Source organism: Notothenia rossii, assembly GCF_949606895.1.
Source record: "Notothenia rossii genome assembly, chromosome: 5".
Classification (NCBI taxonomy): Eukaryota; Metazoa; Chordata; class Actinopteri; order Perciformes; family Nototheniidae; genus Notothenia; species Notothenia rossii.
The window spans coordinates 73,012,699-73,132,036 of NC_136903.1; the positions used below are offsets into that span (position 1 = coordinate 73,012,699).

At 40.2% G+C, this 119,338-nt stretch overlaps 2 protein-coding genes across 6 annotated transcripts; both read right to left on the reverse strand.

The window, feature by feature from the left end:
* Positions 1-4,907: 4,907 nt before the first annotated feature.
* rad18 (RAD18 E3 ubiquitin protein ligase) lies at positions 4,908-48,407 on the reverse strand. Of its 4 annotated transcripts, XM_079682557.1 has the most exons (13): positions 48,231-48,406; positions 44,046-44,124; positions 39,578-39,639; positions 39,338-39,408; positions 29,888-30,324; positions 28,999-29,098; positions 26,939-27,126; positions 26,382-26,452; positions 25,522-25,582; positions 21,591-21,722; positions 20,780-20,894; positions 14,549-14,593; positions 4,908-5,312 (listed from the first exon to the last, which is right to left on the reverse strand). In XM_079682557.1, the coding sequence occupies exons 1-13, from the start codon at positions 48,279-48,281 to the stop codon at positions 5,207-5,209; spliced, it is 1,518 nt and encodes a 505-aa protein (XP_079538683.1). In that variant the 5' UTR covers positions 48,282-48,406; the 3' UTR covers positions 4,908-5,206. The 4 variants fall into 4 exon arrangements, with proteins under 4 accessions (XP_079538683.1, XP_079538685.1, XP_079538684.1 ...); XM_079682559.1 differs by lacking the exon at positions 21,591-21,722 and having other exon boundaries at positions 48,231-48,407; XM_079682558.1 differs by lacking the exon at positions 44,046-44,124 and having other exon boundaries at positions 48,231-48,385.
* Positions 48,408-61,139: 12,732 nt separating this feature from the next.
* srgap3 (SLIT-ROBO Rho GTPase activating protein 3) lies at positions 61,140-113,673 on the reverse strand. Of its 2 annotated transcripts, none has more exons than XM_079685671.1 (22): positions 113,088-113,673; positions 100,667-100,862; positions 93,568-93,730; positions 90,083-90,145; positions 82,770-82,955; positions 80,343-80,471; positions 77,308-77,529; positions 76,775-76,876; positions 75,767-75,964; positions 75,434-75,518; positions 73,500-73,527; positions 72,774-72,876; positions 71,744-71,804; positions 71,059-71,136; positions 70,813-70,947; positions 70,167-70,272; positions 68,520-68,747; positions 68,329-68,402; positions 66,438-66,618; positions 66,110-66,259; positions 65,406-65,721; positions 61,140-64,716 (listed from the first exon to the last, which is right to left on the reverse strand). In XM_079685671.1, exons 1-22 carry the CDS (start codon positions 113,149-113,151, stop codon positions 64,273-64,275), a joined length of 3,312 nt encoding a protein of 1,103 aa, XP_079541797.1. In that variant the 5' UTR covers positions 113,152-113,673; the 3' UTR covers positions 61,140-64,272. The 2 variants fall into 2 exon arrangements, with proteins under 2 accessions (XP_079541797.1, XP_079541798.1); XM_079685672.1 differs by lacking the exon at positions 72,774-72,876 and adding an exon at positions 72,273-72,303 and having other exon boundaries at positions 113,088-113,672.
* Positions 113,674-119,338: the final 5,665 nt, after the last annotated feature.

Sequence of the window (119,338 nt, forward strand, 5' to 3'; positions counted from 1 at the left end):
TAAAGTCAGGAAAACGGGTTCGTTTCACACACACACACACACACACACACACACACACACACACACACACACACACACACACACACACACACACACACACACACACACACACACACACACACACACACACACACACACACACACACACACACACACACACACACACACACACACACACACACACACACACACACACACACACACACACACACACACACACAGTGGCGGACGAATCCCAATGGGCCGGTACCGAAGTGCACTCCGATCGGGCCACTAGGTCCACCGTTTTCCCCGCACTGAGGCTCCTCCAGTTGACAGTTCACTAGTGCTCACCAGAAAGCACGAGATACTAACCCGTTATCCTGACCTTTTTTTTTTCTCTCTTTTTTTTCATGTCCCTTTAGGGGCTCCGTAGAAAGGTGATATATTGGGTTTTAAATCATGTTTTAGGAAAACTGTCATAGAATAAAGAGCACAGCATAACATCTGAGTCAAAATAATAGTTTTAATCAGAATCTAGGGAGAAGCATTTGCATTTCTCAAAGTCCCTGTCACTACGACAGTGCACACACACTGAGGGTGCATGAAATAAAGTATTGACTTTATTATGGAAATCTTGAAGCATGATACAAATAAAAAATCTATTGTGTTTTTGAGAATCAGTAGAGTATAACAAAAATGATATTGCAATACTGTATTGATGTTTTCTAACACAGAAATAAGAAAACTCAAAGTTAAAAAAGTATCTTATCCAACTTTTACAAAAAAAAGGCAATAAATGAACTTTTAAAATCTATTGTAAAATAAACATCCTTGAATAAAAGTACACATTATTCATATACTTCACAGACGGTTTTGTTAATTGAATGGATGACTTTTTTTATTATCATTATTAATATTAATACTGTTATGGTTATAGTTATTATTTTAAATACTTTTTTTCAGTTTCTTGGTTTTTACAACTACAACAAAATACGTATTTTTTGTAACCTTGATGTGTGAAATTGTGAAGTGAAGTCTACTGATGCTTTTCTAGAGAGGAAAATGAGGCATCAAACAGGACTCGCGTCTCCCTTTTAAACTGCTAACACTCATGTTAAAAAATAAGCACTCTCAGGAGTACTCTTGAGACCTTTCATTACAGCGTACTTTTGACAGCGTTCAATAGTTACCAATCGCAAAAACTAAAGCAGGTATATACTCAAAATAAGTGGGAAAGTGTCTTGAATCTCAATGTGTTTGTATTGGGAAAAACAATATTTTTGAGAACCCTCAAGGATGCAGGGAGCAGACAAGAAGGCCAATACTGCCCAAAAAGAGCACACTTAAGGTGGTGTGGGTCCTTCCACAAATAGTAATAGCCCAAACGCACAGGAAGAATCATAAATGTAAACACATCAATCCCTTTCATAAATAACAAGCGTGCTAAAGTTTAATATGGGCACATGCTGTCTGGGGAGATAGAGTTAAAAATGTTGGCTCATCTCTAGAGACTCCTCTCGCTTTTTTTAGTCTAAAAGTGCTGCTGGTGTTACATCCAACAAGGTAGGTAATTGCATTCATTTGGCATGTGTCATAATCATTTCCTTTTTGATTGCAAGGAAGGGAACAATCACAGCTCCATTGCTGGGATCTACTGCCAAACCACACAAATTAAACCATATTTCATACTAAGCTAAATCATTTTTGTTGGAAGGAAGTTCAATAAGTTTGAAGGAAAAGAGACACAGGCCCTCATAACTAGATTAGATCTTTCCACAAAGTGAATACTTGGATGTGTCACAAAGTTTAAAGCTAAAAGTGCAGAGCATTACATTAACCATAATGGAACATTCCTTTAATTTGAAAGCATGGATCTTGTTTTATTAGTTTAGATCATTCCTTTCCATCATGGTTGCTGTTTAATCATGATTCTTATTGCTGAGTTGTTGATACATCTTGGGTCTAAAACTTAACAATAAGGGTCCAAAACAGAAATAAAAGGAATGACAATAAAACAGATTTTACCCATATCAGATTATTGTTATTGTTTAGAACATATCTCTGTATCATGTGATTTGACTTGTTTGGGGGACATATTGCTATTGAATGAAAAACAGTACTGTAAATCTCCAATAGAGTTGTTTCATACACAAGGCTCAAGAAGAGACCTTATAAAGCCTTTTACAAAATTACACTACACATGAGGTTTTAAGTATTTCCTCACACTGCTGTGAAGGTATTATCCCAGATTGCAAAATGGTCTGTTGTCTCATATGAATTGCATTGTAATTTTCAGCTTGGTCTATTTTATATATAGTAGCAATGTATGGTGTTTTACATTGATTTGAGCTGAACTTTTCAAATTAAGTAATCCATTTTTACTTTTCAAGTACTACATTTATTATCACAAATCACTAAGGGACGTGTAAGAAAATGTCAAGACCTTTCCTGAACCACTATCTAGTGACTTGTCCTGGGAATGGTTTAGATGAACTGAGGAACTCAATCCTCAGCCACAAGATGTGGTACCTGAAGTTAAGTGAACCTTTCATAGAGAGAACAAGTGTGATAGATTGTCGGAGGAGTGCTACTTCAAGTGCAGCTATCAAAAAGCAGGTGCTATTTACCGTAATGTAGACTGAAAAAGAAAGACTAAAAATAACTTGACTTGTACTTACAGTATAGCTTTTTGATCTATACGTCACAATCAAAAAATACGAAGGCACTCAGTGCAGGCAAAACCCATTTTTTAAAATTATTTGGTTATTACAGCTAGTCTAAGTCTTTTTTCGTCTACTCTTGTGAGTAGACATGCAACAAAGTCCAACCAACTTAAAAAAACATGCTTTTATTCTACAGGAAACTTAACAGGCACACTGATCCATCAAAGAACTGACACAAGTTGATTTAGAGCTGCTTTGTAATGCAGATGTGAAAACTGTACAAGAAAAGGGAAAACAATGATACCATAGTGTGTGTGTTTATCTTCCATAATGTAAAATACAAAAAAGAAACTAGATGCCATACAGGAAAAAAAACATGAGTAAGGGATAGACTGTGTGTTATCGGGTTGTTTGTTAATGTTAATTATAAAATGTTTGTTATCCATAGATTTTAAATGTATATGAGTCTCCTAGTGTCTTATTTAAGTTGTCTTATAAATATAAACCACAATCCAAATTAAAGTGAACTTTACACAAAAGAACCACTGAAAATGTCTACAATAGTCTACTTAGAGGTTATTGTGCTGCTGATATTCTGAAACAAAATGTAAAGATGGTCAAATGGAACTCTCTTTCAGCAGAAAGCCATCCAACACTGATATACAGAAATATCACTATTAATGTGAGAGCACCCCCTTCAACCCCGCCTCTGGATCAAGATAAATCATTGGCTGGATCTTTCAAATGCTTAGGGGGACAAAAAGATTTTAAGCACAAAAGGGCTGATAACACTGCAGCCATTTTCGGCCTCGAGGCTGAGCCTAATGCAAGACGGAATCTGGGCAGAGAAGTTAATGCCGAAATCTCGGTCTTGATGGTGAATGGGCCATTGTAGGTCTGATACTCTGACTTCTGATTTCTCACCATGACATTTACATTGGCTATCCCTTTTTAGTAGGGTGCGCAATAAAAATTGATTCACATAAGAATCCCGATTCTATCTTGTTTTTTTTTTCAAACCACATTTTACAGTCTTGCCGAAACGCTGTTTTCCATTTTCTCTATGGTGTGAGCTCCGTAATGTCCCGCTAACATGGCACTTAGACTCTATGCAGCATCCAGGGAAACCCTTTTCACTCTGCCCGCTCTTCATGCCTCAAAGGGCGGACTCCTGAGCTATTTGGAATCGCCAATCGATTGTGAATCGAATTGTGAGATTTCCTGAATCGTGCTCCCCTACTTTTTAAGTGCCTGGTTGGCTATACAGGCTCTCAAGGCTGTACAGGACATTTAGAATATGGGCACATTTTATTACAACCACGATGCAGTGACACCACCATTTATAACCTTGTGTTGGAAATATGATGAATTTTCCCTTCTACGTTATCGCCCAGACACAGAAAAATAAGGGGACTGATTTCTACTGAAAGTAGGCAGTGTCTGTGGATCAATGTGTGTATGGAATCAGTGATATCACTGTGTGCTTCACTGCCTTCCAAGTGGGGCCAGGAATAAGGAGCCACTCAAACCTCTCCTGTGGTTCCAGACAAGAGTCCCTGTTAATTAGACCAGAGACAAATAGCATCACTGTATTGGAAAGAGGTGAGGACGCAATGGGATCAGACGTGTGTGTTATTAATGAGCATCTCACACATTGAAAGGAGTCCAGCAATGTCTGTCAGTGCGTCTCTGCTTTGTCTGGGAGTCTGGTCAGAGGCACTCATGTTTCTGAATGCAGGCTCCAGACGAGCTCCGTTTTCAATCAAGGTCGGTTCCCAAATGTGTTCCCGCACACTCTCCCATGCAAGTACACATAAACATCACCTCGGTACACGTTTACACCCTTGCTTTCTTTGACCTGCAGTTTTCACAAGCATTAGGTTTCATTGAATTACTTTTCTTTCAAAGAAAACAAATCATTTAAAAGCTCCAGATTTGTTGCATGCTTTGCGATTGCCATGACAGAGGAATGTGACTAAGTTTCTTATTTAAGGTCGCCAAAATATTCTAGGGTAATTTTGAAGATTGACGTGATAGTTTAGCTAACAGAAAGAAATCCAGCTATTTGGTGAAAAAAAAGTGCATATGAGGTATTTTTGGGGATCATTCATACAACTGCTCATTTATTATTTACAACACAGTGCCAAAGCACAACATTTGTTTAGATTTGTACACGTTAACATCAATTTGTGATGACATGGGCGGTGAATGTTGGAAGATAACATTTTTATGTAACCAGAAAAATGTTCAAATACAAAACCACAGAATTCAACCGGTTTATTTCAGAATAAGCTCCATATTACACTGAACATTAAAACAAGTAACATTTATATAGTCCTCTTGGCCCTGGAAAAACGTGATGATATGGCAACAGCTCAACGTGGATCACAAGACCATAAAGAATTGTACAATTCTAAACATTACATAATACCATAACATGATGTAAACAACGCAACTTCAGAAATTCACAACAATGAAATGCCGGAACCAGAAAGATCATAAAGTGCATCACTTCATAATTTGCTTGAATTTCAGTAAAAAATGTATATAATTGACATCTTTTACATATTTGTTTTCCGACGTCGTTTTCCACTGACGGGCGAGGATGCTGCATCGTCTTCTCTCGTGCTCGATGCTCTCTTTTGACCTGGTTTCCCCTCCATGTCTCTGTGAAAGAACATTGTCAGAGGTGATCTTTTAGTGTTTTGTGTAAAGAAATAAAAATAAGCAAAGTTAAGTTGATTGAGATGGTATTATTAGTATGCTCAGACTTCCATGTCCTGAAGTGTTGTTGCAGTAAAAACAAGGAAACAGTAAAACAACTATTACTCAAGGCTTTTAAATTGCACTAAATTGAAACAAAGGATAATCTGAAAAGTCACATTTTGTGGTAATACAGCCAACCTTTTTGTCACGCTGAATGATTATACATTTGCTGAGAACCAGCTGCTCTGTTTCAGCACAAAATCAATCAATTAGCACTAAATGAGCTACCGATCACGATGTTCCTTTCCAAAATATGCATCAACAACGGGCCCCAGAGCCATAAAGACCACAAATGATTTAAATCAATCTCAAACGGTCTTTTTTAAATTGCCTCCTTCTCTCCTTGATCCTGGGAGTCTTATTGTGTGTAGAATAAAAGAGAAAAAGTACTGTAGAATGTTCTTTTTGAATAATAGTAAGCCTACCCTTTACACAAACAATACAGCACTAATAATACTAATATTGTTGTATGCCCTGCAATAGTCTCATATTGTCAATCTGTGTTAATACATTTTATTGATGGTAACTAAACTCCTAATTAAATCTGTCATAGAATGAAACTACTGTACATTACATTTTTGTAAAAAGCTGGATTTTTGTTCACTTCAATAAAAGGGATTATTATCAGCGTAATTTTATGCAAAATAGAATAAGCAAGTGAATATTTACACACACACACACACACACACACACACACACACACACACACACACACACACACACACACACACACACACACACACACACACACACACACACACACACACACACACACACACACACACACACACACACACACACACACACACACACACACACACACACACACACACACACACACACACACACACACACACACACACACACACACACGTCATATGATATCCCTTTCCTGAACTAATAAACACAACATGGGTAGCGTTTAATTAGGTCAGTGAACAGAATTGCCAAGATTTTTTCTTTAATAATTGTGTATTCTCCAAAATGTATGAGAGGTTACTGTCATATTGAATTCCAACTCTGTTCATTATTTTTACATCAATATGACAGTTCCAACGTGGTAATAATATAGTATTTTATTTATTTATCTGAGACAAACAATCTGCGTTTTTCATCATTAAAATTCAGAGTTTTATTCTGAAAGAACCCTCACTGTTGTCAGAGCAACATGTCTGCATTGAGCGCTCAATGCCCTTAAATAAGCTGTTTTCCCTCATGAATTGTCTCCTGGCGCATCAGTAATTCTTGCTACAGCGTAAGCCCTGGTGGGCTTCACAGGTCAGCACGTGGTGTTGGGGGAAATCAGATCTGTCCCATAAGACCAGGGTTCCCAAACTTTTCAGCCCGCGACCCCCAAAATAACAGTGCCAGAGACTGGCGACCCCCCACTATCACGTGGTGACTGGAAGAAAAAAAAAACGTGTGCACAGGACGCACGCACTAATAGGCGTATCCAAACACGCGCATAACGACAACACACAAGAACAGAACCGCCTGACAACCAAGATATGATTTTACATATAGCAATTTAATATAAGATAACAGCAGAACTCGTGAGTCAAAGTAATCTCCATGTGAATTAGGAGTGAACATTGTTGCGGTGCAAACTGTAAAAATACATAAAGGTAATAAACATATGAACATTGCTGCGGTGCATATTTACATTTGGGGAATAGGCTATGTTTCAGCGTTAATCTCACCTAATGAGGCGGGTGGGCAATATGCATGGAGCACAGCAAATCCATCCTGGGCTTAATTTTGGAGACGGCCACTCGGAGATCATCCTCCACGTTAAGACGAGATCTGTATTTGTTTTTTATGTATGTCAGTGCCGAGAAAGTCTTTTTGCACAGGTATGTGGAGCCAAACGGCGTCAGAACGTCCATCGCGGCCTTGGAAAGCTGTGGGTATTCTCTCTCGACTGAAATCCAGAACTCAGCAAGCGTCTTCGCATTAAAAGCTGTCTTTAATGTGCGGTCACTTGACAGTTCAGTCAGTGCGTCCTCCATGTCGGATGACAGATGACTTGCGGTCGTTACGGTAAATGGTGATCTTATCCAGTCATATTTTTCCGGAGCTGCTTCCTCTGGGAAATACTTGTTAAAGTGTTCCAGGAGGGCTTGCAGGTGGGTAGTGATAGACTTCTTCAGAGTTAACACTAAGATAATTTCCCTCTATGAATTCCTCCAGCTTAGGAAACATGTCAATCCTGCCCATTTCAACTCGCGCAGTCCAGCGATCCACTTTCCTCTTGAATGCGCAGATTTTATCATTCAAGGACATGATGCTTGTGTTTTCACCTTGCAATGACAGGTTGAGTCCGTTCAGTCTGTCAAATATGCAAGACAAATATGCCAGCCTTGTTAACCAGTCAGGGTCTGTCAGGTGGTCAGCGAGCTGTGACCCATGCTCCGTGAGAAATAAGCGCACCTCGCCCCGCAGTTCATACAGGCAGGTGAGAACATTTCCCCTTGAAAGCCACCTGACTTCTGTGTGGAACAGCAGGCCCTGATGCTCCGATCCCAGTTCATTGCAGAGATACAGCCTGGTATTGAGTGGACGGGATTTGATGTAGTTGACCATTTTTATCGCCGTCTCAAGAACACCTTTAAGCTCTGGGTCAAGCGTTTTACGTGCTCGAGCTTCTCTGTGGATAAAACACTGCGTAAAGATAACGTGGGGCGCCACTTGTAAGACTCTTGCTTTTAGTCCTCTCTTTTTCCCCAGCATTGCTCCAGCACCATCTAGACCAGGGGTCAGCAACGTTTTTGATATGAAGTGACATTTAAAAAAAAAATTGATCAGCGTACCAACGATCGAGAATTATCAACGGGGGGGGGGGTTGGGGGTGGCGGTTGAGGAGCTTGACGCTCGTGAACTATCGGCAGGAGGGCGGGGGAGCAGTGTGTGGACCTGTCAGCGCAACTTACATGATGCCGAATTTAACACATTTAAATAATTGGTTTAAACGGCATAATAATAAGGACGATCGTCCGTTCTGTGATTTTCCAGAGCACACATGTTATGATATTAGGGTCATGCAGAGTGAGATGAGATCGCTGTCCCTTTAAGAGAGAGAGAGGGGTGTGGCTTGTGCATGTGTGTGTGTGGATGGTACAGCGACAGTGAGGGAACGTGTGTATGTTTCTGGAAGTGAAACGGGAAAGCAGAAAAACAGAGGTCTGTGATGTATTTTGTGAAACAGAAGAACAGCTAAATAAATGCAACGTCCTCCCAAGAAGAGCTCGCCTCTCTCCAGTCATTTAAGCTAAAGTGGGTTATTGAACCTGAAGCTTGTTGCTTCTGCCCTCCTCGACTACGGTCCGGGAGCCGACAGGAAAGTTCAACACACAGCTGGCCAGTCAGCCCCTTTGTAGCAAATTATTTCGATGAGAGATGAGCAGATCGCCACTGGGCTTTCAAATAAATACACAGCCACGCAAAAACTGCGGCATTTGTACAGCTCCTTATGGGTACTGCAATTAGTGAAGTGCTTTCCTCCGTGGTGAAACGATCAGCACTGCACCACGGAGGACAGCGGCAGAAAGTCACCTTGAGATAAAGAGTGCGGGGGAGTGCGGGGCTGCGTTGTAAATCTAATCCATCTCATTTACCGACGAACATTTCTACTCAAGACCGGGCAAAAAGTGGGGGGAAACTATTCTGCACCCCGTGCAACTGTGTGTTGGAGCATAAGAGAAAATCGACGGTGACGACCCACTTTGATTCATTCAAACATTCGAAAATGCTTTCTGCTGCTGCGGACAAGAAAGCCAAACAACTCACGTTCACCGAGGCATCAACCTCCAAAACCCTTTCAAGGGCTACAAGAAACGAAGTGAGTAGCCTACAAGATTGAAGCTGGTCAGATAACGAACGAGTAAATGAAAACAGAATGAGGCGGAGAAGTGTGTGTGTGAGATTAAAATAGCCCAATTGCTTTTACAATAAATAAACATTGAATTTGTTTAATTGAATAGTAAAGGGGTTTAACGTTAGTGGCAGGTTGTGTGTGAGAGAGAATAAATAAGACAGCCCAATATTTTATTTTTTTTATTATTATTTTTTCCCGCATATTTCGCAACTTTCCGCATATTTCGCCGCATAAAATCACATAAAAACCCTGCATGTTTGATCGCATAATCAAGGCTTTTAGCCCGCATAATCAAGGCTTTTAGCCCGCATAATCAAGGCTTTTAGCCCGCATAATCAAGGCTTTTAGCCCGCATAATCAAGGCTTTTAGCCCGCATAATCAAGGATTTTTGCCCGCGTTTTTCTGGAGGGTCTAACTATCTGTACACACACCGATGCACTCATCCCAAGACAGTCCCTCTTCTTTTATTTTGTTGTCAAGTTTTGTGAAAATGTCCTCGCCTGTGCACTTTAGCTCCAGCGGGGTGCAAAACAGCATGTCCTCATCAAGTTTTCCATCAAAAGTGTATCTGGCGAAAACAAGCAGTTGGGCAGAGTTTGACATATCTGTGGATTCGTCTAACTGCAAAGCATATTTCCCTTTCTTCACTCTGTCAATCATCTGACACTTGATATCCTGGGCCATGCCCGTGATGCGCCGGGATATGGTCCAGTCAGACAGCGGCACTGCTTCCAGCTCCTGTGCCTGTTTATCCCCATGCATTACCCTACTCATAGCGATAGCAGCAGGTTTAATTAGGGTTTCCCCGATTGTGTGTGGCTTTTTTCCTGTGCAATTAAATATGCCACCTCATATGATGCCTTTTGAGCCTTGGTAGGGATTGTTGCTTGGTTAGTTATAACTTTCTTTTGGCCTTGCAATTCTCTCTGCTTTCGGCGGGAAAAATCTGCTGGTTTGGTAGCAAGAGAGGGGTGCTTCGTGTTTAAATGTCTGAGCATTTTTACGGGCTTTAAGCTCTCATGTGCAAGAACCTCAGTGCACACTACACATTGGGGATGTTGTGCTTCATTGATAATGAGGCATGTGAATCCGTACTGGATGTATTCCTCTCAATACTTGCGACACTTGGATGAAGGCTGGTCTGACTGCTTATGGACCGCCTTACGGTTGTCGTCTCCTCCTCCTCTTCCTCCTCCTCTTCCCGCGCAAGAAGTCGACGGCCTTTGTGATGGCGGCTCTCCGCTCTCCTCCGCTGCCTTCTCCGCTGGCCTTTCTGCCTTCTCACTAGTTGGTATTAAGCAACGTTTCATTTTGAAAAATGTATTAAAGAGCTGTTCAGAAGAAATATACTAGTAGTTGATGTGTGTTTTACGTCTCTGATATTTACTGTGGTGCTGTAAAGTGACCTTTGAGCTGCAAATGATACTGTCGTAAATCTTTCAGAATCAAAATTCCTTTATTTGTCTCGCTTACCTATTAAACAGACTTACATAATACAAAATGTCTATGCACACGTTGTTATTATTATTATTATTATTATTAATAATACTAAAAAAAAAATTTTTACTTTTATATTTATATTAATAAAAAAAAATAAAATAAAAAAAAAACACCTCAGGGGTCACATCAAGAGGATTCTGAAATCATCTCGCGACCCCCCGTCGGGGTCTCACGACCCCCAGGGGGGTCGCGACCCCCACTTTGGGAACCCCTGCCATAAGAGATGTTCCGATAACATGAAACCGCAGTATCTTCCATGTGGAACCACTTACAGCTTCACATGAAGGGCTCTCTTCAGCTGATTATACTACATATGTATATAACCCTCCAGCCACTTCTCTGCCTCTCTATCTTCACTGAATGGACTGGAAAAACAAAATTCCAGCACCGGAATTTGGGTCAGAAGTCCACATGTGGGGAGAATGGGGAGACAACTAAGCATGCTGGATTACTTGTAAGCAAGCAGTTTGCCTCTGCACAAAGTACGGATCAGGACTAAACAATCAACATTTAAGTTCTCATGATTGTCAGACAAAGGCTGAGGAGAGGAGATAAAGCCTTTCCTGATGGAAAAATACATATATTTTCACACTGACTTGGCTTTTGCCTATTGAGTCGCTCAAGCATTTCAAGACCCAAAAGGACTGGTGTGCTGTGACAATATACTGAAAATGAGCTGGTCATTAAAAGAGATTAGGAGAGGGTCTTGGTTAACCGCAAGACACACAAAGTTAGATCGCACCCCGGATATACAGCTCTGGAACAAATTAGGAAAATGAACCACTCCAAATCTTTCTTAAATCTCAATCTCTACATCAATGGCAACCATTCCATTCCAGTGTCAGTTGAATACCAACAGATAAATGTTGTCAGTATTTAAAGAATAAAATGAAAATGTCATTTTACTCTTACGCATACCTATAAACAGTAAATCCAGAGAAACTGATAATGCCTCAGTGTGGTCTCTTAATTTTTTTCAGAGCTGTATGTGCGACTGTTGTTTTGCTCGTAGTATGACAGCAAAGATTTACAGGACTGTCTCAGAAAATTAGAATATTGTGATAAAGTTCTTTATTTTCTGTAATGCAATTAAAAAAACAAAAATGTCATACATTCTGGATTCATTACAAATCAACTGAAATATTGCAAGCCTTTTATTATTTTAATATTGCTGATTATGGCATACAGCTTAAGAAAACTCAAATATCCTATCTCTAAATATTAGAATATCATGAAAAAGTATACTAGTAGGGTGTTCAACGAATCACTTGAATCGTCTAATTAACTCGAAACACCTGCAAGGGTTTCCTGAGCCTTGAAAAACACTCAGCTTGGTTCAGTAAACTAAATCACAAGTATGGGGAAGACTGCTGATCTGACTGCTGTCCAGAGGACCGTCATTGACACCCTCCATCAGGAGGGTAAGACACAAAAAGAAATTTCTCAAAGAGCAAGCTGTTCACAGAGTGCAGTTTCAAAGCACATCCACAAAAAGTCTGTTGGAAGGGGGAAATGTGGCAGGAAACGCTGCACAACCAAGAGAGATGACCGCAGCCTTAACAGCATTGTGAAGAAGAGTCGCTTCCAGAATTTGGGGGAGCTTCAAAGACAGTGGACTGAAGCTGGAGTCCAGGTATCAAAAGTCACTGTTCACAGACGTGTCCGGGAAATGGGCTACAATAGCCGTATTCCCATGGTCAAGCCACTTCTGAACTCAAGACAACGGAAGAGGCGTCTGACTTGGGCTAAGGAAAAGAAGCACTGGACAGTTGCACAGTGGTCCAAAGTCCTCTTTTCAGACGAAAGCAAGTTTTGTATTTCATTTGGAAGTCAAGGCGCCAGAGTCTGGAGAAAGGCTGGAGAGGAGCAAAATCCAAGTTGCTTGAAATCCAGTGTGAAGTTCCCACAGTCAGCGATGGTTTGGGGAGCCATGTCAGCTGCTGGTGTTGGTCCACTGTGTTTCATCAAGCCCAGAGTAAATGCAGCTGTGTACCAAGAGATTTTAGAGCACTACATGCTTCCGTCTGCTGAAAAGCTCTATGGAGATGAGGAATTCATTTTCCAGCATGATCTGGCACCTGCCCACAGTGCCAAAACCACCAGTAACTGGTGTACTGACCATGGCATTACTGTCCTCGATTGGCCTGCAAATTCCCCTGACCTGAACCCCATAGAGAATATGTGGGGTATTGTGAAGAAGAAGCTGAAAGACACCAGACCCAACAATGCTAATGAGCTAAAGGCCGCTATTGAAGCATCCTGGGCATCCATAACACCTCAGCAATGCCACAGGCTGATTGCCTCCATGCCACGCCGCATTGATGCAGTAATCCGTGCAAAAGGATTCCCAACCAAGTACTGAGTGCATTAATGGACATTTTCAAATGTTTGATTGTGTTTTGCTGTTATAAATCTTTTTTTTTTACTTGGTCTGAGGAACTATTCTAATTTTTTGAGATAGGATTTTTGAGTTTTCTTAAGCTGTATGCCATAATCAGCAATATTAAAATAATAAAAGGCTTGCAATATTTCAGTTGATTTGTAATGAATCCAGAATGTATGACATTTTTGTTTTTTTTAATTGCATTACAGAAAATAAAGAACTTTATCACAATATTCTAATTTTCTGAGACAGTCCTGTATATATTTTAAATGTCCTTGAAAAAAACTTGCCCCATGAGTTATAATCATACAGCACAGAACAATGATAACAATTGATGACAACTGTGATGTGCCACAGAGTTTGTAATGTGCGCTTGTCCTATCTTCTGTGGCCAAAAAAGAAACAATCCTTTTGTAATGCACAGTTCGCAAGAGAACAAGTACCAAGTCACCAGAAGTGCTTGCTGTTTGATTAAACTGTCAAAAATAATTTGATATAGATGACAGCAGTAAGAGCCCAGTAACAAAATGATTAATTGAAGAGAAAGAAGATAAACAGAATCCAGAAAATAGACTTCCAAATACTAGGTTTCAATATGAAGCCCACTTGACACAGCTATAATTGGTTTGAGTCATGGACAACTGAACAATTACATCTATTGCTTAAATAACTAAGTGTCCCTAGAAATATTGCCCGGAACGTTGTCAATCACTAGGAACTCAGGGACACTAACTTCAAGAAAAACGCTCCACTTTTATTTGACAGGAGTGCTATCTGCTGCCTCTGATAACTAAGGTCCCCAAACATGAGGAAAAGCGTGGTAAAGCATCAGAGGAGACCAGGGACAACCTGTCCAACTTTAAGCTGCGAGTGAAAAACAACATCTATGAAAGCAGGCGGTCTTACAGGCTTACTGGCTCTTCTTGTTTTATTATGGCTTGTAGACCATTTTAGATGCCTCAACAAAAAGGCAGGATTGATCAATATCAATGACAAGGGAAGAATGTCAAAGCTATCTATTTGATATTCAGACAGGTCTAGACCTTAACTTTACATAATGCGTAATTCAAATACAGGGAGACATTTCCCCATCTGTTGTAGAGATCTGATAAGCTTTTGTATGCAACAATAAACACATCATGCTTCTCCTTTGCAAGTAGGAAAACCCGTGTGTGATTATGTTTGCTCTTGATACAAGTTAGTATTGTGTATATTTATCTGTCTCTTTCCACTTTAAAGCCTCTAGACTCTGTAACAAAGTCCCATGTTAATCTATCCATTACCAGCACTGTGTGATTACTTTTAATACGATTCTGTGGGGTGGCATAGAAAAACACTGATAACATTTTGACAGTTGCAATAACAGCAGGGTTACTCACTGAGGGTTACTGACAACCTCCGGACCAAAGATGTCTGAGATGGAACTGTGATGGGAGAAAGAGAGAGGAGAGCACGAACATGTCATTTACAAAGTTTTACTGATATAAGTTTTCTTCTGTTTCAATAGTCAAACTTAGTACACTAAATGACCTTAAAAAAGCTGCTTTAAAGACTGTGATGCCCTAAAATATATGGACGATGCCTATTTGTAGACAAATGTTTTGGACTGTATGACACAACTATCAGTGGAAAAGTCATGCCATTGACAGGATAAAGAAAATCAGAAATAGATTTTTCATATGAAAACTGGTATGAGCAGGTCATTTATAACAATAAATACATACATAGTGATAATGTTGTTAAGCATTTGCCAAATTAACATGCCAATGGGTTTCATTTGCAGCTTAACATTGTCATAATAATTTTCCAAAATGTTAGACCAAACAGCAAAACTATGTAAATGTTAAACAGATATGTGCTTGGATAACCTGTTTTAGAGAGAGAGCAAAAACATTTTAAGCAAACAAGTTATTTTGTGGACGTAAGCAACAGGTGAGTTTTTGTGAATGAGCAGTAATAGATTGGTTGTACAATACTGTATTACTGATTGTTATGACCTGGCTCAAAAGGCCACAACAAAGAGGAGACACACCATATCCACGTTTAATAAAACATGTTTATTTAAGCAAAACATTCAAATCAACCAAATGAATTAAGTGCAAAACAAGTAAAGTATGAGGTGTGGATGTCAGTGGTATCAGTAGTGTAAATGCAGGGTGAGGATTGTATGGACATGTATGTGTGTGAGAGTGTTGAAGTGCACAAAGTGAAGCAACTGAAGAAACTCATAGCATACTCAACAAAACCAGGGTGCCTGCAGGGAGAAGCAGAGAGGGAGACAGAGAGGAGCAGAGGCTTTAAATAACCGCAGGGCACCAGACCCAGGTGCCCTGCAGTTACTGCAATCAAGGCGGCTGGATGCAGCACAGCCACACCCTCTCCAGATGATCCCACAGGGGGATCACAGCCCCCCCCCCCCCCTTAAGACGGGCCCCAAAGGGATCCACGACAAACCAACATCCTCCTGTGTATATTGACCATCAGGTGTGTGTCCAGTATGGACTTTGTGTCTTTTCATGAACGTCACTTCGTCCATGTTTCTGATCCCATAGTCCTTAAGCCTCATCTTGTCATCACTGGCCAAATGTACCTGAATTGGCAGATCACAGAGTCAATGGTCCTGAACAAATTGAGCAAGACCCTCCTCGAATATATCCAGGATCTCTGAGTGAGGAAGAGTCTCCTCGTCTTCCCCCTTCTTTGACACAGACGAAGGGACATCAGGCAGCGAGACCACCTGTTCATCACCACTTTTTCTACACCCCGAAACAGGCGGGTCAGCAGACATCCTACGGCTCTGCGCACGCGTAACAGCAAAAACTGGAAACACACTTGGAAACTGCAAACCGCTCTCACCTGGCTCCCCGGATGCCAACAGCCTGGCAACCGCCACAGGCAGTGGCACACCAGCCCACAGCGAGATCGTTGCCCAAAATCATATGTACCCCATCAAGTGGCAACACGGGACGCACGCCGATAGACACAACTCCCCGCACCAGCTCACAATCCAGCACTATTGTATGACGTCACACAGGAGTCAAGCCCATCTCCATGGCCCTCATCAGCACAAAATCCCCAGTCTCTGTCTCTGACGAAAAAGGCAACACTGACTCAACAATAAATCAGCATCTAGCTGCTGTGTCACGCAACACCTTAATCGGAACATACTTGTCACCACCGACTACTGATACAACGGCTTCCGTGATGAACGGCTCAAAAACAGAACCCACATCCAAGTCGGCACAAACCAGCTTCTTATCAGGCTCCATGCCCGATCCTACACCCTGCGGCTTTTTAACCAAAACGGCAGAACAACACATGGCTGGAGCATGTGATGAAGAACGAGGCTTCCCCTCAGGTTCCAGCAACGGACACTGCTCCTTCCAATGACCCTCTCCTCGGCAATAATGACACAGGCCCACTTTGGCCCCCTCGGGTCGCCCCGTACCTGCAAATCTACGGGAGGAGCCTGGTGAAACCTTTGCACCACCGCGGGCATAGCCACCATCTTCTCCAAGTCTCCAATCACCCCTAGACCACTTCTCAGTAAAACTGCCCTTATGCGTCAACACAATATCATCCACTAATTCGGCAGCTCAAAGTACGGTGGAGGGTTTCTGCTCATTTACATAAGTGGCCACACGCTGAGGGATAACATCTTTAAACTGTTCCAATACAATGAGTTCACAAAGACCGTCAAAACTGGCAACCTTTTCTGCCGCGCACCACCGCTGAAAATGCCAAATCACGGACAAACTCCACATTTGTCTGCTTATCCCCTTGACCCAACTTTTGAACTTTTGACGATACGCTTCAGGAACTAGTTCCTATGATTTTAACACCGCTGATTTTACTCTAGCATAGTCCAAAGCATTTTCGCCACAAATATCTGAATAGGCCTCTTGTGCTCGCCCAGTGAGTACACACTGAAGTAACAGCACTCTGTCCGAATCTGACCAGTTTCTTGCCGCAGCTACGCGCTCAAATAGGGTGAAAAAAATGTCAGGGTCACGCTCATTTGATTTTGGCACCAACCGCAAGTTAGAAATAACATCGCCACTACCTGATGCCGAACCATCAGATGAAAGCTTGCCCTCTCCAATCAGCCGTAATCTAGCAAGTTCCACCTCACATTTCATATTTTCCACCTCCAGCACCTTCTCCACCTCCTGCTGCCGTAACCTCACCTCCAACTGCAACTTCTCCTGCTCAAACTCCATGGCCAAAAGCTCTTTTTGCTGCTCGAACGTCAAACCAGCTGTCTGAACCACTACCAAGACGAGCCCTGCCGCACCAGACTCACTCTTCTGCAACACCCCCTGCTCAAACAAAGATGACACGATGACAGCTTTAATCTCATCTTTCTGCTTGCTCCCTACAACAGCAATTTTATAATGCTCTGCTATTTCGACTAACTGCTAGACCCTCCAGAAAAACGCGGGCAAAAATCCTTGATTATGCGATTAAACATGCGGGGTATTTATGTGATTTTATGCGGTGAAATTGCGAAATATGCGGAAAGTTGCGAAAAAGAATAGATTTTTTTTAAAATATTGGGCTGTCTTATTTATTCTCTCTCACACAAAACCTGCCACTAACGTTAAACCCCTTTCTTATTTAATGTTTATTTATTGTAAAAGCAATTGGGCTATTACACACACACACACACACACACACACACACACACACACACACACACACACACACACACACACACACACACACACACACACACACACACACACACACACACACACACACACACACACACACACACACACACACACACACACACACACACACACACACACACACACACACACACACAACCACACACACACACACACACACACACACACACACACACACACACACACACACACACACACACACACACACACACACACACACACACACACACACCTTTCTTGTCCGCAGCAGCACAAAGCATTTTCGAATGTTTGAATTAATCAAAGTGGGTCGTCACCGTCGATTTTCTCTAAGACTTATGCTCCAACACACAGTTGCACGGGGTGCAGAATAGTTTCCCCCCACTTTTGTGAAAGACATCGGGGTACTGCTTTGCCCGGTCTTTAGCAGAAATGTTCGTCGGTAAATGAGATGGATCAGATTTTTTCATCTTGGTGTTTTCTCTCTTGTGTGAGCTCCACACGTTCACTCTACGGTGTTGTTTACCTTCTGTGATGCGCAAGCTGATGACGTCACGTCATCATCATCACTACTTCAAGAGTTAACTTTTTTTCCCCTCAACTTTGTGTGGAAATATGCGGGGATTATGCGGCCTTTTGATAAATATGCAGCCTTTTAAAAATCTGCGCGTTTTTCTGGAGGGTCTAAACAGCGCCTTCTTGCAATAGTCTAAGAAAGACACTGAGGGCCAGTGTTTCCGCCAGACCAGGGCTGATAGGGCGTCTACCCCGAGAGAGGGGCCGTCCCTTATATACTTTCTTTTTACGTTAGTGAGCCGGATCATTTGGCTCGGCTCTCTTAAAGCGCCGGCTGTTTCGGCTCTTCATGTTACCACAGTTTACCACGAAGCCTCAGTTTCGCCGCTGCGAGGCTCTGGTGCTCGCAGCTCATGCGCGTGCTCCACTAAAACCCTCCCGCTCATCGCGTCCAAATCGCGCACGTTCCATGTTGTCCTGTGGCAGGCACCTTCGATGTCGGGGAAACGATCTTCAATTCTCCGGAAAGAATCCCACCAGACTCTTTTGCCCCTCCAACAGAGGGATGTCCTTTTCCTTTTTTGTCATTTAAAGCGAAAAAGCTCTCGATCTTCTCCCTAATTATTAATATTTTTGGATGCCAAGCCATTTCAAATGCCAAGCCAGTCCACAGTTGGACCATATCAACTAATCAGCTGCTCAATGACACCATATGCTCTGAGCACTACACAAACCTTTAACCAAACCTTCTATGTACCATGTGCGTTGATGTTTTGAGGTCATTTTAATTAATGACAATTTTATTTGCAAATGAAAGTACAGTAAATAAAAATGTTAAATGCAGATATAGAATACAAAGATTTAGAGCAAACATTGGATGACTTCCTGTCTCTCTCTACTATCACTGAATAAACAGACTACAATGACCATACGACACATTTTATATTTATCCTCAGGCGTGCCATTTTTCGTGGAAATGCCATTTGATAACTGCCAGAAAACACAGATGAACCTTTGACATTCGGTTGTTGTTTATACACTCAGTGTGAACCGAGTAACCTTAACAATCAATGTCCTATTCAAAGTAAATCAAACAAAATCAAACACTGGGTTTTTCCCTTTGGAATTGTCATAGTTCACTTCTACAGGCTGTATGTCTCAGATTTATTGCTGCACATATGTAAACCATTAGGAAAACTAAATATGTAGATATGAAAACCATTATTCACTATCAACGATATTTTTCTTCAATTAAATATGCAAGATGCTGAATGTAGTCATCATCAGAGGGAAGTTATTAAGCATTTTTTGTTCCCATCAAGATGACGCTGATTAAGGATTAGATGTCCAAACCTCATTTCTAACTAGCATTAAAGAAGATCTGAGGTCTGATTTCTGTAGTACTCCTATCTGTTGTCTATAACAGCTTTGAAGGCGTGGAGAAGGAGCTTGTTTGGGGCAGATGCCGATTGTGGCTGCTAAGCTGTTTTTTGCGGTTTGTAATTATGTAACTCTGCATGATTTCACACTTCACTTGGTTGATTAGGTAAACAAGAAGTAGGGCTGAACGATATATGGTGTCATGGCGATAACCGCGATATTCACATCGCAGGGACGTGAGATTTTATTTAAAAAAATGTTTTTACAATAACACGTCATGTTACAATTATTTTGCTGCTTGCTACAAAAGGAAAACTTGCGCGGCACTCATGTCAGGGGTACTTGAGTGAGTGACATGCAGGCTCTGCATGCACAGCAAACCACCAATCACAATCATTCTTGTTCAGATCACAGCAGGCCCCGCCACCAGACCATCAAAACACCGGTAAAACATTAGCGAGGAACAGGAGGACAATACTGGAGAGAATGAAGATTTACTTCCAAAAAGAAAAGCAACATCTGCCATCTGAAACTATTTTGGATACAAAAAGGTTCTTCTCTTCTTCATTCACAGATGAACCCCCTTATTTGAGGGTAAGCAACATGCATTATCATGAAATGTTAGATCATGACTTAAGGTATGATGAATGCACTTATTGTAAGTCGTTTTGGATAAAAGCGTCAGCTAAATGCAATGTAAAAAAATGTAAGTTGTCCGTGCAAAGCAGGACATGTCCTTTCTTCCTCCGACATGTATAAGTCTGACTGTAAGTAAACTGCTGGCTTTGGATTCAGGTTATTACTGTAGCTGGCCTCTGTTAGGAATGGAAATAGTGGGATGTAACACTAATGTTATGTCTAGGTTTCCTTAGACCAGAGGCATACCAATCAGTGTGAAATATACCTTTTTCACTGACAGATTCAAACTGTAGAAAAATAATATAACAAAAATAAATCCCACTTTTCTGTTGCATGTAAAGGTCTGACTTGAAAACAAGCTCTGACCTCTGAGGGTGTCTAAAGTGTTCATTATGTAGGGCTCACCTGCTGATGGACACTTCACTGTGGGCGGGGCTGGAGGACCATTCCATTCTTTTTGCAGGTGGCTCCTCGTCAGATTCTTTGTCTTCTGCTTTCATCACTGAGCCATTTATTGATCCTGCGACGTGATGAAAATGACAAAATAGACATATCATTATGTCAGACACCCAGGAAAAATCAGGGTGGTGTGCATATAAAGGATGCCTCTGACAACCTTGGTATCCCTTAGAAACCACATTTGTACATATTCTCAATGGTAAAGGCATTTAGGTCCTGTTGGCAGCATCACAAAAACCTAGCCTCTCACACAGTGGACAGGGTCAGGTTTTTTGGTGTGTGCCTTTTCATTTGATTATTGCAAACCAAGCAAATTAGCAGCATGCAACGCCAATATTAAATCATTTAGTTAGTATATTTAGGCAGTAAAAGACTGTATGAACACATGTTAAGTGTATGGTTGGTTACAGTTACAGAGCAACACAATCATTCATTGATTCTGGACACTTGGTAAATGAAAGTAGAAAATTCCCTCTCTGCACTTCCTCTTCAACATTCAACATTTCTGATGTGCCCAACAATTAAGTGCAGACGTGTTGTGAATTTGGCAAGGATGGAACAAGTAAATGAGTGAGCTTCATTTACTCTCCCACACACTCACCCACCACATTGAGCTGCATTGCACGCCTCACTAATTGCCACAAATCAATTAATAACGTTAGCATGGGGATCAGGTACCGGAGTCCCTATATTCCTTTAAGTCTACTTTTGCTAAAGAACATGTTATTCCTTGGTAGAGTTAAAAGTATTGCAGTACCTGCAGACTTTGTTTTCTGTGCATCGTCTCCTTCCACAATGACTTCCTGTTTGCTACGAGTCTGCCTGTTGGTCTCTAAGCGACCCCGAACCTGAGCAATCAGGCGTGAAAAGTCACTGCTGTGCCGCTTCCCTGCAGTCAGAAATAAGGTTGAATATTTAAAAAAGAACGCATTTTAAAATGACATTTAAATGTATAATAAAAAATACTATACAGAAATAACATCCCACAAGAATATCGCTGTATAGAGTGTTGTTTGGGAAAAACGGTTTTCATATTCATGAATGCAGACTCATTTTCTTTGGGAAAGGTTGAATAGCTTTGTAAAGATACATGGTTTTATTCATTGGCTTCTGTATTTGAGGTTAAACAACACCCACGAAAGCTCATAAAGGAGATTATTGTAGTAACAAAATCATCTTACTCCTGTGGTGGAGGCCGAACAGTAATTGAAAAGACAAGGGACGCGGGCAAAATAATAATAAAAGTTTGGGCAGTGATCCAAATACAAAAAAACAAAGACAGGAGTATGGAGACAGCACTGAGGGAAAGAGAAAAGGACCAAAACACTGCAATTAACACTCAAAACTTTGCTATCTGAGCCTTGCCTCTGATATTGTCGTGAGCAAAAGGTGAGACACAAAGATGAGACACATAGATGAGACACATAGATGAGACACATAGATGAGACAATGCTGTTGCAAAGCTTTGCCTGTGAGTGTGGCTCCCATCGGTACACATGTAACACTTTTGTTTTGTTTGCAGGCTTGTAAGGGTTAGACTAATGTGTGCATTTTGTGAGTTACACGTGATGTTAACATCTCAGGTACATTTCACAGACATAAGGGATGCAGCACACAGCTTTAAAAAAGGAATACATCAGGCGTTGTGAGATGCAAAATAGGGGTTACTGCATTGTCAACATTGCATGCTAGTGGATTTACTATCCCAGTAGCATTGTATGTTTTAACTCCAATCACAACATTTTTTTTGAGTTGTTAAGCTCAAACACTCACATATCTTATTATCACTAAAAGAATGTGTCACATTAAAGGCTGCATCTCCCGGAGTGTTCACTGTGTGCATGCTTCTGTGCTGCTCTTCTCCAATTCCTAATGCTGGTGGAGTGAGTCATCCACATCCTCCACTGAGAAATCAAGAGGTTATCACAGCAGTACGGCTATTTATAGAACCTTCCTCCTATGAGTCACAACCATTTTTCAACCCATTTTGAAGTTAGAACTGCAGAGTTGTTTCCAACAAGCCTTTTATCTTGCTCGATCATTTCAACATCATTTTGGATAATGTTTTCTAATCTGCTATTTTAGCTTGACCTCTACCCGGAGAATGAATAGCATAGACCTGGTATTGATTTCTGTGAGTAATAGTACATAGCAAATGGAGAAAAAACTCTTAGAAGGACACTTAAATAGCCAAGTAGCACTATCGAATCAATTTCAAACAATCTTCATTAGTATTTACAGACAAAGATATCATCAGTTTTACATTTCCATTCCACCATTTGCTGCAAAATTACTCACTGAAGATAGCAATTCTGTTGCTGGTAAATTGTTATGGCAGGTATATGAGGCTGGCTCTAATGATGGCTTCTCGACTGAATTTATTTTCCTTATAGATGAGATGTTTTGGTGTTGATGTTTTGGTGTTGTTGTTTTGTTTCTTTCCGTTAATCGTCAAGTGGGAAATAATTATGTGTTTGTGTGTTTCTCTTAGTATCCTAAGATACTGTTATGTTTGGCTGTGAAAAAAATGTATTATGAAGGGCAGACCATCTATTTGTATTTATTTTGTTTTTTTTAGAAAGGGGCAGGTCACATAAGATTTTATTCTTCTCCCTGCTCCTATTCGCTCAATGGTATTTTGGTAGAGTCATGTTTTCTTGGCAATTATTGTACATTTGGTAATGCGTACCATGAGCGGGACAACTAAAAAGGAAATTAAATGAAAATGAAGTAAGATTGAGATTACAAATCGTGAGGATTTTGTTTGACATGAAAGCATACTATGTCTTTAGTTCCCAGAAGAACAAACCCTACTTCTCAACTGCATTACCGTACTATAATTAGTCAAATTTACAAAAATGGGGCGAAGCCTGCGAGCTAGTTCAGGCAGTCAACTCGAGCACTTATGCTGCATTCATACATAACGCCCCTTGCCACTCTACAACCAACCAAACAGAGTCTCCTTAATATGCCGCTCTATTTAACCTGCCAGTTCTCTCTCCATGCATTGCTTGCTGCTGCTGCTATTGCCGCAGCTACCTCTACGTCGCTGCTGCTTGCCTGTCCCACCACCACCCCAGCTTCCACCCCAGCTTCCACCTGTAGGCTCGGGGTTTAGTTATTTGATCATCACTCATCGTGCTATGTATATCTGTGGAGTGATGATGCCCGAGCCTAATCGCCAAACTCAACTATATCCTGCTTCTAATAAACATGTTAAAGGAACACGTGAGTTGTCTGACTGAAATAACATAATGCACTTGGATTACCTCTCAAGCTCCCTAGGATTTTCCTACTGAACTAGAGCTGCCTGGAACTGGAAAAATAAATGCATTGATGAGTCTTTGGAAAAAGTGTCTAGTCTTAAGGCATTTTCTGAGACGTCCTTTTCTTAGATATGACTTTTAAAATCTTACCAGACCAATTTTTCTCCTGATGTTAATAACTCAAGGACAGACTTGCCTTTTGGTACTTTGAGGTATTGTAACAGAAAATCTAAATCATCAAACAGGATTTCCAACAGAATTTCAAAGCAGAGGTGGGCTGCCAGGCTTCAAATTGCCTCAGAAGTTAGAAGGAAAGGAATAAAACACAAACCTTCAGATAAAAAGAACAACGTTTTTAGCACCTGATGTTGCCTGTGGGGAAATCAAATCAGAGGTGCTTCATTTAAATCCTGTCATTGTCTCATGCTATATTGTATATCTCTTTTAAAAGAAAAAAGGCGTAAAAAAAAGAAAAGGCAATAAAAAGGAAATACAAGATTCTTTGAGCGAGTGTATAGAGAATGTCTTAAATGTCAAGATGAACTGTACTGGAGAACCAAAGTGGAAAGTAATTGTCTAGATGTGCTGCCTTTACTGCTTTGCCTAGCATCGTCTTTTAAGTGGTGAACCCAATATGACTCACAGCTCCAAACTCACTCCAAAAAGTAGAATGTGATAGAGTGCTAAGAGTAGCCCTCCTTAGTCTTACAAGAGCAGGAGTTTGCACCACTTTATTAGAATGGAAAATCACACCAAAGTGTTTCCAAGTACTAGTAGCTGTGAAATACATGGTGTCACTCAAAAGAAGAAAGCAACAAACAGTTACCAACCATTTCAGTGAACAAGACGTGTCAATTTGAATTATATTAAGCGGTCCACGTCTTTCAGATAAGAACTTGCATTTATGTTTTGTCTGATGCTGCGGGTCTAGATTTTATAACTTTGAAATGGGGATGTTAACACCAAAGCCTTAATGCACACAGTAAATGAGGGAACTGTAAAAAAAAGAAATAAAAGGAATAATGTAAACTATATCATTACCAAGTTTGACTCAAAGTTGCTCCTGTATTTCCAGCAAGGATCATTATCATGAATTGCATTGAAGTGAAAAGGAAAAGAAAGCAGAGGAACTGCCACAAAATACAAGAATAGCACGGACCACTGGACTGCACACCAGCACTTGTTCTCAAGACGTGTTGAAAATAAAGGAAAGGCATTATGCTGAAGCATGCACTAGCCAGTTCACACACGTGTATTTATTCTATCTTCCCCAAAATACAAATACTAGTATCTCAATTATGAGTAGATTAATCATGATAAATCACAGATTATTAGGTCCAATTATAGATATTTCCTGACAGTTTCATCAGTTGACAGCAGAGACAAACTCCTGAAGTGTCTGAAAAAAAACAAAGATCTTACTGTAGTTGGAGTGAACGTCATCAATATCCTTCTCAGACTGATTCTTTGTGAAAACCATGACCTGCAAGAAATTAGAATTGAGAAAATAAGACAAGACGATTAGCATTGACTAACAGTCCTTAAAGAAATAAACATATGATAACATAATATTTAGAAAGACCTTTCCTGTAGTTTGGTTTAAATTATCAATGGTAGTCTGTATTGTTTTTTGCAAACCTGCAATGCATGTCATTCTAGTCCAGGGTTCATACACTTTTTCACCAATGATTTTCCATGACTTCATGACCTTTATCTAATTTTCCATGACCAACAAAATTACTCTTTCTCAGCGGTACCACTGAAAATTGTTTATTTTAACATGGAACAGGAAAATAAGGTCTGCATATGAAACATGTTGTGCCTATCTAAAACAAATCAAATAGGCTTACTGGCTTCTACACGCTAAAGCCACTAAAATCTCTCACCAGCAAAACACCTCTTCAGTTAAATGCCATTTTACGTTTCATTACAATACGATACAGTAATTATTATCATTATAGTATTACTATTTCGGCGATTAGCTAAAAATATAAATTATATTTGATGCAACTTTAGTTACATTTCCATGACTTTTCCAAAACTTTGGAAAAAATATTGTTTTCCAAAACTTCTCCAGGGCCTGGAATTTGCATTTAGAATTTCCATGATTTTACCAGGTTTTTAATGACCGTAAGAACCCTGCTAGTCACCAACTGTTGATAAAGTGACGATCCCTCACTAAAACATGTTCTACAGTCGCACAAGTGGCATAATACATTATCTTAAGAAAAACAACATGGAATTCTAGCCCACACAAAACCCAGGAAACAGTTACTACACACAGGTTTGGTTTTAGCCTTCAGTTGATTCCTGATCTTCTCGTTGGACTCCACATCTTTGGCAATATCTTCAGCTGTTGACAGAAGAAAGCACAAATATTGTCCTTTATATGAAATGTGCACTCAAACCAATAAAAAGCCTTTGATCAATTAGGTCGCAGTTTAAAAACACCAGTAAGATCAATTTTGTGCACACATCTTAAAATGTTCTAGTTTTAATAAAAAGGTTTAAAACACAAAAGTGATCTCAGACCTCCATAGGTTGAATCTGGTGGAGGTGGCGTGCTTATTCATCATATCTAAAGTGTCTAGCTAAGCATATTGCTGTGGGCTGTGAAGATTTCACTAAGTGGTGTGAAAATAAGACGCATGTATATTGAGAACTGTGAGGGGATGTTTAAGTGATTCAGTCAACATCATTTTCCTCGCACTATATCACTGTGGTTGAGTTTATATAATCCAATTAGATGCATAGACAAGTCATGTAAGTCGGCCTATACACGCATGAATGCAAATGAATACAGTATCACCCCTATGGAATAATGGACAAATGCCCTCACCTGGTTTTGGGTTTAGTGAATCACACTGGGCGTTGTATATCTGGACAAACTCCTGGTATCTTTTGATCAGCTGGTCTCGAGGACCCTGCATTGAGAGATGGCACTCCTTCAGCCTCCTCTTCAGCTCCTGCATGGACAGCAAGTTGTACACCACCTTCGTCATTGGACATCTCGTATTGCCTAAAGAGCTGCAACAGACATATGGATAGGATTATTTTATTAGATTCAATTATCACCAGATACAACTTGATAATGCCTGATAGTGGCTGATGGCTCAGAAAATCATTTGATTGCACTACATGAAAGTATCATATTTTTCTAAAAATGATATGACTTCGGCAGAGTTCATAACAAAATGAAATGGGTGATAAAATGAATAAATGGAAGGGAGTTGCAATTCATCAGCCGAGTGGAGGACCAACCTCTGATACTCTAGAACCCTGTTAAATTCAGAAAGGCTGTCAAATGTTTTATTTTATATATACTTTCTCTTGAATTTAAGACATTTAGTGAAAGTTATTAAGGTTGGTATCAAGGGGAATCCTTCTCATGCAAGCTGGTTAGATATGACCAGAATATAAAAACTTCAGCAACTCATACCTGAAGGTTTGCTCCAGATCAAGTATTTTACACTGCTTCAAAAATCACCTACAGTATGACAGAACCTCTTATATGATGCATGGACATCTTGGATAATGTTTAAAGGCCACTGACAAGGATCAGTCTCTCAAATTATGTCACAGACGCAGTCTAATAAATGATGTACATCAATTGCTCATTTGTAACCTTGAAGTGACAGTCCAACACTTAGCAATATATATCATTTTACACTGAGACATAAATCAAGTGTCATCTCTTTACACCAAAAGGAATATACAAACTGTAGATCCAGGACATTTAAAGTACATAGTCTGGCATATACTGTACACTGGAAGTAAGAGAAAACTGCTGGTGTAGCCTCATCAACCATGAAAAAGTAGTTTTTCCTTTTTACATTTTTGCGATGCAATCTAACGCCACTACATGAGCAAGTAGAGTAGATCCAGTCTAAACACTCATACAATACATAAATAGATCTGTATATGTTTTTTTTGTAATTGTGACATGGCATCTTGATAAGATCAGTGCAAATCTTTACACCTCTCACATCATTCTAATTTTCCAAAAATCTTAAAAATGTATTTTGCTTGACAAATGTAGCTCAGCGCAAGTTCAATCAGGAAGACCAATATCCTCTGGTGTTACACGTCACTTCAATACTCTCTCCTCTCTCATTAAGTCATCAGGGGCTAGCCCAGTGGTTCTCAAACTTTTTCTGTCAGGCCCCCCCTTTGGAGAAAAACAAAAGTCGGGCCAGAAGATTTTTAAATATTGAAGTTAAAAGCATCAGTCTGGTGCACTTTGAGAGCAAAATTAAGAGATCTATGGATACATCTCTCAACATAGAACTGTAAACAGATGTACTATTCCTTTATGGATATTTTACAAATCACTCCAATTTTAAACTTTATTCATTTTTTAATGTCATACTGTATAGTATTTCATACCTGTTTTTAATTTATTCTCTTATTTTTGTATAACTATAATGATCATATAATGTTTGTGTGCCTCGAAAATAATTGTTTACATTAATGGAGACCCACTGAGATAACACTGAGAGAGTCCTTTAGCTCACTGAGTCTCACAGTCTGACAGGAGAGGACTCTCCTCCACTTTGTTGTTGAAAAAACTCCTTATATCCGTTAGCGTAGCTCGCTAGTACCAGAAGCTAACAACGATCTCCGGTACCGGTGCGCACAAAAAATGGCTCGTTCCACACACACACAGAGCCGAGCTTTAATGAAACACAGAGACCCAGACGTAATAGTACTGTATCATATTATTTTCGAATCAATCATTTTTTCAAAATATGATCTTTTTTTTCTTCTTTTTTTTTTAAATAACCATTTTTCCTCCTTGTCTCTCGCGCCCCCCATCACGTCTCTCCTGATTGAAATAGAGACGAAAGAGCATTACAGCGGAAGATAGCTTTTGCTTAAGTGTTCAGTTAGGTATTTTACCTCCTCATGCTTTCCTTCCTGTCTCCACTGGTCAGACACGTGTCCAGATGCTTGTTGATAAACTGTTGCAGCACACTTACAGAGCACACAGGGCACTCCACTGAAAAACAAAATGGTAAAGATATTACAAGCAGCTTAGTTAGAAAAAAAGAAAACATTTTAAATCCATATCAGATACATTCCGATTCCAATCATTTTTAAGGATTGCACCAAACGGACCCTTTAAGTTCTGTATGCAAACACACGAAAATTACTTTCACAAAAGTAAAGATGGTTATTTTTCAGTGTAATGGCTTTAAGCGGGAATGTATTAAAAGGGCTTTTCTTTTTAAATAGAAGCAAGAGTAGTGGGCAAGTAATGGATTCAGGGAATGCTCACAAAACTGCATATCGATAACACCCACTACTCTGGAAATCCTAACCAGGTATAGAACGCAGAGGTCAAACAACATTAAAACTAAAGGTAACCTTTACTCTGTTTTTTGTATGAAGAACGTAAATGTTGTATAATGATTGGATAATTAGCTTTAAATAAGTTAGTGTTGACCATCAAGTTAAGACATAGGCCTTGTTTCGCCTGCTTTGTACACACGAGACACATTTTTTAATTGAAAAGTGAATGTAATCCATAAATAGGGTCACAGTAAATGACATCAGCTTTTACATTATTCCCATGTATTATGTGGCATCATCAAATTGTTCTGTAGTCTCTTCTGCTCATGTTACGGTATACAACTGATCTAATGCAATAATTACCAAACAGCTCTTCCATCGTTGTGATCATATTGAGTAAGACTGTGAATTTGGGAGTGAGTTAAGAAGCTAACTAGATAGGGTGAGTCACACTGGATGATGCAGCGCTCTTCATCTACAGGTAGAAAGGCTTCACCTTTGATTACGGGCTTTATGTCTTTCGATGGTGACGAGGAATGTGCCATCGCATGCCCGGTGCTGATACTGTGCGGGACTCCTGCAGCCTCCTGTTTGACTGACATCAAATTATGGATAGATGACTCCTCCTCATCATAATTCGGCTCTTCCTTCACAACCACTGGAAGTCGTGCCGTTGCTGAATGTAGGTCGGCGTCATTTGCATTGTCGGTGCGTACAGTCTGTATTTTACCCCGCCGAGTTAACTGAGAATCAGAAGTATCGTGCCGTTTTTTTTGGGCGGGAGATGTTTTAGGCATCTTTTGGAAAAAGTTACTCAAAACAGCACTGTTACACTTCTGGCCCCTCTGTTTGGGAGTTCTGCATTCGACAGCTGAAGCTGGGGCATTTGGGGATATTGGAGGAGTGTCAAAATGTGCTTTTGACAACTGCTGCCTGGAAAAAAGAAGAAAAGGCAAATTAAAGTTAAACGAATGCACATTCATCACAGACAAGTGTATCATTACATTGAGTATAAGGTAAAGCAGTTATGGCTCTCTTAAAAACATATTGAGCTCATTAAAATGAGAAGAGCCAATGAACACCGGAGACAGTAAAATAAGCTCTTTGACGTTAGACTGCACCTGCTCAATTATCTCGCTGCTTTTCTACAGAGCGAGAAAAAGTGGGCAGTTTGGCTACACTCTTGGAAATGAGGAAAGCAAACAAATTGTAGCTAGGCCATTACTCAGCACTAAAATGGAACCAATGAGGTGTGTAATGTTCTGCTTTCCATATCTAGAACTTATTTGTGCTTACTGTCCCCATTAGAGCAGTTTCACACACACATGCATGCGCACAGACGTGGCAAAGCCGATTTGCACATATGTTATGTGAAAACATCTGCTCTGTTCCTATTGAAGTAGTATGCTCTCCCCCTACCATTTATCTGTAACACTGCATTCAGCCATGTTTAACCAGGGTGTCCGCGGGGTCTTAAAAAGTATTAAAAGTTGATAAATCAATTTAGCGAAAATTAAGGCTATTAAAAAGTATTAAAAAGTATTAAACGGCATTTTCCAAGGTATTAAGAAGTGTGGGGGGGGGGGGGGGGGTCCCAAGGTGGGTAGACCGACATACGCAACGCTCTGGGGGTCCAACGGCTCCGTGTGTAAGCCCTATATGATCATTTTCTGATAACGATGAAATAGCCCGCCTCCCTCTTCCAACGTCTCCTGCTGCTGCTGGGCTGTCAGAAGAGGGGGAGGAAAAGAGAGGCAGGCATGGTTTATTAAATATTATTATGCAGAGAACAGAGTCGTTATTGATTTGTTTTAAAGCTCAATAAATAACAAAGAAGACCTCTGACCGGCACTTTTCTAATTTTGTACGGAAGATTTCAACTTTAACGGACATGATGACCGGCGATTTTTTTTTTTAACGGAAACTCTGCCACACGGTTCCCTTGTCCCTTGGAAGAGGCGGAGAGGTGGGTGTTTTTCATCTGCTGTTGGACTACCTGAGAGATATACAGCAGGAGAACACGCCGTCCACCGCGGAGAATAAACAGAAGGGCAACCATGGCAACCATGCTCCGGGGTCTTCTTCGCTGCTTTTGGTGTATTTTGTGGCGGCAGCAGCGCCACTTACAGGCCTGGCATATGTACTACCGTTTCCAGCATTTCCAGCGGTCTAGTGTGAACGGACACATTAATTAATCGAATGCGTGTGAACGGAATACTTTTTTGCGTTTGCGTACGCGGTTTACCGTATGCGTCCTTGTGGGGCCGGGGTCTAAGCCAAACTATATCCGGTCAAAGAGATCTGCTATTTTAAATTAAAGTCAACACATATCGACCCTAATATAGTCTATATTAAGAACGAGAAAAGTCTTAACATATATATCGTTTTTTGTAAACATATGACAAATGTGTGAGGGTGATGACGTCAGAGCATCGTCCTATGTGCCAGGGCTTAGCCCCGGACAGCCCCAGCCCAATTTAACCCCTGGGTATTTGTGAGGGAGCTCCTATATGGCATTACCCCGCTGAAGCTCACCAAAGTTTAATATATTTCATAGTTCAAAGTTTTGTCAATTGTTTTGTTTATTGGTCAAATACTGGTTTCTAATGGTTTCTGAGGAGTTTTACTGGAATGAAAGAGCACAGAGTACAGAAGCAACAAAGCAGCATACTGCATTAAACCTGACCTTCACAGAGAGGTTGAAGTTCATGTGGAGAGGAGGCTTCAGTAGTCTGTCTGCACTCTGTTTAGTTGTGCTATCTTACAATCAATATAGTAAATGTGAGGTAAAGTATGTCGCCAATGTAACCGGTTAGAACTCAAAGTTGCGATGAGGTCTTAAAATGTATGGAAAGGGTCTTAAAAAAGGTATTAAATTTGACCTCAGGATTTCTGCATATACCCAGTTAACTATTACTGATCTCTGCACAAACATTGGTATTGCAGCAAATTATTTGTAGCAGATACTACTAAGGCCCAGACCCCACGCGAGGACGATAACGGTCGTTTGCGTTACTGTTTAGTGTCATATAGACCGTTCTGCCACACAAGGACGACCGAATAGGACAGTAAAAAAGTGCGGTAACGATAACGGGTTCCAATGTGGAATGCACGGCATACGCAACACTCTGGGGGGTCCAACGGCTCCGTGTGTAGGACCTATACGACCATTTTGTGATAATGATGAGGCAATAGCCCCGCCTCTCCCCACCTCTGCTGCTCACCCCCGCGTCAAAGTAAACTGCACACTAAATTCAGATTATTTATCTTTCTCTCGATATGGACATAAACGCGAGTGAAGTCTAATCTGACAGGACGGAGACACGCAGCTCTGCTCACCTGCAGCTCCTCCCGCTGTGATGCAGCGGTGAACGGAGCAAAACACACACTTCAAGTCAGATCATCACCCTTAGCTATTTTAATTACCTCTCAAACTACCTAAATTAGTTATAAATATGTTTATTTTTACTGTCGGCCGGGTCACTCATTACTGGATTAGCTGCTGCATGAGACAGACACTGACGCTGTCAGAAGAGAGGGAGGAAAAAGAGAGGCTCCATGTATTTTATTATTATATTATATAGAGTCGTTATTCATTTGTTTTAAAGCTCAATAAATAGCAAAGAAGACCTTTGACTGGCACTTTTATCATTTTGTCCGGAAGATTTCAACTGTAACACACGTTGACTGGCGAAAAACTGCCCGGTTCCCTCTGCCCGGTTCCCTCGGCCCCCACCGCGGAGAATAAACAGAAGGGCAACCATGACAACCATGCTTCTTTGCTGCTTTTGTGGAGGAAGTTACAGCGCCACGTACAGGCTCGGCATATGTACTGCTGCTTTTTCCAGCGGTTGGAGCTAAACGGAGCTGTCTCGTGTGGACCGATACTATCCGGTGAATATTGCGTGTGGACGGAAGCTTTTTTGCGATTGCGTTAATCCTATGCGTCCTCGTGGGGCCGGGGCCTAAGAAGGTAAGCAAAACAAGTATATGAAAAAGTACCAAAATCCCTCTTTAAAAGTTTCAGTTTGGCATCCGTTTACTTTAAATGATAACTGCACTCTTACTCAAACAACCTGAGTATTTCAAATCATTCTACATTACAGCCATTATTGAAACCGTTTCTGCCTCATTTGAGCAACCACTTATTTTTCCATGTCTTAAGTATGTCAAACGATGCTATAACTGCTGTGCCCCAGCAGTTTACTGGCTGTTGCCATAGAGAGGACATCTGCCAGAAGTGCTTATCAGACTATATTTAAAACAATTCAGACCATATATAGTATAATTCCTCGTACGTGTAAACCTACCTGGTAATAAACCTGTTTCTGATTCTAAATAATGGGGACAAGCAGCTATGCTTTGCTACAGCCAGGTGATAAAAACACTACCAACCAAAGACATCTTTATATCACCATACTAATTCAATTTCAAGTGGCTTAGAAGTTCCTTTTTATCAAGCAATACAAATCAAGTTATACCTCTGGAGCTTTTCTGCCTGGTCCATTAAGACAAGGTAGGTAATGAAACAGAAAGATTTAACAACTTTGAGCCGTTCCATTGTCATTGGCACTGTAAAATAAACATACTATCACTCCCCCTCAGAAATAAAAAGTAACGTGTCATTTTAGGTGGAAATGAAAGAGATGGAGCTGATTTAACAACACATGACAGTTCAAACTGATAGTATCCACAATTCATTATTTAGCAGGAGGAAGGACACTTAGGCCATTCATAAATAATAAGCCACCTCGTTTCCAGGATTTAAGAAAGAAATTGTAAACCACTGCGTTTGAATATTATCCATTATCAATGAATGAGACACGACAAAAAAGCATTAAAAATGTGTAACAAATTAAGCTTAGCGCAAGTTCAATCAGGAAGACCGTCTTCACTCATTCATTCACATATTCCCATCTTACTACTCTCTCTCCTCTAGGGATGGGTACCGAGAACCGGTACTAAGTCAATACCGGTACCTGATTGGACGATATCGGTATACCGTTAAGCCGCTGGACAAACGGTGCTGCTATCGGTATATCTGTTACGTCTACTTCATTAGTTTAACTTTAAACCATTCTGGTTGGTTGGGAACCCTCATCCCGTGTGATGTATCCGGTTTGACACCCCTCTGATTGGCCACTGTAAACGCCACTCCTCATCTCTCTCAACAGCGCTCTTATTATTGTTGTGAGACTCCCGCAGGCATGGCGGACAGAGCGAAGCGATCCAAGGTCTGGGTGCACTTTTAAAAAAATGTATTGGCGATAGTGCAAGGTGCAATCTATGTACTCAATTAGTTGCTTGTAAAGGGGGTGAAACAAACAACTTAATGAAGATTTTGCAACCGAGACACTCATTGAATTTAAAACGGTGCAGCGATACTGCTAGTGCTATTAGTGCTAGCGGGCTTCAGCCGCGCCGCTGAGCGAAGGCTCGCAGGCAGGTTAGCTGCTTCGCACGGGTAATATGTTTTGTTTACCTGGGTGCAGTCTTGCAGGCACATCGCCTTGTCTTCTTTTAGTTTATTAACACCAAATTATTGAAAAGTATCGATAAGAGTATCGAAAAATACCGATACCGATAAGCAGTACCGGTATCGATCAAATCCTAACGATACCCATCCCTCTCTCAATCAGTGATCGGGGGCGTCAATCCCCAGCTAAACCTATCACTTTGCCTCTATTCCCACAAGCCTATCACAGTGCATTGCTAAACCTTTAAATCTGCTCTCTCCCCTTCCTCACAGTTGTAATTTCAGACGACTCAACTCAGGCCTCCTCCACCCCTTCCACCTTCCTTTCTTCCAAATCCAGGGTCAAGATAAACCACTCCTCTTCAGACCGACCTCCATCGATCCCTTCATGCCTCCACCACCACCAGTGTCTAGCCCCCAGGGGGATTCATCTGTTCGGTTTTTCCCCCTCCCGAACGGGGTCTAATCGCCAAACACCATTACATGCATCTGTGTATTCCCGGCAATAAATATATATCGTTATATCAAAAGAAAACTTTTCTCTCCTGATTGAAGTTTTCACCTTTGGAAACACATCAATATTCACTATTTGAGCGGGATACTGTTTAAGAGAAAGGAAGCCGAAGACTAGGCCTTTAGTTTGATGTCTCATTGATCATACAGGTCCAGGCCTGTAGTGAACAAAAGAGCAAGAAAGTCAATAGCATCTACTTCATTTACATACTCTAATTGAACCTAAAATTGTTCCCAGACATTGATTGCCTCTACAATGTGAAGAATAATCTTTTATAATTGGGACTGGGAGCAAGAATAGCTACCATAGCACTTTTGGAGTTAGTGACTTACACACACAAACGTATTGACCCCAGTCCTTTGGGTGGCCTCCAGTGTTTCCCCTAACATTGACTTGGCGGGGCGCTGCGCCCTGCCAACGGAGCCCCGCGCCCTGCCTGAAATTCAAGGTGTTTTTATTTTGTTTTTTTATTTAAAAAAAAATATATATATATAGCACCAAATTTCAACTGAAGTAATCTATCTACGGTCACTTTTCACATTGAACATGTGCTCTTTTATTAAATAAACTAAACGCCATGTTATTTATCCAATGTGTTCATGTTTCAGTGTCCACTGCTTTGCGTATTCACATTCTCCCTCCGCTCTGTTTCTGAAGGGCGGGGCTCACACACACACACACACACACACACACACACACACACACACACACACACACACACACACACACACACACACACACACACACACACACACACACACACACACACACACACACACACACACACACACACACACACACACACACACACACACACACACACACACACACACACACACACACACACACACACACACACACACACACACACACACACACACACACACACACACACACACACACACACACGCTCACAATCAGAGACAAGAGCGGAGGAAAGGAGGAGAACAACAAAGTGTAAAAAAGTCAAACAAATCTGCTTTATTGCCCCGAGCTCTGCTGTCCGCCCGTTTGTGTCCCCCCCAAGTTTCAAATTCGTTTATTATTATTTTTTTAACCGCCAGCCGTTATCGTCACGGGAGAAGGACACACACATCCTGCCCAGGTGGACGCGCGCGAACGCGACAACGAACGTAGCGCGCGCATTCTAAAAATAGCTCACAGATGGAGCAGGTACCGCGGTTTTTAACTACAGTATTGAGATGGGAGTTGGTTTATTCAGTAAATTAGCTCAGGATAATTGGATGTTCTGTCTACACCTGTTGATGTGAGGCTAATGCAGGACTTGCTAGCTTGATGCTACCGGCATTTAGCGGCAGTGACTCAACACATTGCCTCTAAAAATGTATTGTCAGCAATGTATGACAAGCAGACTGCTTGTTTAATGTTAGACTCACACCAATAGCTCAATATGATCATAACACGATTGCTTTCATATCAGATATCAGATGAGGTGGAGCTGCCTCCAGCAATAGAGGATGAGGCAGAGAGAAGCAGCAGCAGCAGCAGCAGCAGCCCAGGGTTGCAGCAGGTATGTTATATGCTGTAGTCAGGTGATTGAAATGTATCAATGAAAGGAAGAAGTGTAGGCTACATGATAAGAAGGGAATACAGTTTGAATAAAAGTAATACAACTTACTACTTTTTAATGTACAAATACTTTGTTACTGTACGATATCAATAACAATAATCCACAGCTCCTCTCTGCTCCAGAGGATAACAAAAATGTGGGCGCCCCGACATTTTTTTTCGAGCAGCACCCTGCCAAGGCAGTAAACCTAGGGGAAACACTGGCCTCTGTGGATTGCCAATCTCATTCTATGATTACTTTGTCCACATTTATTACAATATATCACTATTAATTAAACTCTATTGAAATGAATTATTTAATTTAAAACAAACGGTAATACTATGACAATTATAGGAAAAATTAGGTACAAATTAAGAAAGATTCAACTGAAATAGACTGCATCTTTTGAGAAGTCCATTTATATCCCTGTAAATAGATTCACTGAATGAGGAGAAACTGGAAGGTAATTGGGTACTGCAGTTATATGCATTAATGTGTAGCAGTGCAGTAAGAGCTAAACACTTGATTAAAGAAATTGGCCTCTAGTTTAATGGCAGTAAATTAGTGCCGTTAGCAAACTGCTTCCACAATGTTTTACGGTGAGAAGGTTTAGTGGCCCAATGAAAGAAAAAATCCAAAAACCCTTTGAACCAACATCAGGAAACATAGCAACTGTATTGACAGATGCTGGGGTTATCTAAATATTTTTTTCCTGTATGATTCTGTAGGCACATTTTTACACAGGTCAAACATCTCATGAAGAGTTTCATAAAAAAATCTATGAAAAAAGGTTTTCAATTGTAATATATTTAGCAAATGAACTTTTCCTAAACAAGTATGTTTGAGACAACAATGCTCAATGACAAAATCACCCAACAAGGAAAACCATCTTTTCAGGCGCTCAAAGCTAGACAGGAACAGGAAATTAAAATCTGTTAGCTACTCATTCATAACAGTGATAACAATCAGAAAGTCTACAGTTTGAACGGAGACCTTCAGAGTGTTGATTATAACATTGAGGTGAATGATAGAAGGGACAAGCTTACTGACTTATAACAGCACTTGAAGAAATTATTTGGCTGATTTTTTTCCAGGATCAATGTCAACTGATGAACAGAAAATGAGCCAGTTAAGTCAAGGAGGTTTACTATCATCTATTTGACATGGCAGGTGCAAAAAGTCCACCTTAAACAGGGATTGCCCATAAAAGGTATGTTTATAAAACGTTTTCTGTTCCTGAAATAGCTAGACTAAAGCAAAGAAGACATTTTTAAGGAGATGTTTATGTGTTTTACTTCTGGTTTACTCTTGTATTTGTATGTCTTTATTGATACAGAAAGTATGAGACTAACAGTGATACAGAGTGTGAATGATAGGAAGAGAAAGATGTTAGGATCCCAAACTAGCAGGGATAATTAATCTCATTTATCAACTTGAACCAAAATGTATCAGTCTGCCTAAGACAAACCAATGAGTGCAAGCAAGTGCCTAGTTGCCACCATGTGATCAAGTTAAAGGAAATGATTCCCTACGCAGTGTCAATGGAAAGAAAACAACTCAAATTCAAAGGCATTTTCTTTGACCAGCTCAGGACACCGCTTCCTATGCCTACATCCTGCTGTAATGAAAGAATATCAGACCGAGTGCTACACAGCACACAGAAGAGCAATACAAGGACAAGCTTTAGTGACCTCAGCTGATGAAAACAAAATCCCCATTTGATTTAAAGAAAATCCCTAAATCTGAAGAGGATTTTTGGAAGGCAATTATAAGTGTTTCTCTAATGCTGGTAAATTGCAATAAAAAGAAATTGGTTCCCTTGTGGACATATTGTAATCTTTTCAATAACAATGAGATCCCCTGAAATCACCAGAGTAATCGTTTCTCTCTTCAGTCCTATGAACCATGACGATGGGGGACTAGAGGGACGCTCAGGCGGTGCACCTGTGTTCATGGGGAAGAGGTTTTTCATGAATTGTAGAGTAAGTTGTATTTCCTGCTGTGCCATTTCTATTATTCTGTTGATCCACCTCTGAGGGCAAATATTAACAATAACTGTAAGAACTATTGTTTGCTGTCGATGGTATTAACAACAGGAATTGCTTATATCCTTGTTTTCTATCTGAGCTTGTGTGCAAAACGCCAAACAAACAGTTGGATGCAACAGTGCTTAAAGATAATTAAAGTGCCAAAAAAGGTAATTTAGTGACCCAAGCATAATTTATTAATGTTTGCGTATCTTTTATGTGGACACCAAACAATTCTGTTAAACAAAACCAAAACAGGCTTTACTGTTTTGAAAAACTGGATACCAATGATGCAGGGTACACTCTGTGTATTTACAGACAGCTTACTGGTGTCCTTTTATAATGTGTTGTATGGTTACCTTGCAGCCTGGAAGTTAACAACCAGCTCGTCCAATAAACGGTTGGTTCTTAGATCTTGCTCTGTTGCTTGCTGAAAGGAGAAGAAGAAGCAAGTAAATAAGGATTTGTGTCATTTTTCAATTTCATACAATTAATTACAGGTGATTATCTGTAATCTTTCATCAAGGGAACGACCATGATGACTATGCAAATGTATTTGAGGCATAATAATAACGCACTCCAGTCAAGTTCATACTTACTGCATTGCAAACAGGACACTGCATCTTAAAGCAAAGAAACTTTCTGATGCATAAGGAGCAAACTGTAAAATGAAATGCAAAAATACAGTGTGTTAAGAATTAGTCCGTTAGACATCAGGTAGAGAATGTATTTACTTTAATCAAAAGTTGGTATTTAGTGACAATTCTTGTTATACAATATAATGTTTACAATACACATAAAAAAAGCTCTCTGTAGGGCACAATTGTATTCAATACTCATAAGAGGAGGGTCTAGTGTGGTTTTATCATAGCTGCTCATTTGAGTACCTCCAGCCTAATAGAGCTCTCATATTTGACTAATGCTAAATTCTGGAATAGAAGGCATGTAAGAAGGCATGTAAGAAGGCTCTTTCCCGCTGCTGGAGAGGACGCTGGCGTTGATTGTTCGCCGCTTCTCCGCCTCTGTCACCCTCTATCACCCTCAACTACCATTCGTTCTACAATCTTTCGAATTGGACCACTGCCCTGCATTTACACATCTTTAATGCAATGCACATTGTTTTAAAAAAAAAAAAGTTAACTTATTTTGGACTTCTGCCTCCGTTGCTGGCTGTAGCCGGCTGCCCTCACGTAGCCATCAACGTGCCGGGTGGCTATTGTTATCTGCTACATCGCCTACTGTCTGTCTCCGTCCCACGCAACAACCGTGGACTCTCTCTGCCTCCTGCCTTCATCTCTGGGGTGCATCTGTCCCGTCCCGCTGCTCACATCCTCCTGCCATGTCGTGGATCTTCCTCGTCTCCACAACAATCCTCCACCTCTGTGAACCTAGCTAGCCCGCTAGCTGCTATCTGCTGCTATCTGCTGCTAGCTGCTATCGCTGCCATCACACTGCTCCCAGCCATTCCGCCTGTCATCATGCTGAAATACTCCATCTTACAGCTGCTGTCATTGACCAACTCCTCCACTCCGTCTTCCATCTCAGTCATCAGACATCTTGGACTCCTTCGTCGACCCCGCTACATTCACCGAAGCACCCGCCGCAGTTTTGTTTACCTTCAGCACGGACAATCCATTGCATCCATCTGCTCCACGCAACGCACTGTTGCACACCTGACGCGTCATCAGAACGCAACTCCTACTGCTTCTCTTACACTCTCCCCCGCTCACCTACACTCCCAGCTGCACGGAATACCTGGAGCGGATCCCACTCCCCTCCGCCTCCCAACACATATAACAAGCCATTTATCCCCACCATCAAGCCCCCCTCCTCTGCTCCACTGCCCCCCCTCTCATGCCCACCCCCGCGCTGCTAACCTAGACAACCTCATACCTCTCAAGCCTGCCACCACCCCTACAACCCCCCACTTGACCAATTTTGCCCTTCTAAATATACGGTCACTCAACAATAAAGCCCACATCCTTCACGAACTCATCCTGAACAAATCCATCGACTTCCTTCTGCTCACTGAAACCTGGCAACAACCCAATGACTTCTTCTCGCTTAATCAAACATCCCCCCCTGGTTTTAATTAAATCACTAAACCCCGCCCCTCACGCCGTGGTGGTGGGCTGGCTGTCATCTACAACCAGAACATCCGGACTACAGAACTCACCCTCCCCTCAGTACCATCCTTCGAATTTCTCGCCTTCAAAACCCCTCCCTCACTGACAGTTATCCTCATTTACCGCCCCCCTAAACCACACCCCTCCTTCTTCTCTGATCTCACTGAACTCCTAACCATTGCTTCATCCCTCTCCCCACGTCTGTTACTCCTCGGCGACCTTAACATCCACATGGACTCCACCACCTGCAAACACGCTTCTGAATTTTCCTCCCTTCTGGACAATTTCTCATTTACACAACATGTCACCTTCCCCACCCACGATAAAGGACACATCCTTGACCTTGTCTGCTCCACCAACCTCACAGTACTCGACCCCCACCCCTGCCCCTTTCCCCTCTCTGACCACAAACTCATACAGTTCACCACCGCCTCCCATCCAGGAACATCACTTTCCGTAATTTACGCTCTGTTGATCCCCAGCACCTCTCCGACCTGCTATCCTCTACTCTCCCCCTGGACTCGAACCTCAGCTCACCCGATGATCAACTCAACCACCTTAATTCAACCCTACTCGCCTCCCTCAATAGCTTGGCCCCCCTCAAAAGGAAAAATGTCACTTTTAAAACCTCCTCACCCTGGTTCACCCCTGCACTCCGTAAACTGAAGCAAACCGGCCGCCAGCTTGAACGCCTAACCATGAAATCATCCCTCACAGTTCACCATGATTCCTACAAACTCCATCTCACTACCTACAGAGACGCCCTCAATGCCGCAAAATCTGCTTACCTCTCCACCATCTTCATCGACCCCTCCCGTAACCCCAGGACCCTCTTCTCCACCGTCAACAAGCTCCTCAAACCCCGTGCTGACACCCTCTCTTCCTCCACTTCCACATGCAGTTCATTCCTCCAGTTTTTCTCTGACAAAATCACTGCCATTAATCACTCCCTATCCGCTGCATCTGTCACAAAAACATCTCCCCCAACATCCACCGCCACAATTCCTCCCTCCATCTCCCTTGACCTCCCGAGCCCTCCTCCCCACGGCATTCTCTCCCAGTTCACTCTGGTTACCCCCCCTGAAATACTCCAACTGATCAGCTCCTCCAAACCCACAACCTGCTCGCTTGACCCTCTACCCACCCCTCTTCTGAAGTCCTGCCTCCCCGTCCTTTGCCCCTACATTGTCAACCTTTTCAACTCCTCCCTGTCCCAAGGAACCGTTCCCTCTGCCTTCAAAACTGCTGTTGTCACTCCCATCCTCAAGAAACCCGGTCTGGATCCCTCCTCCCTCAGTAATTACCGCCCCATCTCCAACCTCCCCTTTCTCTCTAAAACAATAGAATGCATCATCTCCAAACAACTCCACCGCCATCTCCAAAAAAATGACCTTTTTGAACCCCTTCAGTCTGGTTTTCGTCCTCACCACAGCACAGAAACGGCACTCATCAAAGTCCTCAATTCCCTCCTCACCTCTGCTGACACCGGTTCCCTCAACATCCTCATCCTCCTTGACCTGAGTCCAGCCTTCGATACCGTGAGCCACACCATCCTGCTTACCCGACTCCGGGATATCGGTATCGAAGGTACTGCACTCAGGTGGCTCCAGTCCTACCTCTCCGACAGATCCCACTTCATCTCCCTCAACAATCACTCCTCTACCACAGCTTCAGTCACCCAAGGTGTTCCCCAAGGTTCAGTACTCGGCCCCCTCCTCTTCATCATCTACATCCTCCCCCTTGGTCAGATTCTCCGCCATCACAACCTGGACTTTCACTGCTATGCTGACGACACACAGATCTACCTCAGCACCAAATCCCCCCACAACCCCCCTCTCACACACATCGAATCCTGTCTGACTGCAATAAAATCCTGGATGCAACACAACTTCCTCAAACTCAACAGTAATAAAACTGAACTCCTCCTCATCGGCTCCAAATCCACCCTCAGCAAAACCCCCAACCTGACACTCACCATCGATGGCACCCCTGTTTCTCCCTCCACCCAGGCACGCAACCTTGGCGTGATATTCGACCCCAACCTCTCCCTCGACCCCCACATCCGCCAAGTTGTAAAAACCTCATTTTTCCACCTCCGCAATATCGCCAAACTCCGTCCCTCTCTCACCCGCCCCGCAGCTGAGCGACTCATTCACGCCTTCATCTCCTCCCGCCTTGACTATTGCAACTCACTCCTCTTTGGCATCAGCACAACATCCCTCAACAGACTCCAGCGTGTCCAGAACGCAGCCGCCAGACTCCTCACCCACACCAAATCATGGCATCACATCACCCCGGTCCTCAAAGAACTCCACTGGCTTCCCGTCTCACACCGCATTCACTACAAACTCCTGGTCCTCACCTATAAAGCCCTCCACCATCTGGCCCCCCCCTACCTCACTGACCTCCTCATCCTCTACCAACCACCCCAGTCCCTCAGATCCACCTCAGCCAGTTTGCTCTCAATCCCCAAGGCCAAACTCCGGAGCTTCGGGGACAGAGCCTTCTCTGTGGCAGCCCCGAAGCTCTGGAACTCCCTCCCCCAAGACCTCCCTGAGTCTGATTCCCTCACCCTGTTCCAGTCCCGTCTCAAAACCCACCTCTTCAACTCTGCTTATCCTTAAACCCGCCCCTCCCCTCTCTGAACCAACATCCTCCTGACTGCTTTTCTGTTTTTGTTTTGTTTTTGTTTGTGTTTTTGTTCTTGTTTTGTTTGTCGACCTGACTCATATTGTAAAGCGTCTTTGGGTCTAGAAAAGCGCTATATAAATCCCATTTATTATTATGTACATTCTAAGCATCTATGTGCAAGCAAAGATACACCCATTTAAAATAAACTTGAACCATTTTAAATCTTCAAAAAGTCAGTCAATGGTCTTACATTCATGTTCTCAGTGGTTTGCTTCTTATCATAGTACCATAGCTACAACTTTTTACTTACAGTTGTGGGAGCATTTCGTCATCATTGAAATGTTGAGAAAGTCAAAACAAATAGGACACCGAAGAAGGGCATCCACATTCTGAAGATAAGAAAAACGACAGGGATCAGCACAACTATTAGCAAACTGGAAATAACCCAATAATAGCTTTTTTTTTTAAATATGTTTCACATGTAGGTAGGCCCTTATGCCGCGTCCACACGGTGGCGTGCGTTGAAGCTCGCTGGAGGGCGTGTCTGAAACTCGACCAACAACCAATCACATGAATCAACCGCCCCGGACACACAACCACACGGTTTGATTGGCTAGAGCTTGTACTGGCATGTGATTTGATTGGCTGACGCTTCCTTCGAAGCTTCAAAAGTTGAACATTGCTCAACTTTTGAAGCGAGCAGAGCGAAGCGACGGAACCACAATGCAGTTCGGCAAAGCGTGACGTCACCCCATTCAAAGTGAATGGGCAGAAGCATTGAAGCTTCAACGCACGCCGCTGTGTGGACGGGCCGTTACCCCTCGATTCCACCGGATCTGTCTGCGTCGCGTCACGGCTGCGCCGCGGTTTTGGTCCGGCCTCCTCCGGCGTCATACCCTCCCGGGCGCGTTTCAGAAGCGGAGCGTCTTGCCTGCCGGCTCGCAGTTTTTGTTGATTTGGGCATATTTACTGCAAAGGCTACTTTGTACAGACAAAGTTAATAATAATTGTAATACTCCAGTTATAAACGACATGAATCAAAGATTTGTTGCTGTATTTTAGTGGTAAAAAAATGCATTCATCATCATAATTATTCAATATATATTTTACACAGTGCCTGTAAACCGGAGGAGAGCGCTGGCATTTCTCCTCCTACTTGAAAGACTACGGAGGGATAGGGTCTGAAAAATTAGTTTATTTTGGGGGTGGGCCGGATGCTGTCACCATTCCACTTCCTGCCCGGCGCCTCTGCAACACCTTGCGTTAGAGTTAGAGTGGAGGTGCATTCCTGGTATTTCTCTGTAGTGCTAAACATTAGTTTATGAACCAAAGTTAGTGACGTACCAGTGTTACTTACAATAAGTTAAAGGTATCATACACACAGATCTTCAGGACCAAGACCAACTGCAAGAAGCGTCTGACCTCCGTCTGTCCAACAAGGGTTTCTCCACAAAGTACTAAGACATGTTTTGCAAGGATCAAATACTTATTTCCCACAGTTAAATGCATATCAAATTGTATATTTTATATAATGTCAATTTCTGGATTTTATTTTTGATATTCTTACTCTCACTGATAAAATAAACCTACCATTACAATTATAGACTGTTAATTTATTTGTAAGTGAGCAAACTTACAACATCTGCAAGGGATCAAATACTTATTTCCTCCACTGTATGTCAGTGAGCACCTGGTCAAACAGACAAAGCCCATCAAAGGTCCCATCAAAAGGAAAAACCTCCCTCTATTCAGCCAACCTCCAGTCCGAGAGAAGTCCAGGTCCCAACAACAGCTCTCATCTCTAAAGAATGTCTGTTCTCTAGCACAGTGCTTCTCAAAGTCGGGTCCGCGACCCCCCGTGGATCCGTGGCACTCTGCCAGGGGGTCCGTGAAAAGTCTTCAGATTCATTAATTTAAATTATCATGATATCAATTTTTGTTCATTTTTTTTTTATTTTTACAAAAGGCTTCATAGTTCAACAAATAATATATATATTTTTTTAATCTAAAATAGTTTATAGATTACGTTCTAATCTAACAAATCTATACATTTAAAAATCAAGCGCGTCACCCGTTACCATGGAAACAACAATAACTGGTACGTCAGTCAGAGAGCGCCACTGCTAGCATCATAGAGATATAACACGGCTAGCATACTACGAAGATGGACAGATTTTTAAAACGACCGGTTACGGCTACAAATGAAGTAAATGAAAAACAAAAAAAAGTAAGGAAATACGTTGAGGAGTATCTCCAATATGGATTTATTGAAGTGGAAGGGAAACCGAAACGTCTGATATGCCTGCGGTGTCTTGCCAATGAAGCGATGAAGCCTGCCAAATTGAAGAGGCACCTCGAGACCAAGCATCCAGATTATGTAAAAAAAGACCAGGCTTTTTTTGAGAGGAAGGGCGAGGACTACCGCCAGCAACAACAACGGATGGTTAATGTTACGTCTGTTTCTGCTAAAGAGCAGACGACGAATTTAGGACATGTCTGCTGATATCAAATCACAACTGCTGGAAAGACTGAGAGGTTCTAAATTCGCGGTTCAATTGGATGAGTCCACTGATGTGTCCGGCTCTGCGCGGCTCATCGCACTGGCGCGAGAGGATAGGGAGAGCCGCAGAAGTGAGACTGACTGAGATTACTTTGAGCAACATGCATGGGAATAAGTTACAATATAATACATTTGTGTATATTTCTCGCTATTCAGATGGTCTGCTGCCTGGTGCTGCTGTTGCACAATGTGCAGTAGTGTCCTCTTTTCGCACAATGACATTATCAGTTATGAATTTGTTTTTCACTGCTTGAGAAAATGGGCTTGTGGCTGAGAGCGTGTGAAAAATGTCAATTGTGTGAGAGTTGGCAGCCCTGTGAACTCTCTTGACATTATTATGTATGAAACTGCCAATCAGATTTATTTACTTATTAATCGAAGGTGCCTGAACGCTGTTCTGGATCGTTCCCGCCCACTTTAACCACTGTGTGTGTGTGTGTGTGTGTGTGTGTGTGTGTGTGTGTGTGTGTGTGTGTGTGTGTGTGTGTGTGTGTGTGTGTGTGTGTGTGTGTGTGTGTGTGTGTGTGTGTGTGTGTGTGTGTGTGTGTGTGTGTGTGTGTGTGTGTGTGTGTGTGTGTGTACCAGAAATGTCAGATACTGTATGTTGCATTTATTGATTTAGTTTGATATGTGTGTCTTAACTTGCAGAGAGAAGCAATCAGCTTCATGGACTGCCTTGCATCACTCCAATAGTGTCCAGCTGGCTGCCATTACAAGTAGTGGTTTAGGATTGTAGCAATGCAGTTGCAGTTGTTTTGCAATTTACTTGATATATGTTGCAATGCAGGCATGTGTTCAATTTTTTATAGCCTGCATTTATGTTGTTATTAGACTTTTATAAATCATTTAATTTTAACTAAGACTGAAACACTTGATGTGATATCTTTATGTGTGTGTGTGTGTGTGTGTGTGTGTGTGTGTGTGTGTGTGTGTGTGTGTGTGTGTGTGTGTGTGTGTGTGTGTGTGTGTGTGTGTGTGTGTGTGTGTGAGATTGTTTTTTGATTGATTGTTTTGTGGGTATTCTGTGTTGAGATGGTGCAAATATTGTTAATACATATCTAATATATTTCTAATACATTGCTCTTGTGTTGTTCTTTCAAATAACTAACACTATAGAAGTGTAAAAAATAGGCTACGTCAGATTATTCCAAGGGACATACATGTCAAGTCAAGTCCATTTTTATTTATATAACCCAAAATCACAAATCAGAATGAGGGGGTCCTTGGTGTATTCTCTATCTTGTAAGGGGTCCTTGGCTGAAAAACAATCGAGAACCTCTGCTGTACATTGTATCTGAGATATGTGATGGAAGTCTGGATGAGTTTTTTGGGATTAATTATGTGAAATATAATAAACTTGAAAACCAGAACTGAGTACTTCTTCCACCTACAAAAGCTAACCTACACCTTTTGTGAGGGGTCGTATTTCATATTGTAAGCTACAGCCGAAATAACATACATCTAATTTACTAAATATGACCCAATACCTAACATTAAGCACATTTAGGTAATCCTTTGGTTTGTTTCGTTTTTACGTAAAGGTAACCTGAGTTGAAGTTAAAACAGATTGGACAGTCTGGATGGAAAGGGTTCCTTCATGGTCAATATTAACGTTAGTTACTAAACATTTAACGTTACGTTACTTCAGTGGCATTTTTCAAATTACAAATCTGTTACAGTATTAAAGCGAACATTGTATGGCCAACGTAGCTGATGTTATTAGCCCATGTTAAGTTAGCAAATATTTGTAGTTAATTGTAGGTAAAATAAGTGGGTGTATAGAAGTTATATGTGTTTTGTATTTTAAATGCTTCAGAATTGTGACGCCAATCGATAGTTATCGTCCGTTTAAGTTCATAATGATGAGGGTTTCATTTAGCTTTTACAGCTAACGGCCATGTAAGCAAAAGGTTTGTAAATAAACATACGACTTACTTTCAGACATGCAACTCCAGGTGGTAAATCTGCTTCAACATGTAGGGCCATGTCTGATAAACAGAAAGAAACCGCTATTTAAGAAATGCACAAAACTTTTGGTTTTAGTGTTACGATCATAAATCTGGAATCAAAGTCCCGCTGGCGCCTCTTCCTGCGTCATATGACGACTTCCGCTGCGAGGCGGTGGATTCAAAAAAGGTAATAGTGAAAACATAAATCATAATTATAAAAATACATATAAATATACAGTGGTACAAAGTAACGAAGAAGATTTACTCAGGCACTGTACTTAAGTAAAATGTTGAGGTACTTGTACTTTACTTGTATTTACATGTTATGCTACTTTCTACTAGGCCTAGGCCTACTCAACTACAATTCAGAGGTAAATTGTGTACTTTTACTCCACTACATTTATTGAATACCTTTAGTTACTTTACAGACTTGGATTAATGATGAGAAATATAATCAATACTTAAATAACACTTTAGTTACACCTGGAGTAAATTCACAAGCTACCCTGCAGCATACAAAATCATTACAACTATCTGCACCTTTACAACACCAACACTTTACTGTATTTATTATATTCAAAACATATAATGTAAATTATTCTGAAATTGGCCAATCTACATAATGAGTACTTTTACTGTTCTTACTTTAAGTATATTTAGATGTTAGTTGAGTAAAATGTTTTATTGCGGGACTTTTACCTGTAACAGAGTAGTACACTGAAGTAGGCCTACTTCTACTTTTACTTAAGTACAAGATCTGAGTACTTTTCCCGCCTCTGTAAATATACTCTCAGCCAGTCATCATGTAAGCTACATTAGAGAAGAGTAGCCTTTAACGCCAACATTTATATTGGATTTAAAAGGTGTTGGTATTTCTCTGAATTTCAGAGATATATGTTTTACACTACTGACACTGAAACCTCATTTGTTTGATGAATTGTTCAGAGTTAGTCTATATGTAGCTTTTTCTCTACAAGAAATACATGGATTGGTCATAGAATTAAACATGTTTGATTTTGTGGCAAATTGTTACCTTGCAGTACTGTCTGAATCATCAATATTTTTGTATAATAACATGATACACTGCAGTTTCCCTAATATGGCTTTTGTAGCCTGTCACTATTTCCCTTTTGTGTGTTTTTTTCTATACATAATAAATTACTACATTTTATGTATTATGATCAAAATGATGTGTAGCTCATTGAGGAAACTGAAGAAAAAGCACAGACAATATATTGTGAGTACCTTAAGGTCTGTTTCGAATTGAGGAAAGATAGCATTGGACTACATTTGACTAGATGGGGTCCAAAACTAGCAAGCCACATGAATGTTTGGGAGCAAATGAATTGTATAGGCTACAAAAATGTGGCCAGGATCTGTTGAATTTTCGGAATATTGGGTTGCAGATTAGTATTTTCCAAAGGGGGCTTCGTTTTGCATGAAACACTTGAAATAACTAAAGGATAAGTTAAAAAAGAAAGTAGAAAGAAAGTGAGGTCAAAGAAAAATATTTCTGCTAAAAAGTTAGCGATGATTGAGAGTCAGACCTAAACTGCACTGTCATTTACCTTTGAAATTCATGTTTTATTATGTTTGTTTCTAAATGAGTGTTTTTAAATGCCCTTTTATAATATGTTTCTTAATGCTCTTAATGTCTTTCATTTTTGTAAAGCACTTTGAATTGCCTTGTGTTGAAAGGTGCTATATAAATATACTTGCCTTGCCTTGCCTAGACAAGACCTTAGCAGATGTTTGTTTTCCTCCTTTAAATCTCTGTTGATTCTAACCATGACACCAACCAGGAAATCTAAGAGCGGAAAATGGGTATTCCAGAACAACTGTCTTACTTCTGGTGCCTCTTCCGCGACAGCCTTGCTACTGTTCATTCAGCTGATCAGGAGACGAAGTTATCCTGGATGACATATTTAAGTATAATAAAAATGATAACAAATATTATTTGTATTATTATTATTGCAGTGTATGGCTTTGACAGATGTTTCCAGGTTGTCATAGCTACTAATGGGAACATATCTCTCCACATACTCTATGGGCCTCATGGAATAATTGTAACATCTTGTCCCTGTACTGGAAAATGCTTAGCAGGCTGAGCCTCGCAAACACAGAGCACATAGTGTTTTCTTTGAAAGCCTTTCACACCAGTGAGCTGTCACCATGAGCTTATAAAACTATCACATATCTTACTCTCATTACCCCTTGTGCTATTAGTTCTGTATATTTACTCTGTGCCATGATTGTATTTCATATTAGGTTTCAAACTTGGCAGTTTTTGCCTATACCCTGGATTAATCAAGATTAGCCTTGACATTAAAGTTCAATTGAGTCTAAAGTGTTCTGACAAACATTTTATTCTCAGATTATTATTTAACAGCTAATATATGTTCTTTACCAACAGAAATAACAGAATGGCTCCTATTTCACAAAATAACATAAAATAGAGTCATCTTAAACAGTAAAGAAATACAAAGTAAATGCTTGAAAGATAGTTATGAGCCCCAAGATAAGACGATGACCTAAAAGGTAAAGATACGAGTATATTCCAAATGTAAGGCGACAGCTTTTGGCCTGTGGTGATTACAGTTCTCTATAAAAACACATTTATTGTCATTGCATATGTACAATGACAATCGGGGGACACTTTAGTTTACATTTGTATTTTAGCCTTTAACATAGAAAAACATTTTATAAACAGAAAACCTGTCGAGATGGCAATGACTTGCCATCATCAGATACAGAACACTCTTCCCTGGGTTGCACTGCATCAATATGTTGTTTCAATGTAAGATGTTGTACGTTTATGTAAGTGTTCCTCTGATATTCTACTAAATATAGAGATGTTGCTTTTTCTTTAAAACCAGGGAACAATTAATTATCCTGCAAATGTATTTATTTCTCCTGGTGGTTTGGAGGAGGCAACCCTCAGAGCATTTGGCCAGTTAAATAATTTCATGGTGTTTCCAAAGCATTAACCACTCTTTCCATTATTGTACCCTGCAGGTGAGAATGAGACCTTTCAGAGTTGTTTGGCCTTTATCATAGAAAGTATAACAGAAAATGACATACATTTATAATAGGCTGCTGTCTGTTATCATATATTGTTGTTTTTTAGAGAAAATATATAACAAAATATATTTTCACTATATATGATTTTTTTTGTGACCAGTCAGACACATTGGACATTAAAATGCAAGAAATTAATGTTCAAAATGGTAGTCTCACAAAGCTAGACCTATCTCCACAGCGCTGTGTTAGCAGGATATTGAAAATGCCAAGGCCAATTTGTCCTCTCTGTTTCAATTGATCTTGTTGGGTCTGATTAATTGAGTCATTTCAGCCAAGATTATATACAGCTACGCTATGTCCAGATTTAGTTTTTCTCCTGATTGAAGTCTTTATTTTTTCCAACGACTCCAGGTCTGTGTTTTTGATTAGGTGTTTTACATTCCATCTCCTTGTTTATTGTTTTTATTAAATCACAAAAGGCATAGCCCATGCTTTGAATTCTTTAATCATTAAATGCTTGAACTGAACTGTTTGAAAAGACCCCAGAATATGAACTACTGAATCACTGATGCAGAATATAAATAACACTGGCCGATGAATAGGGCATAATGGACATATAATCTGGTTTGTATGAGATGATTTCAGTTGGAGTTTGACCAGCCGCTGTCCTCTTTCAGCACTTTGTTGAGACATTCTGATGGGTTTGAAAAATGGGAATGTTAATCAGTGGATGCTCAGCCAAATCGTAATTATATGCTTGAATTAGCAAGATGACATGATGTACCAAATGCCTGTGAGACTCTCTGTTACAGGTTGTCATGAATTATATTGGTGGTCCTGTGAGTGTCTCTCACTCCTGTCACTGCAGGCTTCAGAACGGATTCCCTTTGGAATTCGTTGGGGGGTTTTAGTGTGGTGTGGACGTGGTTAGGGCTATGAGCTTGGGAGCACGTCCAAAGCTGCGGGTGGAGTTGCCAATTGCTTTACCGGGCATCAGTGCATAAATACCCACCATAAGTAACACCTGAAGACTAAGGGAGGAGTTTAGGTAGTTTCTGTTTTGTTTGGTAGATAGAGGGACATGACTGCTGTTATCTGTGTATGTGCTATTTGAGATTGGCTGCAAATGTGTTAAGTGAGTTTACAATGTTTACATGAGTGTTTGTTATCTGTCTCACCGTATTTAAATAATGTGGGGTTTTCCTGTTAGTAGCTTAATTCTGGTAAACCGTTTGGCTTTATTAGTTCTAAAACAAGTCTGGGTTTTGGTGATATCTTAGTGCAGGATGCTACAGTGGCTTATGTGGAAGTAAGTAGATGCAGGAGGGGAATGCAAAATGGTAATTTGTTGGAAGTGTCTGCAAGTGGTTAGTTAGACCTGTAAGCTTCGGGAACATAAGCGCTGCAGTTCATGCCTTGGTTTTGTGAGCTTTGCGTCCTTTAGCAAGCTTTGTCTAGCTGCAGGTAAATTGTCGGACTCTGGTGAATGTTTATTTGTTTTTGGACCTCCTGTTAATGCTCTTCCATGCATGGCCCATCATCCATCACCCTTCTCTTCAGTGTGTGTTCTCTCTGATCTCCATCTTTCCTGTAAACTCTTAAAAAGCTTCCTTAGGCACTGATGTTGCGGGGTTGCATCTCTTAAAAGGCTTCTTCAGGCACTAGAGTTGCTGGGTTGGAAAATGGAGACTGGGTGAACACCGATATGAAATTCAAACCGGTCAGTATGGAACATGTATAGCCTATGTCATTTTGAACTTTTAAATATTATTCTGTGTTGGTTGCTTGGGGGTCTATGCCTTTGTTTTCTGCTTGCTGGCTCTTGTTTGTGTTTCAGGTGATCAACCTGATGAGCCACACCTGGGCCGTCGACATAAAAGGCCAACACCAACCCATACTGCCCCCTCATTCTTCTGTTGGACACGGCCGCGTCTTTGTTTCTGCACATTTTCACACACCCATACACGCAATCATTACTGATAACTAACTTCCACATTTATAAGGTTTCTTTGAAGACCTTTGGTTTTTGTGGTATTGTAAATAAATATGCTTTTGTTACACTTAAGTTGTCTGGTCTCTCATCTTTGTTGCAGCCCATGAGCCAGGCCGTAACACAGATTAAACACATTACCAGTTATTTTTCTTATGGTCTATTTCAGTTTGAGCTTTTAAATATGTTTTTTTTAATGCCGAGTTGTATTACTGATTGTGTGTGTTTAAGGATTATTGACAGTATATTAAAAATGTTGTGATATTTTGTTAGACTTAAACTGTCCTGAGTTTTTATTTTTTCTTTGCTTCTCAGAGCTTCTTTTTAGAGTGTCTCCTCACATTGAGAAAACAGTATCATTGTACATTAAAGATCAAGCATATGTTTAGTCAGGGAATGAGTTTGCACCATTATTTCTAATTTGAACAAATTCAAGGTAATTTATTGAAAGGGGGTCAATTTGAGGGAGCCAGACTACAGTCAAATATAAAAAAAAACTTTAAGGGTTCACCTATCATGCTATTTTTAGGCAATAGCATAGGTCTCAGATATATACAAATATATAAAAAACATGTCTATGAAGTGTTTTGCTCCAAATACCAAACAGATCACCCATTCTAGCCATGCCTCATATCCCTCCATTTCACTTCCTGTTTCAAAAGTGCTGATTTGGGGTATAAAGCTTTAAAAAAATTGTTTTGGTAAAAAGGAGGGGGCTGAGCTCATGCTCATGCTCATGCACTCATGTTCATTCTACCCCCAGATACTGCGGTGATGAAACGCCATATCATGGATTATCAAGGATTATTTCTGAAACAGTATGGAGCTCAAAGGCTTTTTCTCTTGCCGGTTATACCACAAGGTGGGTTCCTTTTTATTTCCTACTTCTTCACACACATGCTCTCTCCAGTACAGGTTAGCTATGAGTGTTAGCAATGCTAATGTAAACATGCATCGACCATATTACGTCCAAAACAGTCGGGCATTGTTTCTGATAGCAACGTTTCTGGTAGGGCTGTGGGTGTAAGGCCAGCCTACATTTCCGATAATACGTCATATCGGACGCAAATCTGGATCAGCTCCGTTGTGCCCCGTTTTTAGAGATTTGGGTACAGAGGAAAAGAGAGAGGGTTTTATTTTCTAACGCTGCGTGAGTTCCCTCGACACACCGGGGACCAGAGTTGGGTGTAACGCGTTAAAGTAACAATATTACTTTTGTCGGTAACGGAGTAGTGTAACGCGCTACTTTTATAATCCAGTAATCACACTACAGTTACTAACATTGCCCCGACACGCGTCGTTACTTCGTTACTTTTATAAAATCAGTCATAATCTTACTGACAGACAAGAGGGGTTTCCGCCGCAGGTTTATATATGTACATAATCTGCGCGATTTGCGCGTCCACATCTCCGCGTGCAGTGCTGCATAAACATGGCTGAGTCAGCGATAACTTTCGAGGGATGGAGCCTGGAAGTGTGCCACATGTGACGGTGAGGTACAAACTGTGTCCAGGCCAGAAGCTGTTATCCACTGCTGTAAACATCACGTCAAACCTCAACCCTCAAAGAACACATGCTAAGAGTGAGGATGTTATGAGTGCGCCGCCGCCGAAGCAACAAAAATGGACCGGTAACCAAAGCAGAGATGGACAGGCTTGTAGCATCCTTAATAGTAGAGGAAATGTTGCCCATTTGCACAGTGGAATCACCATCGTTCAGAGATATACTGCGCAAAATACAGATAGCAGGAGACAGAGGACAGCCATGGTCAGATAGGAAAACATTCAGGAGCTATCTGGATCATTCTTATGCGACAATGGAAACCGAACTAAAGAGAACATTTGAGACTTTAGCAGTCTGCCTGATCTGCCTGTATGGGAGAGGCGGGCCGGCCCTGCGATTAAAGTAAGGAGTTACTTTATGTAGAGAGTAATAACAAAGTAGTGTAATAAATTACTTTTTTTTAATGTAATATTACTTTTTTTTTAGTAACGACCCCATCTCTGCCGGGGACACATATTTATGTATAAAAGACATAAAAAAGTGCATTTTGCATGGTAGGTCCCCTTTAAGGCCTAACATTTATATTTACAAATATGAGATCTTGTTTCTTTCAGGACATGGGTTATGAATTCTTCATTGATAAACGGTTGATATCAGCACAAAGAAAAGTTGTTGAGCACTACTTAGCTTGGGCTGAATTTATTAGTTACGTTCATGTGCTTGATTTGAAAGTTAAAGAAATCTATCCAACAGACCCCGACTCTTGGAAGTAAAAGCAGAACCTTGTGCCAGAGCACCATCTGCAGAGCAACATGACACATCTGTGGAGAAATCTTGTTCAGCTTTTCCTTGGTGAAGTGTTGCATATGTAACTCTTTGAAGTAGATTAAAACAAGCATCACATGAGCAATACATCAAGGAAACTGTAACAGAGGTTTAAAGACTTTAATTGTATGCAGCTTTGTCGTGGCCTCTTGCTGCTATTACAATATGGTTCAAATGAACAGAGTATGCAGTGATTCTGAATTTTCACACTGTAAAATATTCATTAACTTTCTAATGCCCAGGGAAACATGGCCAATCATGTGAAATCTAGGGAGCAATGTGTTTTATCCAAACTGTCTTTTCCCAATGCAGTTGCATGTGAACATACATCTTGGGATATATGATTGAAAAGCTTACATTTTAAACGATTGGCTGAGGAGACTCTCTGGTTCACCTGAACACATACTGTAAACTGTTTGAGTTTTTCGGAAACATCTGCACTTTGACATTCATGGTGTCAAAGGACTGTGCTGTGCTGTGCCCAATCAGTGTAGCATTGTTATTTGTTCGCGTCATGCCCATATATTTCTATCTAATGAGGCCCTTAGCAAGTGAGTCATCCAGCCCCCTGTAGCCCAGTGCAAAAGGGCCGGACTTGTCTTGGATTTTAACAATGGCTGGAGCTGTGGGAAATGAGAGTAAAGAGATGGAAGACTGAGCTTTCTCTAGGGTTAAACAATGGACTTAAACATGCCAGGTTGCTTTTTCTTTGAAGATGTTGATGACTGAGATCTGTTAAAGTAATTCATTTTTGATTAATTTGTCATGTGTTCATAAAACAAAGTGCTTCAGTAGAATTTAGCAAGAGGAAAATGGCAGCAATAACCCCGTTAGTCCTTTGGATATAGTGATGCGTTAGAAAGCAATTGCAATGACCCAGATCCAAATAAATATGAAGCTTAAAATATTTGGCATGTTTGTTTATTTAGTTGTAATGCTATTAATATTTACAACAGCATTGGCTATAGTGTGCCCTGAATTATTATGCTGTTCTTAAGACTACTTTTAGTGGTTTAGTTAAAAGTATTCTTATATATATATATATGGACCAGTGGCTGGAAAAGACACAGATAGCACAGAGGCACTAATCATGGCAGAACAACAGGTGCTGAGCACCAGAGCCAAGGTTGTGTAAATTGGCCCGAGAGACAGTCCAGCACATAACAGAAGGATATAAGTTGCAGGCAGGCACGGCATGCACATATTGGCATTGGATGGCAACTCCAAAGGTGGCTGAGAATGACAAGGCTAACATCCTGTGGGACTTCCAGACAGACGGACAAATTGGTTATGGCTAACCAACTGGACATCGTGGGGCCTGGAGGAGCCTGAAGAAAGGAAGAACAACAGATTGACCAGGATGGGGCGAGTGGGGACATATATATATATCTATATATAGATATATATATATGTATACATACATACTTTGACACAGAACACATATGAGAGAGAGGGGTTAATGCAGCATGGTGTGTACATGTGCAACATATCATGAATTCTTCGGTTTGATTTGTGTGCATCTTTATTCATCATGCATGCGCCGCTGTACTCCTTATCCCAGGGCAGCCCTGCAGATCAGAGGTGTTGCCATCTATGTTAACCCTGAAGCTCTAATGATCATTAAAGTTACTTTCAATTCATGCTGGATAAACAAAGCATGTCATGGTGTGAGTCATGCATGAACTAAACTTAATAGATTTTCAGATTTACAAACAAGGTCTAAAATGTTTCTGATAATGCATCAAAGGGAAATGATTGGTCTATAGTAAAATAATTAAGCATTTTAGGGAGCTCTTTGGTACTGTGTGTGATGTTCGTCTGTTACACTGAGACAAAAAATAAATAAAATGAAAACACTTGCTGTTCTTTTCATTGCAAGTTTTCTTAACTCTTGCACGAAAGCAACATTGTGATCTTTTACAGTCTGTCTCTCAACTGAGAAGTCTCTGAGGTGATCCTCTAAATTAATGTATCATGACTTTGTATCCTTGAGCAAGGCACTACGGCCTTACTTAGTCATTATTAAGAGTATGTGTTGTTACTATGACTCATAATATTGCATATATTTTTAAATGAAGCCCCATTTGCCATCAAAGAGTCCAAGATGCAGATGACACTACATGTAAAAAAAGATAATGAAAATGTGATTCCTTAATGAACAGCATTATAAGTATGTTTGTTTTTCTATCAACCTTTAAAAAATCATAAAAGATCTCAACATTTGCAGTAGCAACCATAATTTAAGCAGTCATGGTATACATATGTAACATTATTGGGCATATTTGATAAATTCCCAGAAAGTTAAGGAGACTAAAAGATCATTATATTGGCTTGAATAATGCACTTGTATTATTTGGATATTTTGTTAATCTGCTCAACATAAAGAATAAACCCATTAAAGATCCACACCTTGGAACAAATCACTTGACAATATACCTTCAGGAAAAAATGTAACCATTTGTATTGTCTTTCATGACAGGCACACTGGCCGTTTCTCAATCTCGAGGATACTGGCTTCCAAGCCAATATTTCAAGGATACTACGTCATCGAGTGCCGCCGAAGGACTGTTCCAATCTCCAGCATACTTGGAATTCCATCGAGGCCACGTCCTTGGTTTGGGGGTCATTTCGAGGCTGCACATGGGTAGACTTCGCGTCCTTCAAATCCCCACAATGCTTTGCGCACGGACCAATTTCAAAAACCCTTGCGGAGAATGGCTGAACCGACGCAGCGCAGCACACATTTAAATGTAAGTATGTAGTGGCGTAGAACCTATGCGTAGAACATGTGTTGGTAAATATGTTACTTTGTTGCATTTGTTATCACCAAAAATGTGTTCCGTGAAAGTAAAGCAAGTTCATAATTAGATAGCCATCGTGAGTTATTTATTTTCGGTACAGTTTATGTTGAAACCGTTAGAGAGAGTGGGACACTTGTTAGCCTGTTCCATTCTTCTTCGTTTTCCGAAGCCGTGGCTTGGAAGCATACTCGCTTCGTTTCTGAAGGAAGTGACTTGGAAGTATGCGTCTACCAAGCCAGCATCCTCGCGATTGAGAAACGGCCACTGCCTGCTATGTTGCTTGAAAAAACAAGATATAAAATGGTAAAACTTGAATAAAATAAAAACATGACTTGCATATGTATATGTTGTTTAATTCATATTATGAAAATGAATGATCTGCAGCTCACAGGTACTTTAGGGTTTTTTAATTGAAGAGTCTAACAGCTGATAATGATTGTGATTTTGTTAAGCTGAAGGCAGAGTACTTAAAGGTTGAAATTATGTTAATTAAGGTTTACATTATGATAATTCTGTTCTGCTGTGACTCTTAAGAAGAAATTATTATGCGTTATTGAAAAGTTTGCTCTTATTTGCTTATTAATCATAATAAAAAGATGTGCAAAATGGGCCATTGGAGAGGGCTTATGCAACTTATTTTCAAACCAGCTAGAGCGTCCTTTATTATTGATGAGGCATTCCTCATTCTAGAGAGGCAGACAACAATTTCGATGCCAGCGTAAGCAGCAGTGGTTTTGTTTGTTTTCTCTCCAAGTCATCTAATTGATTCATTAGACAATTTACTGGTTAATCTCAATTACTAGTCCCATCTTTTCATGACACACACACACACACACACACACACACACACACACACACACACACACACACACACACACACACACACACACACACACACACACACACACACACACACACACACACACACACACACACACACACACACACACACACACACACACACACACACACACACACACACTCCAATCTAGCCCTACAGTAGATCATTGTGATGTGTTGGTAATAAAAAGGGAACAAATCCCTTCAAAAAATAACCTTAAAGGTTATCATGCAAAGCAATTTAAGAATGTTCTCATGATAATAATATATACATAACACTGTCTGTAAACAGGCACATCAAAGTATGTTTTTTCTTTCTATTATTAATACAGTATATAAGCAATGCTCATGCTAGTGCTAATGGGGATCCTAATAAAGACATAAAGACATAAAGGATATATTTATTACATATACTGTATGAAATATCCAAACAAATTATCCTTCAGTTGTAATAACAGAATAATAACAACAAAATTACTTTTACAGAATTGTTCTAGACAACATGCAAACGTTTAAACATTGAGATCACATATTGTACACCTTAACTGTAGACATCTTTAGCTCAGGTGTCAGAAACAACAAGTTCAGCTCCAGTAGATCTTCAGTGGCTAGTCGTTGGTTTACCTTCCAGACTAATGAAAACTGTAAACACAGTGTCTTGTTTGACACATCCTTGTTGAACAGTGGTTTCTCAGGTGGAACAAATTCAATTATTTTTATGCTCCGTCAGAGTGAGCTGGTGGTGTAACACCCTCTGACCAAGGAACTAGAAAGCCAATTTCAAAGGGAGATGTAATCATGTACTTAGCACTTTTTGTAATGTATGCAAAACTCTGTTCTCTGCGTATCCATCACCACAGTGCCTGTTCCTAATCCTTGTTTATAACTAACAGAGTGCTGACTACTCAACCATGACCATCTAACTCTTTTGTGGTGCAGCTTCTCCATCATGTGGCAACAGAGCAAACTGCAGACTCAGGTTCACGTGATTTAAATACTTATTGGGATGTTTTCATCCTTTCCACTCACCCACTGCTGGTTTACAATGCAATGTTATGTTGTGTCCCTGTCAATCAAAAGTGTACAGAGAAAATTGCTGTTATGGTCTTGTGCTTGGGAGACGTGTGGCGCAGTGGATAGAGCCTTGGTCACAGTATTGAGTAAGTAAGTCGCTTTGGATAAAAGCGTCTAACATCTAATGTGCTTATAAAATAAAAATGTACTTGCTTTTACTGTAAAGAACGAGTTATTAGCCTATACCTGTTTTCTTTCATAATCTTTATTTACTTCTCTCTGATCAGATCCCATCCAAACCAATATGTACAAATGTAATCATAGCGTTTTCATATTAAACTTAATTAAAAACCTTTTGTTGTAACTGACTTGGCCCTTGAAGTCCACTTGTTATAAGTCTTTATATCTGCCATGCAATGTGTTAACAAAAATGACCATTTCAATAAGCGGTAAGGTAGGATTAAACCTTTTAAGTATTGCTTGTGTATTCATCAGCCCTTTTCTGATCAAGAATGCCAGACTTTTTCAGTTTTTCCTACTGCCCTTTCTAACTTATTTGAAGTTGATGCAGATCAGTTAAAAGGTTTTGTCAACATGCACCTTAAAGCATCAGGATTTAGCACCATTCAACTAAATACTGTGAATGTTTTGGGATGTTTTGAATCTTAAACTTTAATAATATCTATTGTAAGAATGTTTTACCCAAAATGACTTTCATTGTTAATAATAAATATTCATATTAAAAGAGAACCAGGTAGGTTTAAGGGCGATAATCTAAAGAATGATAAGATGAAGTATCAACAGTGTAAAAATGCTTCCATCCATCAGGATTCAGCTTTCAGCCTTTAGATCAGACTTTTAATGCCACAAATCAGAAAAAAATGCACTCACATTATCCAGATCACAGAGCAATAATGGTTTTATTTGGATGCAGGGGTTTTCAACATCCAGTCAGTGGTATGGTGTACATTACATCACAAGGTTTCAACCAACCAGACACTCATCAACAAACAGCATCACTAGACAAACAATTAAAGAGAAGGTAAACAGTATGACAACAACTCACACTCTGGTCCCACAACATCAAAATCTGCGCTCTTACTGTGATGTCCTTTTTCAATATTAATTTATTATCTTCTCACGGCAGCAGACTAACAGTGTTACCCATTTCAGCATACATTCCTTGAAAAATGTCACATGTACTGTAGGCAGAAGAACAGCGCATTAAGTGCCTTATAACCTCTGTAAAAAGAGTTACCAACAATAATGCAATGAAGGGAAGGAGCTAAATGACGAGTACGGCTCAACCACAGCACAGGCAGTTCACAGGGAAAACTAAAAAATGAGAGAATTATTCTGAGATGATTCTACTGAATTTCACCAGTAGAGCTTGTTATACAGTAGTTTCTTTAACTCTTCCTCAAAAACTGACGAGCACTTCATGAATATTACTCTTTAATTCATGAGAGGAATATCTGTACACGCTTCATTTCTTATGGTGTTTTGACAACTGAGTAGCAGTAGAAAGTAAAGATAAAAAAGCAACATCAGTTTATAATAAACATGACAACTTATAGACAACATATCACAGTAAAAAAAGGAAATATAAAAGTCCAATAAAAATTGATGTTGTGCACAAAAGGCACTCAAGAATGTGTCAAACAAGTGTCTATAAATAAAATACAAAACAGCCTAGTTAAATATAATGATGGTAATTTAACCCTTTTGAAATGATGTGCTTTCTTCGTTTTTTAATAAACATGACTTTTGTAGTAACATCTTCTTCATAGATTTTAACAGTTACAATACTGTAACCAGGCAAACACATGAAACTGTATGGAAAAGATTAGTGATTGTTATATTAGCTCCAGATTAAAAGGCCCATGGAAAGTGCGTCACAAGAGGCAATACCAGCAGGAACCAGCAGAGGGTGTGAGGGCACTGTTTGAGTTTAAATGCTATATTTCCTTTTTTTTTTACTGGCTGTTGGAGCTCTCTTCCCTAAAACTCAATCCCTCGACAACAAGCAAATGAGTTCAATTTACATGTACATCAGTAACACTTTAGAATATACAGACTGACTGCAGATTAATAGTGGAATCAGGGCCTTGTTTACATGCTAATGTTTAAACTGATTTTACTCAATCAAGCATTGTTCCTTTCACTATTTGGCAACTGTTTAATTAATCATTTCCAATCCCTGTTAATGTTAAGAACCATTTCTCTAAAAACAAACATCCAATATTGAGTTATTGTGTGCATCTTACCAAGGCAAGGCACCACATACAGCCATTGTTTAACTGCTGCAGAATATGAGTCAGACAGTACAGCTCAACACATGCAGCACACAGCAGACTCTTTGGGATGCGGATATTAAGGTCTCTGTCTGGACTAGAGCTGTCAGAGTGACAAGAGGTATGGTATATATAAACACTGAATTGTATCTGTTTAGTTTCCTTTCAACAAAATAAATGGTCTACACTCAGAGCATAACTGTATTCATCAAAAAGAAGCAGAAAAAGGCAGGAAGGAAGGAATCTGATAACAGTATGTCACAACATCAATGTTGCTAGTTCCTCTTGGTGAGTATCACATTTTTTATTTAAAAGAGGAACTGTCGGAGGGTATTTTATTATGTCTATAATGAAATAATATCACCCAAATTTAATTTGAAGTGGCAACAATTCAAGACTAACAAACTGAGTGTGAAAATGGGCCAGTGTGTCTAAAGATAATAAAGAAAGAATGTACTCAGGCTTCTTGTCCGTTCAACAGCAATCCGTTTTCTACTGTACTATTCCCAAAAGCAGATAGTTCAAGGTTTATTATTTGAACTTTAAGCAGTTAAAGAGTATGTTTGTTCTTAACTGAATATGATAATATTCAGATATATGGGGTTCTTAACTCTAAGTGCCATTTACAGCCAACCTTTTTTGTCTTTTTTTTGTACAAGACTGACCACTTAAAAAGAATCTAGCTATATATTATGTACAGTTTGACCACAGGTTTCCTACATTAGTTGATGTATTTGTTTTGTTAAGTCTGCCCACAGTCCAACAATACACTATATTGGAGGATGACTTGCTTTTTCAAGGTCAGATTAGTACATCTCAGGCTTCAGAGATCATATTCATGCCAGGATGCGTTTATTTTAAGCAGTGAATGCAATGATTTAGGTACAACATATAGAGTACCCCACACCTGGCAGGTTCAAAACGTAACACTGAGAGTTCGCCATGTGTTTCTTAATCAAATATGTGTACATCTGAATTTTTCTTCTTGAGGTTTAGGTTTCAAACTAGTTTCAAACTGATTTCTTATTCTTACAATGAGGAAATAAGAAAGTCCCACATCATTACACATTTCTAAATGATGCAAGTCTTAATGTTTTGCTAATTTGACCCAAACCCAGCATGCAGAAGTATAGAATGTCTCTAAGGGGCTACTTCGCTTAACATCCACTCTATTATAGTACAAACAGAAAGCATGGGTACTTCAAGTAAGTTTGTATGTACAGCCATAAAGCATGTGACCTCAATGGTAAGCAGACATGGCATTTTAGCCTGAATGTTGACATTGTCCAGATGAGGTGCTTCATACACTTCAGAAGGAGTAAATCAAACGTCAGCTGGACAATGTGTGCTCGGTGCAAAGCAATACTAAATGTTACACAAGTATTGCTTCACTTGCATCCATTTTATCTCTGAAACGAGAATATGGCCAGAGATTCTTTATTTTTAAACCGAGGTAAAACTGAATTACATGTATTCTTATAAACATTTTCTCCAGTTGGATCAAGATTCAAAGAGAGTTGAGCTTTGCGCTATCACACCTCTACAGCTTCTTTCACCGCTTTATCCCCATGGCAATATATTGTAGGGTTGCTTCAAGAGCTTCCTGAATATATGAATTAAGTCAGGCGGAAAACAGAGGAAAATATCCATATCTGCTTCTCACACATCAGCACTCATTTCCATAAGCTTTTCCCACACTTCAAGCTTTACAACCTGACCACCTTGCAGATTCTACCTTTGCTACATGGTACCGGACTTATCTCCAGCATCACTGGATGTACCCACGCTAACAGCAGCTGTACTGTTACTGGGAAACATCTTCTCAGTGGGAGTCACAGCAGGGCTGCCGACCCCTGAAGAGCTGGAGCTGCTGGAGCGGTGCTGGGTGGGAGGGGGGCGCACCGGCCTCATGGGTGGTGGGCGCAGCTGAGCCCCAGCCATCCGTGCGGAGAGAGCGGGTTTGAAAGTGCTCATCATCTCGGATGTGGAGCTGCTGCTGCGGCGCATGGCTGCATCCGGGTCACGGATCATGATGGTGTGCAGAGGGCTGCCGGGCTCAGAGCTCACCGGGTTCTTCATGGGCTCCAGAGTGTCCAGCACCACATCAGGAGCCTGCTTTACCGTGTTCTGCCGCTCCAGCTCCCGTAGCTCATGAAGCGCTGTATTCATAGTCTTCTCTATGTCCTGGTAGAGGAGACGTACAGAACGATAAGTATAATAATAATAATAATAATAAATGATATTTATATAGCGCCTTTCAAGGGACCCAAGGTCGCTGTACATGGTGGAAAAACAAAACAAACAACAAGACAATCAAAAGGATAAAGAAAATAAATAAATAAAGGAAGCCGGGGGACCAAGAAAGGGCTAGGGCCCGAAGGCCAGGGTGAACAGGTATACAGACACTTAGAAGGTTGGCTCCTTAATTACAGTTCAAATATGCTAAACATTAATGTTGACCATTTGATTGATTCTTGTTTTGTATCTGCTTAACTCAATTTGCATTTGAAATTTTAAAACAAGTTTTATTTTATATACTTTTTTACCATTTTGAAAAGTGATCGTGTTTCGATCTAATGTTGCAGAAATTAGCTGATGAGAAATATTTAAACCTTTCATGCTCTTTAACTTGTTATTCAGGTCCATGCCTCTGTGTCTATCTCCAGGCTGCATTGACCCTGACATTTATTCCAGGTCTGCGGCTCTCAGATTGGATCTCTCCTGGATCTATTCTACCAAACATTCTAAATCCTATTATATGCTATAATTACCAGACACTTCATATCATTACTGGACACAAAACAATTGTATCAAAAGATACTTCTGTTTGTCTGTAGGAATTTTCCCATGTCTTCTCCCTTTCCCACACTTACATCAGCCAGAGCTTCAGTCTCAAGTGATTTGTGGTCCCCGAGGCTGCTGTGGCGAGTGGCCCCAGGCACCGGTCTCAGAGGGTGGCCCTCAGGATAGGCCTTCCTTTCTGGGTAGTTGATGCTTCCTGAACTGCCAAAGGTGCCTATGCGTCTCTTTTCTGGGCTCTCAATACGCCCCTTGCTGATGGAAACCTTGTGGGGGCTGCTGGGACAGGCTGCAGCCCGTGGCGGGGTGTCGGCCCCTCTGGTTGGGCTGTGGGTCTCTGCACCACTCCGACGACGAGGGATTGCAGCTCCATCTGACCGTAGCCTTACCCTGCAGAGTGATCAGATTGCAAGGTCAAACCAGAAATATTTTCAATAGCACTCAAAAAAACGTTGGGAACAATTTTTCATTTAATTTAATCGTTTATTTGGCAGGGACAATGCACAGTAATGAACACTTAAAACATTCAAATGTGTCAAGTGTAACAGTGCCAGATTTAGCTTTGAGCTAATTTCCATCCGCAGTCCCTCACATAAAACATTTAAGAAAATTACATTTGACAAACATAGCAAAAACAAAATACATGATATGCAAAAAGTGCAAAAGAGCAAGAGCAGCATACACGAGTATTTACCACATGGCAGTACAATATAGCAGCAACGACATATAACAAAATAACAAATAGGGAACAAATAGGTTTTACTCTTAATGTATCTACCTCCCCATGACTCCACCAAAGTTGTAATCAGGTGATGGTTCACAGGGTGAAGGGGCATCATTTTTGAATGAGCCCTTATCATCCAGCAGTGGTCCACTGCTCGCTTCACTATCCGCTTTCTGGCTGAGGTTATCAGAGAAAGCATCATCTCTGAAAGAGCAGAGGCATTGATAGTGAGTATAAGATACACACATAAAGAACAGAAAAACCAATTAAAATAATTCAATAAAGGAACAGTATCTTAATCCAAGCCAAGAGTTTTGTGAAGTGAGAAGATTACATGACACAAGATAAACAAAGTACAAAAACACATTCTGCCATTACTCACAGATCTTGTACCACAATGTACTGATGTGGGATGAGGCCATCCACACCATTGTGGCGTCCCTCCCACCAGTCTTCAGACGCTCTGTGGTACAGAAGCAGAGATGCTCCCTTCTTGAAGGACAGCTCCCTGGGAGTGCGTCCCACGTAATCAAATTTAGCGATGGCCTCAATCTGTTCAACCTCTGAAAACATAAAATCCATACAAACCTAATCAACTTCTTGATAGACCCCAACATGGCTTACTCAACAACACAATTCAAAATCCTGGACCTTACAGTACATATATTACTCAAACATTAAGACATAAGATGTTTGCTTTTAATTTCAATCTTTGCCCCATGTCACTCTGCACTGTAAATCAGACATACTACAGAGCCACAAAGCTGCATTTTAACATGGGAGTAATAATAATTGTACTAATGATTGCATGACAAACGGTTTTTAAGTGATTTAAGTCTGAAACAATTAGTATTTGTGTGATTATATTACAAAAGAAAGCTCTTATCTTCAGTGTATTTCACCATACCAGCCAGCAGGGGTCAGTAAGAGTAAACTGTACAGTTGACAACATTCAGTTATCTTAAACACACAGTTTTGTTTTTGGGCACAAAGATGTATAAGAGAACAGTGATTGAAGATAAAAAGCGTATTTCTTTCCAAACTTGGTATGAGTTTGAGAGTTATTAAAATAGAAAAGGTAGAGTGTGGTTGCTTGGTTTTAAATCTGACACCAACTTATTTTTTCTTCCATGACAACTAAAGCTAAGGACATCGACCGCTAAAGAAACTACAGTGAAACACAGAAGCCCACGATTGCTTTTTCAAATAAGAGCACAAAAAAAAGCAAGGGTCAGACTCAATACAAAAGCAGCCAACAGCACAAGCTAAGCTCAAAGATAGTGTGACCCCAGTCCGACCTCACACACTCCATACTTCTTAGATCAGTCCACTGACTGTTCACATGCGGCAAAGGAGATATTATTCTGTGTATTACCCTTGCTTTGGCTTTTGGGCCTGGCCCAGTTATGCATTCAAAGCTCAGAGGAGAATTGGGTAAATCCCGCACAAAGGAGAAAGTCTCAGGAGAATTGCTGACTAACACTGAACAAAGAGCGAGCAGGGGAGGAGAGAGGAGAGAGACTCACACACACAGAAAGACGGATCAAAGAGGCAGTGCTGCATGCCAACACTGTTTACTCAACTTGCCTCCAGCTTCAAACATCACATAAGCCATTGCAATCATAAGCTGTTGCAGCAGAAACCTCACTCACCTCTCAGACAAAAGCACTTCATAAAAAAGGTCAGGTTGTATTGCTTTCTTATCTACGAAGGCTTCTAAAATCAGGTCATATATATTCCCTTGTGAATAACATGTGAGACTATTTGCAAAGATTCAAACTTCTCTTTGTTTCTTTTTTGTATTTTGTATGCAAAGTAGTATAGTAATACAAACGGTTACACTTCTCAGTGAATGCTGTAGAATCAGAGCAAATAATCCTAATATATTCACTGGTATTGACTGCACAGTTAAGACCTAGAGTTCAGATGGCTACTAACATTGGACCGAATAAATCAGAAACATGGCTTGTTGACCTGACGATGGCAAATTACCAGCAAATTCAGTTAATCTCCAAAGTTGTAACAATTTATTCTTAGAGGAAAACCTGAATATCTGTACCAACTTTAATGGAAATCCATCTATTTGATAGAAAACTTAGCTCCAATCCACAAATGTCAACTTCCAGGTCGGACAAGAGGTCCAATCCATCCGGAAGTTGAAGAGTTAAGTCTATACCACAAAGACCAACATTTCCATTCCCTGGCTGTAACTGGCTAATAACGAGGCCCATTCATAGGAAATAGATACAAAATGGCTACTATGATATGCTGACCTTCATCACTGGTGTGCGGTTCAGTTCCATTGTCAGCCTCGTCAATAGTTCCTGGTTCACTGTGTGGGCTGTCACTGTGAGAGCAAAGGGAAAGTAAAAAGTCAACTTAGACATTGGAAGCTGACAAAATGTGTTTTCTGAGCATAATTCAAGATCTAAGAGAAATCTAGTCTCAAATGAATTGTACTAACCAGTACTCCTCCCCCCCACTCATGCACTTCTCGTAGACGGGGCCGTCCAGCTCACGTTGATTGGGAAAGATGAGTTCCTGGTGCATGATGATGGTCTTGACGACTTCGTTGACATGTGCCTGGTACGATACAGGATCATATCCGTCCGGGATTGGCATCAGGGTTGGACCAAAGCAAATTGCCAAATTGTATGGATCCATCATGTTCTCGTCGCTGTACTGGGAGAGACTGAGTGGACAGGAGAGGAGAACATTGTGTGTTGAATGATGAAAGCGAGCTTAAACATCACATACAATAAAGTTTGTTTAAATGAAGTTGCCTTCTATTGGTAGTCTGTGTTAGAAGACTATAGTTAATCAATTTGAAAGTTTATATTTTGTGATTGGGCAATCCTTTTGTTTACTTTTAAAATATGTATATCAATATCATAAAGCACTTATTATTACCCTGCTGCAATGAATGTATTGTTGGCAACTTGTGGACAGTGCAAACAAGCAGCAAACCCAATAAGGACATTTATTATGATGCATGAGTAAACAGTTATACATCTAGCAGACCAAAATCAACATTACCATCTAACTGGGTTCATGTGTTTGGGCACCTGGAGAAATTACACTGAAGATCCCCTCTTTTTGGTTTGGTTTTTGGTATTAAAAAAGAGTTCAGGGAAATATCTGTCTCTTTTGCAGCTAAATGCTCCTCTACTGTATGTTCACCAGATAGTTGCTAAATGTGGTGTTTGTGTCTATTCACGTTGCGTACGTCTTCTTCGCTGAAAACCACAGCCTTCTGCGGCCGAAAACAAGACTGAACCAGAAAAGAAAGGGGGAGCCAAATAACAGTAAAAAAGCTACAGAGAGCTGAGGAAAACTGAGATGCTGTTTTTATCCAAGCAGTCACGTAATCCATTGTTAAAAATACTGAAAAGAGTTGCTTTAAGTGATCAATCCTGCCTTAAGCAGAACTATAGAGCAGTCAAATCCAATAGAGAGTCAGAGTCTGGTGTCTCATAAATTCTGCTTTGACGTACAGTGTTACATGCTTTATTGCAGAGCTTAGTTAGAAATGTGCTTGAAAATCTCCCTGATCAGTCTTCGCCTATCTGGAAATGACTAGCGCATGCCACAGCCCACTATGGGTAACCAAATCATTCAATGCTGTAAGAGGAAGTCATAATCAGTCCTTGCACATTATCAACAAGCTGAGGCTGAGCAGTAAAACCACAGCTGGAACAGCTCCAGCAGTGAAGGGGGGTACAGAAGAGCAGAGTAAAACCTTGTGTTCCAAATCAAACTCTTTGTTCTGCAGGCAACCCCAGTAAAAAGGACCATTTAAAACATCCATTATAAGAGGACAGGTATACTACTTCAGTGAGACATGAGTTTCCGAGCCCATAAATAACTCCTAAATCGCTGCAGACAGACGTAGCAATAAATTACGTGTGTTATTTTCCCAACTATATTTTCGAATACTATTCTTGATTGAAATAGATTTTCCCATTTTTAAGTACATTTACATGTAAGTTAAGTTTATGATGTATTAACTGTTAAGCACTGATGTCTGTCCAACAATACACTCATCTACATGCTTGTCTGTACACACCAGGACCTGTGGATTCAAATAAAATGTGAATTTGTACAAACTTACTGATTGAGAAAAGCAAAAAGGTATCTCATGACGATGATGATGGTGCGGGAAAGCGTCACAGTAATCTGTTGGATGTGATGAGCTCTCTCAGCTCCAGTCTCAAGCTCTGAAACAAAAAAAGGGATAGAAAGTTTAACAACAAGGCTTTCCACAGCAATAAAAGAAACAAACATAGCTTTTAAACTTTTATATATACAGTAGGTACCAAGCCTTTTACAATACTGTACACCGAAAGACCATACTAAGCCTTAGCATGTAGAATTGATCAAAGTAAGCAGAAAGAAAAGGCAGGGAAGTTAGAAGTCTGTTATTCGACACTTTAATAGTTGCCCTCTCCTGCCTTTCACCAGACCCCTAAAGCACACTGTGTGATCAAACTATTACTGTAGAAACAGCGGGGAAATGATTCTGTGGTGAACTCGCACACGGCAGACTGATGCGGCCCACACTCTCCTCTTCCTACTGGCTTTCTGTTAAATATCAGGCAAAGGGCAATGGTGTTGAGATTGCTTCCATGTGCTGCCCTGCATGCCTTTTGCTTTTTCAGTAAAGCTGAGTTTCTGCAAAGTGTGTTTTCTCTTTTCCATTTACCAGGCACAATCATGACGGCAATGGCTTTAAATATGTTCTGCTGTGTGTGACTCACTGATAGTAGAGATGAAGTCCAGGAAGCGCTCCTTTGGGAAGATGGGGTTCTCCAGTCCCCTGAAGTAGAGCTTCAGCACCCCTGCCACTGAGTTGATATCATGGTCATTCTGGTCATCAACCAAGGGATCTTCACCTGATTTGGAAAAATATGCATGCTTTCATTTGTGACATTAGATGGGTTTATGCTGTACATGATTTGTGACCTTAAAAAAGTGTATGTGAACGCTGTCTTCCTTTGACTCACCCCTCTCAAATGAGTTCTTAATGTCATTGACTTCCACCTGTGAACCCGGCACACGAAATATGCCTTGCTGCTGCAAGCCTGAAAGAAATACAACCCAGAAATTGGGGATTCAGGGTTACGCAAGCTACCATTATCTTCAAACCCCAGTGCCAGCTTCATGAAAGCCCACTGGAAACACATAACACAGAGCAGGAAATGTAATCTAGTCATAAAGGGAGATGCGTATTTTTCCACCAGAGGGCCCCTCAGTGAGGCTGCAGCATATGGTTTCAGTTAAAGGGTTCCTAATCAGTTTTCTGTAGTTTCATTAGGTCCAGATCCAGGGGAAAGGCCTCCAGGCCACAGCAATGAGCTGAAGACAGATGTGAAGGTAGACAGGGAGGAGTTATAAAAAGGGTTGAGGGGGGTGGGGGGTGAAATAACTAAACCAAGACCAATGGGACTTTCAAAACTCTCTGTGTGTGATCTATTGTTATAAGCTTGTCACTTCACTGGCAGGCAGCTGAGCACCTCAGAGGCTGGAGGTGCAGAGCAGGTCAGGCTCTGTACCTATTTGTGGAAATAGATTGCCTCATCCAACAGCTGCTGTCACTTCTTATCAGGCCGAAGGAGGACTTTATATCTTGCTTTCCTTTCTGCCTTTTCGCTCGAAAGTAAAGTCACAGCAAAATAATGTAAAACTCACCGTATAGGTTGATGTGTCTTACACAGCTTTCAACAACCAGTGGGATTGGTTGACCAGAATCCTGAAATGAAATATTGTATACAAAATAAAAAAACAAGCAAAAAGCAGGACAAAGTAAAGCAAAACATATATTATTTTGTGAAAACTTTATACAGTGCAATTTTTTGACTGTACGATTTCGGAATGTTCTATATTTAGACACTGAATAATTAATCATGTCGCAATATTCACTTATCAATGCATGGAAATCACAAATCCCATGTTCTAGTTCATATTAAAGATATACAAGTATCTTGCTCCATTTCATCAGAAACTTGTTTAACATTTATTAAGCAAATCATGAGCACTGTTAAACAAAGAAAAATAAATATCTAAAATACAAGCAACTGTTATTAATATTAAATGTTTGAATAAAACCCGAAGCAGTATGATAGAGCAGCCCAAGCAGAAGCCAGTATATATATCTACTATTAGTCTAAAAGTTTAGTGCCCTTGTGCCCTGACCTATACTCTCTAACAGCAGCGGTACCTGAATGCGGGCGCGGGCATTCCTTCTTCCTCTGGGACAGAAAGCCGCAAAGCACAGAGTAGCAGAGGAAGAGAGGGCAGAGAAGCAAAGAGTTAGAAAAGCTCAGATAACAAATGACCCCTCTGGAGGTTAAAGAAGGCTAAGCACAGCGAGCGGCAATAGGAAAGCTACAGAGATGCAGTAAAGGGTTGGTGGGTGCAGTGAGGGACAGAGCAGATCCACTGCTGCCTCTCAATCGTCTAGAGAGAGTCAGGGGTCTAGAAATAAAGTATGAGATGGTGAGTTGTTCTGGAAGGGAATAAAGAGAGAGCTGACTGTCGCTGCATTGCCACAACCATGAAGGAACGAAGAGGATTAGAGGTTAAACAGAGGCGTTATATCATAATCAAGGGCAGCTGGAAGAGGGAGGGATAGAAGGCCAAAGTTAGGAAGAGAATAAGATGAAATCATCTTGCTGCCTTCCCCTCCTGCTCCACAGTCATACACTACCACCAGAGGTACCTCAATGAAGGTCTCCATATTGCCGTTAAACAGCTTATGGTTATACGAAGAGCGTGGCCTAGGCTTCCGCAATTTCTGTGGTTTAGGGGGAAGTGTGGGCGGCCTGTGAAATGGTGGACAAAGGGTACAAAAACACCAAATACTTTGTGAAAAACTTTAAAACCATGGAGGTTCAAACTCAGGTATTACAAATCTCCAAAACCGTCACTCAAACAGAGCAGTAAAACAACCCTCTGTTTTATGAAATTAGTGAAAGAAAGGTAAGAAACTTTTGAAAAACAATCGCTTTTTAGCTTTTACTAGAGATTTAACCAGTATAAAATCATGAGGGCATATGTAAACTCTCTTTCTTTCTTTTGACAAATTCAGTGTAACGTTTTTGGAACCACAATAGCATTATGTTGATGTATAAGCAAACATGTCATTTTTTTTAAAGTAAAATAATTATTTTTTTGTTTGTCTGTAAACAAACTGAGCATGGTCTTTGTTTGGAGATGTTGCTTGATATGTATTGACTGCAATGTTGCTATTAGATTTAGTTAAATATTTAAAAAAATTATAATTATTGATGTTTTTAAATTATTTATATAATTATTTAAATATGTGTATATCGATTGGAGTGTTCAAACAACAGCTGACATGCTTTTGTCTTCCTTTCTTATATGTTCTAGCTATCTGAAGAAATGCTACAGATGCTGTGTGAGTGAAAGGCAAAGGACACCATACCTTGTAGTTCCACACTCAGCCCTTTCCCCTGTGGAAAAAACAAGACAAGAGGGACATGTTTGTCACCGTGGTACATATTATACAGACTCCAGTGTCCACTGTCACTGAATGGTTTGATGGTACACAACATGACTATTGAGAGAGAGATGAATGGAGCAGTGATAACACCATTCATTGCACAAAGCTATTGAGCAGTCGTCGCTGAATCCACAGGGGACCGAGAGGACCCTGTGGGGTTAGAGGCCTCCTCGCAGAGCGAAGGAAAGGGGGGGTTGCGGCTGCAGTGTCTATTTGTTGGGGAAGTCTGCACTGGTTCACCGAGTCTTTTGTTATCAGTTTCCAACAATACACGCACATGTTATAGGCATATGTATAGAGAAAGCTCTGATACAGTCTGAGGTCATAATTAAATCCAGCTATATTGTTCTTCACTTATTTAGGAATATGTCAAAAATATGTTTCAACTGATAACACAGTCCTTTGGTCTTAGGTTAATCGAAAGATGACCTAGCTTGTCTTTATGAACTCAGAGTAGGAGTGTGTCTTTGTCCGGCAGTGACAACTGGATTATGAACTGGAAGGCAGTCAATGTACAAAAAAGCACTCCAACATAATTTCATCTCTTATCCATCTACCAATGGACAGAAAGAGCAAAGGCGAACCCATTTCTCAACACATCATTCTGGCAGATGGAACAGGGTCTCTGAAGCATTCATGTGGAGAAACAACAGCACATTTCCCAGGCACCATTCCTTTGAGTGATAGCCTCTGTCTACGTCTGGCCAACCAACCTCAAAATTACACACACATTTTCTCAAGCATGATCTAAAAAGTCTATGTTGATTTCCCCCTAATTTCATCAAATAAAGTGCCTCAATGATAGAGAAATACGTATTATATAAACTTAAAATATGTACAAATAAATGTCGCTGAACAAGGGAAATGGTGATTCCTTATTTGGAAACAAGGCCTGGCATATATCCTAGACCCATCTTGACTGGTGCCAGTGATTTATATAATGTTTTTATTAATACATGCAGCAAGATGTGAACGCCATGTGGCACTCACCAGTCATATCTTGTTCCCTCTGTCATGCTCACAAACAACCACACGCATACTCTAACGCTATTTTGGGTGTGAAACGACAAGCTAATGAGCACAACACAACCCTGATTGATCATCTGAATAATTAAACATGGGTGGTACCTAGAGACGCCATATGCCTTGTTTATGCACTTTATCACCTGCTCCACTGCGGACATACAAATAGAGCTGTCCAGAGATTTATAATGTGAGTTTTACGAGTGCAAAAAGCATTCAGTTGGTAGTTTACTGCAGAGTGAATAAAGGAAAATAAATAATTAAGTAAAGACTTGAATTCATTAATCCAAGGTGTGAAATGTAGAAGTATTCATTAGTGTCACAAGGCCTCAGCTGTCTGTGCCTGATGCCCTTTTCTATAAGGTGAACCCCTGATGCAGGAGCAGCTGCAGAAACGGGCCTGGATTTGGTCCTGCTGATTGATTGGGCGTAAACTGTTCACGGCTGAGGTGACAAGGGGACCCCTGGGGAAGGGAGGGGCCGAGGGAAGCCCTTCTCTCACAGGCTGGAAATGGAAACCCTCCCTGCGGCTTTACCATAAAGACACTAACCGGATAATACTTCAACCAATGGAGATAAGTAGAAGGGGGAATGGATAGCTCAAAGTAGATGTAGCCTGCTTTTGGTGTGATAGTTTCCCATTTGAATATCAGCTCTCATTTCCTCTCTCCTTCCTGCTTCCCTAAAAAATGTTGTCTTTGAAGCCTCCCACACCTCATTCCCTGCTGATGTTTAGATAAGACCTGCACCACTATAATCCTGAAGGCATTGATTTAACAGAGCTGTGTGATTCTGAGGGTCATAGAGGAAGACAAATGGAGAATATTCCCTACCTTCACCCAGCGTCTGCTTCAGTAAGTCATGCTTGGCCTGCAACTTAATGATGAGGTTACTGCCGTTGAGGTACTCCTTGAATTTCTGCAGAGACCGATAAAGGCAACAATCAGCGAGCAGCACTAATCCAGTGTTACATTAGCCCAGTTAAACAATTCAATTCAGCATAAATTCAATCTGTTCCAGCTTTAATTTAATTCCTATTTTTAAACATGTTGAAATGATGACTGATGGCTTGATTTTTAAAAGTGCCGCAAATCTGTAGTTCATAGCAGGCCGGCGGACATTAACAGTTCGGAAGGATAAACAGATCGAAATCCACGTGAACTCACAGAAAAGTAAAACATTTCAGTCTCGTGTTGGTTCGACCTCCTCTTGGCTACATTCAGCTTGCTCATGTAGGACTCGGAGGCCACGGACTTAATGGATTCAGTGGAGCGGCTGTGTTGGAAGGCATCCGACACGTCAAAGTCCTCTACCGTCAGCATGTCCTGCAGCGTCTGCATGGTGGCATCCAAGGTCTTTCTCACCTGCACAGATGGGGGGGAAATAGAAAGGGACGAAGATGACAAATGGTCATCATATCTTACCAATATGTCTTGCTCATATTTCCCTTTTTGTAGCTATTTATTCACAAGCCTTGATGGAACCAAAGAAACTGATGATCCTTTCAAGGGCAAGAGTGAGTGATTTACAGCACTAGCATATTTATATCAAAGACAAATTGTCCCCAGAACAACAAATGACCTTGAATTACACTGAAATGACATCAAGCAGCCTTCAAATATCACTCCAGAGCAACCTGCACATCAGGCATACATCAGACTAAGACATAAAAATGAAGCGTGCCTGGCACAGAAACAAATTGTATGTGAAATTACTGAAGGAGGCTTTTTGTTTAGGGCTGAGATTGATAAAGCTCATTCAGAGTAATGGCAGCGCTCGTCCATTATCCTCCGAAGCACAAAACACGGGGAGACAGGGAAGAGGCAGAGCCATTGGCACAGAAGACTCTACATGGCCAGGTTATTATAACATCCATTTGCATATTTGTCTCTGCGGCTTTTAATGAAAAAGTCCCATTTTCATTACAAAACAGACAGTTTTATATATAACTTCATAGAAAACATAACATTGGTGCTGTGATGATCTTAATTTATTCTTGCCTCCCGCAGAGCAAAGGTCATTGGAGAGTAATTGCAAAGAGAACAGATGGTGATGTGGCCCTCCTACTTGGCTCTGGGGGAAATGAGCTGGGCTTTTTGGTTTTTTGGGGGGTGGGGCTGAAGGAAGTGCTGGATTGGACGCTGGACAAACACAGGGACATCATAAATCCTCACCTCCTCATTCTCAATCTTCAGCGTAGTTAAGCGAGACTGCAGCTGGTGGTAGCGCATTAGGAGTTCAGTCTGGACCGGCTGCTGGGCGCTCACCTGGCACACCTGAGGAGGAAGAGGAGGGTTACAAGAGACATAACTGATTCATCTGAGACCTGAATAGACACTTTTTAAAAGTCAATATTAAGATAAGATAAGATGGACCTTTATTAATCCCCGTGGAGAAATTAATCAGTTTAAACAGCAACAGGGTAAGATTGAAAAACAGGACGGCACAGATTCACACAAGATCAAAGATTAATCAGATTAAAGATCAAATTAAAATGAAATACAGTTACCGGTAAGTAACTTTAAAATAAGAAATAAATTAAATGAAAATAATTATATACATATTTGGGCCATATATACATATTCAATATATTTACATGTACAGTATGTGTGCCGGTAAAATTATTGTGAAAAACAGTTTATATTTGATGTTTATGTGTTACATTGTTGACCCCTTGTTCTGCAGCGTGATGGCTAAAGAATCTCACCTCATCTCCCATGTGTGGCAGGTAGTCAAAGCGCATTGGAGGGCAGAACACCTGGTTATGCATATCCATGATCTTGTGCTTGTCACTGCGGTTATCCAGGTTGTCCACCGCATTCTCTATGATATCCAGTCCCTCATGGCGTGATGTCTCCAAGTTGTACTCAGCAGATAAGTAGGTCCTGAGAGTGCGTGCAAGGCTAGCATGGTAGCCCAGGTCACAGCACTGTGGAGATAAAGCAAAAATCGTTATAAATATTTCAGGGAATGTGGAAGAATGTGCACAGGTTAAGTTGAAAAGTATGTTAGCTTGAGCACTTTCCATCATGTTCAGACCTATTTAATGAACTAAATTCCAAATTACATCCTGCTACTTGTTACCGTTCTAAAATAGAAGTAGAGTTCACAGAATTACAGGAGCTAGCACAGTAGGACAGTAGGGATAATTACAGAGTCTTATCACACAGAGCTGGATGAAGTAACCTCATTAGGCAGAAGATGGTAGTGAGGAGGTTCAGAGCGAGCTTGAGGCAGCTGACAGCTCTGTGAATGACTAAGTAAACACTCTTTAACACTCCAGAGGACCGAGGAAGAAGTCTCTCTACTTTGGTGCACAAGCATCATTGCACCACTCAGTCAATAGACTAAAGACTAAAGGCAGCCAATTAGCTTCTTTTAAACAAGTAAAATTAGTCAAAACACATTCATAACTGCAGTGGCTGCCTGAAGGAAGCGGGGAGATTAGATACACTCTTGGATCAAAATACTGTTGACCAATTTCCTCTTTTCTTTCTCATTAGAGCTATGCAAACATAGTACATATTATATTCTGGCTGCATGTTATTACTTGCAAATATGTGTCATTTGTTTAACATGCTTCTTATTCATGTTTAAATTAAGGGCTGTCTCTAATTTGGTTAATAAAGTTATATTCAAGTTATTTCACCCTCAGCAAAAAAAACTCAAACATGATACAATTACTACATTTAAACGCAGTTGGACAGTTGGCCCCACAATAGATGATATGCATGCAAAACCAAAATGTACTGAATTATTGTGTTGTTCTTTTTTCGTTGCTGTATACCTTAGTCTACCTCATGCTGCTGCAAGAATTACATTTCTCAATGGAGGTAATTAAAGTCATGTTAAGCTTATTTCCAAGCAGAATTTTAAATAATGTATCAAGCTGACACCACTGACCAAACTCCCTCTTCACAGCATTCATCAGCTCCCGGCAGTAAAGAATAAGCTCCACATGTTGTCCAAATTACACTTTAACAGTTTAAAGTCTCTGATGCTGACTGACAAATCTGACTTCTTGCTGCGTGAGCGTCTGGTTTGATGTGTGGTGTGCAGTTACTCTGACACGACAAACCTCTGCACCGCTTGTGGCAGCCAAACCAGTCAAGCTCACAATCCTATTCCCTGCAGCTCAGCAGGATTTGGAACGACATGGACCTTTCAGTTTCAAGAGACTGGATCCATCACAGCTGCTCAGCAAAGAGGCAGGGAAATCTTTGTATGTCCACTTACAAAACAACATACCACCATCACACTGCATACATCAGAGACATACTCTCCATCCTATTTCAACTGCAATTTGTTTCGAATAGCGTTCATTAAAATGTAGAATTCTCACAAAAATCATATCTTATCATGCCTGACCTGGAAAATGTCATCATTGTGACTCCGTATGGTGGTTGGCCCTCAAGCAAAAATGTGAGAACCAGGTGGGAAACATTAAAGGGCTGAAAGGTTTATATTGATAGAAATCTTAGTGTTGTGTTTGGTATTGTCAGCAACAAAGCCCACATATACTGCCATGTGTCATTTAAACTCTGCGACATAGGCTTGATATGAAAGATTGTCTTCATGTGGAAAATAACACAGAAAAAAATGAATTTGCTTCACAACTAACAAATACAATTACAGCGTCTACAATAGCTAGCAGCACAACCCAAACAGTAAATAAGGAAAACATCAGTTTGGGATGGGAATAACTCAATAGAAAGCAGTCAACAGTGGGTGCCCTTTTTTGTTGCACAACAAAAGCAGACAACATACTGTATGTATTGAGAATAGGATTAAATAGCAAATTAAGTCCCAAAGTCCAACCTCCCTGAAGAGAGATATGTGCACTAAAGAAATAAATACAGAATGTTAAAAAAATGTAAATGGTCAATAAAGGCTTTCCCATCTTAATGTTCATCTGTTTGTCGGCAGGGTAGCAGGTCACCTGGGGCTGAGAGCTCTGTGCCAGCCACATTAACCGCATTCATGGCTGCATTAACACAGCCTCTACTCACCAGCTGACTCTGATCGACTTCCAACCATTAGTGGTTTTCTCAACATTCACCCTATTAAACCCTGGTAATCAGACCTTCCAGCTGTGCTACTGGTTCATCATTTGAATAATAGTGACTTCATTTATTTATAGGTTCTCTGGACCAACACAAATGGGGACATTATTGAAAGTTATATTGAAGGGAATATTATAGTGTCATAGTTACAAAGGCTGTTCTTCTACTCTGATCCATGAAAGGAGAGACAACAGAAGGCCAAATAATAGAGACAGACTGCGTGTGTCATGGGCCATGTTTTTTACTTGGTGACAATCAGAGGCAGACAATCACAAGGACATGCTGTGTTGGTCCCGGCAAAGCTCCCGAAAGCAGCATCGACAAAAATAAATGAATGAGTATGAGACGAAGGTGTCAACACTGATGGAGTCCCTCGAAATAATTTGTCAAATATAATCTTCCTGGAGCTGTGTGTTACTGCAGATTGCTGAACTAATATTCATGAGAAACAGCAGTCAGTCGGTGTTTAGTTTGTTTTGCAGAACTTAATAATGAAAAAATTATGGCATAACATTCAGTGGGGCGACAGAGCAGCTTGAAAACAAACAGCTAACAGGCTGAGAGCGAATGAGACTCAGGAACAGATGGTGAGAAAAGCGACAGGGCTGCAGAGTTAAATCAACATTAGAAATCCCAGCTGAGAGATGTAAACAAACACATGTGCCCAGCGCATACTTACATCAATCATATCAGAGACGTCATGGATGTAATATTTCGCCACAACAGCATTTGTTGCTGCGAGGTTCAACAAATAGTCATTCCGGGCTTTTGTGCATTTCAGCTTGTTCTCGGAATACTTTGCTTGCCTCTGGGGAGGAGAGAAGAGACGGAGCAGATGAGAAGACACAACATCAGTGTAGGAAGGGGGGGGGGGGGGGGGATTGGAGTGTGTGCTCAGTCAGCTGCATCTTTGGGACCATCAGACAGGTAGAGATGGCAGGGAAAGTTTGGAGAAACAGGCTGTGGAGAAAGTCCCTCTAGATAGTAAGTGGTAAGTGCCACAGCCAGGCTTTTAGTCATTATTCCTTCTCCAAACACTTAAGTAGCACAGACTGCAGACTGTGGATGCTCACAGAGGAGCACTTAAAGAGACTCTGGCTTCACTAAGTGAAATGAAGCTGGGGCCAGCAGCTGATTAGCTTAGCTTTCATAAAGAGAGTGAAACAGCTAGCCTGCCTTTTTAAAAAAAAAAATTGTAATGGTAATAGAATCCAGCTACCAGCTTCTCAAACATTCAGTTATTAACATGTCAGAAAAAAACAATTGTAAAAACAACAGTATTGTGTTTGGACTCATGCTAGTTAGACCCCTCCCCTCTTTATGACAGGCTTAAGGTAACCATCTGCCGGTTAGCACAATTTGTTTCTTCAACTCTAACTCTTAATTTATGGTTGGCTAAATGTGGGACTGTATCTCTAGTTTGAATTTAGCAATGCATTTGCATAATTGTACTTCTCTTGTTATCTAGAATAAGGACAAATGACAGCATTTTCCATTAAGTAACTATTGCTCTGAATAGAACAAAACATATTGATTTTGCAAATGTGTGCTTAACAGTTTTGACAAAGTAGTTTCCCTTTAGCAACTCAACAATTTAGTGACTCAGAAAGGCAATACTGTAGTTTGTAATACAACACAAGCATAATCATTTTTGAGCAGACATTTTGCCCATTATTTGAATAGTTTGTTTGTTCATTTCATTCCACATGGTCATTTTGTTTCCAATTTAACAGAGCCATTATGATGCAAATGTCAGCAGTGGTTGAGAGGAATATCGATTAACTTTTATTTCTTGCTATTTCTACTCTAACCTGTTTGCAAGCAGAGTACTGAGACAGAAGCTTGGAAACGAGAAGCAGGAAACAACTTTCATTGCCACTTTGCATTATAAATAGTGTTCAGTTCAGCCTGCGGCGGGAGAGATGCCGTCTTCCTGACAGCCTTTTCATTTCCTGCACCTGAGAGATGATGGCGGTTTCATTTGCATAGAAAAATTCTGGGAGAAGATCCAAAGTAAAACATGCATCGGAGCATCTGAAGTACATTATGCTCCAGAGGCCACCAGCCTTACACTACTGGAAGAGAAGATTTTAAACAAGTGGAAATCTCCATAAGATGAAAAGACAGTTGGATTGTTTGCTGCTATTTTCTCAGTGTGTATCTGGCTGCAGTCCTACAGGATCCTACTGAGACTTTCTGAAATGTTATTGCTGCCTGTTCGTGACGTATCCTCCACTCACTCTGTCCAAATAACCTTAACGGCCCCTACACACGGCGGCACGCGTTGACGCTTCAACGCTTCTGCTTCAACGCTTCTGCCCCTTCACTTTGAATGGGGTGACGTCACGCTTCGCCGAACTGCATTGTGGGAGCAAAGCATAGCTTTGCTCGCTTCAAAAGTAGAGCAATGTTCTACTTTTGAAGCTTCGACGGAAGCGTCAGCCAATCCAATCATATGCCAGTACAAGCTCTAGCCAATCAAACCGTTGCTTGTGTGTCCGGGGCGGGAGATTCAGGTGATTGGTTGTTGGTCTAGCTTCAGACATGCTCGCCGGCAAGCGTCAACGCATGCCGCCGTGTGTAGGGGCCGTAAGAAAGAGCTCCATTTACAGAAGTAAAGTCCTCACACCTACTAATTTGGCTTTGAGAAGGAGCTGCTTAACATGCAACAAACTAAAATAACACTTACATATTTACATACTTAAAGTTGATATGCTCAACTTGTTAGCATGCTTCCAGCAGACATGGTGCAACATTGTCATTCATCCTCTGTCCAGTTTCAGACCACTTGGCAAATGCAATTCCCATATTCACTCTCCAGTTAGCTCTGCTCTAGGCCTTTACTAACTCCTGAGGGCAATATCTGACTCTTTTATCAATACAGCTGCCTGCTTTGGCCAAAAATGACAGTATGAGAGTAGTGACAGTGTTAAGGGCCTGAAAACCAAACAATTAGCGAACATAACCAAGCTGAGAGAAATTGCAGATTCAATGTTAATTCTCTGTGGGTTCCCCCTTTCACATTTCAATTAAATACCCATTTAATGGTTCAGTATTTTAAAATTGAAGCTGAATTAACAAAAACCTTAACATCCCTTAGACTCACCTTCTCTTTTATTTTTTCTATTTTCCTGACAAAGCTGCGTCTTGGTTGGCGGTCCTCGTGGCGCAGGAGGTTAACGTTGAGATCTCCGGACTTGCTGAACTGCTTCTCCTCCTGCTTCTCAGCATCCTTCAGCTTGCTCTCTGCACTGATGCTCTCAGTGTGGTACATGTGGTATGTTTTCATCACCTGCAGCAGGAGGATAACAGACATTCAGATTGACCAATAACAGGGCTGATGATCATCACATTAATAACAGATGCTTTTCAGTTGCTGTCAGTTTGCATGTTAGCTTAAAGTGGACCTATCATGCTATATTTGAAACATATGTTGTAGGGCCATACCTATACAAAACATGTCTGTGAAGTTTTTTTTTCAAAATACCAAACAGACCACCCATTGTAGCCATCCATCATACTGCTCAAACCCCTCTTTTGAAGCCCTGTTAGAGAAACGCGGATCTTGGGTCCTTAGCTTGAAAAAAAGAAAAGAAGAGGGGGCGGAGCTAATGCCTGATCAGAATTCTACCAGAGATAAAGCTAAATTCTGCTGTGATAAAACGCTATCCTGTTTAAACCACGTCAATGATTATTTCTGAAATAGTATGGAGCTCAAAGGCTTTTTCTCTTGCGGGTTTATCACAAGGTGAGTTCTTTTTTGATGTCTTGCTTTTCAAACATATGTGCTCTTCAGTACAGGTTAGCTCTGAGTGTTAGCGAGGCTTGCTAATGTAAACAAATAGACGTCCAAAACACGTCAGGCATTGTTTCTGATAGCAACTTTCTGTGGGTCCGCTGCCGATTTGACGTCAGTTCGGATGGAATCTGTATCCGCTCGTTGTACACCCGTTTTAAAAAGATTTGGGTACGGAGGGAAAGAGAGAGGGTTTTATTTTCTGACGCTGCGTGAGTTCCCCGACGCACCGGGGACATATATGTATGTCTAAAAGACATCACAAAGTGCATTTTGCATTATAGGTCCCCTTTCAAACATAATCAGAGGACATATTGGTTTTAAAAAAGTACATTGAGTAGCCCACAGACTGAGAAAAGTGAAAATACTTTACGGGAAACAATTGCTTAGTGTGGTACATTGAAATCAATACTGTATATCAAAAAAAGAGCTGCAACAATAAAGTAATACTGATAAGTCAAATTGAACATTAATACATTGGGAACTATTTTGATAATCTATTCATCATTTCAGTCATTTTTCAATCAGAAAATCCAAACGTTCTTGGGTTTCTACTCATCAAATGTAAGTATTTATGGCTTTTATTTCTCATATATAGTATGACGTTATAAGATTTGGGTTTTGAACAGTTAATCAGACAAAACAGGTTAATTGAAGACATCACCAGGGGCTCTAAACAAATTCAGAATGTGATTTTATTTCACTGCTAAAACAAACACTAATATAAGTTAATAAATAAGTATAGACTCGGGCTATGTGCACAGAAGAAGGGTTTGATTGCTGAAATCATAAGAAGAAAGCCAACACCAGTATTAAGTCCTTAATCTGTGTAACAACTGAAACCAAAAGAAACATTAAGAATATACTTCAATATAAACAATATATTGTTTCTTTACAGGACAAAGCGCCCTAATTGAGTAACAACAGCATTACTGTTTGTGTTAATAATGCCATATTCCCTTCAGCATGCAACCAACATAAGGAGATACAAATAAAAGATCATATTTTCCACGTCTAGTGTCATTTCCTTTAAAAAACTGGCTTGGCTTGAGCGTTTTCATGGTGGCCTGGTGGATCAATTTGGGCGTCGATGCAGCGCTAACACAGATGTCACTACATGTGGAATATTTTAAGTTAATCCAAGGGCCCAGGGCTGTGTGTGGTGAAGCCTTGGCTGTCAAATCTTCAACTCACCACCTCATCCCCTCCTCACTCTGGCATTCCAGAGCCTCTACATCATATCTACTGCAACTCATCTTCACAACAGAGTTCTTCATCTTCATCTTTTTTGTGTGCAGCAAAGTGACAGTAGTATTTTCGGTTTTCTCTGCAGTTACCTCTCCACTTTGATCTCTACGTACACACTGAACGTGAAATTCAGCCCCCCTACCACACTCCAACATTATGATGACAAGACTGTGGTGACTGAAAACCTTCATTATAGAAAACAGAAGCACCCTGCGTCTTTAACCCATCCCAGATGCTCATTGGGAGTTTTTCCTTTTGGAAGCCCAGTCTTAAGCCTCGTAAAGGACTGTCCAGATGTGAGCACGTCTTCAAATGCCTCAAACATTCAGAAATCTCATTGAACACCTCAGGATGTTGGACAGTCAACATAAACAGTAATTTATGTGTTTCCTGTGTTCAAGTAAGTAATGCTCACTTGGTGCTAAACTTAAGCAGTGGGGTTTCTTTTAACTCTGAGAGCTACTCATCAACATCAGGTGTTTGCCGTCACAACTATAATCTTCCACAGACCTGCAACCCTGCGACAGTATATTTATCAGTGCTGCCACTTTAAGAGGCTCTATTTATTCCCCTTTGTGTCATGTGTGAATAAATAGTTTTCCTCTCCAGGCAGTGCAGGAAATCTTAGAAAAACAAGAACAACAGAGTGACAAAGAGCTCCTAGGCAAACACCTGAAAGTAAAATAAATAGATAAAATGAAAGCCAGTGGTCTATTCTGAGAGAGACAAAGCTCAACATCGTTGTTGCTACTCCGCCAAGAGAGAAACTAGGCTAACACCCTGTTCCTCCCCAGGCTTTAGCACCGTTTCTTTTACATTTCTCTTAAAATGTGCTGCATTTACATTGAACCATCTGACTACAGGACCGGCAGCGAGAGACACAAACTCATTTGCAGGAAGACTGAGCTTCAGCTGTGTCTACAGGAGGTGTGTGAATAGTTGAGTCATCTGCTTAGGGCTATTTAACTCCTGCAGTCTGTGAGCTGGTAAAAGAGACCCAACAGTGAAAGGATGCCTGGAGTTTTTCATAATGAATGCAAGCAGGGGCGGCGGGTACTGTAGGGAAGGCTAAGTGTTCCCAAATATGTGTTTCACTGCATCCTGGTCAAATAAAAATATAATGTTTGTGTCTTTGACATTAGCGCCGCTATGCAGCCACCTGTGCCCTGTACTACGAAGCCAGTTCAACAGACCCTGGATATCTTTGAGTTATCTAAACTAACCCTAACAAATGAGATCTCGCTAAGCGGTCCTACGACGCTGGTTAGTCGGTAAATCAAGCCAGGGTTTCTCTCTCCAGCTGAGAGAGCGATCAAGTGAAAGGGGCGGGGTTAGCAACATTTGACCAATCACAAACAGGGACAGCGCAGCGTCATACTTCATTAATGAAAAGTAAACTAATATTAAGAAAATATGAGCTTTAAACATCCATGACTTAAACATATAATCCAGGATACAAGCCACATAGTTGCACCTGCAAGGTGAATATAGAAAAACTGGTTAAAAAATAACCACCGAGTGTTTGAAAGCGTACAACAGTGTTATGATATCACTCCCCCATTTACACGAGTGGATCTGACTTTAATTACATTTGAGTTGAGTGTTTAGTCAACTTAATGTGTTGCTTAAAATAATACTTCTGTATACAGTATGTGACAATGTAGGTGATGCACGGCCAGATACGGCTCGAGAAGCTGACTCATAAGGAAATGTGATATATTATGATATTATATGAATGATAAAGTGCGGCACGTCGGCGTCTTCTCTGAATACGGCAGTTTAAACTGTATTTCCTTTATCCTGTGATATCTGATATGACTTGATAGATTTAAACTCCGCACACTGAGCTCTGATTGGTCAGCAGGCGGTGCTTTCACTGCGTTGATCCCTTTTCTATAGACGCGCAGGAGGCGGGCAGCGTCAGGTAAAAACTGTTATTTAGCATTCCCAAACCTGAGCCTCACACGCCGCAAAAAGCACATAGGCCTACTTCTATTTTACTGATATCCAAATATTCTAGGGAAGTCCATGAGTAATCACTAATTCGCTCGTTTGCGTTTGACTGGACCTTTGTTGTCTTTCCTTATTTGTATTCTTCTCTCTTAATTACACTTAATTAAAAAGGGTTTGTATTGTAACAATGTCATGTACAAATATGCAATTTAAATATAAAAAACTGACCGATACATTAAGATTAATATTTGAAAAAAGCGAGATGCAACAATGTGATTTCCAAATGTCACAACATAATCTGTATAGTATATCGTGAAGAATTAGCAAGGATGAAAACAATTGGAAAACGTAAATGTAAGAAGAGACCAACAATGCATCAAATACATCTGTGATGTTGTTTTTCCCAAATATGCAACAACTTCAAACATTTAGTGTTTTTTTCAGCACTAACATGGTGTGAGTAAATGTTGTTAAATATATCCCTGAGGAATTAAGTACAACTGACTAAATTAATGCATTTAACCAGCACCAGCCCTTAGAGAGAGGTTGTTGATATTGTTATTAACAAAAGAAAAAGCGTGTATAAGACTGAGGAGCAAACAACCAACACAAGGTGGGGGACCAGAAAGATAAGATAAGCTTTATTGATCCCAGTGAGGATATTAAGGCAGTGTAGCAGGAAATTAAAACAGCTTCAAGCTAAGAAAACTGAATTTCACATTGATATATGTTGCTGGAAGCAGGAAGTGACGGGCTTTAGCTCCTATTTCTCATCTCGGGTTTGCTATTATTGACAAGCCGAAACAATGAAAACATGCTCTGCAATTTCAAGAATACTCACGCTACAGCGCCATACTTTAATCTACGTTTGAACAATAGCTTCAGCCCACAGTTTACCTCTCACTGAGCCGACTGGGATCCTAATGGGACTTCACAGTTTTCCTTGAATAGAATTGGTTGGCAGCCTGTGAAAACGGTTACAAAATACCACAAGGCAACCACCATGAGGCCAGGCTATTGATTCAGCTATTTCTGCACAAATACTAACAAGGTTGAAGTCATGAAAAACAATCCTTCATTCCCCTCCAACAATGAATGTCACTGCTGCCTGAGGGTCATTTGTGAAATAACTTTTCTGCCGCCTGTGCATTGTTAAACCTCGTCAGAGGTTATGATGGAAACTAATGCTTAAAAACAGAAGTCAATAAACGGAATAAAAGTCTGAGAAAGTGTCAAAATGTACAGTTGGTGCTTTTTTGTCCAACCTGAAGCTTGTAATTTGAGGAAGTGATTTTTGTGTTGTTGCAACCATCATCATTTTCTTTTCTTAGCTGAGAAGATTCCCACAATTCACACAATCCTCATGTTCAGAGAGAATTTTAGATTTTTAATTTTCAGCCAGATTGCGGCTGAGGCCAAGTAGAGCATGATAAAAGGGACCATCTGAGTTTCAATATGCAGCATCGTCCTCAGCCGGAGCCGGAGAGGACAGAATGGGTGAAACAGACATTTTAAAAAAGTATAAAAAGGTGAATAATAACAATATATTTCCACGGGATTTCATAAACCTGAAACCCTAAACCAAACTTTCTGTCAGACGTAGCCTTCAGAAACAATACTTGCATTTTATAATTGATATACAGTTAAGACATAAAGTCAAGTATAGCAACCTCAGTATTTATACCTTTATATTATTATACCTGGCTGTCCATAACACTTACCTATTGCAACTTCAAAATGTACAGATTGCAAGCTCGGGGAGAATTGCCATCAGTGGCCTTTAACAGTTAAACTCTCCTTACATTGCTAAGATGATTTAGTAATATAAAGCAGCCATGCCATCTCTTGTGTTTCACCTCAGGGAGCAGAAGATTGCTGAAGTTACCTGGGGTTTGTGCAGTAAGTGGGCATGAACCCTCCTTCCTACTCATCCTACCAGCACCAGTACATTATGTCCTAATTCCCAACATATGTTCATCTATCTGCAAGGCTTACTGCAGGAAATCCCATTATTAACAATTCAGTTTTGAATTAGTGTTAAATAGAACATTTTGAAGGGTTTTAGAAATAGTTTCACAAAGTAAAAATAAATCGGGGATACAATGATGCTGCTTTTCCATTAAAAAACCCAACTGAGAAAATGTGGGTTGGGAGACATGCTGCCTTTAAATACTGCCCTCTAAAAGTGTTATATACTGTAGATGTTTTGAAAACCAAACATGGTTATAAAGCATGACGGGAATCATCCATACATACATTCAATCCGCTATTTTTGTATATTAAAATGTATGGGCAGCAGCTGCAGGATGCCTGAGAGTTATTGCTGAAAATAAGGGAAAAGGCTATTTGGGCTGCGAGAAATCTGAGAAAAAAAAATCTGCTGTGTTGTGCTGATGTTTTTTTCTCCATCTCAAAATGAAGCGGAAGGAAATTTAAACAAAAATAAAGAAAACAAATTGTACCAGTAAAGAAACTTCTCCCTATAGTCACTCTCCGAAGAGGAAAGCATAGTGGTGACATCCAATGCAACAAAGCAGCAGAGCTATAGCAGGTGACCTAAAATGAATAATAACTGCAAACACACTCTGACAGGACGATACCTTCATGTATTAAGGCCTGCAGGTATTTCACAGGCCTCCACAGACACAACCAGTCATCTGACCCTTTAACAGGACTAGAGCTGAAGAACCCACCAGATGTTGAAGTGACTCAAAGCCCAGAAACTGTCCAACTTGGAGAGAAAGTAATGTTCCATTTCATCATTTACAACAGCCTCTATCATTCTCTCACTTAACAACATAAATCATCATCCTAACCCCCTGTGTGCTCAGCAGCTATAGAGTACATTTAAACAAACTATCTTTATAAGAAGTCCCTTTCAAATATCTTATGTAGAACTCTCTCATGAGCTTCTCCTCTCAGTTTAACAGAAAAGAGTGTGACAGCACCACAAATTACATGCTTCAAAATGACCATGAGGTTTCACACTTAAGATTTATTTAAAGGCAGTTACATTTGTCTGCATTCATTTCAACTAGTTGTACCTCATAAACTGTAAACTTGGTATATATCACAAATAGGTGGTCTGATGGCAGTGCTGTTTTAATGAGACTTAATCTAAAGATACTCTTGGTACTGGTGCTTCCAGAGCTAAACACAGCCATATTGGCCGTGACAGTGGGTCTCGTATTTGCTTTACTTGGTAGGGGTTCACCCAAGCCAAAGTCTAATGTTGAAAAGAAAATACTCATTCATTCAAGAAATAGTTCATAACATGCAAAGCAAGGTAATAAAAGAGAACAGAAAAAGAGAGACGTGAAATAAAATGTGAGAAAGACAGAGAGAGCAATAATACCTGGATGAGCTTTGTGCCGCAATAAAGTGTGAGTGATCAATCAGGAGGAGACACGTGTGTTACTTACAGTGTAGAGTTCATTCGTCACCTTCACCAGCTCCTCGTGCATCTGGATCCCAATGTCCTTGCTCTGAAACACAGCAGGAGGAAAGGACAAGTGTGAGCCAACAAACAAAGCTTGAGCCTTCAGCTGCGACCAGCAAACCCAAGTGGTTCTGCTGACACTGTGACTTTAGTGAGCCACAGTGAAGTCTCTCAGCAGCTAATGGATGGATCGCCACACAATCTGATAGTTATTCAAAGACATCCAAGGATGAATCCCAAATACTTTGATCAGAATTTTTACTAGACGACCACTTCAGATTAAGGCTGTCACGATATAACATAAGTATTCCACAGTGATGATATCAGGGCAATATCGATTCTCACTTTTGGTTATTTTGTATTTGCTATAGAAATACAGTTTGACTTGATTTTAATATCTTTCAAAACATTAAAAAAGACAACGTGTGACATGCTCTTGAAAAATAAACACACCGTGTGTTGAGGTTTCACTGTTCTCTACAAAAGATTCATAAAAATGGATGATATAGCATGCTAGTGGATAACAAGCCATATTTCCCCAGGGAAAATATTGCTTATCCTTTCTTTCTACCTTCAATATGTTTTGTAAAGTTAATTCTACTCTTGACAACTGTACACTCAGTCATCTCACTGCACAGCAAGCCTTGTAATAAAAAAAACTCTAGACACACCTGGACTTTAGATGACAGAGAGAATCTAATAATGTCTGTTGTGTGGGAGAGAAGCGCAAAGCCTTTATTTGAAGACAGTGAGGTGAGAAAATGCACCAACAGCACACGCATGTCTCAGTGTGACTGTCTGACACATTCAAAAAAATAGAAGCAACACCTCTTACCACTTCCCAGAGCTATAGGAAGATATGGTTGGGATCGAATTTTTTTAATGTTAACTATTTAGTCTCCGAATACATTTATACAGGTTCATATTTTCTCTTTATTGTTACCATGAGTTGTGGTTAACTTTGAAATGCTATTTCTAATGTAAAAGTGCTCATAATTTGTATTCTATAACTAATGTGTTCTTCTCTTCTCTACATTTAAGAAGTTAGCTTATTCTTCTAATGTATGCCTCTTTATACCTGCTATGCCACTTTTTGCTGTAACACTGTAAATGTCCCCGCTCTGGGACTAATAAAGGATTTCTGATTCTGATTCTGAAAAGTGTTGCTCTGCAGCTAAACTCTATAATCTTTTGTTTTTGTTCTGTTTCCCTCAGAGGTGTACAGCCCAAGACAATATACACTTTATGGAGAAATAACACAAGCAGCAGAGGACATTAAAGAGGTTACTGACTTTCAAATGCTGTATAACACTGTATTATAAAAAAGTGAACCCCATTGTTAGCATGCTAGCCATGCTAACTCTGGCACATTATTTACAACCCTTCCCATGTTATTTTCTCTCACTGCTTTTAGTCAAACCATGCAGGTACATATTTCTATATTATGGTCTTATTTCTCTTTGAGTCTTTAGCAGAGCCTGTAACCCTGCATTGGAGAAAAAAAAAAAGAGGAAGATTTTAAGGGTCTTTACGGGCGACGGACAGGAAAAGAGAAACTGTTGAGTTAAAAGTAAAAAGGTCAACGCGATTGATGCCATGTTTATAAGTGACAAGTGTCAGTTTCAACAACGTCAACAGCTGACTCGTCACTCCTGGTATCATAGTGACTCAGCAAGATGCATAATGGTAATTTCAAACATGAATCATTTTATAATATAATATAATTTTCATTTTCTTACAGGTTCATTAAACAAGTAGTAGCTTCTTTGAAAGAAAAACACACACACACAAAACATGTTGTCCGCACCCTGATGTGAATAACTCTAACTGTGCTTGAAATAACATGTTACTAGTGAGTCATAAATGTAACGATTCATCCAAAAAATAACAATCATCAAATGGAATCTTGCACCAACAGGTCTTCACTAAGCTACATAATAAAACTAGAAGGAAATTCCGAGAGCACAGACCTCCGCCAAGGCCATGCCCTATCACGCAATGGTAATGAAAGTGAAAGATAATTTATGTATTTGTCCTGTGATTAAGATCTTCTGCAAAACTTAATTGGTTCTTTTCCCTATGCCCAGGTGTCGTGTAAATTAAGCCAGTGGTTTTCCATAATCCTGCTGTTAGACAAATAAAACCCAAACAAGAACATTCTTGGCATAAGAAAGGCATGTACACACATAAAAGCTAAATAACCTTAATATCACAGAAGGGATTTTATGTTGTTACTCTGTGTGTATTGAGGTTTTAAGTCCTAGTCGAACAAACATTGGACTGAATGTGATAAATGGGAATATCCTCAAAGGGCTCTGGCAGCTGGTGAATGGCATCTGTATGCATCGGTGGCTCTGAAGTGAGACAGACTGCAGCATGCACTGCAGAGAGAGGGAGAGCAGGGAGGGTTCAACCAGCAAGTGAAGCACCATGATGCAACACACTGTAAGAGATGTGACGGGTGGTATTGTAGCAGCTTTTATAGAAATGCCTGTTAGTAAACATTCTTATAATCTTCCCTATATATATGAAAAGGCGAAAAGAAGCAGAGTTGCACCTGCTATAGTTTATGTTACGATGTTATCTTTGCAATTAACTTATACTGAGAGTCATAAAACAGGCTTACATTTGACACTCCTACATTCATTGCATTAATATTCAGTCATTTTAATGTTTGTCATTTATATGCTAAACAGGCCCTGGATACATTTTTTGACGAAAGCTCTACCTTTTTGTCCTTGATCTCCTTGTCATGTCCAATATGACAAGCTATTTCAGTTATTTACATTTGACCTTTTTTAAATGTTTTGCAGTGCACCATGATGTTTTTCATGCATTATGTATTGCCTTGCCTTATGTCTGCCAGCTATGAGCAGCAAAGCCATCAATTCATACTTTCAAGTATTGAAAACATATCTGAGGGCACTGAGGACTTAAACCAACGGAGTGGTAATATCTGAATGGAGCCCAGTAAGCAGAGTGCAGCTCCCCTACAGGAAAAGCCTGCAAGGTGAAAACAGGGTTCTGGTGTTTGGATAAGACCTCAGTCATCCCTGCTATGTGCTGACATTGAGCCAGATGTTGCTCACACTTATAGGGCTAGGGGGTACAGGGTGTTGGGTGAGGGGTTTTCAGCTTCACTATTCCCCATGCTGTTGTGCAGGCCAAATACAACTCATACACCTTCTACTAAATGAAAATGTGCTGGGACAAAGCTCAACGCACCACATTTATTTGGGCTAGCATCAGTTTGTATGCTTTGGATACATTTAAGCCCAAAAGTAGAGAAGTAGATTTTAAAAACAAAGCGTTAAAACGAGTCTAAAAGCTAACAAAAAGGGGAAGATGAAAACCACAAACAATGTATTTAAGCATTTTGCTTGGCATGCTTGTTGTGTCTGACCTTTTGAGCACTGGTAATAAGAGAGCAGCAGAAAACAAATGCAGAAGGATGATAGTTGTTCTGACCTTCTTGAACAGGCGGATGATGTCCTCGCTGATCTGTGCAAAGCGGAGGATGACGTTGTTAGTGTAGATGTCGCTGAGGGTGGCATGGTCACGGCTCTCTCGCCTCGTCTGGTTCAGCACCAGGTACCAGCAGTTTACTGAGGACAGCAGGTGCTGGTCTTTCCTGAAGAAAAAGAATCCAAACAAGAAAAATACAGGACTGTTAGAAACTGTATGTAAAGGTGGTTATACATGTTTAGTTTATATAGCATTATCCTAATTTAAAGATGAATAAGAGTCAACAGCATAAGGAGGATAAAATCAGACACAGCCTTGTTTTGAACTAAATGCTAAAATCAGCATGCTATCATGCTAACAATGACAATGCTAGGATGCTAATCTGAAGTGACTATCTTAGCATACGGCGAAAGTATACGGTTTAACCAAAGCATTGGAGAATGTAAACTTTTTAACAGATTTGGATGCCCAGTGAACAAATTGTTAGGAAATCAACAAAGTTAATACAGTACAATTCATACTGATGTGGGTGATACATGACTATATCAAACTTATTTTCTTTACTAAGTGAATGTCCTCCTTCCTCACTTCATCATTTCCTGCAACCACACTCAAAAACAACGCCTATAAGGCATCAACTTGTTGTAAATATATAAATTAATGCTGGTGACCATAATGACCAGAGAATCATGGGCTCTGATTGCTGCATAATCAGTTTAAATTGTCTCCGCCTCTGGTGATTTCCAATAGAAAGAGCAAGGCTGAGACAAGGAAGCCGACACATACACAATCCCCTTAAACCCCATACCCTTGTCTGGATGGATCCTATCTGAGCGTTAATCGATCAACCAACCCTGAGGAGGGAGAAAAAGAAAGATGGGAAATGAAAGCAAAGGAGGGAGCGAGCCAGGGCAAGGGTTGGGAGATATTGTTTCACTGTGGAGCAGAAAGAGGAGATGAGCAGCACCAACATCAAAGAGCCGTCCTTCAGAGAGCTTCCTTAATGCTAATCACATCTAATGAAGTTGATATCTAGCTACTCCAGAGTGCTTTACCCATTATTCCTTAACTCAACTCTGCCCATAAACGCACTTACTGTACATCAGGCTGAAAGGACACAAACACCAACACATGGTTCTCCAGGCATCAGTGCACAGCAGTAAACTGGAGGCAGGATGGCAAAACATCTTATGTACATTTATTACTGGGCCTGCTATATTAGATAGAGAAGGTGTCCTGAGATGCCTTTTGCAAGTCAATTAATTGGCGGGAATTATTAATTAATAATATTAATTATGGAAAATCCAGCATGCCCCATTAAAGCCTTGCAATAATAAATTGATTAAATTGAACATTAATTTGCTGTATTAAAAATGAGCTGCACCAGACTTGCTGGAAATCGTGGATTTAGAGAACCAGATTCTCCTTCACTACTCTTGGATGGCCTAGTGTCTCTGTTCTGCTTGACTGACATATCTTCCTGTAAGCAACACAGCTCCTCTGTGTTTAATTGCTGTTTGTGGTTGAAAGGTTTAAGGAAAAAAAGCACCTCTGCTCTCTGCTAATCCCTAAAAGTGGTCAGAGATGCTTCATCACATCACTAAGCAGGCTCCAATTGGTGTCTCTTTTTAACCTCTTCAGTATCAGTACTTCAATCTTCTTCTTTTTTATCAGCAGGAACTACACAAACACATAGCATAAGTATGTTCATAATGCATCAAACAAAACCATGAGTCTATAGACATGATGTGCCTTTGGATAACATAAGGGAGCTTTAAGCTAACTGCTAACATTAGCGTGCTTGTATGCTGATAATAACAATACTACCAAGCTGATGATCAGCAGGTCTAATGTTGATTGTGGTCCCCATCTTAGTTTATTGTGTTATTATGTTCACATCAGCTGTTTCAGCAGTCATTAATTAGCAAAAAAACACATTATATAAACCACAGAAGCAGACCGATTCAAGTAGTAAAAACGGGTTGAAATATCAGAGGATCATCAAAGTTCATCCTAATTGGGCATGAATGTACCAAAAGTAAATCACAATCCATCCTATGGTTTTATGGTGGTTTAATTCAAGGTCACATCTCAATCTCATGGCGGCACTAGAGGGGAAAAAACAGCGGATTACTTAGTTATTTTTGATGTATCATCTGGGGACCATGACTATGTCTGTACACATGTTAATGGAAATCTATTTAACTATTGTTGAGGTAGTTTAGTTCAGTCTGGACCAAAGCGATGAATTTGACAGAAAATATTTAAAATGATGGTTATAAATAACAAGGTCTGAAAATGTAAAAAGGTACATATTCCTAATGCTAAGGGTTAAAGCGTGAAGACAGAAATAGACAAAGGACGCCAAACCTCTCTTCCCAAGTCGCTGTCCTCATTTCGCAGGAATTAGGAGCAGAAGGTCGGTAATTAGGCCTGTGTACTAGCAGCATGTCTGGGAGTATTTTAACACTGCAATAAATGTAGCTCCTGTACTCGTTTTACGGGAAAGAGACAATACTTTTTTTGTACCAGCTCTTTAAACAGAGGTCAATCTATCACAAAATATCGACTTCAGCATGCAGCAAAACTTGAGCAAAACTCATTAATCTCTACTCTGTAACCACTTCTCCTTGCCGATTTCCTGTAAAAGGCTGCGTATCAATCGTGAATCCCGCGGTTCAATTAATATAGAGGGCTTCAAAAGGGTTGGATTTGGATAGCTCCATGCCCTCGGTATTTATACACAGGATATCATTAACATACAGGAGGCAAACAATGAACTCTGAGAGTCTCTAGAGAAGTGAGAAGGAGGTGAGACGAGTGCAGCTTTCTGGCATCCTATTACATCCGTCTCATTCTGCAAAGCACTGCCTGGGTGTCTCTATGGTTTTAACAAGTTCTGCACTGCATCACTGTCTCTGTGAGGCAGACACATACATGCAGTATCATCTGTGAATGCATGATGAAGCATGAAGAAGATCAGACAGAGACAGGGAAAAGAGAAACAATGAAAGAGTGTAGGGTCGGACAATATTGCTCTAATCCTTTGATTCAAGGACAAAATGATGGCAAGCTGTCCCCATAATGTGCATACCCTGGACAAGTGAGCACTATATAGAATAGTGCATCTGCTTTAGTCATGGCTGCAGTGGATGCCACCATCTAATCACCCAGGGCCTATGATGTGTCTGAGCCAGGATTTCCAGAAGGAAGTGTGTATTTATCAAACCAGGACTCGGCTCTGTTAAGGCCTTTAATCCCCTCCACGCTGCCTGCCTGCTGCTTATCAATGAAACAGCTAAGGAGAGGAGAAGGAGCCAAACACAGTTTCAAAAGACAAGGGGAACGTGGGCACATGCAGCCAGCTTTGCTATTGAAATTCATTTTGCCCCTGTTTTCAAGCAGGGCTTCAGTGCTGATCTGCACATCATTTAGCACATGTTTGTGTGAGCAGACACACTGCCAACACTTGATAACGCACAGCTGCACAGACACAGGAACCAGAGCAGAGTGGAGCAAAGCACGGCTTCAATGAAGAGTTGACAAGATCTGAAAAACATTTACTGATGTTGTGCATGCTGACTTACATCAACTTGATTTGTCAAGCTGACAAGAGCAGGGACTGAAATGCTGTGTTGAAATAAATCAAGTCTTAAAAAAATATATAGTTTAATCTTTTTTGCCTTTGGCCCCTAAGAGCAGCCATGGTTCAACTGCATTCACACATTAGGTCAAAAGCTATAGCAGTAGTTGGAATACAACTATACTGCCAGTGCACAAAACATCATCCGGTACTATCCTACTGCAGCAGACATCGTTCATCATAATCACATCATAATTAAAGCATTCACACTTTTCATAGTGGCCCTTTAAAGAAAAATGTGTTCCTGACACAGGCTGCATAACTCTTAACTGCTTTTAAAAGGAGCAAGCTGAAGTATCCATTGATAGTTTTCAAAGCTGTACCCTGCTGACCATGAAATGAACAGAGACATCAATTAGAAATAAGAAAAAGTAGCTTCAAAACTAAAATATACCGTACAAAGATCTGGCACTGTAGGGATACACGACACTTTTCTCCTCCAGCTCCTCCAAAACCAATCACTTGGATACACACAAAGAGATTAACAAACACACAAACACAGACACACACCAATCTGGGCATTACAACAAGCCCAGTCTTATCTCTACCAGACAGGTTATTGTCCATATCAATATTGCATGAGATGTCTTTTTAATGGTGCTATTTTATGTCTGAATATGTCTGTATGTATGACAGATGGATGATACCAATCGACTCTAATTTGATGTGCTACATTATAAATCACACACATTATATACCCTGAAATGTCTACCCCATAGTTATAATCAAGTTATCTGTTGTCTCTCAGGAATTGTGAACCAGAAAGAGAAAGGAAGTGGTGCACTATTGGGCGTAGCAACTGCAGCATGGAGCAGCTCAGTAACCCTTCAGTGTGTCTTTTCACTGTGGCAAATGAGGTAAAGGGGAAAAGCAAAATGATCCTTGGTCAGGTTGCTGCGGTGCAGCTGAAGCTGCAGTAGCTGTAAATCACTGTGGCATTCAGCTTGCTAATGAATCTGCACTGGGAGGGTTCAGCCAACAGACTGTAACTGTGATCCAGCACATATGGAAGTCTACCCTGGTCAAAATGACTCAAGTTTAACGCTCAGTTTTGATAGCTCTCTAAAACATATACTGTAAGTTTAACTGGCAGAAGATACTATGATGTCCTGAAATACTCCTGGGACGATGTGAAATGTCTTGTTGTAATTATTCTAAAATAATGTGGTTTACAAGATTATCTTAATAATCATCAAAATATACTTAAAACTCTTAAAATGCCACTAAACCTATTGGAGTAATTCTTTTTTATATTTTCCTAATTTTATTTAATCACAAGACATGGGAACATCCTTTTAGTGAAAACCAATACCAAGCAAAAGATCATTCATATCAATCAAATCAATAAAGGGATCAAATCCAAAAAGCTTAAAGGCCTACAAACTTTAGTTTTTTACTGTTTTTGATTGTGCTTATGGTTGGGATTTATGCACAGAGAGTGTTTTTTTTTTACAAACTCACAGATTGTGTTCTAGCCAAGTGCCATTTTTGGTGGCTTGCTATAAACTAAACTTCACTAAAGTGGGAGGGAGGGCACAGTACAGGGTGTGTCACAGCTGATTACAAGGATTAGTGGTTGCCTGTCTGCTCACAGGAGTGCACAGTACAAGGTGCAAACACGTTATGAGCATAAAAATACTCTCTTTGGATAAAATATTGGTCACTTTGATACTAATGCATTCTGTAAAGAGTGTGTGTTGTACGAAGGACAGGCAACATAGATGTTAAGTGTGACTGATTACATCATCTATATATGTCAAGTATGGGTGGTAGCCTCTCACCGACATTTCCTCTGTGGTTTCACGGGTCCAGTTTAAACCTATAGCACATATTGTTCAACTGTGTGCATGCGTGTGTATGTTTGAACTATGTGTGAACTTGGACAATTATTGGCGTCGGTTTTTATTTTATTTGCCATGATCTCGGATAAAGGGTAATATATTTTATATACGGTATTTTTCTATAACACCTGCCGCCAGTGATTGGATAAAAATCTACTGTGTAGTCCAAAGGTTTAGCCAGTGTGTTGCAGCACAGATCTGTCTAATATCAGCCATACTACAAGATTAAGACAGCACAGTGAAGCGCCTCAAACACATCTGGACTCAATTACGAATTCAAATCCTCATCCACTTCACACACAGCTCTGCTGCGTACTGTACATTTACGTTCTATACACACACTTCTACCGTTCCTTATTCTGTGTCAGAGCGCTAATGAGCCCTTGGTGTGTAACTCCAGTAAAAGTTTTTAATAAACATCATAAGTAAACTCACAGAGAAGCTCTACTGGCGTTGTCCAAACTCTCCAAATAAGAGCAGAAAGGTACTGCATGCATACACTATGCTGCACAACCATATGTAGTAGTTTGCACTACCCCCTAATGTAATTAAACGTACCAATTGTTGATTCATTTACTGTATTTTATTGAATAACATACAGGAATTATGTTCCTTCTGTTTTACATTACTGTAGTATTCATATGGTACATGCATTTACTGTATCAGACTAAAAAGTCTGTTCACACCTGATAACAAAATGTGTTAACATATTATTTTGTTTTCATTTGAGCATGCTGGTTATAATATTTTCGTGCCGCATAACAATGAGCATTTAAGAGTTGGATAGATGTCTTCATATTACATACTTTAAGATTCAAAATATTAAATGTGAGGATCGCAGTCCTGCCAGTTCCATTTTCAAAATCAGAACGTAGACTAAATAAAGGTCAATGTAGATTATTGTCTAAGATCTGCTGCCAGGTCACAGTTGGGTAAGTGTCCCGTTTCCAGAGTAAACTAACAGAAATAAACTTGCCTGCTCGCCCCAGGTGCTGGACTGTTGGAACTGCAGTGCTTCATTTCATGCCCCGTGTGAGTCATGGTACCAAAGTGGTGGTTTCTGTGCAGAAGACATCTCTTTTTTTGCACCAGCGTATTTCAGTGTTTCTAGAGCTGAAAGTCTTAACAGTCTTTAACCTCTTTGATAAACTGCATCCTCAGCATCGCCCCAGAACCAACCAGCTGAACTTTGAAGACGCCTTAAAGATCTTGACTGTAATAATGGACATTCTCTTACAGTACATGATCATGTTGGAGTAGTGTGTTGTATAGTTCTGCACTGTAATCAAACAAGGCACTGTGATTAGCAGCAGGGCTGGGTCCTACAGCCAGGTTATAAATAGAGAAGTGTTGAGAGGGGGATAAAGTCACTTTCCTGTGGTCTACAGTACAGTACATGTTGAAAGGAGAAAGGACAGTAGCTTTATGAACATCAATCAGATATTATATTTGAAATAGAGCAGCTGAGTACAGTGTTTTTGTGGAGATGCACATAGTATTTTTATGTTTTTTGTAGACCATTCAATTAACCAACCCAACGCCCTTGCACACACACAGCACCTGTAACAGTTTCAGCAGCAATTGGCTGCATCTCCAGCCTGCAGGGAGGGACACTCACTTGAACTGTTGGTGCTCCCTGGAGCTGCGGATCTTGGAGGAGAACCTCTCGGCCAGTTTGTCTAAGCTGCGGGAGTATTCCAGTTCAATCTCTGACTTGCGGCGGAAGAACTCCTGCAGGTCCTGCAGCAGCTGGATCCGAGACTCGGACTGTTGCTCCAAACATTTGAACTGCTCCACCAGCTGGTTACGGATCTCTGTGCATCGAAACACCAAACAAAGAGCATATTAGAGGACTGTTTGTACTGCTGTCACAACATTGCACAACATTCTCAAAAACATATCATGATGAGACATCATTATTTTTCTTAGATATTCTTCTTCGACAAACCAATTTCAAGCTGTAATTTTTTTTCTACATTGACACATACTGAAAGTGTTTGATTGAAGACAAATATGTTAAGAGGGATTAAACACTACAGGTTATATAAATATAAAGATCGTAGAAACACTCGTTAACACTATGAAGCAATCCAAAAAAATTGTTCAAAACACAACATGATGACTCATCTTTAGAAACCTGCTGCCTTAAGACTTACATACATAGTTAGTTAATATCAGTTTTGATACACTCATTAGGATGGGACTTTTTGCACTACTCAAAATGTGCACTAATAATATTTAAAGGGAAAATACATGTAAAGCATGACTTGTATGTGATGTCACTCCGAGCAGTCCTGCAATCATCTACAATCTTCACACACTTTTGGTGAATGCAGTGAATCATCATGAAATGCAATGTTCAGAGCTTTGTTCATTATACTTCTTCAGACCATCAGCAGCACAAAGCCTCTTGCTGAGCGTGGGAATGACCACTGAAACTCCATGCCAGGCTGTAAAGGGACGGTTGAGTGTAGGTCTGTGAGATCAAACTGATTTATTGAGAACCTAATGCACTCCCCCACTTGGAGCGAGTATAAGGGTTACATTTCGCCTTAAGAAGACGCTGCCAGGCAGACTACAGATCCTTCATGCCAGTAGAAACCCAGGAGAGAAACCCGATTCGTCTTTGTAGTGCTGTCATCAGCATGCCTTCACTCAGGAAGAGAGAAAGGCCTATTTTGCAGAACAGAAATGCAACCTGATGGAAGAGGCTACAGCAAACAGGATGAGTGGTGTCACTTCCCATGGGAAGGAAGACTCCCACTAATGAGCATCTCTTATTAGAAACCAAAATGTTGTTTGATCATCTCATATAAAAGAGGTTTTGTTGTCACATACAAACACTGCCTCAGTGCAGTTACTGTGTCAAGTGTAAAAGAAAACTACAAGAATCCAAGATTACATTACACCGAGCGGCGCTTCATCAAAGCACCTTCATGCTTTCAGTGTTTTTCGGTATCTTTTGGAATTATTCATGCAAACTTTGTGATGATAAAAGTGTGTATATCGTATGTGTGAGTCCTTCATTTAAAGCCATAGGAATACACAATCGTGTTCTGTGCTGCAGAGAATTTATTTCCACCATTCCTAAATATTTGTTTGTATTGTCTTCAAAAAGATCTTCATGGCCATGCACTTGAAAGCGCGAGTTGAAAAATGGACTTCCTAAATCTAAGTCATTGCATGTTGTAACATCCTTGAGTTACATTCATGAGTCATTGAAAGGACTAAGGATAGATTTATACATGAGCCATGGCAGAACCACTCTGCCAGGCAGATGAGCCGCTGACTGAATGGTGAAACCACTGCAGCGACACAGACTGTGTTTCCATAATGTCGGGGGTGTGATTTGGTCAGCCTTAAAGATGATGCATGCAGACTCACACTGCCATGACTTTGAATTGCAACAGAGATGCTGTGGGGGCAAGCCCTTTTTTCTCCCTGTGATGTCGTGCCGCCTGGCCTCTGCCTCGAGCGGCATGCTTCACTCTGTGGTTAACCATTGTCCCAGCCCTCCCCTTCACCCAGGGGCCTCCCTTTCCCTCTCAGCTCTGAGGGCTTAAAGCTCAGTTTTTAGTGGGACATACCACTTAACTTCTTCAATCCTGACAGAAATACTTTCCCAAAAATGCAGTTCCTTGTTTGATATGTTTTTTTTGAGAAAAAAAAGTGTGCCAAAGCAGACGAGCCAAGAGAAATGCCCCAGGAAAATGTGACACCGATGTGCATGAGTGAAAAAGGAGGACTTTTGAAAACACTCTTTCACAAAAGGGGAACTCTGAACCACCAGCTGCAGCTCTGCATTTGACAGATGAGTTGGAAAAATAGGTCATGCACACCAGCAGTGTGCCCTTCCCTCTCAGGAACCAAGAGAAACTGGAGAATTATTCCCTAAGTACTCCCAGCTCTTTGAGTGGGTTCAATGGCTGTGGTTTAAACAAAGTGAGGGACCCCTCTGTGGCTCTTTTACATCTGTGAGGAGAATGTTTATGTAGTCCTGAAGTGAAAGTGAAAAAGACTGATGTTCATAATTGCCTTTCCTTGATTTGCCATGTAAACAAATACAATGACCACGGTTTATGGCATAGATAAAACTCTCAGTTAGGATTCTGATACCCAAACATTATTAGTGGGGCAAACCACAAAACATAAAGTGCTTCAAAAGATTAATGTTTGATATTTAAGATCTTTCATTTTCTATATTATCTGTATAATACATATCCTTAGCATAAAGGTCTTTGTATCTGCACCCACAGCCTCATTCCTTGCTTCCTTTCTGACATGTATGTAGCAAGGCTTTGAACCACAAATTAAAATGCTACAGTAAACATGGATGCCCCACTTTCAGCTTAGCGGCTCCCTTAGATGAATCTAGATAGGTCACAGAATAAAATCCCATATGCGAACATCACTGAATGTATGGAATGAAAAATAACTAGCAGCCAGTTAAGACTATTACAGTATTAGTGAGTCATGTATTAAAGAGCAAAACAGTAAATGTATTAAAGTTATTGACCCCATTATTTCAAACTGTGTCTGAGAACAATCTGAGTTGATTTCAAGGCAAATTCTCAAAGTCCAGGTGGGATTATATCCTACCCAAGAAACTATGTATTTGATTCAAAGTGATGAAATTAAACATTCATGTTGTTGCTTGATTACACATGAAGCTATAATTGGTGGCAGACCTACTGCGTTTTGCCTTTATGTCTTTCTATTTAAAGATGAAGCCATCTGCTTTTTTTTTTTTGTGGAGAACCGAGTTGGGGGTTATCTTCAGATAAAAAGGCTGATGGAGAAAAGGGGGATGAGGAGCAGCAGAAATATGTTCAAAGTCTGGTGGGATCATCCAAAACAAGACCACAATTATTTGTCTGGATGATGATTTAATCATTTCAAGCTTTATAACAGGCTATAATTGAAGGACCTTGTGAGAGTATCATATAATTAGATTGTGTCTTGTGTAATTGAGCTTATTGAGGACCTTTTGCTTCTCGTTCTGTTATATGAAATGGAAAATGGGTTTTCTGTGTCATTCTAGTCGTTTCCCATAAAAAGAAAAAACAGCTTCTGGGCTGTTTATTATTAGGCTATAATTATAAAGTCCACTGCCACTCCCTTGCAATACTGTTTAGTAAAAGCAAAAGTAAGTCCCAAAAGCTGAAATAATCAAAATACAAATTAGTAATCAGTGTCTTTCTGTGATACTAAACTAATGATGGAGCAATATATTTGCAAGAGTTGTCTACCGACCACTGGGATTTAGTCCGAACGCTTTTTTGTGTGCATATACATATTCATGCTAATTGTATCATCAATTTAAGATCTTAGGCGAGTCTGATTATCTCGCTGAGGTCAATAGTCATAATGTTCTGCAGAGTGGTTCATTACTGCTGCTCTGTAAATTATTGCTTCATTTTGAAATGTACTGTATATGACATGTTATGAGAGCACAAAGTATTAATTCATGAATTCCCGACCTCGAGCCCATACATCACCGTTATAGCCCTAACCCTTCCACTGGACACCTGCTTTACAATATAATTGCCCTACAACGTTTAAGGACAGGAATTGAAAGCTCAGTGAACACTTGTCTCCTCGCAGCACAGGAAACCCTCTGAAGACAATACTAGGATGTTGGAGATCCCTAAACTTTGACCCATAGAGACAAAATCCTGTATTGGCAGCTGTGTTACCGCCTAGGATGGTGGTGTTTCGAGGATGAATAACTGAAAACTCTCTACTGTTGCACTCCACCCAATATCATATGTGAGCTGAACTCCTTCAAAAATGTCTGTATAACATTTGATTAACAGAGCAAATAAGCTTCAATCATTAATATGCACTATGGAAGTATTAAGAGACATTTTTGAATGATGAATAGAACTACATGTTTTTTGGCTTAGGCTTTTTTTGGACCTATTTAACAAGCACAGAACAGTCCTTCTCCAGCTGTGAAAGTTCAGAGAATCTGTGTTTGGCTGGAGTTTAGGGTTGTTTTTATTGAGTGATTCCATATATTGGTTATTCTAAATGAAAAAAGCAAAACTCTTGGAGCTCTCAGAGTGCTTTGTCAGATCTTACGTTTACGAAAGTACAATTATTTTGTATCTGAAATGTAAAGTTCTCTTTCTGGCCCATGCTACATCCTGCCCATAAGTCTCATGAAAATCAGGCAAGACATTTTCTGTAATGGTGCAGACAAACAAACAAACAAACAAACAAGAAACCTAACCTAAGATTTAACAAAGGTGGTGTGCCATATTTTGTCAAAAGAAAATAGCATCTGGAAAGTTGGACAGGCAAAAAAAGCCTCTGCTATACAAACAAAAAAACACGTTATAATCGACAAAGAGCTTTGCCTCCTCTGTTCAACTTAATTTGTAATATGTTTTTTTTAAATGATTTTTTGTTTGCCTTTATCTAAATGAATGTCCTTTTTCTCAGTGCTTAAAAAGTTATAATTGCCTCTGATGTACGACAGACAGATTTATGGGCTGAGAACAAGACGTCGCTTATGAGGTTATACAAATAAAATCTGTGCCTCCTTCTGGAGTCAATCCAGGACACTAGTGGTGAAGCACTGTTGCAGCATTTTCCTGCAAGTCTGCTGTTTAAGAGGGCCATGTGATGTTTTGACGCAATGAAGTCAAGATAACATGGAGTGCAGTGAGTAAGAGGGATTCTCTGCAGAGCATCCCGGGGGCAGCGGGGGAAGCCAGGCTGCCAGAGGAGGAGCAGGAAAGATGGATTGTTTTACTGCAGCGCAATGAGGGTAAAATATAATCTCGCAAATAGTGGGGTTTGTGGAATTTTGTGCCTTCTTTACGAATAATTGCAGCCATGTCTAGCATACCACATAATGTATGATGTCCTTTATTGTTTTATGTTTCATGTGGAACCTATATGCTGCAGGTCTCCCTTGAAAAATAAATATATGATCTCAAGGGACCAATCTGATTAAATAAAGGTTTGAAATTAAATGAAATACCTGCGAGTGATTGAATGACTCAACAAGAAGCAGTCATTCCTCTTTCGTGTTTTAAGATATTGGTGCAGTCAGGGTGGAGGAAAGAACTTCATGTCGCAGTGTAATGGAGATCAATTAGAAATCATAACCAGCCTCACAAGGTATTTAACACTTTGAAAATCACGTCCTTGGGCATTCACATCAGCATGCAGTAACACACGCATACACACCACCAGACACAAGCCCTTCAGAGCCAAATATTTCCTAACCTAATCCCCAACTCAGCTCTGCAGTATCTGGGCTCTACACTGCAGAGACACATACAAACATAACCCTTATCCAGACCTCTATTCCTCCCCTCTGTCCCTCACATTAGACTCATAATACAAGTTCCAGTCGTTAAATGAATCCCCCATTTCTTGGTTCGTTTTAAGTCCCCTAATGATTAATGCATTTTTTTGATTCACAAGGGCACGTCCCCGATGTCAGTGCAGGCTCTTCTCTGTCTGTCTTTATCTCGCCTGTTACCTCCTTACCCCTGACTGCTGCAGCACATGTACTGAAAGATAAGACAACAGGATCTGCAACCAATCAATGGCTGAGCAGAGGTGAACCAACGGAGCGTCTGACAGCAAGATGTCAGCTGTCAGTCTCTGGGTCGTCCCTCACTCTTAATCCTCCCCTCCTAATTATCTGCTGGTTTATCCGATTTTCTACTAGATGTTCTGTCAAACAAAAAATCAATCAAATGAGCTTATCGAATCCATGATTTTCCCTCACTTGCCTCTAAATGGAAATGAAAGCTATTTAGGTAACTGCTTCTTGTCATGAAAAACAATCTGTTGCAATGAGCTTGTTGATAAAGAGCTATTTTGTACGAGCCTCGAAAACAATGATAAACGCTAAACCCCCACTGCTTTGAAGGAAACTTCCAACTCATGATGACAGTGAAATAAACTTTAACGATCAGTTGTTGCTCTGCTTCACAGTGCAAATTATCGCTGGCTGAAATTGATTTCCTCTCTGGTGCCTGTGTCGCCGTCACGTGTCTGCACATTATACAAGTCTGATGCCTCAGAGAAGCACAAGCGTTTCAACTACATCCGGAAACATGCCCTTTCCGAGTCTAGCTGTCCATCATCGCCGTTTCCAGGATCCATCTCTGCAGGACCAGGGTGAATGGTGTCTCCATGGCAACACAGGCGTGAACCAGTCCCCGAGGAGCAGCTTATTGGAGGAGAGGCGGAGTCTGATGGATGTGGACAGGTGGCAGCATTGAGTGAGGATACACGTACGACATGGTTTACGTATGTAAAGCTGATGAGGTTCACACTGATGAAAGCGATCAAACTGATTTCACTATTTCCTCCTGAACACTAATTGCATTGAATTCAAATAAAATACTTCCAGCGCATATGGTTATCAGAAATACAATGGAAGTTTTAAATGACTCAATTGATCCTATTAATTATAAAGCAGTGTGTGATCCAAGATCACCACAAGGACAGCTCTTCACTTTCTCAAAGTAGGTGAAATAGAGTAAAGCTCAGTTGAAATAAGATTGAGAGAGAATAAGGCCTCTCCTTATGCTCTGCACATTCCGGGGGACACCATCATTTCAGTCAACTGTGAAATAGAAATAAACCTATACTGTTTATCATAAAGAATAAATAGCATAGGGTTGCTGTTTATTTTTATGTTATTTTTTTACACCTTGGGCTTTAAGGAAAATGAATCATTAGTTGATGTTCTACAGCAACTAAATCAATAAAGTAACAAAATTCCACAGTTGTGTGTAAAATAATGAACCTGTGCAATATGCTTCTATTTCTACCATCAGTGGTGGGTGAGAGGGATTTGTGAGCTGCAAATAGGTACGCTTTTTAATTATCTAAAGTCTATAGTGGGACCTGTGAATCATGGGTGCATAATAAAGTTAATTTAGCAGGTCCCATGCCTGCACTAGAAGAGCTTAACTAATTAGTATATCAAATAGTCACTTTTTCTAACTCCCTTTGAGTTATTTTTGCACAAATGCCCTGTTTCCTCTGTTTCCAAGGTTACAGTCTCTCAGCAGGAAGTATGTTTTAATGTGTTTCTTTCCTGTATCAACTATTGCTTCATCTCACCATGAATGCTTGTTGGGTAATAAAGTCAAATAATGTCATAATTCCCTTTAACTTTTAGATTTGATTTTATTCCCTTCATTTGTGTTATTCAAAGCTGGTAAGTCGTAGGCACTGTGGTACTTTATTGTCCTTGAGACCCAATGAATTTCTTGAGATACACTTATGAAACTTTATTCTGAATGCTTAAAAAAACAAAACACGAATAGAGCCATAATCACTTTCAAATGAGGTCAAAGTCATTTTTCGCACACAGAGCATGATGGCAATATTTACCAGGTTAATTTTCTGCCGTTTGTGTCAATATCCAATTGCGAACATTATGTATATCTTCACAACTAAAGCCAAAATACATTTAGGAGAACATTTAGTCCCCCTGCAAACAGCAGTGCATTACTCGACTCATAACACAGGACAGCTACACTTCTCCAGACAGCATTCTTTCAGCACACAAGACTGAAAGCAAAGAGAAATGAAATCATGCACTGTCTGGCACCAAATAACTAATAAAAGGAAACTGTTTTTCTGTCTCAATGAACCCTTGTCTACTTCATCAATGCCAGCACACAAACAAAAAAACTATTCTGAGCCTGTTTTAAATGATAATCCATGGCTGGCAGATCACCCGTTTTATGAAAGGCTGATTATCTACTGAGTTCTTGTGAAATGGACAGAACAAACTCTCAATTTCTTAAGTGACAGCTGCATCCATCATTCGGAGATTACAGACACCAAAACAGAGACAGCAAAGTCAGGAGGACTGATACAAAACTATATATTAAATGATTGTATAGTGCATAATGTGGTACAGTATGGCAGGAAAGTGTTTGAAGGGTTACGATAACAGGTGATGTCTACACTTGTTGCCACATTTGCTAATATATTGTACATCTTTGATAGAGACAAAAGAAGAATCAACATAAGATAATGAAGACTTGTTGGCTTTTATATTACCATGAGAAATATACATTTTGTTCCTTTTAATAAAACATAATGAGGTCCATAAAGAATAGTTAAATGTGCTTATTCACTTTCTCGTAGAGATTTGATGAGAGGATTGAACCCAACCTTATATGTGTACTTTAAGTATTAGGCCAACTTAGCTTAGCAAAAAGACTACAAACAGGAAGGAGGGGCAAGAAAAAGGTATTGTGTGAATAGTTATAATGTGTTTTTTAGTGACCTTTATATGCAGAAAGGACAGAGCGAGGCTAGCTTTCCTCGTGTTTCAAAACTAACACACCAGATATGTTTAAACCTTCTCATCTATCCATCGGCATGAAAGTGAATATGAGTTTTATTCAAACTTCTCCTTTAAGACCAAGTGTATATAAATAGAATGAAATCACGCAATCTTAACTGAGTCAGCAACTTCAGCTGCCAGTTGATTCGACCAAGGCACACAAACAAAACCAACCCAGTATATAACACAACATGTATTGGATCGTAAAATAAACAAGCTGTTGCAGAACATATTATTCTGTCTAAATAGCTTGAGGATTTCAGCGCAAATGTTCTCTCACTCAGCAGCAGGTTTGCCAAACAAGCTATCGGTGAGTCAGTGCCACCACTTCTCTCCTACACTGTTTTTTACACGGACAGCTTCATGCTGCCCAGCAGGATGCTAATAGCTACCTAACATCACACCATGATGGTACATCTGATGTCTTTTGATGCCATTTAGACACATTTTCAGCATCTCATAACCAACATATTCAGTGCCAGTAATAAGCCTATCATAAGGTATTTCTTCAATGTTGGAAAGTTCAAATAGACACCATGATCAGTAATCATTGGTGCTTTGCCAAATAAAATAAAAGAACTGTAATTAGTTTTAAGCGTTAACCTCAATCAGCAGATCTGTCTGTAGCCTGGAGCATCAACAAACAGACCAACCTGGTGTCTCACGTAAATCTAATCAGCATTTAACCAAACTGACAACACTTTTTCAGGTCTTTAGAAGGATCATTATATAACACGACACACACAGTATGTTCATTTTGATATAAGTGATGACAGGTATGGTTTTAGACCACACTAGGTACACACTCCATGCAGAGCACTTACATATTGATGGAAATCAAGTCAAATTTCTTTCAGGTTTTTATTTAGGTTGACTTAGAAGGTCAAATTTGTTTTCATTTAGTCTGGCAGAAAAAGGAACCGGCATAGACCAGCAAAAGAAAAAACCTAAACCCAGAGGTGTAAAGCCCACCCTTCCGTCTCAGTATCACCTCAAGTTTGTGTACATGTGTCAGTGCGTGTGCGTGTGTGTTTTCTGGAGGACACTAAAAGAAAATATATCGAAGCAGTTGCCTGCAATCATTTCCAAGATCTGAGCTGTAAAAGCTTGGAGGAAAACCAAGGAAAGGCAAATTAATGCTGGTGTCATTTTCCTACATCAAGCCAACACGTGTTATCATTGATCAAACATTTATCTGCAAAATGCTGCAGGAAAAATACAACTTCTAAGGATACGGTAAGACAGAAAACTGTGCTGCACTCGTGCAATGAATAAGAAATCTTTGCAGAGGGGGATTCAGGGAACACAGCCAACAGAACAGGCCACCTGCTGTACCTCACGTCAAAGTACAGTACGGCAAAAATATGTAAACAAAAGACCAATTTAATACAACTGAGCTGTGTGGAAGACAATGGAGTCAGAGTTATAGCCCGTGCATGTCATCACTGCCTCTCCCCACCGCTATCATCCTCTCCTTTTCTGAAGCGCCAACCAGTTAACTTATGGTCGCTGTTTGATATAATAAAACATGATGGTTCAGTTCATCGTCGCTCTACTGATGTGGGAGTTTGAGTTTATACTAAAGGCATATTTCAGCCTCAGAATCTGGAGTGTAAATGTTAAACAGCTGCTGATGGTTGAGCCCAGAGGGCATCACTTCACAAGCTGCCTATTAAACTGGCAAACAGGAGGAGGCAGAGCTGCAGTCCAGCAACCACATGGTGGTAAGTTACAAAACAGAGTTTAAGCTCCTCAGTCAGGCTCTCTCTGTTCAACGTACGAGCCCTCTCTTTTCACATGCTAATGCAGGTTCTGCCAGCTGAACAGCTTGAATAAAGTGAACACCATCTCCCAAGGTCCTTCAGAGACCTCGGCTTTGGCAGCCAGCCTCAAGGGTCGTCCAGAATTCATTAATAGCTGTGTGTTAAGATTTAAGCAGTGGTTTGTTACACTGCAATAGAGGAAATATAACATTGTGCTTCCACACCTGCAGCCAATACATTTAAGGACACCTTTATTAATGTGAGTATATGTATTAAAATAGCATATTGACTGGCAGCGTTTCTTCGTTGTTAAACTGCTGCTGAAACCAAGTGGTTTTTTTTTTTTAATTGGATTTATTAGCCCTCATGCATAATAAAGCAACCCTGCAAACTTGTTATGACCCAATCAATGACACACTGATGATTTGGCCCCTTGTGCCATGTACACATTAACCATAAAGCAATAACTCACTGGAAGACAGGTGCAATTTCCAATCCGAATGTCATTACGGTTTGCTCACTGCCTGCTTCAATTCATAATATTTCCATTGTTGTGAGGTGGTGGATTGTGGGAGCAGAGCCCTCTGTGTCTGTAGGCAATGCAACACACCAGCTGTGAATGAGAAACAAGCAGCGTTCTCCATAAATTAACATTAACTTGGTCCTCATACACTTCAAGGGCCTCGACTAATGCAAAGAGGCAGCACACAGGGCCTAGCTCAATGAAACAAGAGTAATTCTCTCATGACACAGTTGGATCAAAGATGAATAATTGATGCCTGAATTACCAAAAGATGGCCTGGAGTAAAGTGGAAAGCAGCAAAATAAGATAGCCATTGATGCGGTAGAAATAAGGCAATTTTCTGAATGACCAGTGCTCGCCACAAGACAGAACTGAGGTTATAGAGCAACAGAAAGTCTAGGAGGTAGCAGCGTATATACAAAGAAGAATGTGCCTATAGAGGAATCCTACAAAGCCAAACGCTCTGAGCATCTAAAGGTCCGGACTGGAACATGACTCGGGGGATGATCAGCTGAAGCCCCAGAGGCGTAACATTAGTGAAACCACAGAGAGTAAAGAGGGCTATAATGGGGCCTTCAAACTGAACCCTTGGAGAAATGACTGCTCATAACCCTCATAACCAGTCTACTCTGCTTGTATGTGCAGTATGCCATTTCACTTTCAAACTAGACAGCAGAATTCATTTAATGCATATTTGTATTCAGCTTAAAAGTATTCTGAAATCTTGTCACAGGTAAAGGAGTCTATGAAGATACAAGTCACAGAATGTTTGTTCCATGTTGCCAGGTGGAGACAGTCAATCACTATGAATCAAAGGCAGAACGTGAGTGGAGTGTAATCAGCTGAATTAAACCACATTGAAATCACACAAGCCATTACAGGACACTGAATATTAATTGAATGCATTAAATCTAGCACCCTACATTTGACCAACATCTCATACCAAAACATCCGAAGTTAGCAAAATAAATGGCCTAAATGTAAAACAATTAGTTTCACTGCACTGATTTAAAACAGTGATCATTTTGCCCAGCAATAAAGCTGCATGACAATGAAGCTAACACTCATTGTGATAAATCAACATCAGCACAAAGAAATCCCTTTGGCTGATGTTGAATTAATGACAATCCTTTTCACACGAGATACAGACAAAAATAAGGGCTAGGTTTTCCCCTAGCTCTGATCCTCTTGTCATTGGGTTGACTGTCACGGTTTACCTATCACATTGGGGAGAGTCAATCAATGCATGCTCTCTGGTTTAACGCTAATCCAGAGATGGAAAGCAGTATATTACAGGAATAAAAAGAACAAAACAAACACAGGGAAGTCAGGCTGACAAACAGGCTGTTGGATGGGCAGCCTATGCAGAGACAATGCACACAGAGCGGACACACACATCACATCCACACCGCACCTTTCACTTGGGTCTCATAGTCCGCTATGATCTCCTTATCCTTCTTGTATTTCGTAGAAGACATCCTGCCTTGGGTTTTAGGGTTACACCCTGTTTGTCGAGGACTGTCTTGGGTCTGAGGTGATGATCCCGGACTTGTAACGTTGCAGCGCTTTCCTCGTATTCTGTTCTAGTGGCCGTGCATTGAAGAAAACAAAAGCAATAATGTGTTGTATTTCCGCAGTCCGTTCAAAAGACCCTATCAGTATAGAAATAACACACGAGCAAAGTCCAATGTTGCATTATTGTCTTTTTCTGCTCGGGTTTTCCCTCAGGCAGGGGAACCAAGTCCTCCTCCTCCTCCTCCTCCTCCTGGTACCAGTCTACTCAGTAGCTTCAGCCGGAAAAACAAAAGACACAAGCGAGCTCACAACTGTAATAACACCATGATGAAGAGAGCCGGGCGAACCATGGAGGTTTTCAAGCAGTCAAGACCCTGATTGTAGTAGATATTGTTAACAGAACATTAAGTAACATGCGCACGAGCATCGAGGCAAGCAGACACCATTCGCTCTGACAAATTGCGCTGCAGGGGAACAGGAATTTAAAAGATCGTCACGTGAGCCTCCTCATATTGTCAACCACCCCTTATTTCCCCCGCCCACCCACCCACCCTCTCTCTCTCTCTCTCTCTCTCTCTCTCTCTCTCTCTCTCTCTCTCTCTCTCTCTCTCTCTCTCTCACACACACACACACACACACACACACACACACACATAGACATTTAATATGTATAATATACATATTAATGTATAATATATCATCATCATCATCATCATCATCATCATCATCATCATCATCATCATCATCATCATCATCATATTACTACCTGTAGGCCTGTCATATTTATGTTTCCGGAGTTAAATAATCCTGACCATATAAGAACTTCCCCCTCTTCTGACTGCATTGCCATGGGAACCACACATTTTTACAGCTACATTTCCCCCCTTCTGTTCATGAGATGTGGAACATCGTAGCAGAGGTTGTGAAGGATAATCTCTGAAGCTCAGGTATGACACACCACTGATCCATTTTAGCCTATGAATGCACTGCTATGGTATCTGCGTTGTTTTTTTAAAGGTTTAAAGGTAAATTGTCCTTTGTACCACCATTCATTGTTGCAAACAGGTATGTTGACATGCCTTCATTGCACCCTTTGTTTACCTATTCTTCTCTGTTGGTAGAGCTGAGGCTTCCTATCATAGATGATTAGCAAGAATATCATGGGCAGAAAAATGTCTTTAGCCTTGTACGCATTTAAAAGAGAATAAAAACGTCTCATCTTACACACTGTTGCAAATTATTGATGTGAAATATGAGCACAACCAAGATTAATCCATGACAATAAAACTCTCAAAGTACTGTAAAGATATGCATTTGTATTTTATTTGTTAAATGGTTTGTGTCAAAAAATGAATCTGGCTTGTTCAGCTCTAGATGTGTTTCTTGCAGGGAAAAAGCAGATTTAAATGCATATCATGAAGCAGATTTTCAAAGTGTTGTACTGACGGGGGCTGAGCGTGTTTCCTGACAGATACTGTCATCTGGGTGCTTCATCGTGTTTTCAACAGTCCATGGGACTCGGTTTGTGCCTGTCACCTCAGTTTTTCTCAGCTCAAGAGGGAACAGGCTTTTGACTCACAGTGAGGTGACTCCAACCTGCAAACTGCCACACTGTAGAAGCCCTCTGCACTTCATTTCCATCTGCACCACAACATATCATGCATATTTCAAGCTGACAGGTGGGATGGCATTTTTGACAGCTCTAATGTCTATATTCTGCCATATACAAAAAACATAAAAGGGATTCATAAAAAAATCAAACCAGGATTAATCACCACTTACACTTTATAAAAGCTTTAGGTTTTCAGTAATGGCTGCAAATGGCTTGTCATTATTTTTGTGATTGATGGATTACATAAATTAACACATATTACGGCACTATCACCAAAAAGAGAGGATAACCACTGGCTTATAGTTCCAGTCATGAGTCTATTATGAGTTGTACTGTTAAGTTAGACAAAACAATGAAGATATTACATTGCACAAATTAGGTGGAACAATTCAATCTGAGGTTTTTCAATTAACATTTACAAAGATGAGAAAGATGTCTCCAGTGATTATTTCAATCTAGGAATATCCATTCACACAAAGGTAGGTTATACCCTCATGTTTTACCAGTAATGTCATGAGAAATCAGCTTTGATATCTTTGCTGGGCTTGTGATGTACAAATATATTTTCCGGCCATTGAACACAGCATGCACAGCTGTCTTCTCAGGAGTAAAAGCCCCAAAGGAGTTTTTAGATGGTCACTATAGCGTGTGTTTGTATCTGTGTTGTGTTCAGCAAGTCTTGATATGAAAGAGAGACAGCGAAAGGGTTAGTGACTTCCTGTGTTATCACTCATGTATCACCCGAACGTCTGAGGAGAGCAGACACTTGTGACACATCAGCTGTGACGGAGAGGCCTGCTGGAGGGCCAGAGTGACGCTAGGGTGGATTCGGCTTTTGTTTGTGTTTACCAGAGAAGTCAGTGGAGGTAACCTTTCTGCTGTCCCTTCATCCCTCCCACCGTCCCTCTGTTCCTCACCCTTACCTCTCTCATCAGGCATTTCAGGGGGGAAAGCCTGGGAACTGTGACTTCACTGTATTAATCGCACAAAGGTCCATTGTGAGATCCTTTTACTATTTATTTCTATAGAACAAGAGTGGGAACTGCTCTTGTTTCCAGACCCAATGTGTAAAACAAATCCACCCTGTGATACAGTCTGCATGGGCCTGAATGCTGTCATAGAATAGATAATCATTTATTAGGGGTGAGGCATGCAAATTAATGCAATATAGGTAAGCAACAGATTTGACATCACTTTATTAGATGTCAATGGCTACAGTTCACTTTTTACCTTCAAATTAAACATTGCATGTGGAAGTGTCTAGAGTTCATGCTGTGTTAAGAAAAAAACATTAGTGAGATTTTATTTGAAGGTGATCCACTAAGTGTTTATCAACGCTGTGGGAAATAAGACAGAAGATAAGCCTTTAGGGCTGCTCGTTTCTGATATTGTCCTTCTTCTTCAAACAGAGGAATCTTTGTACAGACATGCGCAACCCGTTCCAATAAATCTCATAATTGCACCCTTTTAAATTTAAAAGATCTTTGGCCTGTGGGAATCTTGAAATAGGCAGCATGTGAGACAGGTTCAGCACTGATACAGAAATATGTAATTGCAGCCAAATGGGATATACTTTCCATTATGCGATATAATTATGGAATAGTAAAGTCAGCAAACTAAGAACATACACAACAAATGAGTGCTCTTTGGGATCCCCATTAAAGTTGTGTAGTTCGATCGGCTCTACTTTCTGATAGCTGTAGTGATACATGTATTAGAAGCATCATAAAATGGCTTGAATGGCACATGACTGTGGACAAATATGAAGTGGATTTCAGTTTGTGTTCACTGTTATGTTTTCTTTCCTGTCAGTTAAAGGTTCTGAATACAGTATTTTGTAATAACTGATTGAAATTAAGAACTATGAAATGCAAAACACTGAAAAGCGCAGTCTTTATATTCTTTGGATGCCGTTTTACATTGTGGTTATTCAACAATTGAGCACTCACGCTGAGAAAGAGATGTCTAATTGATATGCACATTTCTTTCCAGATAGGTATGCTCCTATCGCTGCATATGTACTTCGATCCTAACAAGTATTACCACACTGAGAGAAGGATCTGAAGAATAATCTCAGTGAGGGTCCTCTCAACATTCAGGGAACATCCCTGTGTGAAATCCCACAGGGTTTATCATACCTGACAGCTTTGAGGATATTCCCCCATTATTCCCAGAATATCTTTTCTCTACATTGCATGTTACTACAGCTGAGGTACATGTGAGGATAGAAGCATCTCCCCACTTCTACCTGTATGGATAACACCTGAATTACACATAAGTCAAACCGGACTGTGTCTGTTTGATATTCTGTCAAAGCAGCAAACCAAGGAATAGCTCTACTTTTTATTTTGAATTTATTTTCATTGTCAGCCACTGTCTTTGCTTATTTTCTGTGTTGCTAATGTGTTTATCATTGAGTCCTCAATAGTTTCGAAGAGTCTGCTCTGTGCAACCCTGGCCATCTGTTATGCAATACTTTTTGTTCCCTGACATGAACACACGCCCACGTGTCTGCCATACTTCGCACTTACTAATCGGTTGGAAAGAATGAAGAAGTTGACCTGAATAAAGTTAGAAAAATTACATTTTCAATAAAATAAGTAGTTTGTGTACAGTGTGGAGACATAACTCAAGAAAAGCTATGTTGTTCCTTGTCAGAAGAAGACCTGTAGATAAAACATTTAAGAAATATCCTTTAATCCTAATTAAGTGCTTTGAATTTAATTTAACCACAGCGGATTAGAAAACTGGTAAATATAAAAGCTTTTCTCATTATTTTATCCACAGGTGTTTGCTAATAGATAGAAAATACAAAATGAAAGCGGTTTCTTCCACTAACCAGAGGTTCAATTAATCACCCGAGGAAATGTAACACAGAGGAAAATACATGTTTTCTTATCAACACTCTTACACAAACCAATCACAAATGGATATTATGGGAGACAATTAAATAGCCAAGATGCCTGAACTGCAAACGTGAGAGACTGCACTTTGTTTCATCTAAAATAACATCAATCACAGTTTATTTCGCTATAACTACTATTATACACAATTCAATAGTCACAATCTAGTTTCAAATTGTCACTATGAATAGACTTACTGATGTGATATAAATTAAATCTCCTATAGTAACAAGTGACAGGAACATTATTTGCTATTATTTTCAGACTGGATGAATTAAAGGGTATAAAAATAATTAATTTGAATATCAGGAGTCTATTGCCCAAAATTGATTTACTTCGGATATGGGTTGTCCTACTGTACATAAATCTAAAATCATCACACTCTCTGAAACTTGGCTTAATAGTAACATTTTCGATAGTGAACTACAAATCACAAATGATTTGCTTTACAGATCTGATAGATGCAGCAGGGGTGGAGGTGTGGCTATGTATGTCTCCTCTGACCTTGTGACTGAGCTTATTGTTGCTAATTCTATAGAGCCTCTACATTTTGAATGCATTTTTCTTAAAATAATTTTTCATGAAAATAAATGCTTAACTATTGTTAGCATCTATAGGCCACCTTCTTCACCTGCAGAGTCTTTTAACCACATAATTGACACTATCAACTCCATTTCCTGCAGAAATGAAATAATCTTGTTTGGTGATTTCAACAAAAATTGGTTGGATAAATCATCTGATAGAGAGATAAAACTTTTCAGTAGTCTAAATGTTAAACAGCTAATTAATGAGCCAACTCGTATCACTCATAGAACCCAATCTCTGCTTGACTGGATACTGGTGTCACACCCTGACAGAATCTTAAAAGCTGGTGTCATGTCTGATTGCTTCAGCGATCATTCAATTGTTTATTGCGTATGGAAAATCGAATTAATTAAACTGCCTCCAAAACTAGTCAAAATCAGACAATATAAAAAATGGAATGTTGATTTATTTATTAATGATGTTGTTGCCCTTAATTGGGACAGATTTCAACTAATACATTTTGTACAAGATGCTTGGGATTTTCTGCATAAAGAGCTCACTGATGTCATTAACAAACATGCACCTGTGAGAACGGTTAAGGTCAAAGATCAACATCTCCCTTGGATCAATTCTGAACTCATCAGTCTCTTTAGGGAAAGAGATAAAGCATGGTCGACATATCGTAATTCAACAACTATAGCCGATTGGGAAGTATACAGGCATCTTCGAAATCTCAGTAAAACCAAAACCCGAAATGCTAAATCCAACTACTATAAAGAATCTCTCACATCGGACTTTAAGAATCCCAAGCAATTTTGGACTAAAATTAAATCTATTTTAAATAAATCAGGTAAACATTCTATTAATAAAATAAGAACTGCTGATACAATAATTCATGACCCATTATCCGTTGCCCAAATATTTAATCAGTTATTTTTCTTTTAAGAAGATTCTACCACACAAAGTTCATAATGCTATCACAGAATTAAAAGTGGATGGCAGTGCAGGACTCGATGGTATAGAAAACAGGTTCATAAAATTAACGTACCATATTCTCATGTACCCACTTGCTGCTTTGTTCAACCTGTCTTTGTCCACCTGTGAGTTGCA

Coding starts and splice junctions, on each gene's coding strand:
- rad18 (XM_079682557.1), bottom strand. CDS start 48,281: ATGGCCCTACATGTTGAAGCAGATTTACCACCTGGAGTTGCATGTCTG. Junction 39,409..39,577: donor AGTGTCCTGTTTGCAATGCA/GTAAGTATGAAC, acceptor TTCTCCTTTCAG/CAAGCAACAGAGCAAGATCT. Junction 30,325..39,337: donor GTTAACTTCCAGGCTGCAAG/GTAACCATACAA, acceptor TCTTTTTTCCAG/GCAGCAGTTGTCAAAAGCAC.
- srgap3 (XM_079685671.1), bottom strand. CDS start 113,151: ATGTCTTCTACGAAATACAAGAAGGATAAGGAGATCATAGCGGACTAT. Junction 66,619..68,328: donor ACCGCACACCAGTGATGAAG/GTCAGCATATCA, acceptor TTATGTTTTCAG/AGGTTGAACAGATTGAGGCC. Junction 64,717..65,405: donor AGACTGAAGCTCTGGCTGAT/GTAAGTGTGGGA, acceptor CTCCTCTACCAG/GACATAGAGAAGACTATGAA.